Source organism: Primulina eburnea, chromosome 4 (genome assembly GCF_022965805.1).
Source record: "Primulina eburnea isolate SZY01 chromosome 4, ASM2296580v1, whole genome shotgun sequence".
NCBI classification, from domain to species: domain Eukaryota; kingdom Viridiplantae; phylum Streptophyta; class Magnoliopsida; order Lamiales; family Gesneriaceae; genus Primulina; species Primulina eburnea.
Window position 1 is genome coordinate 1,191,786 of NC_133104.1, and position 118,116 is coordinate 1,309,901.

The 118,116-nt window shown below is 34.0% G+C and overlaps 13 protein-coding genes, 1 non-coding gene and 1 pseudogene across 22 annotated transcripts; 7 read left to right on the forward strand and 8 right to left on the reverse strand.

The window, feature by feature from the left end:
• The first annotated feature begins 369 nt into the window (after positions 1 to 369).
• LOC140830470 (uncharacterized) lies at positions 370 to 3,229 on the forward strand. Its single transcript, XM_073193803.1, has 4 exons — positions 370 to 669; positions 1,739 to 1,800; positions 1,893 to 1,997; positions 2,910 to 3,229. Exons 2-4 carry the CDS (start codon positions 1,792 to 1,794, stop codon positions 3,039 to 3,041), a joined length of 246 nt encoding a protein of 81 aa, XP_073049904.1. The 5' UTR covers positions 370 to 669; positions 1,739 to 1,791; the 3' UTR covers positions 3,042 to 3,229.
• Positions 3,230 to 3,801: 572 nt separating this feature from the next.
• LOC140830467 (probable pectate lyase 10) lies at positions 3,802 to 5,892 on the reverse strand. The gene is made up of 5 exons (XM_073193800.1): positions 5,710 to 5,892; positions 4,779 to 5,400; positions 4,587 to 4,690; positions 4,336 to 4,474; positions 3,802 to 4,247 (listed from the first exon to the last, which is right to left on the reverse strand). The coding sequence occupies exons 1-5, from the start codon at positions 5,820 to 5,822 to the stop codon at positions 4,023 to 4,025; spliced, it is 1,203 nt and encodes a 400-aa protein (XP_073049901.1). The 5' UTR covers positions 5,823 to 5,892; the 3' UTR covers positions 3,802 to 4,022.
• A 6,593-nt stretch (positions 5,893 to 12,485) lies between these two features.
• Positions 12,486 to 22,664, reverse strand: LOC140830465 (sterol 3-beta-glucosyltransferase UGT80A2-like). 2 transcript variants are annotated; one of them, XM_073193797.1, is made up of 14 exons: positions 22,382 to 22,664; positions 22,005 to 22,192; positions 20,996 to 21,235; positions 20,101 to 20,212; positions 19,187 to 19,357; positions 15,430 to 15,493; positions 15,221 to 15,278; positions 14,933 to 15,110; positions 14,696 to 14,826; positions 14,053 to 14,155; positions 13,872 to 13,948; positions 13,530 to 13,577; positions 13,295 to 13,444; positions 12,486 to 12,951 (listed from the first exon to the last, which is right to left on the reverse strand). In XM_073193797.1, the coding sequence occupies exons 1-14, from the start codon at positions 22,515 to 22,517 to the stop codon at positions 12,772 to 12,774; spliced, it is 1,836 nt and encodes a 611-aa protein (XP_073049898.1). In that variant the 5' UTR covers positions 22,518 to 22,664; the 3' UTR covers positions 12,486 to 12,771. The 2 variants fall into 2 exon arrangements, with proteins under 2 accessions (XP_073049898.1, XP_073049899.1); XM_073193798.1 differs by lacking the exons at positions 22,005 to 22,192; positions 22,382 to 22,664 and adding an exon at positions 20,367 to 20,430 and having other exon boundaries at positions 20,996 to 21,133.
• A 13,687-nt stretch (positions 22,665 to 36,351) lies between these two features.
• LOC140830471 (uncharacterized) lies at positions 36,352 to 40,510 on the reverse strand. 5 transcript variants are annotated; one of them, XM_073193807.1, is made up of 3 exons: positions 39,450 to 40,508; positions 36,763 to 37,959; positions 36,352 to 36,651 (listed from the first exon to the last, which is right to left on the reverse strand). In XM_073193807.1, exon 2 carries the CDS (start codon positions 37,935 to 37,937, stop codon positions 36,771 to 36,773), a length of 1,167 nt encoding a protein of 388 aa, XP_073049908.1. In that variant the 5' UTR covers positions 37,938 to 37,959; positions 39,450 to 40,508; the 3' UTR covers positions 36,352 to 36,651; positions 36,763 to 36,770. The 5 variants fall into 5 exon arrangements, with proteins under 5 accessions (XP_073049908.1, XP_073049906.1, XP_073049907.1 ...); XM_073193805.1 differs by having other exon boundaries at positions 36,763 to 39,697; positions 40,295 to 40,507; XM_073193806.1 differs by having other exon boundaries at positions 36,763 to 37,946; positions 39,450 to 40,507.
• A 1,920-nt stretch (positions 40,511 to 42,430) lies between these two features.
• On the forward strand, positions 42,431 to 43,863 carry LOC140830473 (pantoate--beta-alanine ligase-like; annotated as a pseudogene).
• Positions 43,634 to 46,082, reverse strand: LOC140830474 (vesicle-associated membrane protein 721). The gene is made up of 5 exons (XM_073193810.1): positions 45,721 to 46,082; positions 44,835 to 44,976; positions 44,597 to 44,717; positions 44,406 to 44,468; positions 43,634 to 43,963 (listed from the first exon to the last, which is right to left on the reverse strand). Exons 1-5 carry the CDS (start codon positions 45,908 to 45,910, stop codon positions 43,817 to 43,819), a joined length of 663 nt encoding a protein of 220 aa, XP_073049911.1. The 5' UTR covers positions 45,911 to 46,082; the 3' UTR covers positions 43,634 to 43,816.
• An 865-nt stretch (positions 46,083 to 46,947) lies between these two features.
• Positions 46,948 to 50,041, forward strand: LOC140830475 (uncharacterized). 2 transcript variants are annotated; one of them, XM_073193812.1, is made up of 3 exons: positions 46,948 to 47,311; positions 48,719 to 48,873; positions 49,695 to 50,041. In XM_073193812.1, the coding sequence occupies exons 1-3, from the start codon at positions 47,095 to 47,097 to the stop codon at positions 49,905 to 49,907; spliced, it is 585 nt and encodes a 194-aa protein (XP_073049913.1). In that variant the 5' UTR covers positions 46,948 to 47,094; the 3' UTR covers positions 49,908 to 50,041. The 2 variants fall into 2 exon arrangements, with proteins under 2 accessions (XP_073049913.1, XP_073049912.1); XM_073193811.1 differs by having other exon boundaries at positions 46,951 to 47,320.
• An 876-nt stretch (positions 50,042 to 50,917) lies between these two features.
• Positions 50,918 to 51,002, reverse strand: TRNAM-CAU (transfer RNA methionine (anticodon CAU)). Its single transcript is given in 2 exon segments — positions 50,918 to 50,953; positions 50,965 to 51,002. It is a non-coding gene; the product is annotated as a tRNA-Met (tRNA).
• A 14,644-nt stretch (positions 51,003 to 65,646) lies between these two features.
• LOC140830476 (uncharacterized) lies at positions 65,647 to 69,352 on the reverse strand. 3 transcript variants are annotated; one of them, XM_073193814.1, is made up of 5 exons: positions 69,163 to 69,352; positions 68,102 to 68,185; positions 67,880 to 67,977; positions 66,579 to 66,895; positions 65,647 to 66,289 (listed from the first exon to the last, which is right to left on the reverse strand). In XM_073193814.1, the coding sequence occupies exons 2-5, from the start codon at positions 68,108 to 68,110 to the stop codon at positions 65,850 to 65,852; spliced, it is 864 nt and encodes a 287-aa protein (XP_073049915.1). In that variant the 5' UTR covers positions 68,111 to 68,185; positions 69,163 to 69,352; the 3' UTR covers positions 65,647 to 65,849. The 3 variants fall into 3 exon arrangements, with proteins under 3 accessions (XP_073049915.1, XP_073049916.1, XP_073049914.1); XM_073193815.1 differs by having other exon boundaries at positions 69,179 to 69,328; XM_073193813.1 differs by lacking the exon at positions 69,163 to 69,352 and adding an exon at positions 68,733 to 69,104.
• Positions 69,353 to 70,186: 834 nt separating this feature from the next.
• Positions 70,187 to 72,479, forward strand: LOC140830477 (cyclin-dependent kinase inhibitor 3-like). Its single transcript, XM_073193816.1, has 3 exons — positions 70,187 to 70,763; positions 71,732 to 71,938; positions 72,038 to 72,479. Exons 1-3 carry the CDS (start codon positions 70,321 to 70,323, stop codon positions 72,105 to 72,107), a joined length of 720 nt encoding a protein of 239 aa, XP_073049917.1. The 5' UTR covers positions 70,187 to 70,320; the 3' UTR covers positions 72,108 to 72,479.
• A 2,766-nt stretch (positions 72,480 to 75,245) lies between these two features.
• On the forward strand, positions 75,246 to 77,443 carry LOC140830478 (uncharacterized). The gene is made up of 2 exons (XM_073193817.1): positions 75,246 to 76,129; positions 76,934 to 77,443. The coding sequence occupies exon 1, from the start codon at positions 75,278 to 75,280 to the stop codon at positions 76,103 to 76,105; it is 828 nt and encodes a 275-aa protein (XP_073049918.1). The 5' UTR covers positions 75,246 to 75,277; the 3' UTR covers positions 76,106 to 76,129; positions 76,934 to 77,443.
• A 955-nt stretch (positions 77,444 to 78,398) lies between these two features.
• On the forward strand, positions 78,399 to 80,582 carry LOC140830479 (uncharacterized). Its single transcript, XM_073193819.1, has 2 exons — positions 78,399 to 78,870; positions 79,879 to 80,582. Exons 1-2 carry the CDS (start codon positions 78,417 to 78,419, stop codon positions 80,199 to 80,201), a joined length of 777 nt encoding a protein of 258 aa, XP_073049920.1. The 5' UTR covers positions 78,399 to 78,416; the 3' UTR covers positions 80,202 to 80,582.
• An 806-nt stretch (positions 80,583 to 81,388) lies between these two features.
• On the forward strand, positions 81,389 to 85,269 carry LOC140830480 (uncharacterized). The gene is made up of 8 exons (XM_073193820.1): positions 81,389 to 81,839; positions 82,182 to 82,291; positions 82,401 to 82,457; positions 82,557 to 82,856; positions 83,232 to 83,479; positions 83,857 to 84,163; positions 84,244 to 84,517; positions 84,777 to 85,269. Exons 1-8 carry the CDS (start codon positions 81,456 to 81,458, stop codon positions 85,029 to 85,031), a joined length of 1,935 nt encoding a protein of 644 aa, XP_073049921.1. The 5' UTR covers positions 81,389 to 81,455; the 3' UTR covers positions 85,032 to 85,269.
• A 3,741-nt stretch (positions 85,270 to 89,010) lies between these two features.
• LOC140830481 (G-type lectin S-receptor-like serine/threonine-protein kinase LECRK3) lies at positions 89,011 to 91,743 on the reverse strand. Its single transcript, XM_073193821.1, has one exon. It carries the CDS (start codon positions 91,576 to 91,578, stop codon positions 89,173 to 89,175), a length of 2,406 nt encoding a protein of 801 aa, XP_073049922.1. The 5' UTR covers positions 91,579 to 91,743; the 3' UTR covers positions 89,011 to 89,172.
• A 14,388-nt stretch (positions 91,744 to 106,131) lies between these two features.
• Positions 106,132 to 108,804, reverse strand: LOC140830482 (G-type lectin S-receptor-like serine/threonine-protein kinase LECRK3). The gene has a single exon (XM_073193823.1). The coding sequence runs from the start codon at positions 108,637 to 108,639 to the stop codon at positions 106,270 to 106,272; it is 2,370 nt and encodes a 789-aa protein (XP_073049924.1). The 5' UTR covers positions 108,640 to 108,804; the 3' UTR covers positions 106,132 to 106,269.
• Between the last annotated feature and the right edge of the window lie 9,312 nt (positions 108,805 to 118,116).

Below are 118,116 nucleotides of genomic sequence, written 5' to 3' on the forward strand. Positions count from 1 at the left end.
ATTTGAGTTATCCATGAAAAATATTACTTTTTATACTAAGAGTATTATTTTTTATTGTGAAAATCAGTAGAGTTGATTCATCTCACATATAAAGGTTCTATCCGTCTCACAAAATTTGACCCGTGAGACCGTCTCACACAAGTTACTGCCTTATTCTTATTGGAAAAAATGACATTATTTATTTGAATAATTTAAGTTAATAAAATTAGAATATCTTTATTTTCAATCAGAGCCCAATAATATCCACGGGCCTTCCAACTAGAATCAATTTTAGAAAGCCCACTTTTCTAGCAAAGAAGCCCAATTAACTAAATATCCGTTCTCAAAAAATAATAAAATAAAATCTCATTCATCTCGCTTATAGATTTCATTTATTGGATAAAAATGCATCAAAAATATTGAGATTGCTAAAATATACGAAAAAATGGATCATGCTGGAGTTATATTTCAGAATCCCATTTCTCTACTACATCACCCATCAAAAGTTTGCGGCAAAACTCGGGCGTTTGCCCTCAACCCATCTGAATTCTTCTCCTCAAACTCGGTTTTGAGCGTTTTGAGGTAAAGGAAGCCAACTTTTACCTTCGGCCACTCGAATTAAGCGGCCCAAAGGATCCAAAGTTCATGCTTCGCCTGTTGTCTATGCAAACAATCCAATTTCTTGTGAAGGTGCAAGTCTTTTCGCCAGGCAGAGTCACTTCTTTAAGTTTTATGTGGGTTTTTTGGTTGTGTAGTTTCTTGATGGTGTGATGAAGTGGTTTGGGGTTTGGTGTTGGTTAGTATTGTTTGCCTTTTTGTTGCGGGGTATAATTTTGAATTATTGTGCTTTCGAATGGGCGTGACCGTGGTTTGATAGGGGCTTGCTTCTATGTTAAATTTTTTAGAAACGATACCATAAAGTTTAACTTGATTAAGATGGCCTCGTGTGACTTAAGGGTGTTGTGTTTGTTCTGGTGGCAGTGGAGTAGTGAGTGTGTGGGGCCGGGCTAAGGGGGGGGGGGGGGGGGGGGGGGGGGGGGGGGGGGGGGGGGGGGGGGGGGGGGGGGGGGGCAATGATTGACCAGAGCGACGAGCAACGAATAGTGTGATCCTAAGAGTCTTGTCGAGAGAGATTTTCTCATAGAGCTCGGAGGAATCTGTATTCCATTCCATTCGAAAAGCACATGATAGTTGGTTCTTGTAGATGGCATCTGAAATTTTCCCAGATGGTACTGCCATTGCACTGATTTTAGTTGGCAATGTTAGGGACGAGTGGGATAATGACGGCGTGGGGAATTATTTTGAGGGAAAAAAATTAATTTGTCAAGTGTAGCTTTATACAAGTTTGTACTATGAAATCATGTTTGGGAGTGTAATTCATTGTAGTGAAGAGAATTGAGGGAAAATGAAAAATCTGATTTTTAAGAATACAATACAATACAGCACAGTACAATCAATATAAAGTGTCCCAACCGCACATATATACATCATTGTTTTCTAAATAATTAGTAACTAACTATTATAAACGTCAACTAAACTAACCATCGGATAATTCCTGAAAAAAAACCGTCAACTAAACTAACTATTGGATAATTTCTGAAATAAGTTGGATATTGAACTCTACAGAAAAACAGTTAAAACTGTGTTAAATTATGACCTGTTGGAATTGGTTTGTTTATTCTCTTCTATAATTAAAAATTAACTTAATTTTGTATTCTCGTTAGGTTCTTGAACTTGATTTCTTTATGTTGTCGAATAGTTTTTCAAACAGTACTGAAAGTTGGCAAGGATGGAATTGAAGCCGGAACCAATATGGTGCCTGTAAGTGCTAATTTATAATGATGGTGGATCTTCATAGATATGGGAATTTTTTTTGTCTCGGTAAGTATTCTCTCTTCTTCAATCATTTTCAGGAATCTATTCCAAGACCGATAGCAAGAATATCTGTTACTGTAGTTATGGCGGGTGTGGCACTCTTTTTACTGAAATCATTCCTATCTACGGCATTCTTTGTTTTGGTATGCATTCTCTTTTTGTCAGTTATGTTTAAAGAAACACAGATCCTACGCCGCCATTGTCTCAATTGAATGTTTCAACTTATCCTATTTTTGGCTCCTCGTTATGTTAGCTGTTTTCCATTCATTGCCATGAGAAACATATACTAGAGAACTTACCTTTAATATTGTTATTTTTACCCTATATCTGAAGAAATGAAGTTTATTGTTTTCCTTTTGTTGAAACCATTTTCCGAAAGTCAAGCTAATAAGACGTGGCTTACCATTAGTATTTGCACTTTAACATGTCCCTAACACATAAGAATCACAGACGGGGAGAATGTGCTTAAAATTAATATCCAAAATGTGCACCGGCATGTTGATTGGTTATCAGGAAAGAAAGATCACATGAAACCTACGGGATGATGATGTTTTGAGCCATGCCTTGGATGCCATGTTGAGACCATCATCCCAAAAAGTTTGAGCTTGTAGGAGCTGACTTAGTAATACCTTTATCTTAGCAATACGCTCCTAGTATTATTTATGCAAGTGAACTCACTCTTTCAGTAACATTTTTCCGTGTCAGTAGGGCAAGAAACTGAATTTGATTTTCGCATTTTAAGAGTCCCATGGCAAAACTGCGATAAGAAAAGGGAAAAAAATATGGGTGCCATTTGAAGCTAACTTATTAGACAAATAAGGACTTTAGATGATTCTGATTTGCTTCTTAAGATTTCATTTATATCAGCATCTTCTATTCAACCTCATGTTACCAAAGACCTCATGAAATTTGAAAACGTTGATAAATCATCCAATGCACCCATTCTTTATGACTTGTTATTTAATTTGTCGATGCTTGTTACTCATCTACCTTCCTTGTCCTCGCATGGTTTTATATTTGTTCAAATCTTGAGCTCGTACTCGGTTGATGACCAGGCTATGATGGGACTAAGCTATTTCATATTCATAGCCTTGAATAAGGATGAAGGTCCAAAAGGGGGTGGAGGAACCACTTCTGTTGATACTAGTTTGGAAGAAGCCAGAAGAATCATGGAGAAGTACAAGTAAATTTGCCTTGCCCCTGTTGTGATTATGATTGTTATCGGAGTTGTAAATTTAAACTTCAAGATTCAATTTTGAATCTAGATGTAGTCTTTGTATGTTCTTATAATTATTTTCTTCTCTTCTCACTTTCTCGAAGAATACCAAGGATTTAAATTTTTTATGAACATCATTGATACTATCATAGCGGTAAACCGTAAATTCCCTCCCCCATCGTGTATATATATATATATATATATATATATATATATATATATATATAAATTTCCCTGGTAATTAAAATCATTTAATTGCTCTAAATTAAGATTTCTTCCTCGAAATCATATTGGTGCTCCTATAGATTAAATATACATACCATCAAGAATCAAGCAAGCATCATTAGGAGATAAAGTTCAAATTTAACACCCAAAAAAAGTTCTCTTTTTCAGGAGATAAAGTTCAACCTCAAAAGTAGTTAAACCTCATTGAAATCTCCCGGGCATTGAAGTAGTTAAACCTCAAAAGTTCTCTTTTTTAGGTGATAAAGTTCAAATTTAACAGCCAAAAAAAGAGTGTAAAAGGGGGCTTTGTTGAAATTTAATCAGTCCAAAGAGATTCAGTCTTTGGTAATCACATCAGAACTAAAGATGAAATCACGTTAGCATGTTTTTGCTGACAATAAAACCGCAGTAAAATTGAGGATTACACCAATTCTTGAAAGCAGACACAAAAAATTTTGTATCAATTCCTTGTCTATGTTCCTACTTGAATCAAGAACAAAGGTATAGGAAAACTGTTGGAATTATTACATTAGAAAACTGAAATATCATGGAATAACAGATGAACAGATGAAACAACGCTTCTGTACGTGTCACTAAGATCCCAAAAAATTTCGAGAAATAGACAGAGGTTGATCAATGAAGAAATACAAGAAATGAAGGGATATTCGAGAAACTGTAAATTCTTTGTGCCTTCCACCTTTATACACTGTCCTATGATCTTGCCTACTCAACACCGGACGCCTTTACGACAATAAAGCACACCCGCATCAGCAGTGAGGATCCCTACCATTGAAGCCGGTTTAGCCACCAGACTCGAGGCTCTGGTGTAGCTCGCAGGTGCACTACGCCCTGATGGCACGAAATAGGCGCCGTTTAACATTATATCGCCCTCCGATTTCCAGTTCCAGTGTCTCCATTTATCGTCACTAGGATTCACCACTCTCTTTGTAATCTGTGATCAGACAAATTTTACGCGGTAAGCTTCTTGATAAAGTCGGAGTTTTTGACAAAAATATTCGATGATATTGCGTTGAACTAACCTCTTTAGCAAAAGGGTTGCTTGAGGCGAGGAATCTGTTGCCTTGGCTGTTGATTGTGGGATTAGCGCTGCCACCTATGGCATACATCTCCCAAGATGTGTAGTCATTGTTTACTACATGGAAATGTCCATGCCTGCACCTGGATTTCGAGAAAAATGGTCGACCCGTTACACGAAAATACATGTATTCAAGGAGCAGATGCGAGTTTTGTCTCGCCGAAAAGAAGGAAAAAGGGGCCTCGAGGCACGTACCTCGGCATTCTCTGGATTAGTCCCTCCCCAAAATGATTATAGGCAACGGTAACTTGCATGACTCTGTCTCCTGTGTAAGAATCGTTGTGTCCCAGTAACATGACCTATTTTTTAACGGAATCCAACACAAATATTAGATGAGAGAATATGTTAAATTTAAACCATGCATAGCAAGAAAACCTGCGAGCTTACCTCATTATGCTGAGTGAAATAATTGTTCGAAATCGTAATCGCAGTGGAACCCATGATAGCATCAATCAAACCATCAGAACAGCTCGAGAGCCAGTTATGATCAATCCAAACATGGCTTCCTCCAAATATCGAAATCCCATCACCATCAGCCATCGTTCTCCACCCATAATGCGAAGGCGAGCTCCGAACCATAGCATTCCCCGTGCGCTTGCAGTCGTGAATATGCAGTCCATGGATGATAATGTTTGTCACATACTGAATCGTAACGCAAGCTCCATTCGCGATGTGCACGTCCGCGCCGCGGCCGTCGATGGTCTTGAAGCTGTTCATGATCAGCTCTTGCTTTAGGGTGATCACCATGTCGCGTTTGAACACGATCCATAGCGGTTGGTCCTGGATAACAGCGTGGCGGAGGGTTCCTGGACGGGGGTTCACGGGATCGTCGTCACTGGGGTCGCTGACTACGTAATATCTGCCGTCTCTTCCGCCGATGGCATTGCGGCCGAAGCCGATGGCGCAGTCTGCCAGGCGCCGACGGTGACGCATCCAGTTTGGGTCACACCGCCAGCAGTCGTCTATTGGGTTGCCCGTTCCACAGGTCTCAGTGGCGTTCTGGCTGGTTCTGCATTAATGCCAAAAATATTTTACTACCGTCCTTCACAATGTAATCATATATACATGTATTTAACATCGATAATACGTTTTTTCACCTTTCCAATACAGATTTTTACTAGATTATATACGACATAAACAAATTACAAAATCCAAACTTCTAACATGCATGTGATCATGTAATAATGTATAATCATTTGAAAACATCTGGAGTTCATGAAACTAATTTTTTTTCCTTCATATTATGCGTACACCTTATTTATACATAATTATACATCAAAAGGAAGATGAGTTTAAGATAAAAGGGAGTGAATCTTACTCATGGACAGCGGGAGCCTTGGCATGTGGATTATGTCTCACCGCGGTGGCGGTAACAAGGATCACAGCAATAACACACGAAAAAAACACTAAATTTCTCGAAAACGCCTCCATTGATAGATGCTCGATCGAAAAACTTATATGTGAGTTTAAGTTTGTGATATATGAATTTGGAGCAAATGGAATGAAGTTTGTGTTGAATGGAGGAAAGGGGCTCGTGCAATTCCATTATATAAGTGGATGGGAGGAGGCTGGAAAATGGGATTGCTCCATATTTTGCCCAACTTTATTAGACCATGGACTTCACTGTGTTTTTCAAAAGTTAGGTTTATTAGGCTGTGTCCACTTCTCAGTGTATATTGTATTATCGTTGTTGAATTTGACCACAAATAGAAACATCGTTTGACTTTGTGAAATTGGTCAAAATTATATTTCTTTCTTCTATTTGTCGGCTCCTCTTATATTGTTTTTGTTTTTTTAAATAAAACTTCGTAATCCTAAATCTCATGTTATGTACATGTAACGATTGAATATATTTTTCCAAGCAGTATAAATTAAATATAAAATACACGCGATTAGTAGATATAATACCAATTAATAAATCATATTATAATGTTTTTAAGGGTTCATTAATTTTACAAAAAATGTTCTACTTCTTTGTTTCCATCATCGTCTCAAAATTTACAAACCATGAGTAAATTGTGGTTATTATTTAATTATAAGAATAATGAAAGTCAAATTAACTCGATGCGTGGGTCAACAACAACAGTAAAATTAGACTTAGAATTCAAGGTCAAAGAAGATGAAATGCCGATTGTTATTATTTATCTATCTATACTAATATAAATATATGAATTGAATTGTGAATTTACATAAATATCCTTACTTTCATTTAATATTAATCATTAATACATATTTTCATATTAATCATTAATACATATTTTCTTTTTCTTTTTCTATTTCATAAAATTAAAATTAATTAATTAAAATCTATTTATATCTATATCTGTACTATACTAATATAAATATGTGAATTGAATACATGTTTTCTTTTTCATTTTCTATTTCATAAAATTAAAATTAATTAATTAATTAAAATTTAAAATTAATTAAAATTAAATTAATCTATCTATCTATACTAATCTATACTAATATCTATATATGAATGTGAATTGTAATTACATTGACATCAAATTCACACAAAATCACTTTATTTTTTTTCAAATTCACAGAAAATCACTTTATTTTTTTATATTACAATTTGTCATATTAATGGTGTTATTTAAGTCATTTTTTATTTTAGTTTAATAAGATCATTAATAGTGTATTTAACTCAATCAAACTAACTATTATTTTAATTTACTTTAAATTTAATTTTAAATACTTAAATTTATACATTGCCGTCAAATAATAATAGGAAGACAAAAGAGATGAGTCGGATTGAATAAAAATAAAGTATTAATAAATATTAAGGTCATACAAAATTTCTTTCTCTCATTTAGAATAAAAATATTTTCAGACTCCTCATGTGTCAATAGAAATATACGATTGAGAGAAATATTTTTCTGTAATAGATTTCAAACACTGTTTTTAAGTTATTTAGTCAATTTTTTTATAAATGCTGCTAAATAAATATTACTAAATAATATGCTATATTTGATCATTTTTTGTTCTTGTAATGAGATGAGTTTTTTTACCCTAGCGTTAACATGTTTGATTGTTATATGTCATTTGTATTGATCATGTAATTGTGTTTGGATTGTTTTTGTTATTTGTTTGTTTGCACAAAGAAAAGAGAAAACAAAATCAAATATCCAACATAAATGGTTATTTTTCAATTTTTTATTATTAAGTTATTTTGTTATTTTTTAAACACATAATGCATGTTTTCTGTTTGCTTAGATTACTTAGTTTAAAGTGAGTTAGAAAATATTAAAAAATTGAAATATTTCTTCGTTTTTACCTTATGTCTCAGAATATCAAAGAATAATATTTTTTATTTATTGGGACAAATATATTTCCAAACTTCTGTCTATAAATCAATATTTAAATTTTTTACGACATTATTATATTATCTAATCAATTTTTTTTACTTAGATTGATAGAAGGCATTTTAATTTGAGTTTTTATGTTCTTGTTTATATTATTTTTGTAATATTATTTATTATGAAAATAATAGGTGAACTACAAAAATTGGTAGGTCTAAGAGTCCTCAGGTAAACGACAAATATGGATAAATTATTAAAATATATAATATCCAATAGATATTTGGCATGCGCTTTTGTTCTAATTCAATGATTATGCATGATTCTAAATTTTCATTATATCACATGTTAACGCATGTTTTGTTGTTGCTATATATATTTTGTCAATAGTCTAATATTTTTCTATGGTTTAAGAAAAATTGTGTGACTTTGTATTATATTTTCACAGCTGCTTTTCTAAATAGTTTTATTATGATTTCAAGGCACCATTTTTCATTTGTGTTTTTTAAAGAAGTAGAATGAATATCTATAAAACGATGACATTAATAAGACGTCTTCTCTTTATTTAAAAAAAATATTGGAAAATTTATACAAATTGTAAATAATATGGGTTAATATTTAATTTGAGAGTGATTTATGCTTTTTATTGTTCGTATATACTTCAATTTCTTTGTTATTGTACTAAATAAATTATTTTTAAACTTTGAGGTATCATTTTTTTTTCTTATCGAGATTGTTTGTGTTATGATTTTTTTATTCGTTTTGGTTAGTATTGTTGGCGGTAATTGATTTTTCTGATATTATATGATATGTCTTGTTGTTTATATAAAAATAAGTATGAGAGTACACCAATCAAACCACGTATTTTGGGTCTTCTGTTCTATGAAGAGAATAATAAATGGTTTCTATGAATTATATAATTTCTTGGTTTTTCATATATATAGTCTACGAAATGCGTCAAATTTTGAACAAAAAAGTTTCGACAAACATAGGATGAAAAAAAAAATACATGTTAAATAAAAAAAATATGTTGTGTGTTACTATGTTGGGTGCGATAATTGTCCCTGTTTGGTAGAGCGGTCGAACCGTGATGCTTTAGCTGCTGTGCAGTTTAACAGATTTGAGTTACACAATTACTACTAGCTATAGTTTTTGGTAAAGCGACAAACGCTCAGTCTTACAATTGGTATCAGAGCCAAGGTCACGGGTTCGATTCCCATTGATTGCAATGAGTGCAATTATAGGAGGAAGATTGTTGGGTGCAATAATTGTCCCTACTTGGTTGAGCGGCCGAACCGTGGTGCTTGAGCTGTTGCGCGGTTTAAAAGATTTGAGTTGCACCATTACTACTAGCTATAACTTTTGGTAAAACGGCAAGTGCTCAGTCCTATATACTATGTCCTAATTTCTGTATGATATAATTCAAGCACATTTTTTTATAGATATTTGAAATTAGGTCCAACTAAGTAACATGAAACATATACATATATATTAAATCATATTTAAAGCAAAATTTTAAGATCAAGAATAATTCAGATTTAAATTTCAACGAAGCACAATGAAGAAGAAATTGAAGAATTGTATGTGTACATTAAGTGTTATATAATGATTATGTTGCTACTTCATGGTTGTGCGACATATAAATGTCAATATTTCTCAATAAAATAGTTTTTCAAAAAGAAAAAATTCTTCATTCAGAAAAAAAATACATGAAAAATAAATTGTACATAATTTTCATTCTATTTATAATGGTATGAGAACAATTCTAAAGCTTTGTTGACACAATATAATAGATGAATTCTGTGCATTTTATTGAGACATCGAGCCAGTTTCACTTTATTTCCTCCAATATGATCTCAATATATTTCGAGGTGATACGAGATTGTTTTTGTCTCTTTTTTTAGTCAAAGTGTCTAACCAGCTAATTCATAACATATATGATGTAGCATAGAAAACTCCTTGTCAAGTAAATTCACTTAGTCAAATATTGAAATTCAAATAAAATTCTACAATATTTCATCAAATTAATTTTGACTATCGTAAAATGCTCATGAAATCTAAATGGTTATATTATTAGATGAGATATTGAATAAAACAAATACTTTGACATATATTAGAATGATATCTCATATGCATATTTTAATTACATTATTCGTATCTATTCTCAAGATTTTTAAAATACAATAAATAATTTTGTATGTCGTTCTACAAGATAAAATATTATAAAACAAAATATAAACTCGCTAGAAGAAAATTTGTTTTGTTTCAATGAATAATATAATATTATGTTCTAAACGCAACAAATGAGATTGAAACTATATCATCCTCATGACATGATGCACGCAATCATTATTGCAAAGCTTCCAAAAAATGACGATCAAAGATGATTTTCTTGAATTGTGTCAAATTAAATGAGGACACAATTCTAAGATATAGTCATTTGAAGAGATTTCAAGTAATTTTTCTCACAGTGATTGAGAAATAGTTGTTGAAAATTTATTAATCTTATAGCTATAGACGATCAGATATTTGCTGAGCATACCAAAATAGTTATATGCATATTATAACAAACTACGATAAAAACAGGGGCGGATCCACTGTAGGGCCGGAGGGGAACACGGCCCCCCTGAATTTTTTTAATTTTTTTTTACTATGTAAGATATATTTTTTATTTAGTATATATATTATTTGACCCATCAAAATTTTAAGTATCTATAATTAGTCTAATGGTTAAAGACTTTCGAGGTTTACACATATGGTCCATGTTTAATTCTTTTTATACGCTGTTTTTTGCCATTGTTCTGCAATTTTTTTTTTTGAAAACCTAAATAACGGGCTTTTACAAAGTCCCAACTTAAAACCTTTATAGTTGGTTAATACAAACACAATCAAGAAAGCCATTTGAAATAATAACCTTTTGCAAAACATCTGCTATATTGTCGACTGACGAGTGAAATATTGTGGGACGCGAGTTCGGAGACACATCAGAAAGAAAGACAGGGATTCTTGGAATTTTTTCTACGTTCAGGAATTGATGTAGACCGGTTCCCCCAAACATATCATTCTGGATCCGCCCCTGGACAAAGAGTTGTTAACTTGTCAAAATCAACCAAGAAGCATATTGGAAAGTATGTCAAGTGGATAAGATAATTTCTCTGATTCATATACCGTCTATGGTCATGATTTTTTATTTTTTATGGCTTAGTTTGTTTCATTTGATAAATGTTATTAACCATGTTTTAATTCATTTAAATATTATCAAAATTTTGTACATATATTTTCAGCAGTTTAGGTTTTTACGTGCAACGCACGTGCATTTTTCTAGTATATATATATATATATATATATCTATATAAAAAGACACTTACGCGCCATGCATGACATGGTTATCATTATGTGGTATAATGAGAGACCCGATTTAAATATGAAAAAAATATTTATAACAAAAACTTATGTGAGACGGTTTCACGAGTCGTATTTTGTTATACATATCTCTTATTTAGGTCATCAATGAAAATGAGATTTGTGAGACCGTCTCACAAGAGACCTACTCAATATTTATATGAAGGGTTATTTCATAGCTATTTTATTAAATGAAGATCTTTTATTTTTGTTAAATAGCTATTTGACTAAATTTATCTTATATATTTTGTGAGTTATTATATTTTATAAGGGGAGTTAGGAGCTTACTGTAGAATTAATCTTATTTTGAAAATAAAAGAATGGTTGGTTATATTTTAATATTATAAGTTTTTAATTTAAACTTTTTTAAACTAAAAATAAGTGTTTTGCAAAAATTACATCACTTTAAACAAATTTCCCAGTCAAATACCCCCAGCTCTGCCCGATGAGTAGTGAAAAAAACTAAATCCCCTAAACACCCAGTGTTTTTTAAGAAAGGCAAACATAGATTCTTTTTTTTAAAAAATGTATATAATATCTATTAAATGGTTTTAATATATTATATTATGTAGTGGGAAAGATTGAAGCCAAATTGCTTATGTTGTGTCATCCACCAACTCAGTTTTACATTAATTAAGGTTCTGCATGATTAATAACACGTCAAACACGACTACCTCATGTAAATAGTCTTGAGGCAAAAACTTGTGTGAGACAGTCTCACGGGTCGTATTTGTGAGACGGATATTTTATTTGGGTCACCCATGAAAAAATATTACTTTTTATGCTAAAAGTATTACTTTTTATTGTGAATATGGGTAGGTTCGACCCGTCTCACGGATTATGACCCGTGAGACGGTCTCACATGAGACTAACTCATAGTCTGAATACTAACCTTTCCACTATCACCTCATGTTGTTAATTAGATGAAGTATTTTGAAATATTGGAAAAATAATAAAATCAAATACCTTTATCTTCTTTATAGGGATATTTTAGATGTATAAACACGTTAAAAGACCCATATAATTATCATATAGTGCTCTTCTTCGATATCACAATACAGTAGTAGATGTTTCATATATATTTTGAATTGCTTTATGAGCACTCTGAAAACTTGAATTTATACAGAAACTGTTCTTTATTACAACCCTATTTTTAACCAACTTTCAAAACATCAAACGATAATCTTTCAAGAAATTTTTGAATCATTTTATATACCATCCTTTGGACTGATGCTCAGCTCGAATCCTAATACACAAAATAATGGTTTTTAAAGAAAATGTGATCTAACCATCTTTGTCAAATTGACAACCTATTGTTATTTAATAATTTACATGATAACGTAAAAACACTTCGGCCAACATCGACAGAACCCATTCATCGGAAAGATACTACACGAAGTAATAACCTTAACAACAAAATCAAACCTATCGTTCTTTACAAATAAAAAGTAAGAACTCTTTACAAACATGAGTCGGCAACTTTTAATTTCAACAAGCGTATATTAAAAGTGAGGTACAACAGAAGCAAATCAAGTAAGAATCACAAAGATGTTGGATCTGTATAACTGGCGTATAATAACAAATGTATGCCACGTTTACTAAAGAAGTAAAATACAATCGCGGTTTTGACCTAATAAAGAGCTCACATTTGTGTGCGCATCTATGTTGATTCATATTTAGGAACAACCAAAGCATCTCAGAACGGACAAAGAAGTGGATGGTGCAGATTTTGATTTCCATTTTGATTCGAACTCGGATTTTTTACGAGGAAGATGTTTAAGGAATGCTTTCACAGCTCCAGCAACCCCATCTTCGTTTTCCATGGCCTTTGAAAGTTCGACTGCGCACTCCTTCACCTGCATATAATCCTAGCTAGTCGATAATCATGCTAAAAGTATACACTCCTTCCTTTTCCACATTTTGCTTCTGATGACATGTTCGTAAATCAGGTGCAACATAAACTCGGTATCTAATTACTGGGAGACCAGCTGTTACACAGACTGTTTCTCTAACTGAAATTCACAAAGAGTACATGGCATGGCGGCATGACCGTGAAAGTTGAAATGAAAGGAAAACAATATACATAGAAAAGTGTTAATTTTCATAGTTTGGGATACCCATAGCAACTTCAGCAATCTATTTTCCAATCGCTAGAGATTATACACCATCAGAAATTGATAACTGAATAAAAAACAGTACCTTGGGATCTATCATGAATTTAATTGCATCGACCAGCTTCTGGAGCGAAAATTTGTCAATCGGAATTGGTGGAGGACCAACACCTCTAACGTGGACTCTCTCTCCCCAAAAAGGCTGATCACCAAAGAAAGGGATGATTGTAGTCGGGCACTGCATTGAAAGAACACATTATAGTGGTAAAAAACAGTCACTTGCATTAGAAGTGCAACAAATGCTAGTTTCCATTAATTATTACCGCAGCCTTAAGACCAGCAGCTGTTGTGCCGGCTCCGCCATGGTGCACCTGAAAACAAATTGAAAAATAAAAGAAATAATCTCAAGACTGCCAAGATAGACATGTCAAATTCAAACCATTTCACCACCCTCATACTGTATAGGATAAGGTGTTCGCAAATTTATGAATGCTCAGAGCAGGATACTGTATACACTCCTAGTTCTATGTCAAGGAGAGATGCATTGAATCCATTAACACAACTACCCAACAGGCTGTACATAGTACATAATAGAGCTATAAAAAACCGAATTCAGCTTCGATTTCCAATTGTCCACAAGAAACACTGAAAATAAAATGATGTACCACTGCAGCACACTGCAAGAAAAGCCAGTCATGAGGGCAGTTATCCAGCAGATATACGAATTCCTTTTCTTCTGCCACTAAGAAGAAGCATTAGGTTAAGAAATATTGTCAAAAATGAACATTCATAGCATAATTTTGTGCAATTATTGCAAAATGATCATAGAAGGAAAATGATACTCACAGTTACCAAGGCCACCCCAGCCTTTGTTAATAATGCCCCTTTGTTTAGTTATTTCTAATGCCTCAACAATAATCCGGGTCATTTTCTCTGGCTCTTGAACTGGCTGAGATGAAAAAAAGGTTAATTGTAGGAAAGAATCTCTCTCTTCAAGATTAAGTCAAGGTAGCTGACAAGCATGAAAACATACACGATGGTGTTACAAGTGGCAAAGCTAATTCTAGTTGAAAATGACAACTGAAAATAGAACTAGTTTTTCAAAGCCAGCCAGAGATCTTACTTGCACAAACAACAAAATGTAACTCCTCCAAAAGGATGTACACTAACAAACATGAAAACACTCATTTTCCATTAAATTATCACTTCCATTTTTGTAAAGAAAAAAAGTGAAATGTTTTCCAATGACCGAAGAAACTTTTTCCGTGTGGGTTCACCACAGTAAACTAGAACTCAAACTCCAAGTTCCAAAAAAGAGAGTTCAAAGTAACATGCAAACTTAAAACCTCAAATTTTATGCTAAGAAAAAAACAAGCTCAAGTCAAAAATCATATCAATTTTTTTCGGCCCCAACAAGAAAAGAAACATCTCTCTCTCTCTCTTTTTCTCTCGCGACATACAACTGGGAAATAAAGCTAGCCAAACTTACAAGACTGCCAAACCCAATGTAGATAGGCTTTGGACCAGCTTTAAGCCAGTTTAGAAGAGACTCTGGTGGTTCATAATTTGAGGCAAGATCAAGGAAGCAAAATCCAACAACATCAATCTTGGGGCCCCAGTCTGCAAAACAAGAAATATAACCATGATTTTAGTATATTGCTAAATGATTAAATTGACATTTTGCTAATTAATGTGGGACGAGTCAATTTTTAGCAAAAGGAAATACCTTTTGGTTTGGGTACAAGGTGAGGACTCCAGATATATCCATGTGGGATATCCGATTCTGGCCCTTGTGGACCACTCAAATATGTGACTGGCCTTAGCTTCAGCTTTTTTTTCCTGAAATTATTTATCATGTCTCTTATTCCAAGCCAAATCAAGGAATCAACAATCTGATATGACAGCTGAAAAAACATTCCAGGAAAAAGTCAAATATGGTAGAAGTAGATTGCTACAAATCAAACCATATATTTTTTTCTCGAGTGCATACTGTCTAGCTGATTATCAAACTCACTCTATATCCAGCTGATTGGTTAACACGAGATAAAGGATGCGGGAATTCACTAGTTGGCCTGGCAGAAAACATGACCATTTAGCAAGATGATAGGGTAAAAAACAAGAAGTGAATAATTTTTAAGTTCTAATTCAACTTTTACTATTAGCTTTAAGCAAAAGGAATGATATAATCTTTATACGAATATAGAGGATTCAGATAAGACTTACGACCAAGGCATTGTGAAAAATATATGTATTGGCACTTTCAATGCCTCTGCAACATGTACATGCCCTGCAGTTGTCAGAGTAAAGGTAAGTATCTGTTGTTTCATGTAATACATAATAATAACTGTTGAGAACATATGATTGCTTTAAACAAAATTACTGGCCAAGGCCTCCTACACCGATAATACCTTGTTCAACATCAGAATGTGTACGAGTTTGTATAATCTTGTAAGAAACGACAATGTACTTTAGGTTGTGCTTGGATGATGGATTTGAAATGATAGATTTCAACTCTATGATTTCAATTCCTTGACTAGTTTAATGGACAAAATTCAAATAATTTGCCATCCAGTTTACATCGATTTAGACAATTTCAATAGTAATTGTGCTGAATTTTAAATACATCCTACATCAGTGTAAATTAAAATAAGTTGCTCAAATCATTCACCAAATCAAATCTCATTCCTCCGAATCAAATCCATCAATTCAAGCGTAACCTTAGTTAACCTGTTGAATGTCCCACCTTTATTGGATTGATGAGGAAAGGTACAAAATGAACGTCATGTTATAAAGGAGGAATGGTTGTAATACAAGTCAAAGACCGAATTGTTGGAGGAGTCTGGATACTTTCAGAAAAAGAAAACTAACTTGGATCAATTATTTCACAATGCAGTGATGAATGCATAGTAACTGCTAATGAACCTTATTCTGTTAAACCACCCATTGGCCCAGGATGGGATAACACCTCTAGCAAGCAAGAGTTATCCTTAATATGTGATGAAGAGCTAACTCTATTATGTGATAAGTTGATGGTTCATAACACCATCTGATCTTTGTTGCAAGAAGGAGATCGTAACACAAAATTTTTCCACTGCTTGCTAAATCACAGGAAGTCAAAGGCGATGATTAGCAAATTAGAGATGGATGATGGAAGGGTGATTGAGGATGAGGGTCAAATTGTTCAAGTCATTGTTGATTATTTCACAGATTTGTACAGCAAAAAACCAGAGAATAGATTTGGGATTGAAGGAGTGGTATGGGGAAACATTAACCACGAGATGAGAGAGGAGTTGGAACAACCCTTTTCAGTAGAAGAGGTTAAGAAGGCAGTGTTTGATTGTGATAGTTGCAAAGCACCCGGACCCGATGGTTATACTTTGGCTCTTTACCAAGAGTGCTGGGAAACGGTGAAGAGCGACTTAATGAGGGTCTTCGCAGAATTTCATGAAGGGGGTGTCATAAATGGTTTGACTAATGAATCATACATATGCTTGATACCAAAGAAAAATGACTCCTTGAAGGTGAAAGATTTTAGACCCATAAGTTTGACAACAAGCTTATACAAAATAATTGCAAAAGTTTTGGCTACAAGGCTGAAAAAAGTGCTAGCACATACACTTTCAGAAACTCAAAATGCATTTACCGAGGGGAAGCAGATTTTGGATTGCTGTCTAATTGCTAATGAGTTGGTGGAAGAAGGTAGGATGAAAAAGAAAAAAGGTTGGGTGATGAAGATTGATTTTGAGAAAGCATATGATAATGTAGAATGGGATTTTCTGGATTTTGTATTACAAAAAAAGGGATTCGGGGAGAAATGGAGAGGTTGGATTAGAGGATGTGTGTCAAACGTCTCGTTTTCTGTTATGATCAATGGGAGACCGAGGGGGAAATTTAAAGCATATCGAGGACTTAGACAGGGAGATCCGTTATCACCTTTTTTGTTCAATATAGTTGTCGATGTTTTGGGAAGATTGGTTGACAAAGCAAAGGAAGGAAACTTGATAAGAGGATATGAAGTGGGTAGAGACAAGGCTGAGGTTTCACACATACAGTTTGCGGATGATACTTTGTTCTTTGTGAAGACGGAGGAACACATACGGTTTTTGGTAATGATTTTGAAAGCTTTTTGTGATATGTCAGGATTGAGGATTAATTGGGACAAGAGTGCTTTATTGGGTTTAAACCAAGAGGCAGTGAAGGAGGAAGTTATAGCCACGGAAATTGGGTGCAGAAAGGAAAATTGGCCGATTAAATATTTGGGAGTCCCTCTAGGGGGTAATCCATTGAAGGCTTCATTCTGGGAGCCTATCATGATTAAGGTCTCTAGGAAATTGTCAACTTGGAAAAAGGCGTTCTTGTCAAAAGGAGGTAGAATGACTCTGATAGCTTCGGTTTTGTCTGCTTTGCCGATATATTTCTTGTCTCTTTTTAAGATACCCAAAGGAGTGGCGGGGGAGATGGAGAAGGTCATGAGAAATTTTTTGTGGGACGGAAACGAGGGAGATTCACATTGTCATATGGTGAGATGGGAAGAAGTATGCCGACCCAAGGAAAAAGGAGGATTGGGCATTGGGAATTTATGCTTGAGAAACAAGTCCTTAATGGGGAAATGGTAGTGGAGATTCAATGTGGAAAATGATACGCTATGGAAAAAAATAATCAAGAGTAAGTATGGCCTACAAGACAATGGGTGGGATGCGGGGTTGGCTAAGAATGTGACTTTTAGATGTCCGTGGAAGTTTATTTCAGCGTTATACCCGACTTATCACCGACTTACTAAACTAGTGGTTCGAGAGGGGAATAGAATAAGGTTTTGGGAGGATATTTGGTTGGGGGAGTCATCTCTCAAGGAGTTGTTTCAGTCTTTATTTCAGCTATCTTTGTGTCATAATTTCTCGGTCTCTCATTTTTCTTCAATCGATTCTTCATCAAATTCTATATCTTGGGATTTCCGTTTTCGAAGATCTCTCCGCGAGGAGGAGATCAATCAATTAACTTCGCTTCTGAGCATCTTGGAGGGTGTGAGATTGGTGGTAGGAGTCGATGACTTCAAAAAGTGGGAAGGGGATAATTCTGGGATTTTCACTGTCAAATCTTTCTACCATTCTTTTTTCCAAAATATTATTGCTTCAAATCGTTTCAGGTTCTACAATGTCATTTGGAAAATAAAAATTCCTTCGAAAATTCAGATATTCTCTTGGACAGCTATCCTTTCGAAATTACCGACGGCCGAGGTCATGCAAAAGAGATTACCTACTTGGTCACTTTCACCAAATTGGTGTGTGTTGTGCCGTAAGCATGAGGAAACACAAGATCATCTGTTCGTTCATTGCAGATTCACTTATGCTTTGTGGGCAAGGGCTTTAAAAGAATTGAAGATGGTTTGGGCTTTACCGAAGACAACGCAGAATTGTTTCATACTGATTTGGGCAGACTGCTTGGGAAAAAGGGGAGAATTTTCTGGAAAATGGTGATTCATGGAATTACTTGGCAGGTTTGGTTGGAAAGAAACAGGCGAATCTTCCAAGATCTTGAGGAAACCACAGAAGATTGCTGGGGAAAAATTAAAGTCACCACAGCATATTGGATTCGACTGGATAAAAACTTTCATGGCTTATCTATTTCTGATATTTTGAGAGATTGGAGTTATGTGTACTGTTAGGAGTTTAAGTAGATTCGATTAGTGGACCTCTAGTCCGCTGACTGTAATATGAACTTATTATTATCAATAAAATTATGTTTCCTATCAAAAAAAAAAAAAATGTACCAACTGTATAATTTGTCAATTGATCTATGTAAATCCCAAATCAACAATTTAACGAGCCAGTCATCAAATGGAACATTTCATGAGGAGCCAAATAACAGTGTAATCTGTTAAATTATTCAAAAAAAATCTTGGGCAAATTTTTTTATTAATTAAATAAAAAAAATGACCGACATAGAAAGGGGGGAAAAAGACTCTCATGGGGCATGATCTAACCATATGCTGGAGGATTAGCAATAATTGCTTCTGCCTTAAAAGGAATTCCAGAGTCAATGTCAGGATCTTTGCATGCATTAAGTAAAGAATATATTATTTCCTTCATTTGCTTTCTCTGTACAGGCACTTCTGATGGCCCTGAAGGCAAAAACCCTTTGTTCTTAACCATGTCTGCAGAAGAGAAACAACCAATTTATCAGCCAAGTAATATATTCATTTGTAAATTATGAGTTGCCAGCAAGGCAGCAACTAAAAATTAGATCTGTAACTACATAAGATGGTGCTGAACAAAAAGATAATATCTGTTTCATACAAACTCACACAAAAGCAATTGCCTTAAAGCTCTTATCCAAATTACATAAGAGTCCAATAACAAACAAATAAGTGACAGAGATTTCAAGGACCACATAAGATAAACCGTTTCATGATGAAATACTAAGAGATAATTTTATAAGTTCGAAATGGAGTGATTATTTTTGTTCCAGGTATATATAAACTCTACACATAAGTTAGGGGCCAGGAGAAAAGAACATGGAATTCGATTTAGAAAAATTTATAGTTCAAGCATTCTGAATGTCTTGTATTCGAAGGTCAATGAGAAGCAAGGTTACCGTGACAATTTAGCAGTGCTGCATCGTGATGATTTTAAAATTTTAAACTGAATTATAATATGGTCTAAGTGGTAGTGACAGGACGTATTATCCAGTATAGGCAATAAGATAAAGGTTAAATATGAAAAACAATTAAAAACCAAATCAGTCATACTCAGAAAACGCCAGATTTAACCCATAATTGAAAACCTAAAGCATCATGTTCCAAAACAACAAATCCATCGAGAATGCTAAATTGTAATAGCAAGACCAACGAAAAATACAGATCCAATTTGAAGAGCAATATAAGTATTAGAAACATACATTCTGCAAGAACTTTTGGATCGCCACCAAGAGGATGAAATTCCAATCCAGAAGTCAATACAAACTCCTTGAAATTTGAATGTGTTGCCAGTCTAACACGATGACCATAGTCCTACACCACCCAATCATCCCCATCAAGAACTTTGCATACACTCGAAAGATGAATCTTAGTTGCGATAGAAAATTATTTTATGTTTTTGTTTTTCAAAAATTCTTCTTCCTCCAATGGCAAAGAAAACAACTTTTCCATCTCCATATTGCCTTACCTGATTAAGTAGATGACATTTTAAGAAATACAAGTCAGTATGCATCTAATGTTGAAGATTCATACTGCATGTTGAAAAACGAAATTATCATAAGTGTTCCATTTACCAACAATAAGGATCAAGGACTTGAGAATCATAATTGTTCAATGTAGAAAACTATATGCAGTATAATTCAATCACCACCAACTACCTTAGACTTGTTAATATTTTTTAGACCGCTTACTTTAGCATAATCTTAAAAAAGACCCAAGCAAGTTTACAAAAAATAATGAAGGACAAAATTCCAACTTGGGGAATCCAAAACAAATATCCATTAACTTGTTCTACTGCAGTTGACTTGACTAAAAATCACAATAATGCCATAGAAAAGGAATGGGTGGAGATAGGCTCGTGGTGGCTAACAACTCTAAATTTAATAGCTAGCTTTCCTTCCTTTATAAAACATTCCAAAAATCATCTCATTCGCAAGGATAAAAAAACAGGACTACCATCCTGCAGGACCCACCGGAAAAACTTTCCACAATAAAGTATTTGTTTGCTCTTCATTTAACTCATCCTTAACTCCTTATTTGACAGGAAGAACCAGCAGAGACTAAAGGTAAAAATAATGACTACATCGACTCATTTACCTGTAGCTTTTTTCCAATTGCAATGAATGGCTGAACATCTCCACGAGTTCCAACAATAAGCATTACAATTTGCAACGGAGGAATATACTGAAGTTCTGCCTCATCAATTAGCTCATCATCAACTTCGCTATATATGTTATCTGAACCGAATACTGCGGTTTGAGGTTCAACATCTTTTGGAACGTCAAATTGTACAGTCCCATCGTCTTTGACAGTGGCAATTCTCTTCAACAATACTAGCTGCATTGTTTTAGATATTTAAAGAAAATCCCAGGTATGTGAACATACTGAAATAATTTCAAATGTCTATGACATTTTTTGTGCAACATTTTGAAAATAATCAACCAAAGATATTTTTTGTTGTGCAACATTTTGAAAATAATCAACCAAGACACCGACTGTCTAACTTCGGCAAGACCTTTAAAAAGCAGCCGCACTTTGGTAAACAAATTTTGTCATCAGCACACTTATATGACTAATGCAGTAACCAAATGCAACAGCTAAGTTTAAAAAAACATGATTCTCTTGGTGATGTCATCCAGAACAAAAATTTAATTGAAACAGAAAATTCAACGCAACTCATTTAATGACTCTAGCTAGAGACTAGTGGACCTACCTCCCATAGTACATCCTTCAAGAGACTGATTGACAAGTAGCTAAGAATTTATAAGAGAAAAAAATGTTCTTTTCATTGAAAATATCACTGTTATACTCAAACACTACGAACCCAGTACATTGATACAAAGCATGAATACATCAGTGGGATGGCTTTCCAGAACACAATCATAGCAAATCATATACTCTCTATTTCTTTTAAGTGACATTCTCAGATTCAAAATTCTTTCACATCAAATACCATTTTGTAAAAAGAAAATGGCATTAATGACTCTTGTTACTCATGAGAAATTCAAAAACCTCTCTCTCTCTCTCTCTCTCTCTCTCTCTCTCTCTCTCTCTCTCTCTCTCTCTCTCTCTCTCTCTCAGCAACCGATGTTGGTGTGACCTTTACCTTCTGCTGGTCGGAAATACTGTCATCAAAAAACTGAGCAGCCTCTTTAGCAAGCACATTGTTATGAGGCTGCCTCTCAGTCTTGGATCTTACTATCTTAACTTTGTCAGAAGACGGCTCAAACCTTTCAGAATTAAACATCACCGGAGGCGTGGTATTTACTCTCGTAACGATCGCCGCTGCACTTCCTGCATCAAATTAATTTCGATTATTTCCAGGTTGATCCAATCAGTAACTCATAAAACAAGTAACAAACATAACATATCCAAACAATAACAAAAACTAACAAAATTCAGATGAAAAAAACTAAAACACAGCATTTGCTCCTATTTGTTCCAACTTCAATCACGTAGCACTGCTAACAATACGGAATCAACCTGAGGAATAGCTGTCGTCATCAGAATACCGAGCAGCAACGCCGCTACTGTCTCCGGGAGCGGAGACTTCCGAAATATCCTTCGTCGAAACTTCACCTGCACTTGAAGAAGTGACGACCGCGTCATCCTTCACCATCGGCGGCGAAACCACCTCAGCTGCACTCCGATTTTGATCCAGATCTGCAGAAGCTTCCAGAGTGAACCGTTTACTCTACGAATGGACAGCGTGAGAAGATATTGCTTCTGAACAAGTTTGTTCAAAGGAGTTCTACCTGAGGTTTGAAATAACTAATTATTTGGTCAACTCCCACACAAAATAACCATTTTAATTAATTCAATCTTTCAAAACTAGAATAAATAATATAACCTTTTTTTATCTTTAATATATACTAGTAAAATATGTATGTATTATTATTATTATTTTGATCAAATAATTCTAAATAATTAATACGAAATTATTTTCAATTTAGAATAATTGTTCGACTTAAAATCCAGAGTTTGTTTAGACTTTATTCGATGTAAAATATAGAGTGACTTGAGCAGATTTTTAATAGGGTACAAAAGGATAATTATGGAATTAAAATTGAGTAGGCCTGAGACGGTCTCACGAATTTTATATGTGAGACAGGTCAACCTTACCGATATTCACAATAAAAAATAATACTCTTAACATAAAAAGTAATGATGACTCAAATAATAGATTGTCTCACAAAATATAATTTATGAGATCGTCTCACACAGATTTTTGTCTTAAATATTTTGGTGTTCCTTAAGTAGTTAATGTGAAGTCACACATTTAATGAAAGTCATGCATAGAAACTTATATAAAGACGTCAGTTGACATTTTGAAAAACTCTCGATTCCCAGCCTATATTGAAAGTGATTAGAGAATCATTTGTTCCCAGAAGATAATATTCAGTTAGAGATCAATCAGGCAAAATATCTATATCATGCATGAGTTTTCTCTTTTCACTAATTTGGGCTCGAACTCTTTTCCAGAAGTTGATTGATGTTGTGTATATCTCTCTCAATCTTGGAAGTATGTATCTTCATCAGTTGTCAACTTATCTTGTCTGTGTGGGTAATTAGGAGAGTTAGGATCTGGCAGATATGGAACTGCATCTCATGGGGAATGGAGAGGAACGGATGTTGCCATCAAGAGAATTAAAAAGGCCTGTTTTTTAGGAAAATCATTGGAGCAAGAGTAGTTGGTGGGTTATTTGTATATTTTCCTTCATCTGACACTTTCCGGAGAGAGACCTTTTTAACACACACGCAAGTGAAAGTTAATTTTTTGTTGTGCCTTTGCAGACGAAAGACTTTTGGAGGGAAGCACAATTCTTGTCAAATCTTCACCATCCAAATGTTGTTGCCTTTTAAGGGGTGGTACCTGATGGAACTGGGGGAACTTTGGCGATCGTGACAGAATTCATGGCAAATGGATCACTTAAAAATGCTCCAATTAAGAAGATAAGTATGGATGGATACTTTCTTTTCCTCCTTAATTCTGCACGATCTTGTTAATTATTTTGTGATTGACATTCTAAAGTCATATGGCAGGGTACTCGATCTTCGTAAAAAGCTTATGATTGCCATGGATGCTGCATTTGGTATGGAGTACTTGCACTCAAAAAAACATTGTCCATTTTGAAAGGAATTTATTCTTTGATATTCTTTCCTTATTTGAATATCTCTAGTATTTTGCCTTTTTAGATATAAGATTTAATATATGATATAAATCTAGGATTGATATGATACATGATATCTTTTAGAAGTGAAAATATCTCTAAGATGTAATATCCTTGTTTAAAAGAGTTTGTTTCCTAATAAACTCTTTTTCTATGCTTAATAGGGTTTGCGAAGAGATGATATATATAGAGATGAGATTTAATATTTTCGGTGCGCGAGAGACGAAGCTGCTAGGAAGAATTTCTGAGTTCAAAGATATCTCGTGCCATCGTTATTGTGTCGCTGTGAAGTGCTGACAACATTTGAAGACAACACCTAATCACTGTTTTGATTAGTGTGCTGATTTCTGAAGATTTTTCACTTCTCAGTTGATGCATCCTTTGAGTTTTTGGTTATACGGTTTGTTAGAAGTATAGGATGCAATTTGTCACTCGCCTATTTGAGGGAGTTGTTTTAGTCTTTCACTAGTATCGGTTTTTGTAAACTTACAAGTTTTTCTAGTGAATTGTTTTGCCCTGAGGCATCGCACAAGTACTTGGTACTTGTGCATAATTTACATCTTGTCTCGCATATTGTTTTTCAATTAAGTTATGTGTAATGTGTTAAACTAAAATTTCCGCTGCATGTTGTCGTGAGTGTTACAACACCTACAGACAACACCTACAATCTGATACACGTAACACTTAATCGTATTTTTTTCATACACTGTGGAAACAGAACTTTCAATTGGTATCAGAGCTACCACTTGACGCTACTAAGTGAGATCCTGTTTTGTTTTGTTTTCAGAGTGAAAAGGGATTATGGAAGGAACAAATACTGTTTTCAGGCCTCCCGTGTTGGACGGATCAAACTATGCATTGTGGAAAGTAAAGATGAGGGTTTTCATAAAATCCATTGATGAAAGAGCTTGGCAACGTGTACTTGACGGTTGGAGTCCACCAAAACTCGCGGATGCTGATGGAGACACACGACTCAAACCTGAAAGTACATGGACTGTCGATGAAGTGCAAACTTCAAACTTCAATTCCAAGGCTCTCAATGCTATATTTTCATCTGTTGACACAAGGATGTTTAATCTAATCACCACTTGTGTATGCGCCAGAGATGCCTGGGAGATACTCCAGAAGCACTGTGAAGGATCTGCGAGTGTGCGTAAAACTAGGCTAAGGATGGTGACAGCAAAGTTCGAAAGTTTGAGAATGGAGGACAAGGAGTCTATCCTTGAGTATGACTGCCGGCTAAGACAACTCTCAAATGAATCACATGGCCTAGGAGATCCCATACCAAATGAAAGATTGGTGAACAAGGTCCTAAGATCTCTTCCTGAGAGATTCAATGTCAAAGTCTGTGCCATTGAGGAATCTAAAGACACTTCAAACATCAATCTGGATGAACTCATGAGTTCCCTAAGAATTTTTGAAATGAATCTTGATCTGCAGAAAAAGGATAAAGGGAAGACAATAGCCTTTGAAGCCTCAACCGAATCATATGAAGAAATTCTTCAACTATCTAAAGAGGTGGATAAATCTGATTTAGGTGAAGAATCTATCTCTCTTTTTACTAAGAAATTTGGTGACTATTTGAAGACTATGAGAGAAAAAAAGAAAATTGGACAAAAGTCTGAGCTGCCCAATAACTCCACATTTGCAAAATCACAAAAGTTTACTCCTATGAAAGGACAGTTTCGACCAAAGACCGAAGTGCAAATTCAATCTAATGTCAGAAACCTGGACTCGGTGCAATGTAGAGAATGCTCGGGATATGGACACTATGCCAATGAGTGTGCAAATCGTCTTAGGAAAAACAAAGGCATGACTGTCACCCTGAGTGATGAAGAATCTGAAGATGATCAAGGATCAAATGAATCTGAAAATCACACATCATTATCTACTGTGATCAAGGAGAAACGCTCAATGCAAATCAATCCTTTGGGTGTTGCCACAGGTGTTGCAATACCTGGTCGCAACACCTCTTCGAATCATGTATGTCTTAATTCTACAACCCTTAATGAATCAAGTCAGTCTGAAAATCAGGAAGAAGATGATGATGAGATCACTCTAGAAAGTGTGCAGACGATGTACGAAGAATTATATGAAGACTGGATCAAAAGAACCAAAGTAAATACAATCCTCTCCAAAGAAAATGTTGAGCTAAAGTCACAAATTTCGCGACTTGAAGTAATCTTAAGCAAGAAAGATTTGGAGCTATGCAAAGTCAAAGAGGAACTTGGAGAAGCAACTCAGATTCTTGCCAAGATGAATTCAAGTACATCCAAACTTGACTCACTTTTGATGATTGGACAGAATGATAAGGCTGGACTTGGTTATCCGAATAGTCTGTTTGAAACTGGAGAATCTTCCAATACTAAGGGAAAACAAACTGTTTTTGTCAAAGGAAGTGTTGAAACTTCAAATACTACACAAACTGAAAAGGGTGCTCCATCACAAGGGCGAATGTCTATCAAGAAGTCTAAATCCAGAAAGCGTCACTTCATCTGTCACTACTGTTTTAGACCTGGTCACATCAAACCCTACTGTTTTACACTTAGAGATGACTACAAAAGATGGGAATCTAAACAGGTGTTGCCACAGGCGTTGTACAACACTCGGCGCAACACTGTCAACAGGAAGGCATCGGTAAAAAAGGTTTGGGTACCAAAGACTAAGATTCAATGCTCTGTTATTTATACTTCATTAAAGACTAACATTGCAGGAATATGGTACTTTGACAGTGGCTGTTCACGCCACATGACAGGTTCTAAAGACCATTTGATTGACTATGTTGAACTAAGGAGTGGTCATGTGACGTATGGTGAAGGTGCTAAAGGGAGAATTGTTGGCAAAGGAACCTTGAATGTTGATGGACTGCCTAATCTGCACAATGTGCTTTATGTAGAAGGGCTTAACTCAAACTTAATAAGCATAAGCCAACTTTGTGATGACGGTTTGCATGTCAAGTTTGATAAAGACAATTGTGAAGTATTTGATAATACTAATACTCATATTTTGACAGGTATAAGGTCTGCTGATAATTGCTACCAACTTGGAGAAGACTTAGTATGCAATCATTCAAAGGTGAGCGAATTAAACTTGTGGCATCAAAAATTGGGACATGCAAACTTCAAGACATTAAAGAATCTTGGTAAGTATGATGCTGTGAGAGGTATGCCTAATTTATCTTCTGGAATTCCGTATGTTTGTGGTGCATGTCAAAAAGGTAAGCAAACGCGTGTTCCTCACCAAGTGTTGCAACACTTTGGGACAACACGGTGTCTTGAACTCTTGCACATGGATCTTATGGGTCCAATGGAAGTGGAAAGTCTTGGAGGTAAGAAGTATTCATGTGTTTGTGTCGATGATTTCTCTAGATTTACTTGGGTAAAATTTCTTAGAGAAAAATCCAACACATTTGATGCTTTTAAGAAATTACATGCTAAGATTACTAATCTACACAATCTGAGGGTTGGTAAGATAAGGACCGATCATGGCAAAGAATTTGAAAATTCACACTTTACATCATTCTGTGAAAAGAAGGGGATAACTCATGAATTTTCTGCCCCTAAGACTCCTCAACAAAATGGAATAGCCGAAAGGAAGAATAGGACATTGCAAGAAATGGCTAGGGTCATGTTGAGCTCAAAGAACATTTCAAAAAGATTTTGGGCCGAGGCCCTAAACACAGCATGTCATATTTCAAATCGTGTGTACCTAAGGAGTGGTTCTACTATGACTTCCTATGAAATCATCATGGGAAAGAGGCCAAACCTAAAGTACTTTCATGTGTTTGGATGCGTATGCTATGTTTTAAATGACCGTGACCATCTTGCAAAGTTTGATTCAAAAAGTGACAAGTGTTTATTCCTTGGCTATTCATCCAATAGTCGTGCATATCGTATGTACAATCTTAGAACAAGAACGACTATGGAATCTATTAACGTTGTTTTTGATGATCTTGCAGATCTAACAGGAAAAACAATTGAGGATGATGTTGATGGGCTACTGGACAAAGTTGAGTCACTGCCTAACACGGATGTTGTACCCGGTGTTGTAACACCTGCAACAACACCTGCACTGGCAGAATCACATGATGAACCAGGAGAGAATGCTTCAGATGATGATGATGTAACCAATGAAGGAACTGACATTCCTAGTAAGATCCAGAAAAATCATCCATCATCTCAGATCATTGGAGAAGCCTTTGGAGGAATGCAAACTAGAAGAAAGGAGAAAGTAGATTATCGAAAAATGATCGGACTAGTATGCATGACTTCCGTGTACTCTCAGGTAAGTCATTCTTGTTGTGTTTCTCTCATTGAACCTAAAAATATCAGCGAAGCCTTAAAAGATGAATTTTGGGTCAATGCGATGCATGAAGAACTTGAACAATTTGTTAGGAATAATGTGTGGGATTTGGTTCGTAGACCTGATAATGTTAATGTTATTGGAACCAAGTGGATTTTTAAGAACAAAACTGATGAATCTGGAATTGTTGTGAGAAATAAAGCCAGATTAGTTGCTCAAGGGTATACACAAATTGAAGAGATTGATTTTGATGAGACATTTGCCCCTGTTGCCCGAATTGAATCAGTCCGCCTTTTACTTGCCATTGCTTGCTACATGGGCATAAAACTGTACCAAATGGATGTAAAAAGTGCTTTCTTGAATGGCATTTTGAATGAGGAAGCTTATGTAAGCCAACCTAAGGGATTTGAAGATCCTCATCATCCGGACCACGTCTACAAGTTGAAAAAGGCATTGTATGGTCTGAAACAAGCTCCACGAGCATGGTATGGTAGGCTTACTGAATATCTGCTTGACTTAGGCTTCAAACGAGGTGATGTTGACAAAACCCTTTTTATTAAAAAGTCAAAGCATGATATTCTTGTGTGTCAAATTTATGTGGATGACATCATTTTTGGTGCCTCTTCTCAAAAGCATGTTGATGATTTTGTGAAATGCATGTCTACCACATTTGAAATGAGCATGGTAGGAGAACTAAGTTTCTTTCTTGGATTGCAAATCAAACAAATGCATGATGGTATCTTTCTGTGTCAATCCAAGTATGCTAAGAATTTGGTGAAGAAATTTTCTGCTGAGAACACTAAACACATGAAAACTCCAATGGGTTCGACTGAAAAATTGTCCAAAGACGATGTTGCCGCAGGTGTTGACAACACCCAGTATCGCAGCATCATAGGCAGTCTTCTTTACTTAAGTGCTAGTCGTCCCGATATCATGTTTAGTGTCTGTTTATGTGCTAGATACCAAGCTGATCCTAAAGTCACTCATTTAAAAGCTGTCAAAAGAATTTTGAGATATATTGCTGGGACAGTTGACTTAGGTCTATGGTATACCAAAGAAACAAACACCAATTTAGTGGGCTTTAGTGATGCTGACTGGGCTGGAAACCTAGATGATAGGAAAAGCACCACAGGTGGATGTTTTTATCTTGGTAACAACTTGGTGTCATGGTATAGTAGAAAACAAAATTGTGTGTCTTTGTCCACTGCTGAATCTGAATATGTTGCTGCTGCTAGTTGTTGCTCACAACTTTTGTGGATGAATCAAATGATTAAAGATTATGGATTCCTTAGTGACACCTTAATTGTTTACTGTGACAACTCAAGTGCAATTGACATTTCAAAAAATCCAGTTCAACACTCTCGAACAAAACACATAGACATAAGACATCATTTTATTCGAGATTTAGTTGAGAAGGGTATGATTCGTATGGAATTTGTTGGAACTGAAAATCAACTGGCTGATATTTTTACAAAACCAGTGGATTTTGAGAGATTTTCCAATCTTAGGAAGTCTCTCAGTTTGTGTGCACAATGATCACTCACGGATGTTGGCCTGGATGTGACAACACCCGTGGACAACACTCAGCATGCATGTGCATGTTATTTAGGGTGCTAGACATATTGCATTCATCCTGTTTTGTGTGAAGCCTGTACAAGTGAAGGATACTGAATGGTGTACTCTCTGTTGTGAATCAAAATTCCTTTCATAATTTTCTGAAGTGTGGTTTATGCTCAATCTAAGTCATTAAGTAGTTGAGAATGTTCGTGTAAAACATGATCTTGTTCAATATGAAAAATGACTTGGAAAAATTGTTGAGCAGACTGGTGAAAAATAGAAAAGAGGAGAAAATTAGAACATAAAAAATTGTGTAGAAGAAAATGAAAAAGGCTACCTAGAAGAGTCCAATGAAGACCGTTCTTCTAGAGTGGAAGCCATCACTTCTAAGTCAAAATACAGTTGGAAAAAGTTACCTAGAAGAGTCCCATGAAGACCGTTCTTCTAGAGTGGGAGCTACCATGTCTGAATTCAAAATGTTCTAGGAAGTTTGAGTACAATTTGGGAGTGTTGCCAGTCAGTGTTGCCAACACCCAAGTACAGACTGATCACAGTTTGATCACATGCATGTGCATCTATTTTTAATCATATTTTAGGCATAAATTTAAGACATTCTTTCTGATGTTTTTGTGAATTTATCACAACCAGTGGGCTATCAGTTTTTAATTCATGAAATACGAAGAAAACCCTAATCCATCTAATTTTGAATTTTTTTGATCTCTAACTGTTTGTGGGGTTAATTTGACGTGGCGTTTAATACTGTCTGAATTTTTTGTAATGATTGCACTGTCTCAGAAAGTTACCGTTGTGTAAAAACTGGTTTGGAAAGGTGCTGAAGTTTCGGCTCAATAGGATGTTACCGTTGGAGGATAGTGGTTAACCATATAAGAATGGGTGTTGATTGATTTAATTAATTATTGTTTCCCTCCCATTCTAAAATATCTTCTGCCCTCACTGTTCATCCTCTCTGCGCAATTTCTCTCGGCCCACAGTAATCTATTGTGCATTTCGAAGTTTTCTACTGCGTTCTTTCTTGATTTTCAGATGGCTGGATTCGACCCTCAAGATATCAGGAGTGAAATGGCTGCTAGCATGGGCGACAAATCACCTGACACAACACCCACAGCCGAAATCGGTGTTGCGGGTATGGAAATTGTGGTTGTACCCGAACAACCGACTCCTTTGGAAATTATCGCCCCGGGTGAAACTGGGAATGAAATCGATGTTGAGAATCCACCAGATTTTGAAGCCCTGAACAAGGTATTTCCCCCTGCACCTATGCCGCGAAGATCCAAGAGACAAGCAGGGTTTGATCCCGACTTCGTTCCTGTCAAGAAATCTCGAACCACTACTCCCTCAAATCTTTTGGATCCTGATTTCTCATCAGGAGATGACTCTGCTGATGATGATTTTGAGTTGGTGGCTCGCCCCAAACCAACAATTGCTGCTAAGGATACCTCTGGTGTTCAAAAGAAAACCCATGCTACTGCTCCTCAAAATGTTGCTGAGAAAGAACCCTCTGCCGAACCTGAGGAAGATGAACAATCTTTGGCCGAGTTTCTTGCTCAACTTAAAGATGAAAAGGCCGCCAAGAAAACGATTCCTGATGAAGATGAACCTGACCCCGAAATGATGAAGGAATTTGAACAAAATCAGCCTGGAGCTGCCACTGATTCCTCCTCATCCTCGGTATCTGATTTTGAGTCTGAGGAACAGGATGATGGTGAATCGGAAGATAGTGGGTCTGATGAAAGTGAGTCTTCCGAGGAAGTTGCTGCTGCTGATGTAGGTGTTGCCGAGGATGTTGCCGACACCAAGGACAACACTGACTCTATTGACTATGATCTCAGTCGTTCTCGCCCCAATTTTATTCTGAGTCTGCTCTGGAATTGTGGCCTCTATTTATTTCTCGAGAGCTGATTGAGGAGAAAAACATTGATGTTGACGCGTATGGGAAATATAATCTGATCGCATTCTTGAAGAAGCGAAAGCTGCTATCCACTGTCACCACTGTGATGCCCTACTGCCGCCGAGCTGTGTTGGAATTTTACTGCAATCTCTTGAGAAGTGTGGCAGATGAAGACTCGGTGAAGTATGGGAGAGTCTATGTTCGTGATCGCATCTACAACTTCTCACCTTCGGTGATCAATGCATTCTACCATACTCCTGATGTTGAGGAGGGTGAAGAAATACCTGACATCCATGCTGTCATTTCTGTACTCACTGGTGGCATGACCACAGTGTTCCCTGACCATCCCAAGAAGATGAGTGCGGCCAAACTCACATCCTTCTACTCTGTCTTGCACAAGACCTCGATCTGGAATTGGACTCCATCAACAAATTCATCTACGGTGACCAGATCGCAGGCCCTTGTGTTGTTTGCTATTGGCACAGGTCGTGCCTTTAACTTTGGGAAGCTGATATTCCAGAATACATTGCAATATGCTGAAGGGGACTTCAAGAAGACTAAGCTGCCTTACCCATCGTTAATCTATGCCATCTTGGAATCTCAAGGGTTCATTGCGAACATTGATGAAGACCTCTGCCCCGTTGGTGATTCCCTGAAGATTTCACCAGCTTACTTGAAAGGCACCAGAAAATTCGATTTACCTTGGGTGGATTTGAGTGTCGCTGCCGATGTTGGCCACACTGCTGAAACAACATCTGATTCTATGCCTGATTTGACTAACCTGCCACCTGCACCTCCTGCTGGTTATGTTACACTCGCTATCTCATACATTCGTGATCAAATCACCTATGGTCGACAACAAATGGCATTTGCTCGCCAACAGATTGACAATGCTCAAAAGACCATCGATCATTATGAAAACCAAGTGGCAGCTTATGAGCTTTTACTTGCTGTGAGTCTCCATTCTGGACAAAAAGGGGGAGTGGATGCTGATGCTGCTGGTCCCAGTGGTGGTCCCAGTGGTGTAAACAAGGCAGATGATGTTGACATTGACTCTGATGATGAGGATGTTGCTAATGAGGCTGATGTTGCTGATGAGGATGTGGATACTGTAGCAGATGATGATGATGGCAGTAATGAGTGATGATAATAATTGTTCGAAATGTATTATGATCTGCCCTGATTTGATTTGAATGTTATACATTGAATGTTGCAACATCTGTCACACAACATCTGTTTTTAACCACGCTTGTTTTCAGGGGGAGTCAACAGAAGTTGGCTGAAAGACTGGGTTGCTAACTCAGGGGGAGTTGAGCGTGTTAACTCAGGGGGAGTTGAGCCATATAACTATCTTTGATTTGTTTTGTCCAGAAAGGCAAAAAGGGAGAGATTGAAAGGAATTTATTCCTTGATATTCTTTCCTTATTTGAATATCTCTAGTATTTTGCCTTTCTAGATATAAGATTTAATATATGATATAAATCTAGGATTGATATGATACATGATATCTTTTAGAAGTGAAAATATCTCTAAGATGTGATATCCTTGTTTAAAAGAGTTTGTTTCCTAATAAACTCTTTTTCTATCCTTAATAGGGTTTGCGAAGAGATGATATATATAGAGATGAGATTTAATATTTTCGGTGCGCGAGAGACGAAGCTGCTAGGAAGAATTTCTGAGTTCAAAGATATCTCGTGCCATCGTTATTGTGTCGCTGTGAAGTGCTGACAACATTTGAAGACAACACCTAATCACTGTTTTGATTAGTGTGCTGATTTCTGAAGATTTTTCACTTCTCAGTTGATGCATCCTTTGAGTTTTTGGTTATACGGTTTGTTAGAAGTATAGGATGCAATTTGTCACTCGCCTATTTGAGGGAGTTGTTTTAGTCTTTCACTAGTATCGGTTTTTGTAAACTTACAAGTTTTTCTAGTGAATTGTTTTGCCCTGAGGCATCGCACAAGTACTTGGTACTTGTGCATAATTTACATCTTGTCTCGCATATTGTTTTTCAATTAAGTTATGTGTAATGTGTTAAACTAAAATTTCCGCTGCATGTTGTCGTGAGTGTTACAACACCTACAGACAACACCTACAATCTGATACACGTAACACTTAACCGTATTTTTTTCATACACTGTGGAAACAGAACTTTCACATTTCGATCTGATATGTGACAATCTGAGAGATTCTTCAGAGACCTATAGGCAAATTATTTTTTTATCAGTGATGTTGTGGACAAAATTTTGAACTGTATGTTAACATTTTCCCTGGAAAGGTACTGATTGATATTGGGATGCCTCTGTTCATAAAACAATAAGCTGTAAGACGTATTCAGTGATCGAGGGGAAAACTCGTTTTGTTTACTTTTCCTAGTTTTGGTTGTTACTGAAATCATCATAATTCTCCTTTTCAGATTCTGTATTCAGCAACTTAGAGGTTTGATAAGCTGAAGCAGTATGAATGCAAGCTGCTTTTGATTGTTTTCACAAGAACAAAGTTTGCATTACCTTTTGTGGAGTCATTACATGCAAATGAAATATTCATGATAGAAGATAATTAATTTTTTTGGGAGCAAATAACTTACATATAAGCTAAGAGTTCCTGGGGTAGTTTGTCCTTTTTTTTCCCCATTTTTTGAGCATGGCATAGTTTGTTTATGTAGAACAGAAAATAAAATTCTTCCCTCTCTCATTTATGTGCAGGACAGAATATCAATTATATGAAATGACATTTATGATATTTTTGGTTGCGTATCCTTCAGATTTTCTCAAAGGGACTTTCTTCACCTGTAATATTCCTGATGATAAAACACAGTACTCTTGTATCTGGTCCTTCCATGGATGGCACCCGAACTGTTGAATGGAAGCACCGTCCGCGGGTATCTGAAAAGGTAAGGACAATAGTAATTATCTGCCAAGTTAGGTCTTACCAATATTGCTTCTCAGTCACATCTGAAAGAATCAGATATAATTTGAGTTCAACAGGTTGATGTGTTTTCATTTGGCATATCACTGTGGGAGATTCGGTCTTGGGGAAGAACCTTACTCCAATATGCACTGTGGAGCAATAATTGGTAAACCAACATCTTAGTTGTGACTCAAGATCAATTTGTTTTATGAAATTTTGATGTTGATTGCTAAAAAGATAACAATGCTGAAGCATATAAAAACAAGTACATGATAAGGTGCATAAGGTATTGAAAATGCTACTGAAATATGGCTTAAATTTGACCAGCTTCTAGTCAAATAATATGGAGCACATACTCTTCTTTTATTCTCCAACATTCATGGCATAGTGGGTAAAGCAGTTGGATGACAACGTGGGCAACTTTGAGGGGCCAATGGGAGTGAAAACTAAATGAGAGTCAACTCCGAGTGTTCATTGGTTGTAACTGCATCCGAATTTACCCAGGGGATGAACCATGGGAGAAAGTCGTCCTCCCTTGGGATTTGTTTGTACCTATGTTAAACTCCCGCCCCCACCCCTTCCCCGGGCCGCCAACAAAAGAGAGAAAAACAAGAGCAACTCAGAATATGACTAAATTAATTTTGTCCATAAATAAGTCTCGGCATGTTTTCTAGTAAAGATGTCAAATGGACCAGACCGTCAGCTTAATGGTGGGTTGTGGGCCGGCCTTCTCAAACCGTCAAATTACACATAAAATTGGCTAGATCCACCCCGCTAACTAAAATAGGTGAGTTGGGTTAGTAACTTCCCAACCCACCAAAGACGAGTATCAAATTAGTTCATTTTGACATGTCTAGTTTCTACCATTCTGGAACAATGCAAAGTCGAATAAGATGGTACAAACTATAAATTTAGTTTGCGGACTTGATATGAACATGAAATTATTTTCTAATTATGCATCTAGTTGGAATCGTCAAGGATGCTCTACGAGCCCCAGTGGCAGAATAGTGTGATCCCGATTGGCGGAAACTGATGGAGCAATGCTGTCATTTACTGTCTATGTCTGCTGAACTTCAGGCTAAGGGGAACATGAACACAGTTCGGCTTAGTGGACCACATGTATATGTGGTTAAATTTGGGCCATTGATTCTATCATGGGGTAGTGCCCCTACATGTAAAATGGAATCAACCCCAATATCCCATCTCAAAAAAATACACTTTTTTTTGGGTACAAAATACGTGGATATCTACTTGTTAGCCACCTTGTGTTTCTCCAATTTGATTAGATTTACTGTGTTCTAAAACCGATGGTTGAGGTTGTGGAACCAAACATTCCAATTGCAATGGGAACCACTTGAATACGGTTTTGGTGCCTAATCTTCCGACTCTCGACGTTTTCGGTTCTGGTTTGACTTAATTTGAACTGGAATTTATTCGTTTAATTATTAGTAGTCAAGAAAAAAATAACGGTATACCTCGTGAGATAATAAAGCTAATTAAAGTTAATTATTCGATAATTAAATATTAAAAATATTATAAACATTTAAATTCATAAAATAAGATGAACACAACATCACCAACCAAAGTCAACATACAATGAATGTGTAAAGTTCAAAGACCATGAAAAATAAATAATATTCAACAATAGAAATTTATTTATTTTAAAAAAAGAAAGTAAGCAAGAAGGAAAAGAAAAGGTACAAATACATATAGAGCTAAAAACACAAGTCATAAACAAGCCTTCTAATTATTCTGCTCCCTTCAGTGAAAGAAGCCAACACTGCAACAAATCCAAGCAAATATTCCCTCATCTAGTTTGTCCATCCCTAATGTTCTTGCTTTATGCTTAGGGGAATCTCAAACTCGGTTTCACAGATCATACCCAAGACGATCTCACCATCAACCTGCAGATTGTCGGAGATTAAAGAAAAACGATATGGTTTGGTCAAAAACTACCTGTACTTCATTAAAGATATATTCTAATTTATGTTTTACATACAAAGAAAGAGAAATACCAGATCGATCAATCAGTAACTTCTGGTTGATCTTCATGGGACCGAGCACGTGTCAATCTCCTACGCCTTCTTGGGTTTGAAGAAGTGTCATCAACAGTATCTATGTTCAAATCTGGTATACCTTCTCTATTGTCTTCATCACGATCATCATCATTTTCTCGAATGCCTAATAAATTTTCACCCCATAGATAACGACGTCTTGAAAATGTTCCACCAGAACGACGGTGTCTATACAACATTCTTGACCTGCCACCTCTAAGCTCGGCTCCTGATTCCATCGAGCCAATCATATGAAACAAGAAGAATGTGCTTAACAACCGGCCTCCTTCACTGTCACCTCCACCATTATCCCTTTCACTAGAAAATCTATCACTGTTATCTAAAACATAATCACCAAGTACCATCGCACCGGGAATGGCTGATCGAATGGCACTGACAATATCGTCATGCTCTCTTTGGTGTTCAAGCCGACGCCATGCACTTTGTCTTGATGGGTCAACATCAGCTGGACGAACTGTTGGATGAAGATTTCTAGCATGCCTACGTAGCTCTCCGTAGTTGCCAAAGAATGAGCATGATTCATGGGAGCAGCTTCGAGTCTTCAGGTTAAGGTATTTTCTTGCATCTTCCACAACTTTCCAGCCCAAAACATCTCCTCGGCATAAAGGGCATTTTAGGTTTGTCATCTTCTCTGACTTCTCCATGTAGGTTTCATCTAGGTTAAGATTTTCCCATGATGTTGGATGTACATTTTCGAAATAAGGATTCACATTTTGGGAGCTATTTTGTCTTGATCCACCAGGTATGCCAACAAGGGTTGCAGAGTTGCCTGCAGTCAGAGAGACATCCACGTGATTCACACTGATGTCACTTGCAGTCGTCGAGTCTTCATTAGAAGTAACAATAGAATCAACATGTCCTTCATGTTCCAAACTCGGTGCAGACAATTTATCAGGATTATCTTCTCCAAGTTTTTTAAATCGATCCAAGCAATTTGAATGCCTGTAACTGGTATCACAAATGAAGGAGCGACAGCCATTGCCGTGGGAGCTGCAAATGAGAGAAACAGCATTGTGTGGGTGGTCCATGCATATTGGGCATAAAGCTTCATCCAATTCCTTGTTCAGAGCAGAGACATCTGCATCATTTGATATGCTTCTTTTTCTACTAGCCATCTATTTGCACTGTGATATGTTGCTATGATTAAATTCAGTAGTATAGTTGTTCTACATACATGCTGATGGAAAAAAAGAAACCGAAGAAACTTTATTCTATACTTGACAGTAGAGATGGCAAAGACAATAAGATTAAAAACAAAATACAACTAAACAAAACATTCTCGTTATCAAAGTTATTAAAGGCCACAAGTGCACATGAGGTATAAGCAGAAGGTGCACAAGTGCTCTCCAAGTATAAGCATGACCCTTGAGACAACGTGGGTGCCTTTCAAAATTAAGGGTTTATGGTTAATGCGAGCTCCAAGAATTTCAGGTGCTTGCTTCACATTGAAGGAGCGCACTTCACTGAAGGGCTGTGCAAGCCAAGGAGCATAGCTGAACCATACCGCATCTTGAACCTTGGCACACCCCTCGCAATCTACTAACATCTCAACTTGTGATGAAGATATGACAGTTCTACCAACTAGCTACCGAATATCAGTTTTAGATAGATGTAACCAACTTACCTGTGTTGATATAGAATCCAAGAAGTCTGCAGATAATAACAGAACTATTTACACGTGCTCTTGCACTTACAGATAGAAAAGATCTTAACTAATTCATCAAAACAATCATAGCTTCACCAATTTGAAACCGAAATGTGCATTGAAAGTCTAAACACCATATTAGAAAAACTTCCAACATGCACTATGACCGTACTACACAGGATTTTTTAAAGGAAAACTCCTTAGTTTACACAAGTATCGATGGTGGAAAACTTAAATCTTTTCCACCCTTACTAAGAGGTTATCATAAGCAAAAGAAAATAATCAGAGATAAAAGAATGGCTAAAAAAAAGTGGTGGCACCAAATCTTTCAACAAGCAAATTTATGAAGTCAAAACGAAAAAAAAAGTTATGCTCAAAACATTTTGTAGGCGATAGCATAATATTGGGAAAGCAGCCAAAGGAATAACTCCAGAACATCACAAGTCACCATCACACCCCTGCCAATATCCGTAACAAACTCAAGGCGCATGTTAACCTATATTAAAAACTTCTCAACTAGAACTATGACAGCCAAATATCAGTTAAATGTCCAAGTACAAAGATGATCCAATAATCATAAGCTTTCAGTAGATATAGATAGAGCCAAATCATCGATCACAATCTCTACCCAAAAAGAGTTCCACTTATATGTGGATTTACCTTGATATATGACGGAGAATAACTTACCACTTCTACTTATGCACCAGAGGACAGCTACTATCCCAAAAAACAATCAGCTGAGAGACGCAAGGATCAGAATACTCCATTCCCCACCCTTAGGCGGCCAGAAAAAGGTAGAAGAGGCATAATTTGAAGTATAAAACAATTTAAAGAGATGCAGAAATTGAATGTGTTAAGTTGACAACACTGACAAAACAAAGTAAGATAGTTTAATATTCTGACAGTAAATCAACACGAAAAATTGTATTTTGGATCATAGACAATCAGAATACGGTATATCAGCCATTACATTTGTACTTACCGGTAAAAGTGCACTGAAATTTCTCTTTTTTACTGGCAGCTTCAGTATTGCATAACACAGGATTGATTTTATCAAACGAAATATCAGTATCTTTAGTTGACTTTATAGCATATCAGATTGCAACTGGGCACGAGCATAAATCAATACAATTCAGAAATGAACAGGTGTAAAATCTTGAGGATTGAAAAGGCTTCAAATAAAGAATAATTGGCTATTTCTTGGCCACGGACACCAATGAGTCCCGCAACCTGCAGTTGTATTGTGGGACAATAAATGGTCATTTGCGGACAATCCAGCATCACATCAAACATAAAACAAGCAGAATATACAGAATAAATGCCCCAAATAAAAAGCACAACACAAACCAGGATGCAAACATGAAAACACTAAACTTTACATAATTCAAAATACAAAACCAGCAAGTGTGGCGAGTACATCACAACAACATTAAAGCAACCCTTAGATCTGGATGAGCAATTCTGCGTTGAAATCACATCAATACAGTTACAGGTCAAATTTGACAGTCCTAAAAGTTTTGCCATCAATTTCCCAAAAAAAAATACAGCCTTTCCAAAATCCCCAAAAGTTCAAGAACCCAGACATCAATTTTCAACCATCAATTATACCCTCTTGATCCTCACTTAACCCCACAAACCTTAAAGATGGTAAAGATCCTCCCTTTATACAAGACACCCATCAATCAATAAAACCAGACAAATTAAACGACATATCACATAAACATAACATAGACACCAACCGATCAAACCAGAAAGCATCTGATTAAAGTAATCAACAAAAGAATCCCCCCAATCAAAGATTTCAAGAAATTAAAGGTACGGAATTACAATTAGGAGAAATTAAGGTCCGTCTTTAGTCCTTTGATTGTTTGATTGAATTTTGCAGGGGTTAATTGAATTCACAAAATAAAAAAAAAAATTCGGTAGAAAAAAAAAAGAGATTGTGTCCGCTGAAAACGGGTTGAAGAAACTGTAAGGTTTCGTATGAGGTTTTCTCATATCTGAAAATAATGGGGCTTTTATGTAAAGGACAAGAGAGCACGGTGAAGGTAAAATTCATGGGGGTAATTTGCGATTTCAAATAATTTCAATCACAAAAACAGAGTGATTATTGATTTTTTCATAAAAAAAATTCGATTTTGTGTTTTCAAACTCAGATTTTGCTTTAGTTTATGTTTAATTTAATCGAAATTCAAAAATTAGAGTAGATCTCTTATGAGACGGTCACACGAATCTTTATTTGTGAGATGTGTCAACTCTAACGATATTCACAATAAAAAATAATATTCTTAGCATAAAAATTAATATTTTTTCATGGATAACCTAAATAAGAGATCTGTTTCACAAAATACGACTTGTGTGAGATCGTCTCACAAGTTTTTGCCCAAAAATTGACGGGACACTGATTCAGATTCTACAAAAGTAATTCGAAACAATTTAGGATAAGAATCAATTATTTATTAAACATAATCAAACTTTTCATTTCGTTTTTCCATTTTTGTTTTCAAATGTAAATAACTTTTAATTTTAATTTTTTTATAATTTATAAATTTAATCATTTTTTTTAAATCATAATCTATTACAAACACGGTCTTACTTAACTACCTAGGAGGAAAAAAATACCCGGATGTGATGGTTTATTTCATCCTACCTATGCGGGCATTGTCCCCATGATAGGATGGATGGTCAAGATTTGTCCATGTATATGTAGGACCCACTTTTTTTTTTTTTTTGAAATTGTATGTTTGGCAAGATCTTGGTCATCCATCCTCTCATGGAGGCAATGCCCACATGAATAGGATCTCATTAACCGGATGTGACTCGGAAAGAACGAATACTTATAAAATCGAGTATATGACGTTCGGGAATCCGGTGATCTTCAATATTTTTAAATTGATGATATGGTTTGTGATCAAATATTATTATACAGTATGATTTGACAATATATAATATACTATTTTTTTTTAATTTATATTGGTTTTGATTAATAGTGGAGAAATGACTTGATATTAGAAATTATGCTCAAAGTTTTTCTACAAGAAATATAAATAATGTATTATTAGATGTAGTGAATATGATATAATTGTAAATAGCCGTCAATTACAAAGTTAAGCAAATAGGAAGAAAATTCACCATTCATCCAAACAAACGATGAAGAGGAAGACAAAGTAAAACGAGCAATATGATGTGCTGTTTTATTAGTCGATCTACATTCATAAATAATCTCAAAATCATAGGTGTTTTCATGTTCTTTATTATTTCTGCCGTAAAATATCCAATATAGCCAAGATACTCTTGATTGGTGGTGACTGCCTGCACCGCCAAAAGTGAATCTGATGTAACTTGAACATCTTGAAAACATTTCTCATAAAGCAGTTTAATGTCTTCTCGGATTGCCAGGAGTTCACCATGGGCTAGAGAAATTGGTTGATTAATTTGTTTCCCAAATGCCAATAGTAGCCGGTCTTGAGTGTCAAAATTTAATGATTTTTATTTATTGATAATACATATGTTATTAATTATGATATCACGAAATGTACGATTATATATCGCAACAATGGTTTTCGAAAAGAAGATCTCAAAAAACAAATAGAAAAAATAAAGAGAATGGTCACTATTCCTATTAATAGCATTTTTATTGAATTGAAAATATTCGAAAAAACACCAGAAGCGATCAAAGAGCTGATGGTTTTCCATACCCATTTTGCAAATTTACAATACCACAAAGGAAGAATAATATCTCCAGAAGATTTATCACATCGAGTTGTATGGACAGTGTTCACTGGTAAAGCATCAAATATATGAATTCACTTCACTTGGGACCTAAAGATTCCATATTTTACGTAAAGAAGTCGTAAATGTGCTAGTGTCGAACGCATCAAGAATAACAAGAACCGATTGTTTTTTTTTATGACTTGAGAATTTACAATCGTTATTTTTCAGTGTACATTTGGTAAACTATTAAATAAACGCAATTCCACTATGTATGTCTTAAGCAATTTCATGAATAATGATTATCTTATAAATCCTCTCTTTATGTATGTCTTAAGCAATTTCATGAATATTGATTCCAAAGTAGAATCTCAAAAAATTCTTCATTGTTTTCTTGAAATAGTGGATATTGATCCTCAAACACTGGAGAGAAGGAGGCTCAAAAGAAATTCTGAATTCATGGCAAATCAAGAGCCACTGATTATCTTTTTAGATGAGATGAGAAAATGTGGAGATCCATGAGATCTCAAGGCAAAATACATTGGCTTAGTCCCAACAACGGGCTTCCTCCATGAAGGTAATGAGGATATCTCCACCTATCCTTCTGATTTCATCGCTGACGTCGGGAAATTGAAGTCCGTTCCTGGTGGTGTGGATGTTGTTTTCCATCCAAAGAATTTGTATGACTATTGGGAAAATGGTGGTTTTGAGGACACAAATGGTCAAGAAAAGGGAAAAATTGTTTCTTGTGTGGAGAATAGTGGGATTGGGCATGAGACTTGGGTTAGAGTTGAGAATTTGGAGAATGGTTTGCGTGGAAAAAGTAGGCCTATTTTCTTTAGAGGAGTTGCTACAATTGTTACCAAGTTGTTTAATATTGTTGAGCCTGATGTTGCTGTAATTGGCAAGAAAGACTACCAGCAGTGGAAGATCATCCAAAGGATGGTACTTGTCTCATTCTTTGGTATTGCTTTAAGAATGTCACATAAAAAACCAAATGTTTTTTTTTATGTTTAGTATGTCATTTTATAAAGTTTTACACTTGATTGGAATTCAGGTTAGAGATCTTGATTTTGGAATGTAAGTGGTTGGTTCGGAGTTCATGCGAGATGAAGATGGCCTTCCAATGAGTTCGTGTAACGTGCATCTTTCCTTAGACCAGAGGGGGAAGGTTTCTTTCTTGATTTATTTACCCTACGATTACTTGTAAGTTCTAGTGCAATAGATTTTTGAGAAGAAATCATCACTAGACAAGGTCTCGAATCAATGGTGTGAAAGTTCCTTTGCTTTGTTCGACTACAAGTGCGTAGACCACCTTCCTCGTGAACGTGGGCAATACATGGACATTTTTTGAGAAAGTACTGTTATAGGAGAATTTAGGTATGAAGCCTAGCAAACATAAAAAAATTGCAGGGTTATCATCGTAATTATTTGAACGAAGAAAAACACAACAGGTATCTGAAAAGTTCCTTCATGCACAACTATTCTAATAATGGGGTTCAAAAAGTACAATCTATACAAGGCATAAGCATTGTCTCACAAGATGCACATTAGGGTAACCAAAAAAAAATTAATGGGAATCACAGAAATATCTGACAGATTAAGGTAACATTATAACCAACCTGATTGAAATACAGATTAATGACATTTGAATCCACGACATACCGATAAAACTATGATGAGAATCAAGGCAATAATAATGGCAAGAACAATCAGCTTTATCTTCATATTCTGAAACCACATCTTTCTCCTCATCTTGGTTCCTTGAGTCCTAAAATCTTGGGCCTACAGAAAAGTACAAAAGCATGTATATAGTTCAATGTCGTGAAACAAAGATGCACATGAAGATTGAACAACGTAATTAGATCCCCAGGAATTGAATAAAATTTGAATATCTAACCAATGGCCCAAAAGTTTCATAACCATCAAGTTTAGTAAGTTCATGAAGTAACTGCCAAGATTTCAATCATAAAAAGGAAAGCCATCACAGGCCACCCCTAGTGGCTAGTACTTTAGCTTCAGCAGCACTACTTTGACAAAATCGAGTTCAACACAGTTATGCCGATTCTTTCCCATGAATCAAAACCTAACCAATTCAATTTGAAACCTTAGACTAATTCAACCAAACCCAGATCATGGTCAAAGTTCGGTTACAGGTATTCCACTAAATATAGGACTCCAACAGGTCCACATAGTAAGCTATTAATATAACAACGTATTCACAGACCTGAGATCGAAGGTTTTCCGTTTTATCCACCAGAAGTTCAATTTTCTCTCCACGGTCAAGAACCTGCAGAGGCAAATAATCGCAATACAAGTAACACTATCAGAAAAACTAAATTCAGCCACATCATATAACCATAAAACAGGATGTTGCTCCTGAAAATAATATAATAGAAAAGTGAGAAATGCTTTTACCTTTTCAATGTTTTCCATCATCACTCCTTTGACTTCTGAAACCTGAGCTTTCACCTTAGCAAGCTTGCTGACCTCCTCGGGATGATCTACACAATACTGCATTTGCTCCTTCAGTTTGGGCCTAAGTTTTAGTCAATAGAAGACGATTTGTCAATTTAATGAATTAGACAATGATATCCATCAGAAGTCAAAATAGATAAAAAAGAAAAAGTGAGAGAAAAGAGTAAGGTAGCATTACCCAAACTCTCTATTTAGGCTGTTAGCTACAGCTGTAGCAGCCTTTCCACCACTATACTTCTTGTTAAAATCCTCTTTAATTCTTTCCAGGAATGCAATTGGAATTTGTCTTCCAGCAGATTCAACAGCCACAACACAATAAGCTGTCATTAAAGGACGCCAACCATTAGTCTACCAAAACAAAATTAAGCGAAATAAGCATATAATTTGCATGATCACACATTCAACCTAAGAGTGAAGTAACTGAAAATTACATTAAAAGAATATCAAACAAAAGGTTAATTTCCACTGATTCGGTGCCAAAACCCATCAATTAGGAATTCCATGGTACCCCAAAAATCAATTCGAAGATGGTAAACCATGTTGAAACATCAACTACTAAAACCAGCCAAACAACAAATAACAACCCCGGTAATACAATGGGTTCAACGGGAGCACCAGTCCTGATCCCATCAACATCAACTTTGTAACAAAATATTATTCTGAGTCGAAAAGAAACCGAGTCACAAACTAAAAATTCGATTTGATGCTTTGAACACCAAAGATTAAGGAGATGTAAATACAAAGACTCCGATTTGCTCATCCTCGTCAAAACAGAAAAACCTCATCAAATGAAAGAAACACAGAATATGAGATATGTACAGAAGTTAATTAAGAAAAACATCTAAAGTAGACAAGATCTAAGCAACTACCGCAAAAGTAAAACCATTCAAATAAGATCCGGCTCCTAATGCAAAAGTAAAACCATGACTCGAAACCAATACCACGTATCTCGCGAGATCCAAAACCAAGCTACACACGCAATTAAAAAATCGACCCAATAAAAAAAATCAATCGTATCAGACAAATCAAATAAGGGTATAGACGGATAAAAAAAAGGCGCATACTAAATCCATCCTCCACCAGGTAATTGAAGGTGTGACCATCGCAGTTATAGGTGAACTTATTGTTGGTAGCGGGTAGTTTCTGAAGGCACTGAGCAGCGATTCCGGTGAAATTGCCGGTAAACTCCGTGTACTCCGCCAGAATCACCGTCCCACGAGCCACAAAGCTGTAGATCAAGGATTGCTGCCCCATTTCTGTACTCGTTTCTCCCCACACCAAGAATCAACCAATCTGCAAGTACTTAATACGTATATATTATAGGAGTTTGGAGAGAGGAATTGCAGAGAAGGGAAGGAGCGGAATGACACGCTTATTAGAAAAAGGCTTTTTGGGTGAGCTGTTGTAGACTGAAGCTTTGCTTCCACCAAAGCCAACAACCGGTAATTATTATTGTTATTTAAAGAAAATTGTTATTTTAGTATTTTGTATTTTGTATTTTTTTAAAAAATGCCTAAAAATTATCTTTAATAGCAAATTTTTCTTGCTCCAAAAAGTGAAATCGCTCACCTTAGGTGCCCCTCATCCTCGGCTCGACAAAAATGTGAGAGGAGGTAAATTATGGTGACTCAGTCAACCAGCAGCAGCTAGACCTTATGTTACGCCGCGCACAAGGAGCTCCCCTCATTGGAGGGAATTTAACTCCCACACTGCCGCTTGCGAGACTCGATCCCTGGTCATTGCTCCAAGATTTGGGTTATTCATGAAAATTATTAATTTTTATATTAAGAATATTACTTTTTATTGTGAATATCGATAGAGTTGACATGTCTCACAGATTAGGACCCGTGAGACGGTCTCACATGAGACTCACCCTTTTACATAATATAAACTAGTAAAAGATGCACATGCATTGTATCTGCTATTATTATTTTTAATTTGATCAAATAATACTAAATAATTAACACGAAATTATTTTCGATTTAGAAAAATTGTTCGATTTAAAAAGAAAGTTTTATTTTGATTTTTTTCTATTTAAAATATGAGGTGACTTGAAATGTTTTATGTATAGTAAGAAGGGTAATTATAGAATTAAATATTTTGATGTCTTCAAAAATAGTTATTTTAAGACCCTCACACTTAATATAATAATATAGATATGATACAAATGAAAGTTTGGTTCTTTACATTGGCATTTAAGATTTTAACATTTTATATTGATAAATTTCGGTTTATTATTTTTATAATTTTGATATTTTTTTCTACGTGACGATGAATAAATAAATAAAGGAATGGCAGCCAGTTTCCTTTTCCTTCCAATACGAAAACACCAAATTTTTCGGACAAACCATTAAAGCCGCATCTAAATGCAGCTGTACTTGTCCTAAAATACGACTGCAATCTGAAAGTGAAACCAAGCTCTTGATTCAAAGAAGAAAATGAGCTTCGGGGGAGTGGTAGCAGCATCCCAACAAGCCTATTCGATATATTGGAAACCTCTTGCCCCATCGGTGACCCGCCAACGTTGTTGCCGGGCAAAACCCGCTGCTTTGTGGCGTGAACATTCATCGTTTTCATCCAATCTCAAGCTCGTCTCAATTGGGTCGCAGAAGTTCCGAGGAATTAATCTTGGGTCAGTTGGGTGTAGGTGTACAGGTGATTCGGGTACCATTTCTATCTGTCTGCACATTTCAGCTTCTTTTTGTTCTGTTTTTGCTGATTGAATTCGAATTTCTTTATTGGTGTAGATAATCTTGTAAAAGTTCGATCTTTATTGGTTGAATGTGGATTTATGTGTCGGGTATTGTTCTAAAAGTCTCTTAGGGAGCGTGGATTTGGGACTGGAATCGTGCTAAACTAATGAAAGCTTGTTGCGTTGTATTTGAATCTGAAACCATTGGATAAATTAATTTTACTGCCTCCTCAGCTTTTGTCTGGTTCCATTCTTTCTGTAAAATTTATAGCTTCACTATGCAAAGTACTGAAGTTTGAAACTTAGGACATGCTAATGAAAATTGAGGCTCGAAGTCTATCCATTTTGTTCAATCAATCTTTTGCTTCCAGTTAAAATTTTTCGAGTTCAGGTACTATTTTAATTCAGAAATTTAGAAATTTGTGCCTAGTTACTACCGGTTTAGCCATTGATATTTGGGGAAACAGATGTTTATTTGATTCTCAAGTATCCATCTTAGGGGACAAGTGTGTTTTTAAGTAAATTGTATCTTTGTAGGTTTGGTTTGTGTTTACCGTTTATGAATTTAGTTTCGCCCCTGCTGGTTTTAAGGAATTTTATGTCCACAATCTGTTTCTACTTAACCAGGTTTATCCTCTGTGTTTAAACGGGTTTAGTTCATTGTCGAAATGGGTTTTGTTTCTAACTATTGGAAGAATCGGTCAACACTGCCTGGAGTGCAGTTAGTTCTTGCCAAAATTATGTTATGTCCATACTGACTGAGGTATATTCGCTGTCTCTATGGCTAAGACCCTGCACCACTGAGTTTCTTAGTCACTGTACAAGTCTCTGCTGTCACTTGCTGGTTGTATATTCCTTTGAGACAACACATTGAAATTGCTGCTGAGATTGTTCTCCCGGCAATCAGATTTCGTTTCTATTTATAATTAATTTATTGTCATAGACTCATAATGTAAACTGGATTTCTTCATTTTTATTTTGTAGTGTCCACATATTGCATATTCTAACACTAAACATGTATGGAATACTCACTTATTTGATGCAACTGTAATTAGTTTATGATCTCAATATGTGAGTATATTAACTTTCAGGTCTACTTGGATGTAGATTTTGCGCATAAGCATTAAATGTAGAGTCGCAGAGCTGCTCAAGCAAGAGATTATGTCTACTATCTAGCATCTTCGAAATTCCTTCGACTTTCCATTTGCAAATCTGTTCGGATTTGTATTTTATAGAAGTATAGCTAGAGTCAGTCTGATTATCTCCGTTGTTTTTTCTTTATCCTCGTTGATGGATAACAAGACATTATTTTATTGAAATAGAAGCATCAACAACACTTTTTCAAATGAATTTCAAATGATCATTTGCAGGTGAGAACGAGAGCAGAACAATCTTGGATGCATTTTTCTTGGGGAAAGCTCTGGCCGAGACACTCAACGAGCGCATAGAGACATCAGTTGGAGAATTTCTCAGCACTGTCGGCAGATTACAAGCTGAGCAGCAGAAGCAAATTCAGGAATTCCAGGTACATATTTTGATTTGTTGCATGGTCCTAAATAATCGGATCAAGGAGAATCACGCTCTTCTGGCCTTCCAGGTGGAACTAGGTCACCAAACCGTTTGCACCTGCTAATAGAAATAAATATATACTTAGTTCAACAAGAATAAAAAATAAATAAATGTATATTTTGAAAATTGGATTTGTTTTGACTGAATGGAAGTTCTTACATTTTTCGTGAGATCTTTCTTGTGTTTTGTCCTTGCTAAGTCTGAATATCTGGCCAGCATCCTTGGTGTGGAATGGCCTTATTCAAGAACAATGAGCAGTATTTATTCTATCTTGATTCTGAAGTACCGTGTCTTAATGTAGAATTCGACTTTTAGGTCAGTGTTGAAATCGGCTTTCTTAAAAGTTTGAGCTCATGGGAGATGACAGGCATTGGTTTTGTACTTTAACACACTTGCGTGCATTTTAAACTGAATAGCCAATGAATGTATGCCTAGAATTTATAGCCAAGATGTACACGACACACGTGTGCAGGTTGGTCGAATATTATACAACAAAGGTCACCCAAGATTAACTTAATAAAATATATGAGAATTGTCCTCTAGAGTTTGAAAATGTGAGCTCATGGCTTTTATTTAGGCCATGTTGAAACCACTTTCCCAAAAAAATCGAGCTCCTGGGAGATAGCCAAACAGGAGTATAAAATTTGTCAGAATGGATATAATTTTACACACGTTATTTTTGGCCATCGGCCTGAGTTTGTTTTGCCACGAGCTTGATCAGCCCCTGTCCACGTTAAGGATCATATTTTGAGTAATTTTCGGAGCATTTATCCACAGGAGGAAGTGCTGGAGAAAGCTAAACGAGCGAAAGTGCAAGCAGCACGTGAAGCTGCGGAAACACAAGGGATTATATCCAAGTCTTCTGCAGCTGATGTATCAGGAGTCAATGGTAGTGTAGCAAGAACGACGTCCTCGTATACTTCCAAGATTGATCCTACTTTGGAACCATCTAACGACGATTCTTTGTTAGATTTGCTCAAGGACGAGTAAGTGTAAGGGATATCTCTCGTATCAGTATAATTTGGTACTCTGTTTCATCCTTCAATATTAAATTTTTTATGTGGGGGAACCAACACAACACTTACATTGCAATTTAAGTTCTATATATATACCTATTTAGGATATTGATTATGTATATTTTCAAATTTCAGTTTTAGTCTGCCGTTAATGTGGTGTCAACATGTGCAGTACCACGTCAACATTCACATGAAAAAATAACTGAAAGCGTAAAAAAATTGAATCATACAAGAGTAAAACTCAAATTTGGCAATATGAAATATCAAAATCATATAAAAACAAATATAGGGCACAAAATTATGATTTTCCAATTGTTTTTATTTTGTCGAATTTGTTGACTTCCCCCCTAAGTATATATTTATTTGATAAATAAGCTATAAATTATATTTTACATTAGATGCATCAATTATTTTGATTATTATTAAATAAAATAAATAAATGAAATATCTTTATTGATTATTCTTGAATTTATCAGTACAATATATCAATCTGATTATACATATCAGCACGCACAATTTGTTTTTTTATTTGCACAAAATTAACAAAGTAAACAAATAGGATCTAATCTTAACTATATTATATGATTAAGTTTGATAAACTTAAAATAACTAATATTTGGTGTTATGGTCTGTTTTAAAATTAATAAATATTGATAAAGTGTTAAAATTTTGATGTAAATCACATATAATTCAGTTGATAGAGTTATCGTTTTTTAGACATTAAATTGTGGATTCAATTCTTACTTGAGCTTTTTTTTTCTTTATTTGTTCTATTTATTTTTTAAATTCATATATCAACATTACAGTATAATCACTTACTATTTCTTATAATTATATTTGTTTCTTATAATTATATTTGATCCTCGTTTAAATATAAGAATTATAAAAAAATATTATGTTGTGTGCGTCAATGTATTAGTGGTCGGGGCGACAATGTAACCTAAATGGGTCGGATCTGTCTAGCGCGCGGAGAGGTAAAAAAAATGGGGTGAGAGAGGCTCGAACTCTCGACCTCAGGATTACTCAGAAGCTATGAGACCTACGCGCTAGCCAACTGCGCCACCACCCCCTGTTGTGAGAGTATGTCAATTAATTTAATTAACCGTAAATAAAACACACACACACACATACATATATTTATTTATTTATTTATTTATTTATTTATTTATCGAAGCAAATAATTAATGAGTTGAGATTGTGATTTCTTGAGTTCCTTGTCTAGTAATATAATACCTCCTCTTTCCCTATTAATTGAAATATCAAATTGTTATGCTGAATGACCGATTTACCGTATACATAAATCGATATATATTGATTCGAAATACGAAAATTTATTTCCAAAATCGTTTCACCAAAACACACAAATTGAAACCAAACATTTTGATTTTTTTTTAAAAAAAATCATATTTTTGCTCTTGATTTTGTGTAATTCAAATTAATTATTAATTTGGACTAGGTAGCTAGTAATGGACGGTCAATGGTGGGAAACATAAGAAAGTGACATGCAATAACTAAGTAAATACTTTGTAAAAGGTCTCTAAATTACGCATAGTGCTTTTTCAGAAGATAAATTGTGCCCTACCAGCTTTGCAGGACAATCTTTTGCATACAAAAGTTACTGTTTTCACATTAATTAATCAATTAATATATACATTAGGTTTTATTCACATTTCATACATAATAATGTTATGGGTCGATGACTGAGTAACATATCAATATATAAGATTTTCATGAGATCGATAATTTTAAAAAATACACAATTAATACGATCAGTCGTCTTGTAAACGGATCTAAAAAAATTGGTCTTATTACAATAAATTGAAATTTTATGACTTTTAGTCATTTTCTCGTCAAAGAGTTTGATGTATCGTCAAATATAACTGATGTATCCGGCTCTATGAAAATGAACACCAATTTTTTCTTCCAACTTTACACTTATGTGATACCAATACTACACTTTTGTTTTTGTTTTTTTATTATTTCAACAAACACTTTTATTTAAATTTTAATTTATACATTTTAGTCTCTCGATAATTATAAAAAAAATTGTAAATACATGCACTGCGTATGGAGAGTAACTAATATATATAATTGAAAGGATTTTGAGACAACAAAACCAAAGTGGACCAGTGTTGCCATGATTAGATTATCCATTAAAATGTCTTGAAATATTGTACATATTTAGGAGCAAATAGAGTTTGATGGGAAGTTGTGAACGAAAATTAGGGAAAGAAAATGGCTACGTATTATTGATTAAATGGAATATGACAATCCTTTTTATCCAATTAATTTATTAGCTTTAACATTATTACTCATTATATTTACATTTACGATTATAAATTAATTCATAATTTAAGTGTAAGAGGACGTGGTGTATATAATCATTTAAATTGTTAACTGATATACACATCATGTAAATATAATTATCATATTTTAAAATATTTTTATTGTAAAATCCAAAATTTTAAATAACTTGAAATAAATTAATAACATAATTGTGAGATTATGTCTAAATTCTTTAAAGACGGAGAAAAGATAATTTAGCAATAAATTATTTAAAGTTGGTTCTATTAATAAATCTAAATAATTTATTTTGTATTTTTTTATAAGATTGAGACCTTAATTTGGTTTTTTTTTTTTTTTTTTTTTGGGGTAGTGATGAGAGAATACGATGCTTAATTTGATTTCTTTCAGCTTTTTCTAGCCAAACTTAATACTTTGACGAGAAACCAATATTGCCACTCTTTTCAAACATTTACATGGAAAATTCAAATAAATAAATCTTGGTCAAACAAACATGGGAATATGTAATAAGCCTTAATATTTGTAATACTTGTATCTTGTGTTGCAAGAAGAGAGCGGACACGGGTGTTCTTTAATTTAATATATAATGATTCGAGTGTTTGAAATATAACTTGGACTTAACTAAATGTTACCTGCATAGACAAAAACTTGTGTGAGATGGTTTCACGGGTCGAATTTGTGAGACGGATATCTTATTTGGGTCATCCATGAAAAAGTATAATTTTTATGCTAAAAGTATTTTTTTTTTATTGTGAATATAGTTAGGGTTGATCCGTCTCACAGATTAGTATCTATGAGACGGTCTTACATGAGACCCACTAACATGCATATCTATGATCTTTAATCCCTTTTTTTTTTTTTGCTTTGTTTTAAGTATTTTAAATAGAAAATAAAATATATACATTTCTAACAATTTTGATATGTTTTCCACCAACTGTGATCACCTATGTGCCCAAAGGCGGAGGCACATCATTTCTCAAGCCCGGGTGTTCCAAAAAGTTTTTAAAAAATTTGTATGTAAATTTTTTTATAATTTTGAATAAATTTGATATTAGCCGGGTAGATAAATTTAAAATATTAAAGGATGGTAGAGTTTAAAATTCTAGTTCAGATATAATCGGATTCCTGGCTCCGCCACTGTATGTACCCACCACTAATCAAGTAACACTCATCGAGTGAATGTACAATTTTGATTTGCTTCATAACGTTCAATAAATTAGTGAAACTTCGGTGATTGCCTTTCTAAAGATATATGTTGTATTTGATTACATAGGAAGTACTGAACATTTATTTAGCCTTTCAACAAATAAAAAAAATGGTATATATATTGATTTGAATCGAGGTTGTCAAATTAATATTATGACTCATGAAAGTAACAACCATTTAGTTAAAGAAAACAAATCCACAATAAAGACACCCACCAAAGTTCTACTTGCTTTTCTCATAAATATATACCAGCTTGTCTGTGTGTCTATATATTCACAAACATATAAATATATATATATATATATATGTATGTATATATATGTATGTATGTATACACACACAAACGCACAGACAAAAATTCTTATGATACGGTCATACATGTCAATTTCATAAGACATATATCTTGTTTGAGGCACACATGGAAAAATTATTTTTTATGCGAAAAATATTACTTTTTATTGCAAACATGAAAATGATTGACACGTTTCACGACAAACGATTAGTGAAATCATGTCACAAGAGACTTGCTCGTGTATATATATATATATATAAATATATATATATATATATATATATATATATATATATATATATATCTTGATTCCGAACAAATATACATGGAATTTCTTCGAAATCTGATTTCCTCAACACCACCTTTTTTAAGATTCTTCTCCGATATTATTTTCTCATCCTATGCCCTAATTTCCTCTCCTGAAATTAGGGTTGTGTTTGGTTAATGGATATTTATTTTTTTTCTTGGTTTTTTTGGGGGGTTCAGGTTTGTGTTCACAAATTGCATGGCAATAACACTGAATATCAACTCATCTCCAGTTCTTGAAATCCCCACAAAATCCCATCATTTGCTCCTCTTCTTTTTCAGCCTTCTCTTCATCATGTTTCTTGCTCTTGTGAGCTCATCTAGTGGTGAGCATCCTTCCAAACCATCATCGGTTACGGCTTCGACTTTCCTTAATCTCGAACCCGGCCTTCTCCCAGATTCTTCTGTTGAAAAGAATTTCCGGAAAACAGTACTGGATTTTCACCCTAGCAAAAATGGGAAATCCCATGCATATCACAAATCGAAAGGGAAAGAGTTGGAGGCAAGTGATCATGAAGTTCCGAGCGGACCAAACCCTATTTCAAACAGGTAAAATTATTGTGTTTGATAGATCGTCTCTTCAGTGTCAAACAGAAGAGGAAGATGAAATCAAAGCTGAAAATTTGTAGCGTAACGCCGCACGTTAATTGTTTTAGCTTGTCATATGTCATGTTAAGCGCCATGAACGAATACAATATGTGTTGACAGAAGTTTGTTGTAGTTAATTATTTTGTTATCTTCTTCAATATCCTACCATCATCATTTCTTTAATTTTCTTTTTCCCTTTTAATTTCTTGTTCCTACAGTAAAATACTCGTAATCTTGTTTGTATTTAAATCAATATATATAAAGGTTTGCATGAAAACGATATCTAATCTTCAACATGATGATTTTCAAATGTTCTCGCTATTTGTTGAGGCCGGTACGGATCATTTGATTGATCAAGAACATTTCTTGAGCTGTGTGATTTGATTTTGAATTCTTTGTTGGGTGCAATAATTGTCCTTGTTTGGTAGAGCAATCGAACCGTGGTGCTTGAGCTGCTGTGCAGTTTAAAAGATTTGAGTTACACCATTACCACTAGCTATAGCTTTTGGTAAATTAAGCGGCAAACGTTCGGTCCTACAATTGACATCAAAGCCAAGGTCACGGGCTCGATTCTCATTGATTGCCAGGAGTGCAACTATTGGAAGAGAGATTGTTGGGTGCAATAATTGTTCTTGCTTGGTAGAGCGATCAAACTGTGGTGCTTGAGCTGCTGTGCAGTTTAAAAAATTTGAGTTACACCATTACCACTAACTATAACTTTTGGTAAAACGACAAACGCTCGGTCCTACATTCTTTCTTAGGGTTTCTATGCTCTACAAAAGCCAGCTAGGCTAGAAAATGTTATATATTTACGTTCCATTTTATTATATAACAGGTAAATAAACGTTCAACGTACTTCTTAAAATTATTCTTATAAAATTTTAACGCAAACAATCAACAGTTAATGTTATTTACGCTTCATTTTATGTATAAAATATCAATGCAAATAATGTTGGCTTTATTTATTTATATATATTCCAGTTGCGTATCTTTAAAAGATTTTGGTTCGTTACATTGCTTTTTTCTTTTCAAATCACAGCATCCAAGGAAAACAAAGTTGATGCCAAAAACATCATAGTCCCCTATCATTTCATAATCATCACTTTCTATTTAAATTAAAATACTAAGTTTCAAATTTGTTTGTAATATTATGCGATTAAAACAAAAAATATCATATTCCATTTTATAATTAATAGATGATATATCTCTAAGACAATTTGGACAAAATTAATAAAAAAATTATCCCATATTTATCAATATTTTGAATATAAAAGATAATATAAAATAATATTGAAATTCCTTTTAAGTTATTTTTCTTTAATATTTTTTTAAATTTTAAATTATTTAATTCAGTAGATAGTCACTATATATACATTTTTTCTTATTCCCATTTCCAAATTTAATCTCCCGACTAATATGGTAAAGGACTAAAGGGCCAATTTGAGTCATTTGACCATCCAATATGGTTCGATAAATCGTTTTTGCAGCTTTCTGAAAAGCGTGGTAATAATGACTACGCTTCACACACAAGCTCTGCAAGAATTAAATTAAAGCACGTTTTTGGGTCACTCCAAAAAAGAGCTACTCGTATTTTGAAATGAAAACTTGCCTACATTTTGCTTCTTTTAAACTTTTTAAAGTTTAAGACACCTTTTTGCATAAATTATGAGACATTAATTTATAACATATCTTTGTTTCACCTCATTTTTACAAAATCATTATATTATCGAAATTACATATATTATATATTTTATATCATATTATATCTCTTGCGAACCAAACGATATCACAATTGTATTGCATTTTGTAAAAAAATTTGAGATCAAAAATCAAAACCCACTGCAATTCAAATATTATTGTGAGGCCTTATTATTATTAATAGCATTATTAAATAAAATGAGAAAAATTGTAGTTTTGGTCTTATATATTTGTCTCGTTGTGTTTTTGGTCCTTTGACGTTGTTCATGTATCTTTTAATTTCTAGTCATTTTAGTAATTTTTTCTCAATGTGACACTACATACACAAAATGACTGACATATCAACGTCATATCATTATTGTGTCGACATTACGTCAACAATACATATAACATTTTTCGTATATTTGTTGGGACTTCATCACTAATATTTTATTTTTAAATGACAGATATATAATATTTGATGGGTTTTTATTAAAACTAATTTAAATTTTAAATTTTTTTTCAAAAATACTTTAAAAAAAACATGTATCAAAAGTACCTCAATCTGCTGATGAGAAGCGCGGACGCTGCCTACGTGGAGCAGCCCCCTCTCTCTCATGCCACGTGGCCCTTATTGATTCGTCCAATCAATAATGTAAGTCGATTCTTATCTTCTTCTCGTCCTCTTCTTTCCTCCATTTATCTTCTTCAGTGGTGCTCTCGTTTATCATTTTCTACCTGTAATATTTTTGAAGTTGAGAAGATCTACTGCATTTTGCAAAAATGGCAGATAATAGAAATCCAGAAGATCTTAGTGTCCTATATTTACAGGCGACCCATATGTCATCAAGAGTATCTTCGTTAACCGTTGATGATATTGTCAAAGTGAAAAGGTCAGACAATTTGATTTGGAAGTTATATACCGATAATTACTTACACAGGCGTGTATTGTCATATTTAAATCATATGGGTTTTTATGGAGTTTTAGAATGTGGCTCGCAAGTTATTGATAATCATTTGATTACTGCGCTTGTTGAACGTTGGAGACGTGAGACACACACGTTTCACTTTACATGTGGTGAAGCAACAGTTACACTACAAGATGTTTCAATAATTTGGGGTCTGACAATTGATGGTGAAGCAGTAACCGGAGTAGACGTGTCGCATAAAGTGGAGGAATGGCAACACATATGTTTGGATATGTTGGGATTTGTGCCAGAATCAAAATATTTGAAAGGTGGTCATCTGTCTATGACAGCACTACATGATCATTGTATATCTAACCTTGTCAATGATGAAACTTCAGAGGTAGATGTTGTGAAATTTACTCGTTGTGTTGCGTTAATGATTATTGGAGGAATAATGTTCCCTGATTATCAAGGAGGGTCAGCTAGACTAATTTTTTTGCAACTGTTACGAGATCTTGATAACGCGAAGTCTTATAGTTGGAGTAGTGCAGTTTTAGCGTTTCTATATCGTGAGTTGTGTAACGCGACACGTGTAGAGAAGTCTACAATGGCTGGACCTTTATATATCCTGCAGGTATCATTAATGTGATGTGATTATTCAACACGATATTTTGTTTAAATTTTTTAATTTTTTTATTATTACACACAGATATGGGCATGGAGCAGGATTAAATGTGTTAATCCCGATCGAGATGGGTTAACATCAGTTGTACCTCCCGTTAATCCGGATGCTTTAATTCCAGTTTCTCCATATGGTGCACGGTAAAATTTAAAAATTATTTTTGTGAATATCATATTTATCTTGTATATTTTCTTGATATATAAATTTTTTTTGTAACTGTAGGTGGACGTATGGGTTTAGTTACACACATTCGCCAACACATTCTGTAAGAATTATAAGGGATTCGCTAGATCGTATGAATAATAATGAGGTATTATAAAATTTTAATACGTAATAGTGAATAGCCGAGTACTATTATGTTTTTATTCATCAAATTAATATTCAATTTTAATAATTTTTTTGCAGTTTAATTGGAGCGTATACCAGAAAAATGACATAGATGTGAAGACCATTATTGATTCATACGACAACAAAATATGGTGGTGTGTTTGTCCCCTTATTTGCTTTGACATCATGGAGATGCATCGTCCTAATCGGGTAATGCGACAATTTCGAAGGCAGCAATCAATTCCAGGGTCTGCCGTCGACAATGACGATATGCATAATATCACGAGAATAGGACATCGCAACACCAACTGGAGAGATTATCATAGGAATTCAATTGAGTTGTGGAATAATAGGCTGAGATATGTTTGTAAAGGGGTGCGACACGGTCGAACGACGCAAACTGATGAAGATTACTTTGAATGGTACAATCGAATAACTGTGCGCTCGATCTCACCTGCAGTTACTGCCGTTGGTTTTCAACCACAACCGTACAATACTTTTGTTGGAGAATTTAATTTTCAACAAAATTTTAGTACGTCTTCTCCGTTTTCGCATCAGTCTTCATTTGGAGGGAGAAGTGACATGATTGGGCAACCAAGTGGGTTTGCAGGAGGCTCTACGATTTTTACGTCAGGTGAAATGAATATTGCAGGAACCTCTAATACTCAACATGATTTTTTCGGTGATTCAGGGTATGGTGACTTTCGTCCGTTTGGTCAGACAGATTTTCAGACTCCTTATTGGTCGAACACACAAAGTTTCACGAATTTGCTTAACGTCGGACATCAGCATGTTGTGAATGATACTCGACCGCAGAGGAATGTTATATCCCGTATTCAAACGAAAGAATTCCTGAAAATATAGGATTGCGTAGAGGGACGAGAAGACGCTAATCCACCTGACTGTGGAACAGGGAGCCATTTGTATCATTTTAATTATGACGATGATTCTGCTCATTAATTGTGACTATAAAATTTCAATTGTTGTACATTTTGCGTTGTTGCACCGTGTGAATGTTATGATTTCGTAAGTATAGTGTTATTTAAAGCATTGTAGATTATTTTATTTCATCAGTATCAGATTAATAAAAGTGCAGGAAACAAAACACAAGTAAACAAAACTGAAATAAAACATATAAACAAACACGTTCCAATTCCTTTTACATCTTACACACCTGAAATGAAGAAAATACACAATCGAAAAATAAGATGAAAAAACATAATTGACTTCCATATCCTCGACTTTGTTGTTCTTCTTTTCAACCTGTTGATCTGCGTTAAGTAAATTGTAATTAAAGCACGATAAAATACAGTACATTCAATCTATCCAATGTACAGTAAAAGATAAAGAAGAACAAAAGATCACATACCTCACTCATCCTCGTCATTATCTGGTGGTGGCACTCCCGATGCATTCCCCTGTGGCTGATAGTCATACTGAAAATTGAATGGAGAAATGAACGGAGGAGGTGGAGGAATGGTCCCTGGGTCAACACCTCTATGGGCCATCATTGTATGCATCATGGACTCCAAATATGATATATGTTCATTGTGGTTCAAGTTAACTCGTTCCTGGTGTGCCATGAAGGCAAGAGTTTCATCTACTTTCTCGTTTAGGGACCGTCTGTGGGGTTGTTGGCGACGCGGGACGGCGGTGCTCGATCCACCTGTATCGCCCTCATCCGTCCTGAATTCTAAACGTCGTTTAGCATACTTACGCTGCCAGTCCTGGATACAAATGGGCTTCATTGGTTGCAGCCACTCTTCATCATCACGGAACACAACGCCTGCCATTGCACACAACTCTGATATGAGACATGGAAAGAAAAGACCGATATGTCTGTTATTAACGCTTATCAAAATTTGAGAATTGATAAGCTTTCTCACATTGATTGGGTAACCCTGAGATATAGCATATAGCACCACGGCTCGCTCTTTTTGAACTTCACTTTTGTGTGACACCGGCATCATTCTCCTTGCCAAAAACAAATACCAAAGAGCATTATCGGCCTTCAGATATTTTTCATCAAAACAACTCGGTGATCCCCCTACTGGTTTCCAGATCGCCCCTGGATGACACAGGGTGTCGATTATCACAGTATAATCGGGGTTAGCAACCAAAGTCTGGAAGGTGGAATCGTCGACCTCGGGCGTTTCTAAAAAAGCATTGATTATCTCAGAATCAAATGACACAAGTTTACCCCGAACAAAAGCTTTGTCATCCGTCCTCTCACCCGCATTTGCGTAAAATTCTCGCACGATCGAGACCACCGCGGCTCTCGGTTGAGCTCCAAATTTTTCCCAGCTGCGCCTATCCAAATCCACAAGAGGCCCAACGTATCGATCCTCCCTTTGTCTACGAAATCCCCGCTCGGTAATCGGGTTTCTATTGATTTTGGCATGTTCATACCGAGCCTGCGCCGCATCACTAACAAATCGAGTTCTATCAAACGAAGAAGAAGACCCGAGATTACCTTTCACCTTCTTGGGAGCCATTGTTTGATAATTAGATGAGGATAATTGAGTGATATTTGGAGAGTTGTAGGAATTTTGGTAAGGAGATAAGGAAAAGGGGTGGAGGGAAGAGATTTGAGAGAGATTTGGATAGTTGAAAGGGTATGAGATAAAGAGATAGGGAAAGGAGTGGAGGAAATATAAAGGAGAGGGAAAGAGAAAGGGGAGGCAGCAATGCCTGCGCTCGAGCGGTATATTGTTACCGCTCGAGCGCAGGCTGTGCGCTGGAATTATTTCCAGCGCACGTAATGCGCCCGAGCGGTACCTTGTTACCGCTCGGGCGGTAACAAGTTACCGCTCGAGCGCGACCTGTGCGCTGGAATTCTTTCCAGCGCACGCAACGCGCCCGAGCGGTAACGAATTACCGCTCGGGCGCGAGGGGCTCTGGAAATTTTCCAGAGCCCCTCGCGCTCGGGCGGTAATTCGTTACCGCTCGGACGTCGGCCGTGCACTTGAAGTCTTTCGATTTGCGCTGGGATTTTTTAAATTATTTAAATTTAATTTTAATCGTGAACATAACGTAAAAACAAATAAAACATTAAATTTCTCATTTATCATATCAACGATTATTATAATATCAGAAAATAATTCATCCATGATATCTCTGTCTAGAAACATTTGTGTCCATCTCATTTCGCAATCGAGTTGTTCTATCTCTACCAACTCTTCTTCTTTCACGTCTAACAGGGTTGTGTTGCAACTCGAAAGGTGGAGGATCCCAGTAACGCTCATCTGCAAGAGGTTGAAATCTGCCTTCGTAAGTCGCTAAGTACTCAGATATGTTATACCATGGTTGCACTAGTGTCGTGGGATCCAACGAGTGCCACTTCGCGGTACAAATAGCATGAGAACATGGTATGCCAAAAATCGTCCATTTACCACACGAACAATCACTCGTTGCTAACTTCACCACCTGCATATGTTGGCCACGACTTGGTCTTCCTACAGTTGCAACAGAAGCAGTTTGATCACGTACATCATATTTGGCAACACGATGTTCACTAGCTTTTCTCGCCCAATTGTCATACTTCCGAAATGCATAATCTGACCACATCTGATTTCCTGAACCATTCGAGCACCTCTAGTCACACGTTCAATAAAATATTGTACGCACCTCTGAAGTGTCAAGTGTACTATGGCAAATATAGGAAGTCTACGAGTACCCTTCAACACACTATTTAAACACTCCGACATATTGGTTGTCATCACCCCACGACGCCAACCACCATCATGTGCCAAACTCCATTTTTCTTTCTCAATTCCAGCCAAATATCGGTGCGCCAAAATATTTTTTTGTTTGATTGCCTCCATTATTGATTCAAACTTACAGATTTGATTCTGTGTGCCTGCCGCCCAGCATAAATCTTTCAGATGCACGTCTTTAAATTTAGCGTTGAAGTTTGAACACACGTGTCTCAAACAAAACCGATGCACGCCGTGTGGAGGTTGAAAATATGGTAGATCTGCAGTTGCACGCACGATTCCCTTATGTCTATCAGAAATAAGACACACGCCATTTTGACCACGAACAACATGTCTTCCGAGATTCTCCAACAACCATTTCCAAGAATCTGTTGTTTCTTCATCCACAACAGCAAATTCTAGCGGTAGAACCTGATTGTTCGCATCCAGAGTGACACCGATCAACATTTTGTGCTTGTATTTGGAATACAAGTGTGTACCATCAACACTAATTATTTTCCGACAATGCCGAAACCCATCAACACACGGCCTAAATGCCCAGAAAACATAGTTCAGTGTCTTACTCATTTCGTTGTTGCCTCTGAGATGCTTCCACTCCACAACTGTTCCCGGATTGTATTTGGACAAAGCACACATATATTTCGGTAGTAATTGAACCGAGCTCTCCCATGTACCGTAAGCAATTTCCATAGCACGTTTCAAACTTCGCCATGCCTTCAGGTACGAGATTTGATAACCATATTTATCTTTCACATTTTCAATGATGTACTTAATCTCGTACGAAGGATCACAACGAACAACTCCCAATAGCGTATGTGCCACCATCTCACTACTCAAGTTCTTATGGTCTATACCAACAGACGCAGATATACATGTGTGAGGCCCGCCATATTTTGTTAATTTCCAATAACCTGTCTTGGCCTTGAATGAAGCCCGCAGTCCCCATCGACAAATGACCGTAGAAGAATTATTTTTACAACGTAACTTCAACAAACTGCGTGTGCTATCCTCGACACGGTACTCACGCCTGACAACTCTGACAGAATAATCCTTCACAGATGCAATAAGATCATTCTTATCTTTAAATAACATGTTGACGCGTAATTCACCTCTATCCGGATTGTAATAGCTTGATTGCTCTCCACAAGGAACATCGATAGAATCAGGATGCTCTTCCCCAAAAAAATTATTGAAAAATGATGGTATTTCAGAAGTGTTTGACAAAAAAGGTACGGTCTGCCTCTGCAATGTGTCACGTGGTGATTGTCGACATGATGTCCTCTCATCAGGATTCGTAAAAATATTCACTTCATCATCAACATTCGCATCGTCTTCTTCAGACTCGCTGTATGATATATCGGGTTCGGAATCAGTCCTCCAAATATAATCATTATTGGCCTCATCCGGACAACGAGCACTCGTATCTAATGTTGGATTCGGCCAATATGGAACATTATTTTGTTCCGACGAGACATTTATAAATTGATCCCAAGGCCCACTTACATAATCGAAACTCATATTACCGAGTCCTTCAGTAACCTGTGGAACATAAGATTCTTGCTCCTGGAAACCACCATATGTAGACGTACCGGGTTGGTTATAAAAACCTGAATCGGATGCATGTGGAACGTAAGATTCAGGATCATCAAATCCAACATTATGCTCAATTGAATTTGCTTCCACGTACAGATGCAACACATGGATGTTGTCACATTGCATTATGAACTGTAAAGCATCGTCATCAACGAGATTGACTTCAATTTCATGCCAAGATGCTCTCTCCATGACTGAATACTTGGTTGACATCTTCAAAACAAAATTCGCTGGATCGATTGCTAACATTTTATGCACAACTTCAACTAAATCCATCAAATTCATGGATCGTGATACTCGTATCGGTCCGTTGCTGACAAGCGCGGACGCTCCTACGTGGAGCAGCGTCCGCGCTTCGTAAGCGCGGACGCTGCTACACGTAGGCAGCGTCCGCTCTTCTCATCAGCGGATTGAGGTACTTTTGACACATATTTTTTTTTTAAAGTATTTTTGAAAAAAAATTTAAAATTTAAATTATTTTTAATAAAAACTCAATATTTGATTCATTGAAAGTAGATAAAGAAATTTGTGGTATATTTTCGTAACTTTTTATAGGAAATCCAACAATACGAGCACACACACATGACACATGTGACATGGCCTGCACTAAAGTTTATTCTCCCAAAGGTTACTTTGACTCCTTTTTTAAAAAAAAATAATTGGAAATCCAACAATTAAGTTACAAAAATATACCATAATTTTGAAATAATATAGCCTACGACTATCAGATACTTTTTTTTAAAATTATAATCTTTTAGGGGTGTATTGAATGTAGGATAATTATTGAATTTTAATGATTTTTTTAGATTTTAAAACTCTAGATGTATTCAATCCAAACTTTTGCATACTCTATAGAAGTCTAGTACTATTCAATAGATTTTCATAGAGTTTTAAAAAGTTAAGTAATATTCAACATTGATTTTTTAAAACTTTATAAAAGTCTAGAGGTATTCAAATTTTCAATAGACTTTTAATAAATTCATGAAATTAATTAATATACAAACATTAAAGCTTAAAGTACAACTATAAATTGTCAAAAATTGTATTAGGTTCAACCCAAAGATTTGGATGGATTTTTGAAACTTCTAACTCATACACAAGCTATTTATTTCTCCATCTGTCACTTCACATCACATCACATCTCTTCTAATCTTCTCCCCTCTCATCTATTTCTATCACTCTCTCAAATTTTCGAAATGTGTATCTATACATACTTTCATATTTCCTTTCAAATTTTTCATTTTTGGTTGATTGTTCATTTAATAATTTTTTATTTTAATATAGAAATTTTGAATTGTAGAATTGATTTTGTGATTTTTAATTTATGATTTATACAAATTAATTTAATATTCAATAATAATAAAAGATGACCCAAAAAAACACCGCATAATTCTTAATAATTGAATAACCTCGCAACAACCATGATTTTTTAAATTCTTTTTAGCATTTTCAATTAATATGTAAGCTATGATATTTTTATACAAAATTATATCCACACAATGATAAATAATATTCTTTTCAAATATATGTTATCAATTCAAAAACAATATTACATATTAATAAATTGATGTATTTTTAAAAATTTATAAACATGCGTACAAACCCACATATATACACGTATAAATATTAAATGATTTTACTTTAAATAAGTAATTTTTTATTAATATAAATATTGAAAAAGTATTTCAAACTGAATATATTATATACGTCAAATAATTATTAGTTCAAAGAAATTAATAAAAATAATATATTATAATTAAGTATAAAATTTATAAAATCCTATAAAAAAAATTCACAAAAGTCTATAAAAATCTCGCAAAAAAATCTACATTAATCCACATAAATTGTTTATTAATATGTGAGAATCTGTAAAAATCAATAAAAATTTTGCAAAAAAATCAACATGAATTCACATAAAAATGTGAGATTTTGTAAAAGTCAATAAAAATCTTATCATATATTAAAAATCATCAAAACTCTGGATTGAATACATCTTACTTATTGTTAGATTCTGAAGAAAATTTGAATTGGTTTTATTACATAATTTAAATCTTTATATATTATTTTCGTTATAATTCTAACATACTTGCAACCTTAGTTTCGACAAGATTAAATCATAGTGTATAAAAACTCGATAAATACCAAAGTTACCAAAAAAGTTTAATACGAGAACGTGTGGCAGATTCAAGATATTGCTCAGGAAGCCACAAACACGGTAGATGTTCATAGCAAAAAAAATTGTTGAATTGTGCTGCAACAACAGCAACACTAGTATTTTTTACTTGGTACAAATCATTCCCCAATTCTAGCTAGCTAGTTAGCTCTGTGCGGCATTCAGATGCCCGTACTTCTGCATCACTTTCCTTGTGGCAAGAGCAGCAGCTTCGCTTGCCTGGATTGTCCCAGTAGCCATGATTGCAGCAAACTCATTGGTGATCTCCTCTTGAACTTTATTTCGAGCATCACCAAGAGGGTCGCCGGAGACGAGGTTATTAGACGGCTTCTGCTTTACAACACCATTAACTGGGGAAGAACTCTTTGGTGTTGGTTCAGATGCAAACTTCTTGGGTATATCTTCTGCTTTTGATTTTTCAACTTGTTCTGTCTTTTTTGCAGGTTGGGCCTTACTGCCACTAGCTGCTTTGTTAACGGAACTTGCTGTCTTAATAGAATTAGACACAGCTGCTGGGCCAAACTGGGGTGCCTGGGGTACTGCTCCGGCTCTTAATGTAGTCTCCAATTGCTGTATCATAGGCACTGCACCAAAGGGCATAAAATTCAGTGAAAACGTGCAAAAACATTGATTATTAACAGCTTCCTTCTCGTTCAAACATCAATTGCAGAAGGTTATAATATGCTCTTTTGAGCTTTTCGAACCACTTCAATAATTCAATGTGGAATTTTCTTTCAACGGTGTTTGCATCCACATATAAATTCATCCAAGATGTTAAGTATTCTATTTCTATTGTTGTGAATAAGCTGAAGATGAAGTTCAATATTTTAACAGAATAAAAGAGATTATGATCATAAAATGCGTAAAACTTACACATGAGAGCACCCATGGGGCTGCTCATGACTTCATTTGGGAGATTCAAAATGTAGTCTGGTATCGAAGCACCCACCAGAAACTGGGCAACCTCGTTACTGAAATTGTTGCAATTATGGGTAAGTAAACTGTAAGTCTCAGCTGTGTACCGATGACCAATCTCTTGTAAATACGATTCAAATACGTCCTTAGGCACATGCGTAACACCAAGATCAACTACTTTAAGAGGAGTCCCATAAGGCGTTGTTCCGACTGGAGCATTTTGTATGCCCCCGCCAAAATAGTATTCATTACCATAAACCACAATTCCAGTATGCCTACACAAGCAAAAGCAACATACTTTTAATGTACAACGGGCCTAAAATGCTAATAACAAAAGAATCCAGAAAATGAATGTGCATCAAAGCAACCAAATGTAATAGATATGTTACCCAACACACAAATACTCCACTTCTTTTTACCTACCAAACCTCACATAAAAAAAAGGAGACAAATCTCATTCTTTTGTAACCACCTATGCAACGATCATAAACTTAAAACCACCCACCTAAATTTATTAGTCAGAGACCTACTAGCGAGGAAAGTGGGTATTATGCGTCAGTCAACAACAAATTTTTGCATGTGTTGTTAAGCATCTATTGAAATTTACTTCACAAGGCTGTTCATAAATTGGGTATATTCTTCGATACAACTTGAAATATTAATCTCAACCACGAGGAAGTTCATCTAAAAGTTGCGAACAATCACTCTATCGGAGTCCTCCCCTGTCACCTCACCATACTTGGACACTTAGTCACTTATTGAACGAAACAGAGAGAGAAAGATGCCTCCACTAAAATTTAATAATTTGTGTACTGTACAATGTATAATGATTAAGGAAGTATAAACATAAGGCAAGAGGAAACATCAATGACTAATAAAAATAAGATAAATGGTAACGTATAATTGTATGAATTTGTTCACATGCCAGAGAAATATAGTGCCAAGTTGTGTTGAAATGCCAAAATTCTTTCCACCATTATATTTTCTTGTAGATGATGAGTGTTGCAAAGAAGAAAAACGAGGGAATCATTAGGAATTGAATCAAGATGTGATCTATGCGGTGTGCTTTAGTGTAACATAAGAAGTGACAATATCTGAATTCTCAAGAAACCAGTATTTACACCAACTAAAATAAATTACTGTTGGAAATGAAGAAAATCAAAGTCCTGTTGGAAAGAGCCTGGAGAAGCCACACTAAAATTTACATAAGCTTAGGTTTGCATTTGAAAACAAGCCTTCCATAAAAATGTAAATCTTACCATATTCCTTCAATAGATTTTCCCAAAAAGGTTGTTGATAATTGTCTGGCAAGACCTTGGCTTAAGTCATAGACATGCAAGGAAACCTTGTAACTCTCCTGCAACAACACAAGGACTGGTAAATTGATATACAAAACATAATTCAAGTCAATTTGTTTCCTGTTTCTCATGTAACATCGACTTCCTTTTAATGAAACAGAAATAGAGACAAGGAAAGTGTACCTCTGCCATTTCAATCGTCCACCAAGTATGAAAAAAGCTAGAGAATGTAGCAGGAATTTGTATTTGCAGTAATGATTCGATGACCTAGGGAAAACAAAAATTTACACATCTCAGTCATACGTATGCCAAGAAAGAGTTGCAAAACAGTATGTTCCCCAGCAGCTAAAAGTAAGATGACAGACTTTTCCCCACTAATAGCACAATTTTAACACAAGCAATCGACATTAAAGTTAAAGGCTACATAGCATTCTCAAAAACAGGTGTTGGTCGATAAAGGTTTAACATAACCCTCCAATGTTGGTTGTTAGAACATGAAAAATTAAACCACATAGTAAAATCCAGAAGGGTAAAAATCAAGCCAACTATGCCTCCAATACTGTTGGTAAGCAGTAAAGAACTACTATTCAAGAATTAAAAAGTTTGTCACAAAGATTACGTGAAGAATAGTTTAAGACAAGCCTATAAAAAAAACAGACATCAATCAACCAAGTATCGATAGTGACACACAAAGTACGTTACGTAAAGTCTGAATCCAATCAAATATCCAGCGAAAAACAAATTTACAAGATGAGGTCACCAATTAGATCATAAAAAAAAAAAGCAATCTAGATCAGCAAAAAGAAAACCCCACCATTGAAATCCAGCCCGATACTCGGGAGATGTATACCAAAACTCTGGTATGGGGATAATCGTGGAGAACATTCCATTTCAAAATTACATATCAAAATCAAATTATGATTAAGATCAACCCTTCTTCTCCAAACTCCAAACTCCAAACACACCAGCTCCAATTCCAAAATTCATTATGCATATTAAAAAATTTTCGATCCGCCTTAAAAAGCAATAATTTATCTAACAATCACCAAATTAAAAATTTATCACACCCCATCTACCCCGAAACCAAATGTCCGCAAAAAATTGCACACTCAACAAGATCTGTTAATCAATACCCGAAAAAGCACAAAGATCGACCGAAACTTCTCAACCACGTAATCAAAATTCCAAGAAAAGCTAATTTCTTTTTTAAAAAATGCAAGACGAATGAAAATACGCGTACGTACCACAATGTCCGCTCACCTCAGGAATTTACCACAGGATTCTTGTTTTCAAACTTACGGATCTGGAAATTTATATAGTCTCGCGAGGTGGCTGAGGAAAGCTTCGCCTCTACTGTACCAGTTTCTAGAACATACGGGGCCAATCGCTAGGCGACACGTCTCCAAAATCATTGGTTTTGGCCTTTTCCCCACCGTCCATCTCGGAATCCAAATATTAAAAATAAAAAATCTAATCGAATAAAAATCGAATTTTAAAAATTCATTAAAATATATCAAAATCGAAGTTTAAACATTTATACATATCAAAACTGAACAAATCAAAAAAATGGAAATTTTAATAAATACATAATTTATTTAGATTATATATTTGGGGAAGTTATTGAAAAATCCCCAATCAAAAAATTTCTTTGGCTTCACTCTCTACCCACAAAATTGTGGTACTATGTCATACAAAATATGGTACACTTCATGTGGAAATGTGATACACTTCATGTGGAAATGTGGTACTAAAAAAGTATCTAGGTACTGAACACAAAAAAAAATAACGGCTGAGGACTGAACCCAAATTTCCCGTATATATTTTATGAAATGATACTTAAAATAAAAAAAAATTGTTATATTTTAGGTGAAGTAAAATTATAATTTATTATATTTTAAATATATTTTATTTAATAAATTTAAATAGTCGAAATCAAATAAACCGTACCGAAATAATAGAACTATTTTAGTATAAAATCGAACCGATTCGAAAAAGACAAAAACTTGTGTTAGACGATCTCACGGGTCATATTTGTGAGACGGATCTCTTATTTGGATTATCAATGAAAAAATATTAATTTTTATGTTAAGAATATTACTTTTTATAGTAAAATGAGTAGGGTTGATCCGTCTCACAGATTAAAATCCGTGAAACAGTCTCATATGAGATCCACTCTTCGAAAAAAATAATTCAAATATTGAATTATATAGTTTAAATGTGTAAAATACGATAAGTTGAGGACCGGGAAAAAAACCGGAAACTTATCTAAAGGTACCCGACACCGAATATAACAGAAAAAAGATTCCTCCAATTCCTCAATTATTCCCTATTGGATTCTCTCTTCCCCATGAAATCTCCTCTCTATCAGCTTCAGGAACCGCAATTCTTGGAAATCCAAAGAGATGGGGAAGTATATGAAGAAATCGAAGTCACCAGGTGAAGTTGGAGTGAAGGATGATGCTTCACAGTCCTCCCTCGGAATCTGCACTCGCGCCAAAACCCTAGCTTTGCGGCATCTCCAGTCTTCTTCGTCCGGCTGTACGCCTTTGAAGAGAGACCTGGGTTACCTGGAGTTGCGGTCGAGGCGGCTTGTGAAACGCCCACCGCTTCTCAGGAAGTGCTTGAAGAATTCCCGGATAGTTTCTTCTGCGGATAATAATGGGTTTACTGGCGAAGAATACGGGGGATTTGGATCCAGGAAAGCTTGTTCGGAATCGGGTTCGGTTGGGCCGGGGAAGGGAGAGGATGCATGCTTGTTGAGGAAAAGCAGGGGCTTGGAATCGGGGGATTTGGGAATCGAGGTCTCGTTTGGGGAAAATTATTTGGAGTCCGAAGGCGGGGAAAGGTATGTTATACTCTGGATTTTTGTAATTATTATTTGGTTGTTCCATTTCAATTTTTTTGTCAGATTTCATTTTATCTAAGGTCTGTTCTGTCTTGATTTCTTGGTTTCCTCTGACTTTTGTGGTTAATTCTATGAAGAGACTTGTCAATATTTTAGTATTTTATCTTAAAAGGATGCTTGGATTCAGGTTTTAGAAAAAGAGCCTGTTTTCCTTTAGAGCAGAGAATGTTGAGGGGAAACTCGTTGGGATAGCTATAAGATTCAATTAAGAATATGTGTTTTTTAACTCAAGTATTTATTTACCGGGGCCTGCCATCCTTACTTTGTCGGTCGACGTACCGGCTTTGTCTGTCGACAGCTGAATGTTTCTATCTGGTTCAATTCATGATCACAAATGCAAACCTTATCCATGGGCCTTAGCGGACGTTTTCATTCTTCACCTGGTCCTTGGTAGCCTTTTCAAAGGTAACTTAAATCTGTGCCCTATGTGGATGAGGATCCAAGAGTTCTTGAAGTGTTGAAGAGAGTCATTTGGCAGTGACAAATGTGGAAACATTGTGCTCACACCGCCACTTCCCAAGAAAATAGTAAATATTTTTACCTATCATGTATATTTGCCTAGCTTTGGACCATAATACTTTTGGAGACTGCATTAATGAAGGACCACAACTTTATCTATGCAATATTACACAGAGCATAGACCTGTCCAGTAGCTTGTTTGCCACCCTCGATAGGTTTAAATACAGTCCTTCAAAATCTACCTGTTTCTTGACATGATTTTTTGGTGTACTATGAAATGACTCCGCTGCCTGATGCTGAGTCTTGTACCTTTTCGTGTTTTGGTCATGGAAAATTTATATCCTGCACTCACGTATACATCACAACTGTAGCTTGATTGAATTTTCCTTGTGACCTTGGACCGTCCTATGTGAAGAACTGCATGTGTTAACGAGTTTTATGTATGACAGGAGCAACAGAGAAATCACGCACTGTAGTTTGATCATGGTTGCAGAGAGTAGCACCATATCTGGTTCTACTATGAAACAGGCAAGCATTGCTCCTGCCGCCAGTCAGAGGGTCCAAAATTCTCGTTTGTTAGACATGCCTACAACAGCTGAAGTAGAAGAATTTTTCGCTCACAAAGAACAGTTGTGGCAACGCCTTTTTATGGAGAAGTATATAACTTCAGTCTATTGTTTCAAGAAACTATGTATGTTCTCGTGAGCATCTGTCAACTGATATAAATTTTTTTCCATTGATTCACCTATGCGCAGGTATAATTTCGACATTGTGAATGATTTACCCCTGCCCGGTCGATACAAGTGGGTAAAGAAATCTCCTTAGCTGTACAAAGTAGCTTTAGTACAAAGTTCCCTTGGACTCTTAATTACTGTAAAGGGGAGCAAAAGCCGTGGAAGATGTGTAATTCAGTATTTGGTAGAACGAAGAAGATGGACTAACTGCTTAGAAGTAGATCTCTGCAGAGGATGTAGCTTAAGTTTTCGAGAATCTCCCATCCTTCTGAGTTTGGATAGTTACTGATGCTTCAGTTTAGTATTTAACTCATCTCTTCCACCTACTGGAAATGTGAAGGGCCCCTTGAAGCCATTTTTTTATGGCTTTTCGACTGGAATGGAGGCATGAATAAATTAAATGTCAATTGCCTTTTGTAAATTTTTTAATACTATATTAGCTTTTGCCAATTTTATAGTTCAAGTATGTGCCTAGTTGAGAAAAAAAGAGAACATTTTCTCTCTCTTTTTTGTTGATAGAAAAAAGAAAAAAAGAGAACATTTTCTCTCTCTTTTTTGTTGATAGAAAAAATGAAATTGTTTGTTATAATTTAATGGTGGAAGAAGACAAAAGATGAGAGAATTCAATTGTTCATCATATCAACCAATCACACCTACCTATAGGATAGGTGGAGTGGCACATAAATGGGAACACACAGCGATTTATTAATCATCTATTATAATACTCTCTTTTAGATTATTGGTGAAGGATCTAATGTTGTTTCAAATTCTTGGATGTTGATGTCGACAATGATTATTTAATAAATCGGCTAGCTTGTCATTAGAACGTATTTGTTGGACATCAATGTCATCATTTTTCTGTAGTTCATGTGCGTAGGAGAACTTTGGTGAAATATAAATTGTTTTATCTTTTTTAATATAACATCCTTTTAGTTGTCAAATAAGAACAACATTATTTAAGAACAACATTATTCTCGAATATAATCGTCGTGTTATCTTTAGTTGTTAGTAAACTGCATGATCCATAAACATGTTGCATCATGGATCTTGATTATTTGCATTTTCGACTTGTTTCATGCATTACAATGATCTCAAAAAGTTTTATGTTGTCGTTGCTAACACTTGCTTTACCATGATATATCAATTTCATCTCGTGTAAACACAAAACATGTTAAAGATCTAGTTTTATATAGATCTGAAAAATAAATTGCATCTGCATATACTGCTAAAGATAAATTTGATTTTGTCGAGTAAAACAACCTCATGTTAGTTGAACAAGGTAACAAAATATGTGCTTTACACCATTTCAATGTCTTCAGGTTGGAGAATAATTATATATTGCTAGAAAGTTAACGGAAAATGTTATATCTAGGTGAGTGCAATTCGCGAGATAAATACACCCGTTACACTTGAGGGGTGATATTTTGGGATCGATGATATTTCTCATCTTCAAATGGACGAAAAAGATAATTTTTAGTGTTAAGTGATTGAACAAATATTGGTAATGTCAATAGATGTACTCTCTCTATGTAAAAGTATTTTAATATCTTTTTTGTGTATCATGATTGATGAATACATATTTTTTTCTGATAAATGTTTCAAGTTACAATTTACGATAAAATTTTGTCTTCGTCTTTCATCTTGATAGTTTTAATAATCTCTTAAGAAGTACTAAACTAATTGTATCATATGCGTGTGGATTATCTTAAGTTGTATAATGATTTATTTGTTTTTATTGAAAGGGATTGTTGATCAGTATTGCATAATTTTCAGGTACATGCTTAATTTTGACATCATAATAATGTTGGGTGCAATAATTGTCCTTGCTTGGTAGGGCGATCGAATCGTAGTGCTTGAGCTATTGTGCGGTTTAAAAGATTTGAGTTGCACCATTACCACCAGCTACAGCTTTTGGTAAAGCGGCAAGCGCTCAGTCCTACAATTAGTATCATAGCCAAGGTCACGGGTTCGATTCTCATTGATTGCAAGGAGTACAATTATTGGGAGAGAGATTGTTGGGTGCAATAATTGTCCCTGCTTGGTAGAGCGATCGAATCGTGGTGCTTGAACTGCTGTGCGGTCTAAAAGATTTGAGTTGTACCATTACTACTGACTATAGCTTTTGGTAAAGCGTCAAACACTCGATCCTACAAACAATTTTTTTATTTTCTTTAAAAAAAGGTTATTGACTTTCTGATTTAAAACAAATTAGCATACCACGCTTCAGCGAACTATATGCTTTGTTCAACAAGAATACTAATAATATATTTGATCAAGTTAATGGTTTAATAGGTGATTGGAGGTATTTAATAATTAATCAACTAAAGAATTTGTATTAATTATATATTTTGGAAATTATACTTGGTACCATTTTTGTAAACATCAGGTTGTGAGTCGTGGACTGACACTTATAATTGGTTATTAAAATCCAAAAAAATATGAGAATTCAATCTCAATTTAAATTATTGATATAGATTATATGATTAAAGCTAGGTGGATAAATAGAGGATGACATCAATAGCTTAAAGTGATAGAAGGATGCATGCGAGATTGGAAGAAAAATTATTATTCGACCAGCTATGTTTTATGCCTCGGACTGTTGGGGCGATATTGGACTACATATGCATAAGACTGTGATAGCATAGATGAATATGTTAAGTTGGATGCGTGTCAAAATACACAAAGATAAAATTAAGAATGAAAGGATTATGAACTATTTAGGTGTAGCTTCCATATATTATAAGATTAGGAAGATAAATCTAACATGGTTTAGTCATGTGAAGAGGAGACCAAATACGACATCAATCCGACATATATTATATTAACACGTGAATGGAAAGAGTAGAAGGAATGATATATCATTGAAAACTTGGATAAATGTGGTTAAAGATGATATCTTATATCTTAATTTAAAAGATAATATGTGAGAAAATCGTTTAATTCGAAAAATTAATATCCATATAGTCGATCACGTAACTAAGAGAAATATGCTATAATGATAATATTTATGTATAACGTGAAAGAATACTATAATAAGAAATGAAGAATGAATCATATATAGGAGACACAAGGAAAATAATACATGTGGTAGGTAATAGGTTGCTTCAAATTTTATTTTAAAAAATGAACAGTTTGGGGATTAAAGTGCTAAAATTACGATCTCAAGGATCATTTTGCAAATACAAATAAACCCAGGGATGAGATGAAATTCTACAGTTGTATACATAACGTGACGAAAATTCATAGGGTCACTTTGTTATCATGTCGACAACCCCGGAGGCCGATGCCGCCCGCCATTACTCCTCCACCGCCGCTGTGACGACCTCCCCCACCAACCACCGCTCTTACATCTGCTACAGCTGCAACTTCTCTTTTCACATAACCCCGGCCACCACTTCATCTTCTTCTTCGCCGTCTTCATTCCGTTGCCCGCGGTGTCTCCACCGCCATATCCTCCCCCACCACACCATCTCTCCACCGCAACCGACACCGCCACCGCCACCGCAGCTGTCTCCTCCGCTTAACTCCGATCACATCCCTGTCACAACTACTTTCTCTTATTACACTTCCGATGACTCCGACTCTGAGCACGACTACGATTCCGATAACTCCCTTCGCTCCTTCACCACTCCTACTTTCCACCCCTCCACCCCAGCTTTGAAATCCTTTGTCAATTCTCTCCCGATCAAAACCCTTATTCCAAATCCAGCTAAATCCTTGCAGTCATGCTCAATTTGCATGGAAGATTTCGAGATCCATTCGAATTCTTGTGCCATAGTTAATGAATTACCATGCCAGCATTACTTTCACAATAGTTGTATCGTAGAGTGGCTTAATCGGAGCTATACTTGCCCCTTGTGCCGCTTTAAATTGCCTGTTGAACCTGGACCCATCCGATGGGAAGATGAATATGACGCTGTTTTAGTTGTTGATTTGGCTCTGATTAGGGAGCCAATGACGAGGAGGCTGAGCGGAACTCGGAGCTTGGGTTCAGGTGCAGAAGCCGCCGAATCAAATTGGGAACGTATGAGATTGAATTTTGATGCTATGCACGATGAAGATGGCGATACTTTGATGGTGGATGTTTGATATTACACAATGGTTGTTCTTTTGGTAATCAAATTTTGGCTTTCATTTCTTGGTGTTCGTTGTTGGGCTAGTTTATTTGTGTGTACAATTCTTAAGTCTAATGGTCGGATTGCATAATTCTATCTTGGCATCACAGTTCAACCTCTTGAATAGGCATGTTCATGATTCAAGCCTCGAGCAAATTTGTGTTTTTTGACATTTTTGTTGAAATTAAAGCCTTGATTGATGTTTGTATGCAGTCTTATGGAAGTTTGTGCGCTTATATCAATGACAGAAACTCTGCAAATTTGTTGGCTCGACTCATTTCAATTGTGTTTGCAATTAGAGTCTTGATCGATGATGTCCGTGTCGAACCTTAGTTGAATTTTATGTGCCATGAGAATTTAGAACCCTGAAAAAATGAAATTTTTCCGCCGATTAGATAGTTAACCATGTTGTTTTCCTGGATTACATGATCATGTGAAAATTTGAAATGTTTTAAAGCTCATTATTGTGTTTGATGAACTTCATTAATTGTATTTCAATTTCGCATTCACTTGTTGTTTTGTGTTTCTTGTTATAAAATTATTGTTCGAGTTTTAATTTTTGTTCATGAATTTTGTTCATGAATCTGATGAGTTTGAATGCAACACCTAGAAATGGAACAAACTGCACGGATAGCCTCATTACTGTTTCATTTTTGCGTTGCGCATGATTATTTCAGCAACAATTGCGCTTTTATATAAGAAATAGATGTATTTCTCACTTTGGTTTGTCTTACAATCCCCCATTTACGAATGATTATGTCAGACATAAATGCCGATTCTAACTTTGTCATCTCATTTACAGATTCACGTTAAGTCATCCAATCTGTTGAGTGGATTTGCTTAGCTATCTCCATTCTCCAACAAGCATGAATGTGAGGATGATTAACTATAATCATGCTTCTTACCAAAGTTGTGTTTTTGGTTTGTATATTATTCAGTATTCACATAAGAATGGAGTGGGTAGGGGTGGACGACTAAATTGGTCGGCAATATTTTATCTGAAAGAATTGGGAAGGGAGAGGTCTGGTAAACAGAAGGGCTAGGAAGTTTTCATCTGAACTCGCCAAAGGGATTGGAGATTAAAAAGTCTTCCAAATATTGGAAGAAATGAAAGTTTTCTTGAGTCCAATTGTGATGATTTAATCTTCGAGGATGCCAAGGTTAGTGACTTAGTGTATACAGGACATCACCACAGACATTTCAGTATTCTTCCCGAGGTTTCTTTCTTTTGTATCTTTGGTGTTTAATGGAATTTCATTTGCTTTGTTTACACACATGTGGTATATCTCTATCAAGGGTGTCTTCTCATGCATCAATTCACTAAATTTGAATGATGTTTGTATAGGTACATAACTTGTTGGCATTAGGTTACAGAATCAATCTTATTTCATACCTCAAAATTTTTTGAAGGGCCTGGACAATTTTAAAATGATTCAGCTCGGATATGAATTTTGAGAGTTCTTGTAATATAAAATGTAGTACAGCGTGATGTCATTTCCCAACCCAATAAGCCAAGTAAAATTTGTATATTTAACAAGACGTATATTCGTTCATAAAACCTAGTGATATCAACAACCTACGACAACAAACTAAACCAAATGTTCCTACAAACGAAGCCTGCAAGCTTAAAGCCACAAAAAGATAATCCAAAACTTATAAAGCCTCACACACTCCAAGTTTATGCAATCGTTCCTCCCATGCGCAAGTTTACATCTTTTGCCAAAGGTGCATGATACTTTTTCAAGTTTACACACAGTTCTTTTTAAGGTTACTAGTAGGAGGAGGGCTAGACATGGTCGGATTTTTCATGGGTCACCCCGTGACTGAGCTAACATCTTGGCCGAATGAACCATTGAAGCTCTAATCCGATATCTGACTTATAATTTCCTATGAGGAGCTTGGCTCCAATCTCCATGCCCAAATGGACATAATTTTGTAATCTTACGTTAGTTTTGCATGCATGGTCGATTATTTTTTTCTCTATTAAATTTTAATTTTAGTAATGTTTTTTTTATTTTCGCATTTTTAGTTTTTCTTATTGGGAGTACCGATTCACTGCACATCTCAACGTCATATCAGAAAATAGATTAAAATTATCAAAAAAACCAAAATATAGGACTAAATTAATGACCAAACTTAATCAAATAAAATTAACTATTATTTATTAATCAAATTAAATATTATATTAAAATATGTATTATATTGTCCAGATTTTTGAAAAAATATTACAAAGTTGATCAAAAATAAAATTATTTGTGAAAACAATAAACATTGCCCCACAGTCCATGGTGATGAGTCGAGCGACCTGTACAAACGAAAAAGTTGCCCTTTTCCTCTCAATTCCATTTCACAAGTGCTCCACCAAAACGGATCTCGCGATGCCTTCCGCGGCTTATACCGTCGAATCCTGCAAAGTTGAAACAAGCGACGGAGTCAAACTGCACACTAGAATCTTCAAGCAAGAAGAAGAAAACGAGGGTGATAAAGATAACTTGGTGATTGTGTTGGTTCACCCGTATTCTGTACTGGGTGGGTGTCAAGCTCTTTTGAAGGTGATCGCTAGTGGGTTAGCGAGCAGAGGCTATAAATCAGTCACTTTTGACATGAGAGGTGCGGGCAAGTCTACAGGGAGGGCTTCTCTTACTGGGTTTAAAGAAATTGAAGATGTCGTTGCTGTTTGCAGATGGGTTTCTGATAATCTTTTCGCTGACAGGATTTTACTGGTGGGATCTTCTGCAGGTACTGTTTTTGTGTTGAATTGTGATTTGTATCAATGGTTGCTCGGAATGAGTGGGGTCTGTATGCGTATTGTCTGGTGGCGAATTGGAATTTCTTGATTATGGAACTTATTGAGCTTGTGGTGGGTGAAAATATCAGAATTTAAGTTGATTTTGTAGGCAAGACTCTTCTGATTGTGTGCTATGAATTTTGCTGCAAAAGATCAAGGGCTTGAGGTAGGCGAATTCTGAAGTTATGAAAGTGATATATGCTTTAGTTACCATTTATGTTAAGTTCTTTGTGTTGTCAAGTTGTGTTGCATAACCAAATCTAGGCTCGTTCTAAGTAGTAGATCCAGAAATTTAGTCCAAGGAGAGTTCAATTTTTTGCTTGAGAGAATTTGCGAATGATTTGTGGGAGCAAACACAGAACTACTTTTTAAAGGAAGGATAAGAACTTATATACCCACATATAGTTATTTCCTTGTTTCCAGTTTTCTTGGTTGGTGTCATTACCCATGCCTAGCATTTTCGATATCCCGACTCATGCAGTTTTTTTCTGGTAGTTTGGGAATGCAACTTGTTTGATGATAAAGACGAAGCCATTTTTTGACCTTGGCAATCGAAGAGTTGTTTTTCAGTCTTTTGGAATGCCTCTATGCTCATTAGCAGAATGACGCTGCTTTGTTATATATAATCAAGATTTCTCAATTCTTGGCATGATCTAATACTTTTTAGTTCAATTATGATTGCATGTGTCGATTATGATACTCGTGTGCTTGTTGTAGTGCATCTTGTAGGTCGGTGATTTTGACTTTTTGAAATCAGCTATTGCTTCCTGAGCTAAGCTATACTCCAGCTTGGTTAATACTTTTACTTGATTTATGTTCAACTCAGTCCAGTGTAATGGTCATGTGGGCAGGTGATAGAAATAGCACATTTTCAAAGTTCTTGTCGCGAACTAGACATCAGAAAGTCGGAATTCATAGTAAATTGGCTCTTACAGTTTCTTCTCATACTTTCTTCACAGGTGCACCAATTTCAGGTTCTGCAGTTGACACTGTCAACCAAGTTGTCGGTTATGTTAGCTTGGGATACCCATTTGGTCTGATGGCCTCGATCCTCTTCGGACGACATCATAACACCATTCTTAAATCACCTAAACCGAAACTTTTCGTGATGGGAACTCGAGATGGATTCACTAGTGTTAATCAGCTGAAGAAGAAGCTGGCATCAGCAGCAGGACGGAATGAGATACATCTACTTGAGGGTGTAAGCCATTTTGAGATGGAAGGGCCTGCTTATGATGATGAAATGGTGAATTTGATTATCAAATTTATAGCATCGTTATAGGTACTAAAGGATTGGTTGTCATTGTTGTATGAATATCGTGTGCCATACTACCAAATTTCTTGATTCTTGAATCAATAATGGAAGCCAGTGGTGAGAAACCGAATGACCGAACAGTGATGGTAGGAATCTCATGTGAAATTATGGTCTTGGAACTTTCGGATCACATCCGTGCCATGAAAGTAACAGATTTAACTATGCTACACTAGGAGAAGTTCGAAAAATAGGAATAGATCCTCGATATATCCCGGAATGATCGAAAAGTTTGTATCGTTGGAGTAGATTTCTCGGTGTAGCATAATATCAACCAAAGATGTGACAAATTATGCTCCTCGTTCGTTATCTTTTTTATGATAATCCTGATATTGAATAGTTTGTTTATCATTTGCTTAAGCTTGAACATAAATATAATTAACACAAATAATCAAATTCATGTCACAATGTGTATCCTATTGATGAAAACGACAGGCTTTATTGTATGAAACAACTAAGTCAAGTCACTATTTTTTTCAATTTTTAAAGTCTCACGTATAATTTAAGTGTTAAATATTTACCAAGAAATTATTTTATGAAATCGATGAAATCATATTATTATAAATTTAAAAGGATATAACCTTTTCACGTTATTTTATCGCGCGAACGTACAAATATATATCAGAAATATACTAATCGAGTCGAATATAAAAAAATTTAAGACTCAAATTAGTTAAGTTGGAATTCAATTTGAAGCTCGAAATTTTTAATATTTTTTGCTTGAAATCGGTATGAATCAAGAATCTGCTTGAAATATCCAAACATGTTTGTGAACTACTTGAAAATAGAAAATAAAGACTCAAAATATTTTTATTTAATATATAATTATATTATATTAATAAAATATAAAACTCGCGAAATATCGAACAAAATAATTTGATCTTGAGTTTGTGACTTGTCATAAAGTTTAAACATATTCGAGTTTTGCTCAAATTCGATAATTTCGAATACAAATAAAATATATTTCGAGTCGACTCAAAATGATCACAAACAAAGTTGATTCATTTACACTCCAAATATACATGCAAATACTTTGTTTAAGTTTAGTTCGAACAGCAAAAAATTCTAGTTCATTGAGGAGAATACAGAAATAGGATGGCTCCTCAAATTGCAAGAAAATAAATATTGACTCATAAATACACTTTCTAGAAAAAAAAATTGGAAAAAAAAGAGAGAAAAGAAATGGTCTGAGCCAAACAAGTCCTTAGTAATTAATCCAGAAAAATGTTTTCCCACATTACCGCATCAGTATCTCGCACCACCTCTTCTCTCACCGCCCTCTCCCTCCGCCGGCCTGCTTTCCCTACGCCCGTATTCCGATTCTACCCCGTCAGCCCTCTTAAATCCCAGAAACTCCAGACATTCACCATCTTCTCAATGGACGGAAGCGCTTCTCCGCCCGCCGGCGCCGTCGATTCGATTTCTGACGGTTTGAGGAATCAGAGCTTGGAAACTGGTAGAGATGATAGTTGCGTTGTTAGTAAGTCTGTTGATATAGATGGTATTGCTCAAAACAGGGTTAAGCTGAAGCTGGAAGAACTTAGGTGGGACCACTCGTTTTTTCGTGAGCTACCTGGTGATCCTAGAACAGATTTGATTCCGCGACAGGTTTGGTTTTTTGTGGGTTAATTTGCTTTCTTTTCGACTTTATTGCAACTTTTGCAGCTGTTTTATTAATTTCATCATTTAAATTAATTGATAATGGAGCTCATCCCCTTGCATTTGCTTACAGTAGTTGTAGTACACGAAAAAGTATGAATAGAGTATGTAAAATAATTAAAGTTTGGCCTTTTGATGTCTTTGAAATCTTCAACTATGTATTTTTGGGTTGGGATATTGCAAATGAGATATTGGAGAATTCGGTTTTGTGTTTATATTTATGGAAAATTTCCTCTTATTTCGCAATTGTTACATTTTGGTGGCTAAAGTTTCTCAATGGCATTATCATAGGTTTTTCATGCTTGCTATTCCAAAGTATCTCCATCTGCTGAGGTGGAGAATCCTCAGCTTGTTGCATGGTCAGATTCAGTGGCGGAGCTTCTTGATTTGGACCCTAAAGAGTAAGTTGTTTTGTTTATCTGCTACCTCTCACTGAGTTTATTGGTACGCCTTTCCGGTTATTTGAGATTTGTTTCTTTAATATAGACATGATATTTGTGTGAATCTCAGATTTGAAAGGCCTGATTTTGCACAGAAATTTTCTGGGGCCTCAGCTTTAGTTGGAGCGTGAGTGTTGTTTCTTCGGTTCTTTATAATTTTTCTATTTCGTTCTTCGATCTTTGTCGGGTCTACTTTATACAGTTTTTTGTGACATGAACTATATAGGATGCCTTATGCTCAGTGCTACGGGGGACATCAATTTGGAACATGGGCCGGCCAGTTGGGCGATGGTCGAGCAATTACTTTAGGAGAGGTTCTCAATTCAAAGTCTCAGAGATGGGAATTGCAGCTCAAGGGTGCTGGAAGGACTCCATACAGTCGGTTTGCAGATGGTCTTGCTGTCTTGCGTAGTAGCATCAGGGAGTTCCTCTGTAGTGAGGCAATGCATGGTCTAGGAATCCCGACAACACGTGCTCTTTGCATTGTGACAACTGGAAAATATGTTAGTCGGGACATGTTTTACGAGTATGCGTTCCATACCTAATTGGATATGCTCATTTAGTTTATCCTTAAGGCTTAAGGTTTCTGCAACAAATTGAAGTCTTCTGTTAAATGAAAAAAAGCAAGAAGCTCTCAGGCTTCTTGCCTTTCCTGCATTTTTCTATTTATGTTTCTTAACTTGTGCTTGTGTCGTGCATATCCTTTTTCAGTGTCTTTATGGATTTTCTTTTATATTAGCTAAATTGAGAGAAGTTTTACTTAAAACTCAAAATTTGCAATCTTGAAGGGTTGCTGATATCACAGCTATCTATCTTGGATATAGTGATTTGATCATCAAACATACATTGAACTCTCTTGTCATTTTGTCTAAAAGTAGTTATTTGTTTCCATCACATGCAGTGGAAATCCAAAGGACGAACCTGGCGCAATTGTTTGCAGAGTTGCTCAATCCTTTCTTCGCTTTGGTTCATATCAAATACATGCATCAAGAGGGAAGGAAGATATTGGCCTTGTTCACACTTTGGCTGACTTTGCCATTAGGTATCACTTTCCTCATTTAGAGAACCTCAGCAAAAGTGACGGTCTATCCTTTAGCACTGGTGAAGGAGATGATTCAGTTGTTGATTTAACTTCAAACAAATACGCAGGTAATAATTAATTTGACAATTGATTTAATTTTTGCCTTCCCTAGAGCTAAACAAGACTTGATTTCATCAGTAGAAACGACTTATACGACTAGCCTAATTCAAATGAAATGAAATTTAACAGTATCTTAGATCCTCTGGCCAACCTGAATGAAGATAAAGTGAAATGTGATCGAGTCACATGCCTCTTACACGCCATCTTTCCACCCGATAAGCTCGTGCCTGTTTCTTTCCTTGTGTATGCAAGTGAAATAAGTTATACATGTATGATGAACGAGCCAAAAAAGAAACAGTGTATGCAAGTGAAATAAGTTTTTTGAATAAGGCTAGTTTACCCCAGTAACTTATTTGTTTGTTTTCACAATGGCAATATATATCAGCTTGGGCAGTGGAAGTTGCCGAGCGTACGGCTTCTTTAGTTTCTCAATGGCAGGGGGTTGGCTTCACCCATGGAGTTCTCAACACTGATAACATGAGTGTTTTAGGACTCACCATTGATTATGGTCCTTTTGGTTTCTTGGATGCGTTTGACCCCAGTTACACTCCAAACACCACTGATCTTCCTGGAAGAAGGTACTGTTTTGCAAATCAACCTGATATTGGCCTATGGAATATTGCACAGTTCGTGACAACTCTTTCTGCTGCCGAACTGATAAATGACAACGAGGCAAACTATGCAATGGAGAGGTATCTTGAATGGCTTATTTAATTTGTGAAATGTGATGCTAGCTTGACTTTCTTTGAACTTTTTTTTTTGAACTTGTCAGATATGGAACAAAGTTCATGGATGATTATCAAAGTATAATGACAAGAAAACTCGGTCTGCCAAAGTATAATAAGCAGTTGATCAGTGAACTTCTTAAAAACATGGCAGTTGATAAAGTCGACTACACCAATTTCTTTCGGTTACTTTCAAATATCAAAGCTGATCCTACCATTCCTGAGGAAGAACTATTAATTCCTCTTAAAGCTGTGTTGTTGGATATTGGCAAGGAGCGCAAAGATGCATGGACTAGCTGGCTGAAGTCCTATATACTGGAGGTACAAAAACATATTTGTAAATTGCATTTGCAACACGCACAAGTGATTTTTTTTTTCATTTCATTGCTTTTTCTTTTTTAAATTTTGAACAAGGTTTGTATTATCAAAGCCATGGTCGACAACTCTATAAACCATGTGCGGATCCATTATTTTAAGAGTGACGGGTGGGCGGAAGATATCCTGAGAAGTGTTATACATACAATTTGAAATTTTTTCTTGGGTCATATCGGTGTTCACTTTTCATTTCCTCTTACCACAGCTTTCTGTCGGCACCATCTCTGATGAGGAGAGGAAAAATTTGATGGACGCAGTAAATCCCAAATACATTCTTAGGAACTATTTATGTCAAAGTGCCATTGATGCCGCAGAGCAAGGCGATTTTGATGAAGTTCGCAGGCTGTTGAAGGTTATGGAACAACCGTACGATGAACAACCAGGAATGGAGAAATATGCACGCTTGCCCCCCGCTTGGGCTTATCGTCCAGGTGTGTGCATGCTCTCTTGTTCTTCTTAAGCTGTCACAATACATCACAAGCCCGTGCGACATAGATATGATGTGTATATAAATGATAAATGCATTCCGTTTTTTGTTTGCAATAACATATAGATGTCCTTGTGCTGTAATTTCTCTCGTGAATTTACCCTGGGCATATAGTCATACAGGCCAAGACACATTTTTGTCATGCCCAAGATACTTGGCAAGGTGTTTGTCTGAATTTGCCGCTGGTTTTAGATTACACAACAGCGTTCAATGTTACACAAACTGCTTGTTACATGTGAAAATCTATCGATTGATATTTGACTGACAAAATTTTAATTATCTCGAACTGAATAATATCTATAAATATAATATATTTGAAAATATATGCATATATATTTTGCATTGAGGGAAATGAACGAGCCCAAAACTTTTTCAAAAGGAAAGGGAAAGGGAAAGGGAAAGGGAAAGGATTTAAATTTATTTAAAAGACAATCTGAAAAGTTTCAGTTATTTATTTTATCCAAAAATAATAAATATCAGTAATATTAATATTGTAACTAAAAGTTTTTTCCCCATTAAGTATGTTTAACACGATTGGGCATGATTTTGACCGGTCTTTCCTAATTTTGACCAAATCAATGTGTTTTACTCGATGTTTAGTAGTCACTAACACTGAATTTTTGAACTAAATTATATCATTATTTTTACGAGTCGAGCTCGAACTTTTTATCAATGTCTTTTAGTTGATTACTTCTGGATACAAGGAATATTGATGACCCACAGAAGGTAGGTTTACTATGGAACTTAGTCCATAAACTTTAAACATGAAAATGACAATTAATAGAATAATTGCCCTACATGTTGTTTTATAGCTGTTTCATGTACAAATTAGAAATCACATTCTCTTTGAAAATTGAGAAGAAACGAATCAATATTTTTTTTAAAAAAAAATGATTGACATTCTCGTATGTATACGAAAATACTCATATACGCTCGGAGATTTGAAAATAATCAAATATATTTGGAGATGATCGTTTTTAAAAATGAAGTTTGATCAAGGTTATTTCTCAAAGATCTCGAAGAAATAAAGATATATATATAATGAGCTTTTATCATTTCAAAATTTGTATTTCACTTAATGTTATATATATTTTATAACATATTGATAGGATAATAACCAAGTAATTATATTTATTAATTGGATGTTTAATTTGCCACCAAATAGTATGCATAAATATAAGAATCCATTTGATATACTCATGTGAATTGAAGATAAATATCATAATGGATATATTAAGCAAGCAACATGATTGTTTATGGTGCAACGGGAGACGTCGAGACTTCATCCGTTTTTGGATCAAAACCTAGTGTGTAATTGAACTACATACAACCATATGCTGCCCGATTTCAAATCGATCTCAAGATTTTTCAAGTTTACATATTGGATATGTTAAGCAAGAGTCCTTTGGGGTGGCAACGAATGATTTTAAGGTATTTTTTTTAATAACATGCAACATGGATATGTAAACATGCTGACCAAAACTATTTTGATGGAATTAAGCGAAGAAGCCAAGATGATGTGTTATGTGAATCTTACTCTGATCTCTTTTTTTTCCTTCTTTTTTTTTGGGTTAATTTTGTAACTTGCCTAATTTTCAATATTTCGGGATATAATATTGTCAAAATTATTGATACGGCCAAATCAAAGAGCCACATCGATGGATCTAAATTTTCAAAGCTTTGATTTTTGTATTCAAAATCTAAGAAGTTTCATATTTGCGTGTGGATTACTCGAAGTGCCTTATTTTCCATCTCTATATCTTGTCTTCATGCATGCAAAAGTTCTTGCCAAATTGTATGCAGTGTTTGATTTGAATTTGTCTTCATGCATGCAAGAGTTTCTCGAAGGACCTCAGAATGACTTGTTGAACCATTTGAGAGCGCTTAGAAGAATTGTCATATCCAGGCCGATCCTAACAATATTTGGACATGAATCTAACTTTTAAAAATAGGTCTCTGAATCATAATGTGTGTTCATATTTCTTTTAGTTCCATAGTAATTTTTCAAATTAAATCAATACGTCAAAGATAATATATAAAACTAAATAAATAAATATTAAACATGTCCAAATAATCGCTAGAAAACAACTCGTCTAACAGTTTTAGAGCTAAAAATACTAATCAAGTCTGTATAATTAAGTTGTTCAGTATTTTCTTTCTCAATCAATAACATAGCCAATCCATTCAATCTTTCTTGTGACATGGTTGATCGGAGAAAAGTTTTGATGAACTTTAGTACAGAGGCAGACAAATAGCTCGTACGAAGAAAGAGAACTTGTCATACGTGCGGCGAAACAGAAAACATGAGCAAACAGAGACAACAGAGTCTGAGAAAGACTCGTGACCAAAATTTCGAGAAAAAATACTTTGAATTAATACTGAAAATACCCTACACATTGAAAGCTGGATAAGCATCACATCCACCAAAATTTCAGTCAAAAGCGTATAATATACATACCACATAAAGCCCCGAGGAAAGTAAAAAACTACAATAAAAAATTAGAAGCCCGAACAAAGCAAATACGAGAAAATAGACTTGCAGCTCCTCACGAGTCTTTCAATCAAAACTAGAGACGACGCAACGAATGGAGTAGATTAGGGCTTGTCCGCAGGTGAATATTAGGGAAGATTGAGGAATAAATCATTAACAGACTAAGCAAGTTCCATTTAATAAATACTTGGTTTTGGGCTATCTAGTAACTAGTATTATATATAATAAATTTTTAAAAAAAATTGGGCCCCAAAAAAGAGATGGACCTGAGTCATTGGACTCATTTGCCTCTTAATAAGCACGGCCTTGGTCATATCATATCTTATCCCCCCTCCAATTCTAAACTCGGCTCTATAATTCCTTGCTGAAGTATATATCATTCAAAGAATAGGTGATCAAGACTGTCCATACTTGTATATCAGAGGCAACAACGTACTTTTATCCAGCATGAAAAGACAATCTATTATGGGTGGGAATTCTTCCCTGCATGTGCACCAAGCCAATGTGTGAAGGCATGCTTTGGTGTGAGATAGAGACATACCACTGAAGCCCACAGAACAATACACCGAATAGGTCAGAAGAACTGATAAGCTTTGGTAGCACCACAGGTTTAAAACCAAGTTGCATTATCATTGTTTGCAGTGAGATATATATATATGATCCCAAAGAAACATCGCGACAGGGCTGCGCGGTAGCTAATGTTGGAAGCAAAAGAACCAACATGAAATATAGCATGTTTACATGAGAGACTAGCCATTAAAACTAGCTATTTGGGGAAGATAATGGTCTCACAAGAAAGGAGAATATTTCTGCACAAGTCATACAACTTCCAAGGTTTTGTAGAAGTACGTAGTTCCACTTAAGCTGTCCTTAATGAATAAAAACAGTGGTTTGTCGGGGAACAATTCTTCCCGTACAGTTGTTCCAAATTTTGAAATACTATAACAAATTGCATTATTTATTATCCAACTATTTTTAAGATTACGTATAGACGGGGTTTCATAATTTGAAACGTTCTAAATATTTAGATTTCAACTAACCAATGTCCTAGGTTAAAGTCAACACTACTACTTCTTCTTCTTCTTCTTCTTCTTCTTCTTCTTCTTCGTTTGCTGGCCTAAGCTGGCAACGAACAGATTTAAAGTAAATATTTATTTATGACATGAAATGAAGACCAAAAGGTATTTAAACAGTGAGTAAAGAAAAGGGGTCTTACAAATTCAACATATGGAAGACTCATAGGGAAACCTTTGGTTGTAATGGGGAAAAAAACAAAAAAAAAAATGGTGTAAAAGTTGGCTTCATTAAAATTATTCGATTGAATAAATCTAATTCAATAGTTTAGATTGGATATTTTTTTAAAAAAACCAAACAGACAAATTATATCAAATTGTGGGGAAGTTTTTTCTTGTTTTCAGTTGTCCTTGTTTAAATTCTTGAATGAAAATAAGAATACAACGATAATGCCAAGTGACTTCAAGAAGCAATACAGACAAAGTCATTACTACAAATTTAAGCATTTAAAAGTAGAAAAAGAAGCAACTTTAAATTATATGTATCTCTATTATACTGCATCACCATACTTTATTCAAACTCCCAGAATTATTAAACATATGGTTGAAACTAATTCATGAAGAATTCAGGATCTGGAGGTAGAGGCACTTCAATAGATCCTTCAAGCATATGTAATACTCTCTTCATGTTTGGCCTCAACGATGGATCTTCTTGAATGCACCAAATGGCAACCATCACGAATTTTTCGACCCGTTTGATATCGTCCAGGGCTTCCTCATCATCAGCCACTAGCAAGCTCAGTGTACCTTCTTTGTAACAATCGTATGCCCAATCAGTGAGAATCGCCTCGTTATCATTTGTAATGGATGTTTCGACGTTCCTTCTGCAGCAGATGAGCTCCAGTAACACGATGCCGAAGCTGTAAACATCAACCTTGACTGTGATAGGCAAGTTTCTGAACCATTCAGGAGCTACATACCCTCTAGTTCCTCGGATCCCGGTTGTTGTTCGGGTTTGATCAGGCCTTAAGAGTTTTGCTAGCCCGAAATCAGAGATCTTTGCCACGAGGGATTCGTCTAAAAGCACGTTTTGAGGCTTGATGTCACAGTGTATGATTTGAGTGCTGCAATCTTCATGCAAATAGCATAGCCCCCTTGCGGTTGCAAATGCAATCTGCACTCTTCGGTACCAATTTGGCCTTGATTCGTTGAATAAAAAGCTTGCTATCGAGCCATTGCTCATGTATTCGTAAACAAGAAGCCTGTTTTGACCTTCATCGCAGTATCCTAGTAAATTGACCAGATTCTTGTGGTTTGTTCTGCTGATCGAGTTCACTTCATCTTTAAATTCTTGCTCAACTTCTTTGGCTATCTTATTCAACTTTTTCACCGCGATTAAACGGTCATTTTCGTTCTTCAGGGATCCTTTGTAAACAGTTGAGCAAGCCCCACTACCCAGTTCTTCCTTGAATCCATTTGTTGCTTCTTGTAGCTCTTTGAAACTAAAGCTTCTTATGTTAACTACCCCAGCAAGGGCTGTATCTGGTTGAAGCATCTTCGATTTTCGTCCTTTCAAATAAAAACCGAGCAAGATGAAAGCAACGAATAGTAGTATGTTCAGAAACACTGAACTTCCCAAAAGAGCAGATCCTGTGATAATGAGAGTGGATCTGTTGCTCTTATTCGGATTACTCCCTGAAGGGCCTAATGTCGCATCATTTATCCTCACTTTTATCAATGCTTTTCCCCCAAGGCTTGAGTCAACTCTTCCATTCGAAAGAGGGTACCTCTTCTTCCAACAAGAACTGCCACGAAATATTGCAACAGAGCAAAAACAATCATCTAAACAAGCCCTTCGACACCAATCTTCTCCGACAGGTTGAAAAAGATCGTAATCACTATCCGGGAAATCAGTGTTAGGCATGTCGACAAAGGTGAAATGCGATGTTTCTTGTGATTCTTGATCACAAACCTGTGGGATGAAATCAGGTTTGCATCCGCTCATTCTGTCGTTTGGATCAGCCAGAGAGTAACCAATCGGGCAAACACAACTGGGCTTCTGATCAATTCCGAGGGAGCATATGCTGTTGAAACCACAAGCACCCGATCCCGAAGATTGCCGTATCAGTATACAGATGTTAGAAGGAAAGAAGTCCAAAATGGACCAAGCCGCTGGCCTTCCACCTGTTGAATTACCAGACTTGGGATATACATAATGCCTGAGAACCCCGTCGTAATCCAATATCGCTCTCTGGTAATACTGTTCGGTTGAAGCGCCATTTGATGACAGTAAATCAAGTATTGTTCCGTTCTTTGCTGTGAGGAAGATGTAGCCAGATTGGTTAAAGATGACTTGGAATCCACTGCCAACAGTTTGTGTTGCCCAGTATGCATCAATACTGTTATCCATAGGGAAGTTCCTGGTGTACAACACAAGATTCCCATCAAGTTGTAAAGAAAATCTGAATCTCCCACGCGAGTAATTCGTCTCCGAGAAGCTGGAAACCAACCTACCCCCTTGATCAAATATCTGGGCCGGTAAAATCGTATCGGTTGGATGATCAAAACTTTGCCACAGGAAAGCGGATGCATTGTTTACCAGTACGAAGTTACCGGTGTCCAGCATGGCGCCATATGCCACACCGGAGCTCGCCGGACCAGCATTCCAAATTGGCTGGCCCCTTGGATCATCAAGTTCAAATCTCCCATCTGCAAAAATCTGAATCTTAGACCCTTGTGCAGCTGGATTATCTCGATTCGCAGACCAAATTATAGTTTTTTCGGGTATTTTGTCGAACCAGATGGCAAGCAAGTAGCCTCCACCAGGCGTAATCTGTCGGAAACCAAAAGCGAAATCCCCGGATGGAGAAAACCAATATGAATTCTCTTCTTTTGCAACGAGAGATGAGCCCAAAGAAAAGTTGCTATACGGCTGCGCAATGGAAAATATTGGAACCGAAACCAAAAGAATCAGCATGAAACATAAATTTGTGTTGCAGAAAACTGCGGATGCCATTTGAGGGAATCAGTACAAGGGAAAAGAAAAGATAATCTTGCAGGCAAGTTTTGTGAAGGTGGTGGTTGTCCGTTTAATAGGCAAGTTGTCTCAATCATCTTTGTCCATAAATGAAGAAGAACGACGACCAAAACACTGCTTCCCATTGGCTAAATGGCTGAAACCTTCCTCGGGGGAAAGCTATATTCTCTCAGTCTCGAGTATAAATGTCGTTTTCTTTTCTTTTCTTTTTAAAAAAAAAATCATAAATAACAAACATATATCCAATTCAGTCTTATTTTTTTCTATTTTTTCCTATTTAATTTGGAATCTTGATTCATCCATCACTCATTGAATGATTGTAATATAGAAAAGTTGTTTTTATTCCTATTAATTTTTTATGCGTGAAAAAATCAATCTACATAATTGAGATGAAAAATGTACGTGTGCATTGCACGTGAGCAACTAAACTGTTGAAAATATATTATTGAAATTTTGATAATATTTATATGAATTAAAATATGGTTAGTAGCATTTATCAACTGAAACAAAACAAACCACAAAAAATAAAAATCATGACCATAGACGGTATATGAATCGGAAAAATTATCTTATTCACATGACACATTTTTCATTTTGTCTATATATTTCTTGGTTGATTTTGACAAATTAATAACTCCTTGTCGTAGTTTTTGTAATATGCGTATAATCATTTTGGTATATTCAACAAGTATATGATCATCATCTTTAACATTTATTATGTTATTTAGAATCCTCATCGGGGATTTGACATGCTTGTAGTTTGCTTCTCTATAACGACATTTATTCGGTTTTCTATATTGTTTTTATCCGGTAATCTTATATTTCGATTATTTGTTTTTTATGTTGAATGATTTTTCAGTTTATGACAATCATTAACTGTAACTCCTAAGAAAAATTTATTTTAGTCGTGATTGTGAGTAAAAGTATGTATAACGTATATATCTTTCAACAACATAACCAATGAATGATGTTCTAATTTCTTCAAGCATCGTGATATTTTTAATATCAAATTTATATATTTAATATCAATATTATTAACATATAACTATAAGGTTAATAAATTTTTAACAATTATTTTTCAATCACCGTGAGAAATAATACTTGAAAATCTATTCAAATATTAAATACACTATTAATGATCATACTAAACTAACATAGAAAATGACTTAAAGAAGCTCGTGAACATAACAAATTGTAAAATAAATGAAAAAGTAAAATAGTAAGCTCACAATTCAAATGATGCAAATGTATAATTAAAGTAATTAAATTTAAATTTAAAAGTAAAATTAAAATAATAAATGCCTTAACTAAGTACTCTATTAATAATCTTATTAAAATAACTTAGAAAATAATTTAAAGAACCTCACGAACATGACAAATTATAAAATAAACAAAATGGTAAAATAGTAAGTTTACAAATAAAAATCATATATTTATAAAAGTAAAATAGATGTTAGTAATATTGAAATTTTTTTAAAATATGTAACATGTAATTAAATTATATTTTAAAATAAAATAAAATCAAATTAATAATTATCTTGACTGAGTTAAGTACACTATTAATAATCATACTAAACTAACACATAAAATGACTTCAAGAATCTCGTGGACATAGCAAATTGTAAAATAAATAAAATGATAAAATAGTAAGCTCACAATTCAAATGATGTAAATTTATAATTAAAGTAATTAAAATTAAATTAAAATAATAAATACATTAACTAGGTACTCTATTAATAATCCTATTAAACTAACGTAGAAAATAATTTAAAGAACCTCATGAACATGACAAATTATAAAATAAACAAAATGGTAAAATAATAAGTTTACAAATGAAAATCATATATTTATAAAAGTAAAATAGATGATAGTAATATTAGCAATTTTTTTAAAAATGTAACATATAATTAAATTAAATTTAAAAATAAAATAAAAGTAGTAATTATCTTGATTGAATTAAGTATATTATTAATGATCATATTAAACTAACATAGAAAATAACTTAAAAAACCTCGTGAACATAACAAATTGTAAAATAAATGAAATGATAAAATAGCAAGCTCACAATTAAATTAAATTTAAAAATAAAATCAAATTAATAATTATCTTGATTGAATTAAGTATATTATTAATGATTATATTAAACTAACATAGAAAATGACTTAAAGAACCTCGTGAACTGACAAATTGTAAAATAAATGAAAAGGTGAAATAGTAAGCTCACAATTCAAACTCATATATTTATAATTTTAATTAAATAAATAAATAAAATAAATATGTAACATGTAATTAAATTAAATTTAAAAGTAAAATCAAATTAAAAATAATCTTGATTGAATTAACTATATTATTAATGACCATATTAAACTAACATAGAAAATTACATAAAGAACCTCGTGAACATAACAAATTGTAGAATAAATGAAAGGGCAAAACAGTAAGCTCACAATGTAAAATCAAATTATTAATTATCTTGATTGAATTAAGTATATTATTAATGATCATATTTAACTAATATAAAAAAACGACTTAAAGAACATCGTGAACATAATAAATTGTAAAATAAATGAAATAGTAAAATAGTAAGCTTACAATTCAAACTCATATATTTATAATAGTATTAGAGATATATATATATATATATATATATATATATATATATAATAGTACGAACAAATATTATAATTCAAACTCATATATTTATAATATATAGTATTAGAGATATAAATATAATAGTACGAACAAGTATATCATTCATTCTAACTAAAAATTCAAATATTTGAAATGGATTTTTGAAAGTTTGAGAACTAAATTAAAATAAAGCAAAAAATTTTAATATTACACACAATAATATATACTAATGACGTGATCTTATTATGTATACCTAGTAAGAAAATGGTATTTCACTCTTAGATAGACAACTTATATAAAATAGCATAAGATTCAAAAATAATTTTTTTTATTAGAATTTAAGAATAAATATTTTTTTATATGTATGCTAACATAGTTTATTTTCCATAACTAAAATATTTTAATTATTTACGTAGTATACAAGTAAAAAAAGAATTCCAAATTTTACCATTTTTTTTTATATAACAATGTCATTTGTTTAAAAATATCTTTAGGATTATAAACAGTAACAAATCGATTTAAATTTTCTCACTAATTAAATATATATTTCTTTATTTTCAAAATTATATAAATAAATATATATATATATATATATATATATATATATATATAAAATGAAACTTTTTTTATAATTTTAATAATTTTAAAAAAAATCTATTTTAGATTTATATTTAAAAAAATTAAGTTCTTCAAGGAAAAAGTATTAATTATTATTTTAAATGTGTGTAAATAAAATATTGATTAAAAAATTGTAATCAAGAATTTACTCAATAAAATATTAACACATTTGTTTTTTACATCTTAGTAAAAAGATAGAACAAAACTGAATTTTAAATTTGATTAAAAAAACAAATTTATAAAGTGAGGAATTAAGAAGTGAGATAAAATGAGATTTAACAAGATATATAAAGATATTTTAGAGAATTAAATATAAAAATACGATTTTTTTATTAAAAAAGTAGAGTATATCAACGTTTTTAAAATAGCTTATAAGCTGTCAAACATTTTATTTTGACAGTTTATAAATTGTTTGCGATTTTTTTACCAAACAAATTATGAGATTTTATGAGCTCTGTCAAACATTCTCTTAATAATCTAAAAGTATTTTTGACATACAAAGCTCATCAATATTTCCACGTTGAGCTTGGATTTGTTACATACACTATTTTCTGCAGAGGATTTTTAATTCGGTTGATTTAAGTATGTAATAAAAGGTTAAATTTTAAAATATATAAAATATTTATATTAATAAATCGATTTTTGTTTGGTTGTTTTCCTCTTAATCTGGAAAACAAATTTTCCTTTTCAGTTAATTATCAAAATGGACTGAAACTGTGATCTGCTAAAAGCCCATTTAAATATATTCGATTTCTGGCGGAGCTTTGGAGTAGGAGTTTTGGGCCCTGACAGGAAGTTCATAGGGCCTGGCCCGTTTTATTATCTGGACTGAGCCTTATCCTCGTCGATGCTTTAAGGATAAAAACTTGAAATTGATGGAGTTGATTCTGAAATCGGATCATTATGCTTTCAATAACTGTGTGTGTGTGTGTGTATTCACACAAATTTTTAACAGCACAAAAACTTATTTTGACGGTCTCACGAGTTAATTTTGTGATATGAATATTTTATTTTGATCACTTATGAAAAGTATTATTTTTTAAGCAAACATGAGCATGGTTAATCAGTCTCACAAATAAAGATCTTTGAGACCGTCTCACAAGAGACCTACTCATATATAATTGATATATAAAAATGTACATATTTTGAAATCTCTAAAATGAAACTGTGTGTATGAGTTAGTTATTTATTCAAATAAATCTTTTTTTCCATCAATATGTTGGGTATATACACACAATAAATTGTGGATATGATTTTTGAGCAAAATTGGCTCCATGCTTACAAAAGGACAACTAAAAGTAATATAAAAAAAATTAAAATGAAATTTTTGTATAATACATAAATGCAAATTAAAGCATTTGAGATCATCAAGATTTTGTGAATATTTTGGTGTCTGCTGCCAAAGCTACTGTGAATACGATTGGCTCAAACACTTGAAAGAAAAATACAAAAAATTGGTCTAATCAAAACGCCAAATAATCTATTATATATATAGGATTTAGATTATCTACGATGTTGAAAACACAACACAAGTGTTGTACACTTCTTATACGAGATGATCACATGATCATTTCCTTTAACCTGACAACTTTTTAAATTTATGTCATATGGTATGATGTCCATAAAATAATCATGTGATCATCTCGTGTAAAAAGTGCACATCATTTAGTGCTGTGTTTTCAAGACGGTAGAGGATCCAAATCCTATATATATATATATATATATTGAGAGCTTACTTTTTATTTATTTTATATTTTGTCATGTTCATTTGGTTTTTTAAGTAATTTTCTGTGTTAGTTTACTATATTAATTAATAGATAATTAACTTTCATTTGTGAGTTTTCTTTTTTACCCTTTCATTTGTTTTATATCTTGTCATGTTCATGGGGTTCTTTAAGTTATTTTTCATGTTAGTTTAATATGATAATTAATAGTGTACTTAATTCAATCAAATTAATTATTATTTTGATTTTACTTATAAATTTATCAAATGTTTTACATCTAATATTACTAACATCTATCTATTTTATTTTATTTTATTTTATTTTATTATTATAAATATGTGAATTTTATTTGTAAACTTACTATTTTACCGTTTTATTTATTGTCATTTTAAATATTAGTTTAATTTGATAATTCACAGTGTACTTGACTTAATCATCAAATTAATTATTATTTTGATTTTACTTTTTAAACTTACTAATTTATCTTTTTTTTTCTTTTATAATTTGTATAATGGTTTCTTTAAGTTATTTTCTACGTTAGTTTAATAGGATTATTAATAAAGTACTTAATTCAATCAAGCTATTTATTATTTTAATTTTACTTTTATTTTTAAATTTAAATTTAATTACTTTAATTATACAATGACATCAAATTAATAGAAAATCACTCTCATAATGTTATACATTAAAAAAATTATTAATACTACGAACATTAAAGTAATTAGGAAGACGAATGGAGATGAGTGACATTGAAAAAATTTAAATAATTAAAAAATATTATGGTCATATAACTCAATCAAGCTATTTATTATTTTAATTTTATTTTTATTTTTAAATTTAAATTTAATTGCTTTAATTTATACAATGACATCAAATTAATATAAAATCAATCTCATAATGTTATACATTAAAAAAATTGTTAATATTACGAACATTAAAGTAATTAGGAAGACGAATGGAGATGAGCGACAATGAAAAAAAATTAAATAATTAAAAAATATTAAGGTCATATAAATATCGTGTTCCTATTTACAATAGAAATATTTTAAGACTATTTATGTATCAACAAATATATGTGACTGAGAGAAAATATTTGTATGTAGATGATTTCAATATAAACATTTAAGCTATTTAGACAATTTTCGATATATGATGTTAAATACATATTAACTATTATATATATAATTTTCATTTGTAACCTTAACATTTTACCATATTTTTTTTTACAATTTGTCATGTTAATTATGTTATTTAAGCCATTTTTTATGTTAGTTTTATAAGATCATTAATAATGTACTTAACTCAATCAAACTAATTATTGTTTTAATTTCCTTTTAAATTTAATTTTAATTACTAAATTATACATTTCGATCAAATTCATGAAAAATATCTACCGTATTGATGATAGGTAATAATGGGCAGATGGAGGGAGATGAGTCGGATTGAATAAAAATACATTATTAATAAATATTAATGTTATATAAAACCTCTTTCTCCCATTTAGAATAAAGATATTTTCAAACTCTTTATGTGTCAATCGAGATATATGATTGAGAGAAATGTTTGTATGTACGTAAGTTATTCTAAACACTGTTTTGAAGCTATCTAGTCAATTTTTTTATATATGCTGCTAAATAAATATTATTAAATAATATTCTTCATTTGATCATTTCGTGGTCTTGCAATGAGATGTGTTTTTTTAACACAGCATTACATGTTTTGATGTTATATGTCGTTTGTATTGATCATGTTGTGTTTGGATTCCTTATGTGATTTGTTTGTTCACCGAAAGAAAATATAAAACAAAACCATATATCCCACAAAAATGATTATTTTAATTTTTTTTCCTAGGCCTTGAGATATTTTGTTAATTCTTAAACACATAATACATGTTTTCAGTTTGCTTAAATTACTTAGTTTGAAGCAACTTAGAAAATATTAAAAACGATAAAATGTTTCTTCGTTTTAAGCTTATATCTCTGAATATAAAGAGATAATACTTTTTTATTATTGAGACAAATGTATTTCCAGACTTCTGTCTATAAATCAGTATTCAAAGTTTTTACAACATTATTATATTGTCTATTCAAAATTTTTATTTAAATTGATTGAAGGTATTTGAATTTGAGTTTTTATGTGCTTGATTATATTATTTTTGTATTATTATTTATTGTGAAATTAATAGGTAGACTAAAAAAATTAGTGGATCTACGAGCCTTCTGGTGGACGACAAACATTGATAAATTGTTAAAAGAGATAATATCAAGTAGATTTTTTGCATACAATTTTGTTCTAATTAAATGATTAATGCATGATTCTAAATTTTAATTGTATCACAAGTTAACATATGTTTTGTCGTTGCCAGATATATTTTGTCAACGGTGTAATATTTTTCTTTGATTCAAGAAAAATTGTGTGACTTCGTATTATATTTTTATTTCTTAGCGTTTTTATTAAATGATTTTTCATGATGATTTTGAGACACCATTTTTTCTTTGTATGTTTTCTTAAAAAGTAAAATATTTATAAAACCATGACGTTAATAAGGTGCCTTCTCTTTATTTGAAAAAATATATTGAAAAATTTATAATTTTTTTGAATAATATAAGTTAGTATTTAATTTGAGAGTGATTTATGCTTTTTTGTTGCTCGTATATACTTCAATTTCTTTGTTATTGTACTAAATAAATTATTTTTGAACTTTGAGTTATCATTTTTTTATAGAGGTTGTTTGTGTCATGAATTTTTTAAATTCGTTTTGTTTAGTATTGTTGGGGGCAATTGATTTTTTTGATATTCTATTATTTGTCTTGTTGTTTATATGAAAATATGTATGAGAGTACACCAATTAAAGCCACTTATTTTGTTTCTTATGTTCTACGAAGAGAGTAATATTATGATTTCTGTGAATTAATTAATTTATTGGTTCTTCATACATGTTAAGAAATGAATCAAATTTTGAACAAAAAATTTATGACAAACATAATGGATGAAAAAACATGTTAAAAAATAATATTGCATATTACTATGTCCCTATTTCTGTATGATATAATTATTCAAACACATTTTTTTAGATATTTGAAATTAGGTCTAACTAAGTGACATGAAACATATGCATATATATTTGAAGGCGTATTTGAAACAAAATATCAAGATCAAGAATGATTCATATTTAAATTTCAACGCAGCACAATGAAGAAGAAATTGGAAAATTGTATGCGTAAACCTTTAAGGGTTATATAATGATTATGTTGCTACTTCATGGTTTGCAACATATTGATGCCATATAAAATATCAATATTTCTCAAAAAAAAAAACAAAAAGAAAAAATTCTTCATTCAGAAAAAGAAATATATGAAGAAAAAAAATGTGTATGATTCTCATTCTATTTTTAATGGTATGAGAACAATTCTAAAGTTTTGTGGACACAATAGATCAATTTTGTGTATTTTTAGTAAATTGGGACATTGAGCCGGTTGCACTTTATTTCTTTCAATATTATCTCGATAGATTTCGAGGTGGCTAAAAGGAATTGAATCTGCAACTGTCTCGCAAACTCTTCCTTCTTAGGGGTAGACCCTATGGCAACTCCCGTCAAGAATTCCTGACTATTGCATGGGCGTGGTGGCAGGACTGCTAGGGGAGTGGCTCCGGGGTATTCACCTACTAAAAGAAAAAGGGAAGCTATGAAAAAACCAAAAGAAAAGAGGCCTAGAGGGTTCCTAGGATTAAGGTTAGCACTATTTGAACTTTCCCTTGAATGCTCCCTTGTCTTGGGGCGTCTTTGGCTTTACGAGAGAAATTATTGCTATAGATAATGGAGTGGTCAGGAGCACCTGTCTCTGCTCTTTATGGTCAAGAAATCGATCGACCTCGTTCACATAGCTTTTTTTTTGTTTATCCAAAAGCAAGAAAATAATTTAATAACAACGGATTTGAATTCTATCATCTCAAATCTATCATTTTAAACACAATTTAAGTGCTTTTAAAATTCATAATTTTAATCTATTTTTTTAGAAAAAAAGATGTACCAAATCCTCAATCACGTTAGTTATTTCGTCTAAAAAATTCATCACTCAAATAAAATATTTTAATCCAAATTATATTTTATATTTCAGTATTCTTGCTTCATAACAGAGCCGTTATTTCCGGCTGGCATAGAAGTCTCTCGCGCGGGCGAAGGAGATGGTTGCTAGCGAGTGAGGGAAATGCTCGGAATGTTAGAATCTTTTCGCGAGATGCTGGCGAATCAACGAGAGCGCAAAATTTGACCGCGGTTGAGGGGCAGCTGGGGTTGTGTCCTGTAGAGCGGACGAGGGCGGCTCGGTGACCGGCTCTACTCACAGTTAGATCGACACTGGGCCTCACGCTCTGGGTCAGCAGTACCAAGCTCATAGGAAAAAGATAAATTGGTCATATCTTTGTAGCAACTGAAATCTTTTTTTGAAAAAACTTTAATTCTAAGTTTAAAACAATATACAGAAGAAAGGTGTGGATAAACGGAAGGATGAGAGAAAGAGAGAAAAAGAATATCAATATTATGTTGTTTCGTCTATTATTTTAGTTAAAGTGGCTAACAAACTAATTCATGATATATATGATGGTAACATAGAGAACTACTCGCCAAATAAATTCACTTAGCCGAATAGTGAAGTTCAAATTAAATTATACAATATTTCATCAAATTAATTTTGTCTGTAAGAATCGGATTTTTACACCATATAATTAAAATAATGGTAAGGAAAATTTTAGCATAAGATTTGGTGTTGTATTAAAATAAGATTACATATTAGAGATATTTTATATGGGATATGTAGAGATACTCTTGGATATGCAACATTGTATTGATATATGGTGTATGAGCATGCAATTTTCGAAATTAGGGCATAATTATCCAAGAGTATCTCTACATTAGGGCAATTTTCGAAATTAGGGCAAATAATATGAGATTTAGACCAATTTTGGACATAATTTGGCTACCTTGTTTAGCATCCTCCCTTCACCTACAAATATGCCATCACTCCCACTCCTCAAGTCACCCAAATTTTCGAAAATTCAGAGCTGAAAGGTCCGAAAATTTTAGCAACTCCCTAGCCAAACTCTGCCCGAACGTCCAAGAAATTAAGCTGAAATTCTGTCCGAAGAAGGAGCAAGAAGCGACCCTATTTCTGAGACGAGCATTCACGTTTTTTTAGCATCCAAACACGGTAAGTGGGCTTGTTTTTAAACTTTAAAATTTCGGATTTGGGTATGCATGTTTTCGATTTTTACAAGAAAAATAAATAGTCGAGTACAATCTTATTTATACTCTTTTCTTGTATTGTCATACGATTTCAAAAGCACTGTGAAGAGTCGACTGTATACGGGAGGGAATCCCAACCACGACGTACCCTTACGCAGTGGGGGACATAACCGCTATACGGCCTCGCCCCCTTAGAGGAGTAAAAATTAGGGACTGACATCAGTAAACCGTAGAAAGTAGATGAGTCGCAGTGCTGGGTCAATGTTATGCATCTTTATGAAGTATGTATGCAAGTCATGTTTTATTCTCGAAATTTATGCATGTTGTTTTATTGTACTCGATATTTTCCCCATTTACTGAGTATTCTCATAATACTCACCCCCTTACAACCCTTCCCAGATAAGTCCGAAAAACAGGTTGAGGACGAAGAGTCGGAACAATTTTGGGGTTGGTGATTTGTCAGATTAGTAATAGATTTTATTCTGAAATTTTATAAATTTATGAGTTGTAAGACGCTTCCGCATTATTTACTATTTCATTGGATTTCGAAATTGTAAAGACAATATTTATTTCGTTGAAATTATGAATTATAAACTGGTTTCGGTTTATACTGTGTTACGAAAGACTTGTTGTTTCGATTGTGTGATTGTTAAACAACGCCGGTGTCAATCCCGAGTTTCGAGGCGTGACATTGTCTATTATAAGATGCTCATGAAATCTAAACATCTGTATTATTAGATGAGATATTGAATAAGACAAATATATTGATAAATATATTTGAATGATATCTCATATACATATCTTAATTACGTCATCTGTGTCCTTATCAAGATTTTTAAAATACAATAATTAATTTTGTATGTCGTTCCACAATATATGTTAGGTGCAATAATTGTCCCTGCTTGGTAGAGCAATCGAACCGTGGTGCTAGAGCTGCTGTGTGGTTTAAAAGATTTGAGTTGCACCATTACCACCAGCTATAGCTTTTGGTAAAGCGTTTGCAATTGGTATCAGAGCAAAGGTCATGAGTTCGATTGCAATTTATTACAAGGAGTGCAATTATTGAGAGGGAGATTGTTGGGTGCAATAATTGTCCCTGCTTTGTAGAACGATCGAACCGTGGTGCTTGAACTGATGTGCGGTTTAAAAGATTTGAGTTGCACCATTACTACTAGCTATAGCTTTTGGTAAAGCGGCAAACGCTTGCTCCTACAATATATAAAATATTATAAAACAAAATGTAAACTCGATAGATTAAAATTTGTTTTGTTTATGAGATTGAAACTATATCATCCCCATGATATGATGCACGAAATCATTGTTCCAAATCTTCTAAAAAAACGACGAACGAAATGAATTTCCTGAATTACGTCAAATTAAACGATGACACATTTCTAAGATATAGTCATTTGAAAAGATTTTCAATTTTTTCTCATACTGATTGAGAAATAATTGTTAAAAATTTATTAAACTTATAGTTATATGTTGATAATATTGATACTAAATATATAAAAATGATATTACAAATATCACGATGTTTGAAGAAATTACAGCATCATTCATTGGTTATGTTGTTGAAGAATATATATGTTATAAACACTTTTAGTCACAAGTAAAAATCAATCACGACTAAAAACAACATTTATTCTTATGTGTTATAATTGATGATTGTCAAAAACTGGAAAATCATTCAAAAATAAAATAAATATTTGGAAAATAAGATCACTGGATAAAAACAATGTAGAAAACTGAAAAAACGTCCTGATAGGGAAGTAAACTACGAGCATGTCATATCTCAGATGAGGATTTTAAATAACATAATAGATCTTAAAGATGATCATACATATACTTGTTGAGTATACCAAAATGGTTATATGTGTATTATAACAAACTACGACAAAGAGTTGTTAAGTTATCAAAATCAACCAAGAAATATATTGAAAAGTATTTCATGTGGATAAGATAACTTCTTCGATTCACTATGGTCATGATTTTCGATTTTGTGGTTTGATTTGTTTCAATTAAAAATGTTATTAGCCATATTTTAATTCATTTAAATATTATCAAAATTTCGTACTTATATTTCCAGCAATTTAGTTGTTCACGTGCAAATATATATATATATATATATATATATATATATATATATATATATATGATAAACAAAAGTAATTGTTCATGTCCCGTATGTGTGTGTGCGTTGATGTGACCTGGAAAAAATGGGTGCGAGATGCGTAGACACTTTCACTTGTTCAGGATTATGAAAATGATGAAGAATGAAAGATTAGTGAGATATTTCCAAATCAGAGATCTCCTTCTTCTTCCTAGAAAAACCAGTGATGACCTGTAAACACGAAGATAACCACGTGAATGGGCGCAGGAGGGATGTCCGGCGTGGTAAATCCGATGCTAAAGTCAGCAAATGGGTGAGAGAAAAACGAAAGAGAGATGCTGTAGAAATGGTGCGGGCAAGATATATATGTGAATGAATGAAATTTGAGCAGACCTGCATGTAGACCTTGTTTTCAGTGTCCACTTACTGACTATGGAAAAACGGCTGCCCATACCATACTTTCTGACAACTTCTCTGATACGCCAAATCCATGTGATTCTGACATGAATGATTACCAAAATATTTGTGCACTCAAGTGCGGTGCTACTATCGAGGTAACTCGTGTAGAAATTCATCACCCGAGAATTTGTCTGGAAGCCCAGGCTTCTGTAGCCGGGGGTATATGCCCGACTGCTAGTAGCCCGGGGAGATGATGTCTCAAGCATAGATTTGCATGGCTATTTGTCGGATTGGCCCAGAAATTCTCATAACCTGATTCATGACCCTATATCATCTCATACCCATGACCCGGCCCTCTCTGGGGGTATTATATATACATATATATATCGAGAATCATAAATCAATGATTTCAGATTTCGGAACTGAAACTAAAAAAATGGTTTTGATTAGGGTATTTGGAAAATGATTTTCCTTTCGGTTCATGATTAGGTCGGATCTTTGTGGGAGCGTGTTTGGTTGAAGAAGCCAACAAACTAAATTATTATTTTTTAAAAGTAAATGTTTTTCCTAAAAACTATATTGTTTAGTAAAAAAAACTGTTTTTTTTTTTAAAAATCATTAATTTAAGTGTGTTTTTAGAAGTTAGAATTTATGGTTTTTGATCTTTTGCTTCTGATTATATTTTAAAATAAATACAGGAGCGCTTTTTAACATTCATTCAAACATCAAAATCTAAGAAGTTTCATGTTTGCGTGTGGATTTCTCGAAGTGCCTTATTTTCCATCTCTATATATATCTTGTCTTCATGCATGCAAAAGTTCTTGCCAAATTGATAACCAAGTTGCATTATCATTGTTTGCAGTGAGATATGTGATCCCAAAGAAACATTGCGATAGGGCTGCGCGGTAGCTAATGTTGGAAGCAAAAGAACCAACATGAAATATAGCATGTTTACATGAGAGACTAGCCATTAAAACTAGCTATTTGGGGAAGATATATGGTCTCACAAGAAAGGAGAATATTTCTGCATAAGTCATACAACTTCCAAGGTTTTGTAAAAGTACGTAGTTCCACTTCAGCTGTCCTTAATGAATACAAACAGTGGTTTGTCGGGGAACAATTCTTCCCGTACAGTTGTTCCAAATTTTGAGATACTATAAAAAAAAACTGCATTATTTATTATCCAACTATTTTTAAGATTACGTATAGACGGGGTTTCATAATTTGAAACGTTCTAAATATTTGGATGTCAACTAACCAATGTCCTAGGTTAAAGTCAACACTTCTTCTTCTTTTGCTGGCCTAAGCCGGCAACGAACAGATATAAAGTAAATATTTATTTATCATGACATGGAATTAAGACCTAAAGGAATTTAAACAGTGAGTGAACATAGAAAATTAAAGGGGTCTTAGAAATTCAACATGTGGGAGACTCATAGGGAACCTTTGGTTGTAATGGGAAAGAAACAAAAAAAGATGGTGTAAAAGTTGGGTTCAGTAAAATTATTTGATTGAATAAATCTAATTCAATAGTTTAGATTGGATATTTTTTTAAAAACCAAACAGAGAAATTATATCAAACTGTGGGGAAGTTTTTTCTTGTTCTGGTATTTCAGTTTGATTTCTTAGTTTTTTTCAATTAAAAGTAATATGATTATTATGTAATTTACCAAAAGATGTTAAAATGATCATGCTTAGATTTTTGTATTCAATTGTTTACTTTGAAATAGAGTTGAGATAATTCAGTTGTCCTTGTTTAAATTCTTGGATGAAAATAAGAATACAACGACCATGCATGCCAAATGACTTCAAGAAGCAATACAGACAAATTCATTTCTACAAATTTAAGCATTTAGAAGTAGAAAAAAGCAACTTTAAGATATATTATACTGCATCGCCTTACTTTATTCAAACTCCCAGAATTATTAAACATATGGTTGAAACTAATTCATGAAGGATTGAGGATCTGGAGGTAGAGGCACTTCGACAGATCCTTCAAGCATATGCAATACTCTCTTCATGTTTGGCCTCAACGATGGATCTTCTTGAATGCACCAAATGGCAGCCATCACGAATTTTTCGACCCGTTTTATATCGTCCAGGGCTTCCTCATCGTCAGCCACTAGCAAGCTCAGTGTACCTTCTTTATAACAGTCGTAAGCCCAATCGGCGAGAATCGCCTCGTTATCATTCGTATGATATGTTTCGACGTTCCTTCTGCAGCAGATGAGCTCCAGTAACAATATGCCGAAGCTGTAAACATCAACCTTGACTGTGATAGGCAAGTTTCTGAACCATTCAGGAGCTACGTACCCTCTAGTTCCTCGGATCCCGGTGGTTGTTCGTGTTTGATCAGGCCTTAAGAGTTTTGCTAGCCCGAAATCAGAGATCTTTGCTACGAGGGATTCGTCTAAAAGCACGTTTTGAGGCTTGATGTCACAGTGTATGATTTGAGTGCTGCAATCTTCATGCAAATAGCATAGCCCCCTTGCGGTTGCAAATGCAAACTGCATTCTTCTGTACCAATTTGGCCTTGATTCTTTGAATAAAAAGCTTGCTATCGAGCCATTGCTCATGTATTCATAAACAAGAAGCCTGTTTTGACCTTCATCGCAGTATCCTAGTAAATGGACCAGATTCTTGTGGTTTGTTCTGCTGATCGAGTTCACTTCAGCTTTAAATTCTTGCTCAACTTCTTTGGCTATCTTATTCAACTTTTTCACCGCGATTAAACGGTCATTTTCGTTCTTCAGGGATCCTTTGTAAACAGTTGAGCAAGCCCCACTACCCAGTTCTTCCTTGAATCCATTTGTTGCTTCTTGTAGCTCTTTGAAACTAAAGCTTCTTATGTTAACTACCCCAGCAAGGGCTGTATCAGCTGGTTGAAGCATCTTTGATTTTCGTCCTTTCAAATAAAAACCGAACAAGAAGAAAGCAGCGAATAGTAGTATGTTCAGAAACACTGAACTTCCCAAAAGAGCAGATCCCGTGATAATTAGAGTGGATCTGCTGCTCTTATTCGGATTACTCCCTGAAGGGCCTAATGTCGCATTATTTATCCTCACTTTTATCAATGCTTTTACCCCAAGGCTTGGGTCAACTCTTCCATTCGAAAGAGGGTACCTCTTCTTCCAACAAGAACCGCCACGAAATACTGCAACAGAGCAAAAACAATCATCTAAACAAGCCCTTCGACACCAATCTTCTCCGACAGTTCGAAAAATATCGTAATCAATATCCGGGAAATCAGTGTTAGGCATGTCGACAAAGGTGAAATGCGATGTTTCTTGTGATTCTTGATCACAAACCTGTGCGATGAAATCAGGTTTGCATCCGCTCATTCTGTCGTTTGGATCAGCCGGAGAGTAACCAGTCGGGCAAACACAACTGGGCTTCTGATCAATTCCGAGGGAGCATATGCTGTTGTAACCACAAACACCCGATCCCGAAGATTGCGGAATCGTTGTACAAATGTTAGGAGGAAAGAAGTCCAAAACGGACCAAGCCGCTTGCCTTCCACCTGTTGAATTACCAGACTTGGGATATACATAATGCCTGAGAACCCCGTCGTAACCCAATATCGCTCTCTGGTAATACTGTCCGGTTGAAGCGCCATTTGATGACAGTAAATCAAGTATTGTTCCGTTCTTTGCTGTGAGGAAGATGTAGCCAGATTGGTTAAAGATGACTTGGGATCCACTGCCAACAGTTTGTGTTGCCCAGTATGCATCAATACTGTTATCCATAGGGAAGTTCCTGGTGTACAACACAAGATTCCCATCAAGTTGTAAAGAAAATCTGAATCTCCCACTCGAGTAATTCGTCTCCGAGAAGCTGGAAACCAAATTACGCCCTTGATCAAATATCTGGGCCGGTAAAATCGTATCGGTTGGATGATCAAAACTTTGCCACAGGAAAGCGGATGCATTGTTTACCAGTACGAAGTTACCGGTGTCCAGCATGGCGCCATATGCCACACCGGAGCTCGCCGGACCAGCATTCCAAATTGGCTGGCCCCTTGGATCATCAAGTTCAAATCTCCCATCTGCAAAAATCTGAATCTTAGACCCTTGTGCAGCTGGATTATCTCGATTCGCAGACCAAATTATAGTTTTTTCGGGTATTTTGTCGAACCAGATGGCAAGCAAGTAGCCTCCACCAGGCGTAATCTGTCGGAAACCAAAAGCGAAATCCCCGGATGGAGAAAACCAATATGAATTCTCTTCTTTTGCAACGAGAGATGAGCCCAAAGAAAAGTTGCTATACGGCTGCGCAATGGAAAATATTGGAACCGAAACCAAAAGAATCAGCATGAAACATAAATTTGTGTTGCAGAAAACTGCGGATGCCTTTGAGGGAATCAGTACGAGGGAGAAGAAAAGATAATCTTGCAGTCAAGTTTTGTGAAGGTAGTCGCTGTCCGTTTAATAGGTAAGTTGTCTCAATCATTTTGTAAATAAACGAAGAAGAACGACGACCAAAACTGCAAAACATTGCTTATAATCTAATCTAATATCTAATCTAATCTAATATCTAATACTATTATAAATACATGAGTTTGAATTGTGAGCTTACTACTTTACCTTTTAATTTATTTACAATTTGTTATGTTTATGAGCCTCTTTAAGTAATTTTCTATGTTAATTTAATATGATCATTAATAGTCTATTTAATTCAATCAATATAATTATTAAATTGATTTTACTTTTAAATTTAATTTAATTTACATATTTAAAAAAATAGTCTACTTAATTCAATCAATATAATTATTTCCTTGATTTTACTTTTAAATTTAATTTAATTTACATATTTTAAAAAATTAATAATATTACATCTATTTTACTTTTATAAATAAATATATGATTTTCATTTATAAACTTATTATTTTACCATTTTATTTGTTTTATAAATTGTCATATTCATGAGGTTTTTCAAATTATTTTCTACGTTAGTTTTACTTTTAAATTTAAATTTAATTACTTTAATTATACATTGACATCAATTCATAAAAAATTACTATAATAAACTTTAATAATTCATTGACATCAAATTCATAGAAAATAGAAAATTACTATAATAATAATAATAATGTTATAAATTAAAAATTTGTTAATATTCCGAATATTAAGGTAATAATGGGAAGACGAATTTAGATGAGTGATGTTAAATAAAATTAAATTATTAATAAAATTAAGATTATATGTAAGTTTGTATGTAAGTTATTTCAATACAAATATTTAAGTATTTATTCAATTTCGATATGATGCTAAAAAAATATCTTTAAATAATATATTATCTATTAATAATATCTATTAAATATATGACATTCAATTGTAAGCTTACTATTTTACCAATTTTTTACAATATTCGTCATATTAATGATGTTATTTAAGTCATTTTTTATATTAATTTAAAATTATCATTAGTAATGTATTTAACTCAATCAAAATAATTATTATTTTTAATTTAATTTTAATTTTTTAAATTTATACATTGCTATGAAAATCTCTACCATGTTAATGATAGATAATAATGGCAAGACGAAGGAATATGAGACGGATTGAATAAAAATAAATTATTAATAAATATTAAGTTCATTTAAAAATTATTTCTCCTATTTAGAATAGAGATATTTTCAGACTCTTTATGCGTCAATTGAGATATGTGATTGAGAAAAATGTTTGTATGTAACTGATTTCAAACATTGTTTTTAAGTCATTTGGTCAATTTTTTATATATGCTGCTAAATAAATATTATTAAATAATATGATTCATTTGATCATTTAGTGTTCTTACAATGAGATGAGTTTTTTACCCTAGAGTTAACATGTTTTATTGTTATATGTCATTTGTGTTGATTATGTTGTATGAATGTCATATAAAATGTCAATATTTCTAAGAAAATAATATCTTTTTCAAAAAGAAAAATTTTTCATCCAGAAAAAAAAACACATGTAAAACAAAGTGTACACAATTCTCATTATATTTATAATGGTATGAGAATAATTCTAAAGTTTTGTGGACATAATAGATCAATATTGTAAATTATTAGTAAATTGAGGCATTGAGCCAATTGCACTTTATTTCATCCAATATCATCTCGTATATTCCGAGGTGGCTAAGAGGTTGTTTTTGCCTTCTTTTTTTTTAGTCAAAGTGACTAATCAGCTAATTCATAAGATATAAAATGGTAGTATTGAAAACTCCACGCCAAATACATTCACTTAGCCACATAGTGAAATACAAATATAATTCTACAACCTTTCATCAAATTAATTTTGACTATCATAAAATGCTCATAAAATGTAAAAGTTGTATTATTATATGAGATATTTGATAAAACAAATATTTATATATATTTGAATGATATCTATTATCTCATTTGCATCTTAATTTTGTTATTCATATCTCTTCTTAAAATTTTTAAAAGGAATAGGTCTCATGTGAGACCGTCTCACGGATCTTAATCTGTGCAACAGGTCCACCCTACCCATATTCATAATAAAAAGTAATACTCTTAGCATAAAAAGTAATACTTTTTCATGGATGACCCAAATAAAATATATGTCTCACAAATACGACATGTGAGACCGTCTCACACAAGTTTGTCTTTTAAAATATAATAATTAATTTTGTATGTCGTTCCACAAGATATAAAATATTATAAACAAAATGTAAACTCGATAGAAGAACATTTGTTTTGTTTCAATAAATAATATAATATTATGTTCTAGACACAACAAATGAGATTGAAACTATATTATCCCTATGATATGATGAACGCAAACATTGTTCCAAAGCTTCTAAAAAGACAACTAACGAGATGACTTTTCTGAATTGCGTCAAATTAAACGAGAAAACAGTTCTAATATAGTAATTTGAGTAGATATATTAACCTAATAGCTATATATAATCATTTTTAATTTATTAACCTTACAAGCTATATGTTAATAATATTGATATTAAATATATAAAATTGATATTACAAATATCACGATGTTTGAAGAAATTACAACATCATTCATTGATTATGTTGTTGAAGGATATATAGGTTATACATACTTTTACTCATTAGTGAAAATCTATCACGACTAAAAGAATTTTTCTTATGAGTTACAGTTGATAATTGTCATAAACTGAAAAATCATTCAAAAAATAAACAAATAAATTGTCGAAATATAAGATTACCAGATAAAAATAATGTAGAAAACTGAAAAAATGTTGTGATAGAGAAACAAACTACAAGCATGTCAAATCTCCGATTAGGATTCTAAATATCATAATAAGTGTTAAAGATGATCATATACTTGTTGAGTATACCAAAATAATTATACGCATATTATAAAAATTTAAGACAAGAGTTGTTGAGTTGTCAAAATCAACAAAGAAGCATATTGAAAAATGTGTCATGTGGATAAGATAACTTTTCTGATTTATATACCGTCTATGATTATGATTTTTATTTTTTGTAGTTTGATTTGTTTCAATTGATAAATACTACTATCCTTATTTTAATTCATTTAAATATTATCAAAATTTCATTCATATATTCAGCAGTTTAGTTGTTCACGTGCAACGCACGTGCACTTTTCTAGTATATATATATATATATATATATATATATATATATATATATATATATATATATATATATATATATATATAGTGTCATACTAAGTACGAACAATTATGTTATTCATTCAACGAATAAAAAATTCAAATATTTGAAATGGATTTTTGAAAGTTTGAGAACAAAATTAAATAAATTGCAAAATTTTTAATATTATACAAAATGGTATTTACTAATGACGTGATCTTATTATGTATACCTCGTAAGAAAATGGTATTTCACTCTTTGATAGACAACTTATATAAAATAGTATGAGATTCAAAAATAATTTTTTTTATTAGAATTTAAAAATAAATATTTTTTTTATACGCATGCTAACATAGTTTTATTTTCCTTAACTAAAATATCTTAATTATTTACGTAGTATACAACTTAAAAAATAATTCCTAATTTTACCAAATTTTTTTTTATAACAATGTCATTTGTTTAAAAATATTTTTAAGATTATAAACAGTAATAAATCGATTTAATATTTTCTCACTAATTAAATATATATTTCTTTATTTAAAAAAATATTATTTTAAAATATCTCATATCAACAGACAATAAATCATAGGAAAAATTTAAATACTGTATATATATATATATATATATATATATATATATATATATATATATATAAGCAGTTTGTCAGCATGTTTTTAATTTGTGGATTAGATAACACAATTACTTATAGGTGATTTGTTTTTGAGAGAGACAAAATGTTGTTATCGATATCATTGAAAAAAATCGCTAGTTTAATAATTTTTTTAAAATGGTAAATGCTGTGAATCAAAAATAAAAAATGGATTGTTATATAAAAATATGTTGTTTAAACTAATTATATTTTTTTTTATAAATTAGAAGGTGTTTTATTAAACTTATTTAAAACAGTTTATATGTTCTCATATTTTATAAGTTGTTTAAAGATATTAAAAATTGTGATGTCTTATTTTAAAAATAAGCAGTTAAAATATTTAGATGAACTTATTTTAAACAATTAAAGATGTTAAGAAGTGAGATAAAGTGAGGATTTAAGAAGATATGTAAAGATACTTTAGAGAAGTAAAATATAAAAATAAGATTTTTTTTTATAATAAAAAAAAAGAGTATATCAACGTTTTTAAAACAGTTTATAAGTTATCAAACATCTTATTTTGACAGTTTATAAGTTATTTGCGATTTTTTTTACCAAACAAATTATGAGATCTTATAAGCTCTGTCAAACACTCTCTTAATAATCTAAAAGTATTTTTGACATACAAAGCTCATCAATATTTCCACGTTGAGCTTGGATTTGTGATAAAAGATTAAATTTTAAAAAAATATAAAATATTTATATTAATAAATCTATTTTGTTTGGTTGTTTTCCTCTTAATCTGATTTTCCTTTTCAGTTAATTATCAAAATGGACTGAAACTGTGATCTGCTAAAAGCCCATTGAAATATATTGGATTTCTGGCGGAGCTATGGAGTAGGAGTTTTGGGCCCTGACAGGAAGTCCATGGGCATGGCCCGTTTAGTTATCTGGACTGAGCCTTATCCTCGTCGATGCCTTAAGGATAAAAACTTGAAATTCAAGGAGTTGATTCTGAAATTGGATCATTATGCTTTCAATAACTATGTGTGTGTGTATATATATTCACACAAAATTTAAAATATTATCGATAACATTTTTAATGATATTCACCACGAAATTAAAAATATATCTAACACTATTAATAAAATTAAATTTAAAAGACCAGTACTTATATTCGCCGCCACAATTGGTCGCAACCCCTTATTTAGATATATGAGAAGTATTATTTTTTTAAGTAAACACGAGCAGGGTTGACCAGTCTCACAAATAAAAATCCATGAGACCGTCTCACAAGAGTTCTATTTTTATATAATTGATATATAAAAATATACATATTTTGAAATTTCTAAAATGAAATTATGTTTATGTGTGAGAACCTGAATTTCCAGCAGTAACTAGCATATTTTTCCAGAAGCTGGTAGTTTTCCAGCCGACAGAATTCCAGCAAATAGAATTCAGCCGCAGACAGAATTCCAGTGGATTGAATCCAGCAGCAGAAGAGTTCAGTAGCGTGAGATTCCAGCAGACAATTACTGATTCAGCTCATGAGTTGTAACTGAAGCATTTAACATGGAATAAAAGTTGTTCTATAAATAACACCCTCAAATCTCTGAATTGATGTTACACAAATCTTGAGTATCACTTGAAAATTTGAGTTCAGAGAACACCTTTGTTCAAATAGAAAAAATCCAGTAGCGAGAACAACAGATTTCAGACTTCAGCCGAAACTCCTAGCAAAATTACTGTAAGTGAGCTTATGTATAAATATCTTGAAATCAGTTTGATAATTCATGTTTTATGTATTTCTGATCTCTGATTTTTGAAGCACTGAAACCTAGTGAACTAATAGTAGGAATATATATTCTGAACTTTACTGAATTCTGATTACTGATTACTAGCATCACCCCTTAGAGGAGAGAACATATAGGGGACTAATATCAGCTAAGCCATGAAATTCACAAACGTGCTCAGTGCTTACTTGATAAATTTCTGATTCCTGAATACTGATTCTTGTTCTGAAGATAAGAGTTTCTGTATATTATTTGTATTACTGTTTATGTTGAAAATGACTTTGAAAACTGAGAGTTATTCTCGCCTCTTCTTACTGAGTGACAACCATATCACTCACCCACCAAACTCATCTCAGATAAGAATGAGGAAAAGTTATTAGAAGAAGAAAAGCAGATCCAGTTCTGGGCTAGTAAAGAAAACTGTTATCTCTCAGTTCTGATTCTAGTTTATGTTATTTCCGCTGCATCTGTTAAGATAATGTTATGTATGGTTTTACATTTCCGCTGTAAAACATTAGTATTTGAGTTGTAAAAGATAATGAATTATTTAGTATTGTGAATAAAAAAACTGGTTTCTGAACTTTGTACTTATGAGGCTTGTTGTTTTCGAATGTAAATTTAAGAGCAACGCCGGTGTCGACCAACTCCCGTCCCGGGACGTGACATTATGAGTTAGTTATTTATTCAAATAAATCTTTTTTCCATCAATATGTTGGGTATATACACAGAATAAATTATCGGTATGATTTTTGAGAAAATATCTTGTAAGACTGGTTTACTCATTTCATATTTACAAACAAAAATAATATTTTTTGTAACAACAAGTGTATGCCGCTTTATTAAAATATATAGTTAGTGATAACAGTCCAACTCAAATATTTTTAAATCATATAGCGGTTTAAGCATAACGTTTCGATTGTTTTACCAAACAAAGACAATTGTTACATATCAAAAATATTTCTCTCAATTGCACTACGATCAATGACAATCAAACTCGTGACCGTGACTATGATATCAATTGTAGTACCGAGTACTTGTCGTTTTACCAAAAGTTATAGTTGATTGTGAAGGTGCAACTCAAATCTTTTAAGCCATAAAACAACTCATACGTAATGGTTCGATCGTTCTATCCAATATGAACAATTATAACATCACAACAAATAATTTATTTTTTCCCTATATATATGCCATTTTCATGTTAAAAATATTGGTTCAAAAGTGATGTAAAATTGATTCATATCAAAAAAATTTGGCTCCATGCTTATAAAAGGACAACTAAAAGTTATATAAAAAAAAATTTCAGAGAAATTTTTGTATGCTACATAAATGCAAATTAAAGCATTTGAGATCATCAAGATTTTGTGAATATTTTGTTGTCTGCTGCCAAAGCCACTGTGAATACGATGGCTCAAACACTTGAAAGAAAAATACAAACATTTGGTCTAATCAATTCGCCAAATAATCTATATATATTATATACACACACACACTTTTCAATGGATATGATAGACAAAATTAATTGTTCATGTCCCGTATGTGTATATATATATGGTTATTTATAGGATTCGTCTAAAACTTTTCATAACTTGATCCATGACTCGGGATCATCTAAAAGTTTCGATCATGGTTTCAGATTTCGGAATTGAAACCAAAAAATGGTTTTGATAAAATCATTGTTTAAAAGTTATTAATTTTTAAAAGAAAATGTTTTTTCCTAAAAACTATATTTTTTGATAACCAAAACTGTTTAAAAAAAATCATTAATTTAAGTATGTTTTTAGAAGTTAGAATTTATGGTTTTTAAACTTTTGTTTCTGATTATATTTCAAAATAAATACATGAACACTTTTTAACATCCATTCAAACATCAAAATCTTTTATGTTTTATTTTTTAATTTTAATAAAATCACTTTTAAAAGTTATACTTTTTTAATTTTTTTTTTTTAAGTTTCAACTTCTATATTCAGACTCAATAGAGATAACATAAAATTATCAAACAAAACACGAATATGATATACTGGGAAAAAATATATGATATACTGAGAAAAAAATATTAAAATTAGAGCAAAAACTTTTATGAGACCATCTCAATTGTTAATTTTTTGATACGAATCTCCAACTCGACTAGTTTTATGAAAAAATATTATTTTTAAATGTCAAAAGTGTAGAAACGAGTTATTGTTGTTTATAGCTGTTGGTAACCGTGTCAATCAAATCTTTTAAATCGTACAATACATCAAACATCATTGTTGTATTGATCTATTGGACAATTATTGCACACGGAAAATTTCTCAATCAATAATTGCTTTTTTAGAATCAATGAATAGCAAACACATGATATTGGCTATGCCTATGCTACCAAGTGTATGACACATCGATTTTCGTTTTACCAAAAATTGTAGCTGGTGATAACGATGAAGTAAAATCTTTTAAATCTCATAACAACTCGAACGCAACGTTTCGATTGTTTTACGAAAAAATAATTATTGCGTTTCAACGCTAATAAATGTAATGCCCGGAAATTTAATCCCAGTAATCGGTAATTATTGATTTATAATTGATATGATTACGAAAGGATTAATCGGGACACGAAAACAAGACTACATGTGAACTTCAAGGGATTTGGACAGAATGTCTCGCGCCCGAGCGGTAGTTATTGACCGCCCGAGCGCGAGAGGATAATAAAATGAGGAGTTGGGCAGAATGTATGGCGCCCGAGCGGTAAACAATTACCGCCCGAGCGCCAATGGAACATAAGAAAATCCTCGGGCAGAAACCTCCGCGCTCGAGCGGTAGTTTCTTACCGCCCGAGCGCGAGGCATGCGAAACAAGAAATTGCCACTTGGTCACTTGCATGCAAACGTGTATGTATATAGATATATATATGTACAAACATTGAAAATGCATTTGGGAGAAATTGAGAGAAGCCACGAGGGAAGCTTCAGAAATCCTTACGCCTTCTTATTTCAATCCGTCCGTCAGATTTTGAATCTGAGTACAGTATCGAGTTCCTATCAACGTAGGCTACAACTGGACGTAAGCTTTGCTACGTTTTGACATGTTTTGAAATTATGATGTTGTGAGAATTGAATAGAATTCATATATGATGTTCTTGTCATGTTAGACATCATAGAGTCGAAGTCAGATTGAGAAACAGACTGCTTATGAAATTGTTATGATTTTTGAAGTCGATTTGACTGAGAATTTATATCAGATGTATATGGTTATTGAGATTATAACTGATATCGATATTGATTATGAGTTCTGGTATTATATCTGTGATGTTTGGACTGACGGGGTTATCCAGACAGTATTGTTATGCCGTCGAAACATCAGTTGATTGGTATTAATCAGATTCAGTAGTGATTTCGATTATATTGTGATATCGTCGATATGGATTAGATTGTGTCTTGAATTGACATTGATCAGATTATGTGTTGATTTGAGTATTGATCAGAACAGGTATTGATTTGAGTTCTTTATTGATATTATATCTGTTCGGTATTGTTATTACCAGATTGAGAATGGACCGAGATAGAGTCGGGAATTCTTCTTCTTCGTCAGATCATGAAAACAAAGGTATAAGTCAATGTGGTATTGGGAGATGGACTTGAGTCGGTTTAGACTTGGGTTTCCCTAAATCACATACTGTACTTTATTGCATTGATATTTGCATTGATTGATTGATATACTTGTTTTCTTGAGTTATAGATTACATGTATTAGAAGAGTAATCTTATGACAGAAGTGCCGTTAGTGGTGGGATCGCCACGGGCACATTGCACGATGTCATAAGATGGTGTATTGGCGGT

Bases quoted from the DNA above. Each gene is read 5' to 3' on its own strand.
- LOC140830470 (XM_073193803.1), top strand. The intron at 1,998-2,909 runs GTATGCATTCTC...GTTGATGACCAG, and splicing joins CTACGGCATTCTTTGTTTTG to GCTATGATGGGACTAAGCTA.
- LOC140830467 (XM_073193800.1), bottom strand. From the start codon at position 5,822: ATGGAGGCGTTTTCGAGAAATTTAGTGTTTTTTTCGTGTGTTATTGCT. The intron at 5,401-5,709 runs GTAAGATTCACT...GCATTAATGCAG, and splicing joins AAGGCTCCCGCTGTCCATGA to AACCAGCCAGAACGCCACTG. The intron at 4,248-4,335 runs GTTAGTTCAACG...GTCTGATCACAG, and splicing joins GCAACCCTTTTGCTAAAGAG to ATTACAAAGAGAGTGGTGAA.
- LOC140830465 (XM_073193797.1), bottom strand. From the start codon at position 22,517: ATGGTGAAGGATGACGCGGTCGTCACTTCTTCAAGTGCAGGTGAAGTT. The intron at 13,445-13,529 runs GTAATAATTAAT...CTTTCAATGCAG, and splicing joins CTGCTGGTCTTAAGGCTGCG to TGCCCGACTACAATCATCCC. The intron at 12,952-13,294 runs GTACTGTTTTTT...GATTATATGCAG, and splicing joins AATTCATGATAGATCCCAAG to GTGAAGGAGTGCGCAGTCGA.
- LOC140830471 (XM_073193808.1), bottom strand. From the start codon at position 37,937: ATGGCTAGTAGAAAAAGAAGCATATCAAATGATGCAGATGTCTCTGCT.
- LOC140830474 (XM_073193810.1), bottom strand. From the start codon at position 45,910: ATGGGGCAGCAATCCTTGATCTACAGCTTTGTGGCTCGTGGGACGGTG. The intron at 44,718-44,834 runs GTAATGCTACCT...ACTAAAACTTAG, and splicing joins AGCCTAAATAGAGAGTTTGG to GCCCAAACTGAAGGAGCAAA. The intron at 44,469-44,596 runs GTAAAAGCATTT...TTGCCTCTGCAG, and splicing joins TGATGGAAAACATTGAAAAG to GTTCTTGACCGTGGAGAGAA.
- LOC140830475 (XM_073193811.1), top strand. From the start codon at position 47,095: ATGAGCTTCGGGGGAGTGGTAGCAGCATCCCAACAAGCCTATTCGATA. The intron at 47,321-48,718 runs GTACCATTTCTA...GATCATTTGCAG, and splicing joins TAGGTGTACAGGTGATTCGG to GTGAGAACGAGAGCAGAACA. The intron at 48,874-49,694 runs GTACATATTTTG...ATTTATCCACAG, and splicing joins AGCAAATTCAGGAATTCCAG to GAGGAAGTGCTGGAGAAAGC.
- LOC140830476 (XM_073193813.1), bottom strand. The intron at 66,896-67,879 runs GTAAGATTTACA...TTGCTTGTGTAG, and splicing joins AAATCTATTGAAGGAATATG to GCATACTGGAATTGTGGTTT. The intron at 66,290-66,578 runs GTAAGTTTTACG...CCTTTGGTGCAG, and splicing joins CCCCATGGGTGCTCTCATGT to TGCCTATGATACAGCAATTG.
- LOC140830477 (XM_073193816.1), top strand. From the start codon at position 70,321: ATGGGGAAGTATATGAAGAAATCGAAGTCACCAGGTGAAGTTGGAGTG. The intron at 70,764-71,731 runs GTATGTTATACT...TATGTATGACAG, and splicing joins GAGTCCGAAGGCGGGGAAAG to GAGCAACAGAGAAATCACGC. The intron at 71,939-72,037 runs GTATATAACTTC...ACCTATGCGCAG, and splicing joins CAACGCCTTTTTATGGAGAA to GTATAATTTCGACATTGTGA.
- LOC140830478 (XM_073193817.1), top strand. From the start codon at position 75,278: ATGTCGACAACCCCGGAGGCCGATGCCGCCCGCCATTACTCCTCCACC.
- LOC140830479 (XM_073193819.1), top strand. From the start codon at position 78,417: ATGGTGATGAGTCGAGCGACCTGTACAAACGAAAAAGTTGCCCTTTTC. The intron at 78,871-79,878 runs GTACTGTTTTTG...CTTTCTTCACAG, and splicing joins ACTGGTGGGATCTTCTGCAG to GTGCACCAATTTCAGGTTCT.
- LOC140830480 (XM_073193820.1), top strand. From the start codon at position 81,456: ATGTTTTCCCACATTACCGCATCAGTATCTCGCACCACCTCTTCTCTC. The intron at 82,857-83,231 runs GTATGCGTTCCA...CATCACATGCAG, and splicing joins AGTCGGGACATGTTTTACGA to TGGAAATCCAAAGGACGAAC. The intron at 84,518-84,776 runs GTACAAAAACAT...CTCTTACCACAG, and splicing joins TGAAGTCCTATATACTGGAG to CTTTCTGTCGGCACCATCTC.
- LOC140830481 (XM_073193821.1), bottom strand. From the start codon at position 91,578: ATGGCATCCGCAGTTTTCTGCAACACAAATTTATGTTTCATGCTGATT.
- LOC140830482 (XM_073193823.1), bottom strand. From the start codon at position 108,639: ATGCTGATTCTTTTGGTTTCGGTTCCAATATTTTCCATTGCGCAGCCG.